Source organism: Lissotriton vulgaris, chromosome 8 (genome assembly GCF_964263255.1).
Source record: "Lissotriton vulgaris chromosome 8, aLisVul1.2, whole genome shotgun sequence".
NCBI classification, from domain to species: Eukaryota; Metazoa; Chordata; class Amphibia; order Caudata; family Salamandridae; genus Lissotriton; species Lissotriton vulgaris.
The window spans coordinates 722,926,045-723,070,223 of record NC_141696.1 but is presented as its reverse complement, the minus strand read 5'-3'; positions in this window follow the sequence as shown (position 1 = coordinate 723,070,223).

The window sequence follows — 144,179 nt, the reverse complement described above, 5'->3', positions numbered from 1 at the left end:
ATCTACACCCCTGATTTTCAAAGGAGAAGGGGTCCAAGGAAGACCCCCTTCCCTTTGTGAATCAGTTACCTCCCCAACTTGGAAGTAGGTAACAGAGCAATGGCTGCATCTGGAATAACGGTCTCAAACCATTAATACCTAGGTCACAGAATTGGCATTTGGAAGGATCGCCCTGAACAGGCACCTGCAAATTTAAATTTGGTCTGGGTTGGTAGCCTCATTTTGGGATTCATAAAAACGTTTCTGAATTGCAAAATGGGTTTGTAAATAAGAAAAATGGGTTTTGCTATTGCAAACTCTGTGATGTGGGTTTTCACCCGCAAAATCCCTAAGTACATCTGACACCTAATTCAAAGAGGGTTTCTGTCTGGTGTAGTAACGGATCCTCTTGTTCTGGTGTTGAGAGTGAGAAATTAGCATTAATAAAATTGTTTCTTTGAGTAAACCTTAGCAGGTCACAAAGCAATTTTTTTTGGCCTTTAGAGTTTATGTGTTCATTTTTTCTTTTTTTTATCCTCATCCATGTTCATGGTTTCTAGCTGCCAAGCACCAAAAGTAGGTAGTGGGGCACATAGAGTACAGTCGTGCTGACTCAGTCGAAACTGGCTGGGAAGACAAGCGGATGGTGGTAACAGTTCCCATCAGCAACACCTGACTCATTCCCGACAAACCAACTATTTTGCGCAAATGGCAGATGACACCAATAAGCCAGTTGCTATCATAGCTGATGCCGACAGATAGTTGGGCATAGCAGAGTGATTAAACCATGGCAGTGTAATCATCGGACCTGGGGGGCGGGGAAACAGGCTCAATATGTCCAGTCCAACAGATGCCAAAAAGCTCTTCTATCTTTCTTCCCAGATTTGGCAAGGTCTAATTTCAAGATCTGTAAAATGGAGTTACACCAATCGTGGAACGTAGGGGGGGAAGCATCTTTCTAATGTTTACAGATTTCTCTTCGAGCTGCCGGAATGGAGTAAAATAATAAATTCTTTGCTGGACTGCGAATCTGATCCACTACTCCAAAGATAACCATACAGAGATTAATCACTACATTTGAGCCCAAAGAAGATGAAAGTTTGCTGCTAATTGAGTCCCAAAAGATCATCAGCTGGGGGCAATCAAAGAACATATGAGTATCCGGGGCCTCTTTTAAACCATACCTTGGACAAGCCACAGGGCCTCCCAGAGAAAACTTTGACAACCTCTGAGGGGAGTAATATGCCCTACTTACCCTGAAAGAGAAAATGGCCACGATCTTGAATCGACGTATCCTCCAAAGATGCGAGAGTAGCAAACTATTCCATTTTGAATATGGGGAGGGAGCCGGTATATTATTGGCCTGGAAGACCAAAACTGACCAGGCACAAAACATCATAGCCTCGGTAACTACTAACAACGGCAACCTCTCTTCGGACACAGAAATCAGAACAGCTTTTAAGGATTTCTTTAAAAAGATATACCAGGAGGATAGGAACATCACCTTAGATAATGTAGATAGATGGTTAGACGGTGTCTCCCTTCCATCATTTTCTTTAGAACAAAGTGCTTTTTTGGATGGGGAGATTACCAAGGAAGAGGTTACATTAGCTATCCAGGGAAGAAAGAGTAACAAGGCAGCAGGCCCTGATGGCCTGCCAGCTGAAATTTATAAAAATCTGGCGGCTGAAATATCACCCTTCCTTGTTATACTCTTTAATCACATACTGCAGGACGGGGCTTTACCACCTACATCTTGGAATGGTGCGTCTATCATGCTCATTTTGAAACCAGGCAAACCTGCTAATGACTGTGGGTCGTGCCGTCCCATATCAATCCTGAACGCGGATTATAAAATCTTCGCATCTCTTTTAGCAAACAGGCTGGCCCAGGTGGCCCCTGATATCTTACATCTTAATCAGAAGGGCTTTGTGAGGGGCCGTCAGTTGCACAAACTCACTTACGATCTTATAGGTGCCATAGACATAGCAATTAAGGATTCCATGCCTTTGTCTATCCTCACGTTGGACGCCACCAAGGCCTTCGATAGGGTTAATTAGACTTTCCTGTCGGGGGCCTTGAGAAAATTCAACGTGGGAGAGGGTTTTTGCAGGGCTGTGAAATTGCTGTATAACTGTCCATCAGCCTCTGTGCTGGTAAATGGGGCTCTGTCTGAACCCTTTGCAGTAACTAGAGGTACACGGCAGGGCTGCCCTCTATCCCCTCTCCTATTTGATCTCTATATAGAGCCCTTCGCGAAGAGATTAAGAGAGGATAATACCATCAAATCCTTCTTATATGGAGATTGGGAAAAGAGGGTGGCCCTCTATGCGGACGATGTCATGATAATGACCTCGGATATCAGTACTGCATTCCCTGCAGCAATTAAATTAGCTCTGGAATTCGGGGTAGTGTCAGGTTATGAGGTAAATGTCTCAAAAACTGAGGTTATGACTTGGAACGACGATGCGAGTGGCTTTAATCAACATCTTAGTGAAAACCTGCGCTACTTAGGGCTGAATATCGTTAACACCTTCCGAGCGTCGAACGTTCAGCGCCCAGTGCTGAACGTTCGAATAACGAATGCTGACCCGTCGGCCAACGGTTGTGCGCAGCACTGGCAAGGTAGTGCTCGTGACGACCGTTGGCCGACGGCAGCACTTAAAGGGTTAAAGACATCAGTCAGATTGTCCCTTTAAATTTTGCAGCAATTGCAAAAGAGTGTCGTAAGCTAATGAGATCTTGGCAACACATCCCCTTGTCTCTGTTGGGAAAAGCAAATCGTATAAAGATGTCAATCCTACCAAAGGTTTCTTTTTAGTTTAATACAATCCCACTTTTCTTTGACCCTTCTTTGCTGGCTAAGTTACAGGGAGAAATCTCTTCCTTTCTCTGGAAAAACAAAAATCCAAGGATAGCCTGGAAAAAGATCAGGCGCCGTAGGGAGAAGGGTGGACTGGTGGGCCCGATATACAGATATATGCGTGGGCGTTTCAGCTCTCGCACTCATGTATGCTTCTCAAAACACCGACAGAAGAGGGAGTAGGCAACATGTTCTCGGCTCTCCTACGCTGTGAAGGAGTTGGTCTATCAGGTTATCTCTTCAAGTTCGGAGATCCCAAATTTAAAAAAAAAGTAAAATTGAAGGTGCTTTACGGCCTGGTAAGAACTTGGGCAAAGATAGGATCTACAATTAATTTGGGGTACTATTCTAGTAGATCTCCAATTTGGGATCTACCCCTGGCTCCAATCTGGGCGAGTGATGTACTAGCACTCCCACTAAGAGAAGCTGGAATATCTACCTGGGGAGATTTGTTTTGTGAAGGGACCTTGCTTCCTTGGGAGTATCTAGTAAACAAAGTGGGGCCCAACATGTCTAGATTTAAATATCTACAAATATCGAGTTGGGCTCAAGCTGCTACCACCCAATCTGCATGACCAACAAACTTGCCACTAGGAGGAGGCTGTGAACTCGAATCTCTTCTGGTAGATAAACCACCAGCAAAGAAAGAGATCTCTGTGTGGTACAATTTAATATTAGAGGAGATCGATGGCAACTTCCCTCTCCCAGAGTTACTGTGGGGAGAATTAATACCAGGCGTGAATGTGAAAGATCTCTGGCTAATCTCTTGTAGGGTTCTTTGGGATTTAGTTAAACCAGCTTGGCTGCGTAGAAACCATCTTTTTACCCTACATAGAGTTTATGTGTTCATGGTTTTATTTATACAGTGTTTTTTCTTCTCTGCGTGAATAGGCGAAATGTGCTCTGTTCTTCAAAGTTGATGTCTTTGCTAACTTTATAGGACCATTATCACTTTTCATGACAAAAGAGAACAGCAGCAGAGGCAAGAAAAAGTGAAAATCCAATCACAGATGGATTGAAATAGTGCTAATTATATGCTCCTTTGCAGGTCCTGACTACAGATAGCTTTAACTGCCTGTTGGCTGACCTATTGTTTCCAATACGTATACAGCCTGCTTTAGATCAGCCACTTGTTCATGATTGGATGACTTTTCTCTTTGTCTCCCTGGCCTGTTCATTGGTGATAGCTTTCCTCCTATGCATGTGTTGTTCTGCTCAAGATTATTTCATTCATCAGATTGGTTGGCTTGTATCTTTCCAGACCTGGCATTGCTTTCATTCAGCAAACAGCTGTTTTACTTTCTTCCTCTTCATTTCCACCACCTCTCCCTCTCCACGTTGCTCTTCAAAGCTCTTCTGTGTCTTCCCCGATCCATCCTCGTCCCCCTAGTCTTTTTTCTATAAATAGTTACAGGTAGGAAGGGTCACCTTTCACTCTGGAAATGTTTAAAAGGTCAGGTACAATCATGGTTTGGATGGGTTGTAGTGATGCTGGCTCACCTGCTTTTCTTACTCCTCCATGCACAAATCAGAGTTGTCTGGAGATGCCTTTGCCTGCGGGGGGTGATAGAAATCTGGTGATGGCAAATACCAAATTCGAAGATGACAAAAAAGAAAACCTGCTGATGCCAGCTCCCGGAAAGTGATGTGGGCATTATGATGGTTAGCAGCAACGGTGGAGGAAGCAGACGAAGGGCTCTACGGGGGGATTCAAACCACAAACTCTGTCAGTGACTGATGGGGGTGAGCCGGGCTGGTGGCTTGCTGCCCAGGATTCGCCTCAAGATGCATCAGCCAGTGACAATGGGTGAGTCAGGCCAGTGGACAGGACTGTCCAGAAACAAAAGCTGCATCAGTGAATGACGGGGAGTGGGCTGCCAAGGGGCAGACTGCACGTCAAGGGCACTGGTTGATCCAGACTAGTGTAGTGGAGGAACCTGCTTAAGAACATGAGTTAAGTCAGTGGCAAGGGCAGAATAATAGAAAACAAACTCCACATATAACCAAAGGGCCTCTGAAAGAAAAAGCCATGGCCGTGGCTTTCACTGTGTGAATGTAAATGCGCCGCACTATCCACATACTTAACATTCTGCTGCCTATTTATAGGTTCTAAAACAGTTACTAAATTGGGTGTAAATGAACTGTGATAGCATACTAGAGAGACTACAGAAGTTAGCTGCTGGTTGCAGATCCCGGCATTTAGAGTTGACAACTCTGGGCAGATAGTGCATACACTCTCATTCCACGGCCTGCAAAGGGGTGAAAGAAAACCTACAATATCACATAATTCAAACAAGGTAAAAAGGATTCAGTCTTGCATTATAGCATTTGCAATAAAATTATTTTGTTTAATTTTATATACATGTGTACATTCTTTACAAGGAGGGCATGATATAGATTAGAAGGGCGCGACTGTGGAAATCACAAGTCACTCCAAGTTAATACGATCAATGCTGTCTTCAAAGCGCTGGGGCAGCATTCAACAGCAATTGTACAGAGAAAAATAGTACATTTCTCCTAGCCTCGTGTGCCTCCTTCCTTCAGGAATAGGAAATAAAAATATTCATCATTTTTTGGTAATGGTAATACTGAATAGTGCACTGCGATACTGGATTGTCTTGTGGTAGGACATTATTATGTGTAATTGAAAGGTATTGTTATAGAGGCATTGTAAGAATGAGAAGCTGAGCTATTCCCAAAGGACAGATTTTAACATGGTGTCTACAGGTTGGAATTGGATGTCAGCTGTGGGCGCTGATCATAATCTGGAAGTAGTTTAGACATTCTGCGAAGTTCTGCACCTGTTGTTGGCACCTTTTTTATGAAAGGCTGTTGAGATGTGAGTCGATCTCGTGATTTACAGGCATTATTGTTTTCTTTTGGACATAGAAAAGAAGAGCTCTAGTGACTCCTTCTGCTAAAACAGTGACTGTAAGCAAATCATGTTCTCCCCTTGAACAAGTTCGGGCACAGATAAGCCCTAAACAGTACAAGGGGCTGTTCAAAGATCAGTTGAAGGCGCCTTGTTGCAGCCTAGGCTTATATCTTCAAAGCTACATGTCGCTGTGCTCATAAAGCATGAGTACAATCGTACTGGCAAGTGTATTTTCAAGGAAGGAAGCCTGTAAAAAATATGTGATCTCGAGATGAAGGTTAAAAGGACACAGTGCATACCTTGACAAAGAAATGCTGGGCTTTCTGCAGAACTTTGCCACATGTTGCTGTAGTAACAGATTCTATCACTTCCCCAGAAAGTGGTAGTGTATTACCTGCTTAATGCAGCACACATGGAAGTCACAACATTGTATTTTATTTAAGGTTGTTTATGTACAGGAAGGGGGACCTTTCTGTTCAATCCAAAGCATTTGGCTTTTTCCATGGGGCCTCCTTGTGCAGCACACATGGAAATAGCAAAAACGAGGAGAAATAATGCATTTCTCCTCGTTGTGCCAACTTAAGACCAGGTTTTCCCTGGTCTTAATTTTGGCACTGCCTCTTATTTTCCCTGCCCTTGTAAATAGATGGCAGCGTAAAAATCAATGGGTGTTGCGGTGGACCTCCCACTAAAACACCCACTGCCCACTCCTATCACGCTCATCATAGCGTGAAAGGGGGCCTTATTTACAAGGCAGCGTTAAGCCACGTAAAGTGGCTTAATGCTGAATTGTAAATAAGGCAGTGCCCCTATCTCCACCACAACGTCGGAAAAACTGACGTTGTGGTGGGGATAGGGGCTTGTACATATGCCCCAAAGTGAGAAACAATGTTGAGGTGGATCCCCTTAGTAATTCAGCTTGGGCCAAGTTAGGAAGGGCCTGCTGATTACTTGCTTTTCCTGAACACTGCAGGTTTGGTGTGCGGTAAGTTTGAGGGGTGGAACTACAGTTTCTATTGCTCAGGTGAGGACATTTATAAACAGAGACTTTCCTTTTGTGTACTGCTGCAGGAAGGCTAAGTGACAGCTAAATGCAAGATCTTACACTTCATTGTGCCTATGTTGTGGGTGCTCCATATTGGATACAGCCCCTGTGCTGCCTGCCCTGAGAAGAATTACTTTACAAAAACTCACTAAAACAGACTCTGTTCTCGCTTAGCCTGTCCTGATCAACAGAGGGAAAGGGAAGAAGCATCTCTAGCACAAACATTTCAAATACAACATTGATGTTTTACTATTTTCTTCCATCTGATTTTATGGGTAAATAAAATTATATTTATTTTAATTGTATTTACCCATGGGTGATGGTGGTGTGTGTGTGTGTGCATGCTGGTGTTCGCATGGCCTACCTATATTGCAACATATGCAAATAATTCTGTTTCTTTCTATAGTTTTGACTGTTATCCCAGGAAACCTTCGCAATATTCCTAAAAATCCTGCGTGGAAACCAACCTTGAATTAAAACTTCCAAATATTAACTCTTCCTTTAAAAAATAATTACTCTCTCCTTTCTTTCCATCCTTTGCATGCCTTCTCTTTCTGATACAGCATACTGTGAGTCACGTGCATGTTTGCCTTAATCTCTATTGTTGTTTCCCTACAAATTTCCTGCACCTTATTTCATATATCACAACCTCTTCCTAATCATACTCCTGCAACCTAACAATACCTGATCTTCCTGTACCTCATCAATTTATATTGCAATCCAGTGCATCAATGTGCATATAGCCTCCCACTAGAGACAGCACCTAAATCATAATAATCTAGTCTAACAAGTAGAAGCTGGGGCAAAGGCATGTAATTATTTTCTTCAGAGAAAGACTAATCCCTACAACCAACAATAACCCCCCAAAAACTACTAACCCTGGTTTCAGGAGCAGTATGCTGCCCGGCTTAAAGCCCTACAACACCTTGTCAATGGTAGTAAATGGCATATAAATTTAATTACAATACAAGAGAATTTATAACCTACACTAATCCATAACACTCAGCAATTGAGCAGTCGATTGTAGTTCATATGGGGTGCATGCTTATTCCCTTTTACGGTTTGACACTCTTACAGTCACATAAGATAAAACTGCTAAGAATCATATCCATCACCCAATACTATATCAGGCCACAGCAAATAAGTTGCCCATCACCAGCCGAACAGGAATGCAATAACTGAAGAGATCTGCACCATGCCACTGGCCATCATAGGGTTTTAATTTAGAACACCACTGCAGCTCCCAACAATTTACAGACTATGTCCGCTTTTTGACCTCTCACAGTCACAGTCAGCTATAGACTGGGCAACTGGAATTATGCGATTCTGTGGTCGAGGCATTTTTTGCATCAGTATAGATTTGCCTCATTTGCCACATAACCCATCATCTGCTGTATAATCTGCACACTTTTCGAAAAAAAAATTGTTTGTACCTCAAATGGATCAAAGGCTTGTAAAAACACTGACACATGAACCTTTGCACTGAAAGGTTCTTCTCAAATGTTGACTGGTCATCTTTCAGTGGCTTATTGTTTTATTTAGGTGTTAAGTTGGTAATAAAATGTGAAACCTTTTACCAGACAGTTTCCATATTCCAGAAAATGGCAAAATAATTAGGTAATACTATCACAAAATGTACCTCATTACGCCCCATAACTTGCCTTCTCATTTCACATAATTTAGTTATACCTGTTGAAAATGTGGCCAGCCTCTGCCGCATAATTTCAGTAGGCCTGGTTATGGATCATAAAACAAAGTCCATTCTAGCCGATCTCTCCATCATTTTTTCCCTTTACCCTGTGCCTGCTTAGGTCCGTAAACTTTAAACAAAATATTTTAGCGTGGACAACCCAGTGTAGTTACCTACCAGCTAAGTGGAGAATGCAATTGAGAAATACCATACAGGGACCTGCAGAGCTGCTCAAAGCTGCCAGCAATAGACGCCTGTCTTTTGCACTTCTTCATCCACCCCACTGCTAATTGCTGTGTCGCATATGATAACCAGGGCCTAGATGTATCAAGCCATTTGCGATTCGCAAAGGCCGGAATTCGCAGAATTCCGGCGTTTGCGAATCGCAAACAGTCTTTTTGCATGTTTTGGCATGCATCAAAAAATCGCAAAATAAGGAATCGCAAAAATTTGCGATTCCTTATTTTGCTATAGCATTTAAGGAATCGCAATTTTGCGATTCCTTAAATGCTATGTATGTAGCATTTTCTAATTGCGAATTTTGGTTAAGAAATCGCAAATTACCACCAACTTGTAGTTGATGGTAAGTTGCGAATTCTTTTAAAAATGCACAATTTGGCATTTTTGAAGGTTGCTTGTGACGCATGTATGTGCGCCATATGCACACACATGTTAATTTCAGGGGTGCAGCAGGGTGTCCTAGAGACACCCCTGCACCCTTGAAATTATTCTCATTTTGCGATTAGCAAATTGCGAATCGCAAATTGAGATGTATTTCACAATCATTCCTATGGGCCTCCTGGCCCATAGGAATGAATGGGAAATTATTCCTTATTTGTGAATTCGCAAATTGGGAATTCGCAAATAAGGAAGATTAAGAAATCGCTAAAAAATAGCGATTTTTTACATACATCCCATTTTGCGATTTCTAAATAGCGATTCCTTACAAATCGCTATTTAGAAATCGCAAAGGGGAATGTTGATACATCAACCCCCAAACCTCGATGGTCATCCAGCACGACTTCCTACACTGGATCAAGGCAAAGGCAGCACACTCCCAACCACCCACCCTACACAGTGTAACGTGCTACCCATGTAGGAAAGCACTTCGATGACCCACATAGAAGTAGTAAGCACTATATACATTTTGGAATATAATACAATGCAACAATATAACAACTCTCTTTGGCCCCCGGGTTGCAGATGCAGTGGCAGCATGAGACAGCTTGCCATTTAAGCAGCTCTAATGCAGTGTGTTTTTCGAGGAGCAGAGGACCCATGGGGTTCCCCCGCGTCTTTAAGGCACACACGTTCGCTGCCCAGTCAGAATGAAGCAGAACTGACATCTAATGCAATTATCACAAACTGCCAACTGGGACCGGCTGCCCTTCTGCCAGCCTCACTCGCAATCAATGCCCGCAGGCCAAGGGATCACGCGAAGACCGCAGTCAACATTAGCACAATTGCCTAGGTAAATTTACTTGCAATCGAAAGAGTGTTTACTAAGGTGAGGAAAAAATAGTTTATTATGCGTCCGTGAGCTAGTTTAAGCTACTCAAAATCTGTGACAGTTCTTTTCTGTTTGTCGGTGGTTTAATTGGGCAGGCACTAACGGGCTCGTATTCCTGCACATCTCTTATCAAAACACGAGAAGACTTCATAATTGTATGCGTTATTATTTTTACAGTCTCGGTAGCATAAAAATAAAAACATGTTTAGCTTATTTATAATGTTTGATAATTGGCTGTAAGATTTTGTGTGGCATGTTTGACTTTTAATTTATAATGAATGCAAAAATGGTTGTGTATTGTTGAGTATCTGTTATGGCTTATGCTATGGCTGGAATGTGGAACTGGAGTCCAAGCACTCTTGGAAATTCCTACTTTGGCAGTTGCAGGGAGGACGGAGACCGAGGTTGGTGTTGCAGACTCTCCAGATGTACTCCTCAGGTGTAATACAATCATTGTATCTCCAATCGAGTGTATTATTGACATAACAGTATCCCTGTTATCATATTTACCTATGGTTCCGGAGTAGCATGCTACTCGCTACAAAAGCGATTCAACACCTCATCATTGGTAGCTAGCACTATATAAATGCACACCTTTTTTCCTCTTCTATCCCTCCGCTATCCTTCTCAATCCAAATAACTGACTAACCTATCCACCACTCAAATTACTTTCATATTTCACTATACTAATTCACCACTAATCTTTCATGGGTTCCGGAGTAGTGTGCTACTCGCGAAAAAAGCGCATCAAACAGCCCATTGTTGTATACTTCATATAAATCACTGTAGGACCTGCACGTTTAGACAACATAAACTGTGGGAGTGGTGTCCAGACTAATTCCAGACACCCCCACCAGATATGTTCTCCTGTACACCAGCTAGCTCACAGTGCCACTATGAACACCTCTTACCAGGGAGAGACTAGTTTCTGGCAACTATCGAACATGACAAACCTAACCCCTCAGGGATCGCGGAAGCAGTACAGTATGTTTCGCTCAGTCACTTGTGCTCACTTCGTCTCAGAGAGATACACAGAAAAAACAGGGACGTTTTCAATAAGCATTTATTGAACCAGGGTCATTCTAGTGTAAAATATGTGTGCTGAAACATCCATAAGCCAGAAATAGATGTAAATGATTCTAAGCACCAACAGAGTAAATGGATGGTAGATTTCTACCATAGTGCTAAAACGATGTATATATGCAGGCATATAAATACATGACTATAATATATTTTTTCTCCTACGATGCAGTTCCTACCTATTTGTATCTAAAAGTACCTAGCATGAATGTGTATAGCATAGAATTCCACAAGGATAGAACCAACCCCATTACCTGATGTGAGAGAATGAAGGACCCCCTCTTGGTCTCGAGATGTACACCGCAAGAGGGATGTCAGACCACGGCATGTTAGAGTGTTTGCGTGCAGGAACCTCAGCATCTCACATCAGTGTGTCAGCATGGAAGTCTTTCTCCTCTGCCTGCCCCAGCAAAGATATGGTGTTTATATACCTAAAAAGGTCCCCTCAGGGGTTCTACCTTGATGTGTCATGTCGGTTGAGGATGACGAAAGGGATGAACCTTATTTATTTATTTATTTTATTTTAAAATAATTTTTATTCACATTTTTATGTTACTTTTGCATACAAATAGGGGTATAGGAATTACGATTGATTTAAACAATACAATTATACACTGCATTTCATCGGGTCTAACAAGGGTGTAGGAGTACATACTAAAGAAGTATGTCTGGTTAGTGAACACCCTGTGACAGACGTGTGATGTCATAGTGGGACTCAATGTTTGTCCAGCAAGGAGCTATTCCCTTGAACAAGCATCCAGTCTTTTAAAATACTAGTATGTGTGACTAACTGGGGGTTGAAACTTGGGGTGAATGGGTCCGGACGGACAGTAGCTTCTTCTATGAGCGTCTAAGAATAGAAGTAATCATGTCATTACATGCCCTAGTGAGGGGGGTGGGGGAGGTGTCGGAGTGTTGGGGCATTCCAGGAATGTGGCTTAATCAAATTTGAGTGCTTTACAGATGGTTGTACACCTGTGGGGGTACTGCGGGGTCATGTCTCTTGTCAGGGTCTGGAAGTGCTTGCGTCTGCATAAGTATGTGATGGGGACTCAGGCTGTGTGTAGTGACTTCTGTCGTCTGGTGTAGTTGGTGGCAGTGCTGTTTGTTGGGCATCGACCATGTGGTGGTGTAATTGATGCAGAAGTGTAGCCCAATCCATAGAGATGTATTTCCTGCGCACTTCCTGCGCCTCTTCCCGCCTGATTGTGTCTTCTTTTGCCAAACACCAACTGTCTACCTGCCCCACTCAGGCCGCTAATTGGGGTCCCGCCGGGGATCGCCAATGCATTATCATCCCTCTCTTCGCCAGCAGTAGGGCAGAGGAAACAAATCATGTTTGGACTTTAAGGTTTTTACGGCTGCAAAAAATCCATATCCCGCTGGCCTCCCAAGTGTTGCTATCGGTGAGCTCTGTCCACTCTGTTTCTTTGAACGGAACGGCCGGTCTGAGCCATATCAACTCCCCTCGAGCAAGCACGGAGCATGTGGTAGCACAAATGGTGCCGAACCAGCGCCTCTGTACCCGGTCAAATTTGGTCTTTGTGAGATGTGTTTCTTGTAACAGGGTTATATGCGCTTTTTAACGCATAGCAAAAGAGTAAACTGTGTATCGCTTCCGCTCTGTGTGCATTCCCTTGACAGTTAGGGTCAGAAGACTAATGTCTGTCTGTTTCTATTGGCATGAGTCTGTGTGCCTTTGGGGGATGGGGGAATAAATGGGGGGAATATTGTGTCCTGGCCTTGCTCCCAACACCTTTGCATGTTTGTCTGTCGGGTAAAGGCACCCACCCAGGATGGGGATCGGGAATAATTGGGGAGTGAGTCAACTGGATTTAACGATCTGGGTTCCAATATTACAGACCTATTACAACTGGTGATACGTCCAAACTACATGCATATCCAACGTTCAAATATATTGCGGGGTGTGTGCTTTGGGGTCTTGTGCCTGTTGTGGCCTATGCTGTCAAATGTGGTGGTCGTGGGGCTTAGTGGGCCCAGAAAGAAGTGTTAATGGCAGTGGGGGACAACTTGGTTTTAGCGGGCATTACTGGTTACAAATCAAGTGCGGGTTACATGGGGGAAAGAGGTGCAATCTTAAGTGTCCATTCCTTTCAGATCATTGTCTCTGCCATTTGGGGGGTCACCCGGGGTGAAGTAATCTATTCCTCTCGTGATATGCTTCTGTCTCTGGAACTGTCCTCGGATGAAAAGAAATGTGGACCGTCCTCTCTGTCCGATGTCACCATGGCCATATCTAGATTTGCCGCCGACTGGATAGCTCTCCTGCATTCCGCTATCTTTTCCTCAAGATTGGGGGGTCTGTGACCGGGCTTTGTTCTCTGAAACTGTGCCTCTTAGGGCTTCTTTTCCCACGGGTTCCCTGGCCTTGCGAACTCCTCGGGCTGCGGACTGTCTCATTGCGGGTCGCCTTGAACATTAGTTTCTGCCCAATCAAACACTGCCTTTGCGTCTGTGAAAAACCTCGTTCCTCCATTGCTTATGACCCTGAGGCAGACCTGGAAAAGCAGTGAGTATTGGATTTATTTTTGGCAGAGCATTCTCTTTGTTTCCAGAAAAGTGGCACTTTACTGCTGCACAGCTCTGGAGTAATCCGGGAAGATCATCACCCGCTTATCCTCCACTTGAAGCAGGCCATGCTCTCTGGCTGCACTCAACACAGCATCTCCGTCTCAGAAGTGGAGCAGCTTCAGGAGTAGCAGCCTTGGAGGTATCCCTGATGGCGGTCGTCGGGCCGGGACTCTATTAGCCCTCTCTACTGAGAAGAAGGGCATGAGCTTGGCATCTGGGGTAAATGATTTGAACCAAGTTTCAATGTACTTTTCTGGGTTTTGACCCTTCAACGCCTTCTGGTGAATTGATTACCCGCATGTTACTGTGGGGAGATCGCCCTTCCAGGTCATCTGCTCTCTCCTCCAGTTTGGCTATGCGAGTTTGGAGATTCAGTATGCTGTCCTGCTTCAATATAGCTAGTGGCTGAAGGGTGGCCAAGATTTTTTCCCCGTCTGTCACTCGTTGGCCAGCTTCAGATGATCGTCTCGTAGCAGGCCAAGATCTGAGGACAGGGTCCCAAACTTGTCCTCCATTGTAATACCAGAGTGTTTGATTGCAGCCAACACCTTATCTAAATGTCAGACATTGCCTGTGGTGTGATTTTGTCAGCCTCTTGGATTGATCCGTGGGAGTGGTTGGCAATCCAGAACCACATTCTGTGATCCATTGGTCTGGGGTTGGCATCAGATGATCTTGTCTGCCCTTGTGGTAGGATTATCTTTCTGTGTCTGTCTCGGGGTGTTCCTGTGCCTGCAACCTTCTGTGGTTACGAACGTGCTGCCTCCTTCTCAAGGTGGCCAGGCCCGACCCCAGTTGAGTAACCAATGTTTAGGCAGTGGTGGCAGGCCGGTGTTTATAGTACTTCGGGGCAGATGCCTTTTAGTACGCATAGATTCTTCTGGCACCCTTGGTCCTTCAGGGCTCACCTCTGGGTGTCAGGTGCCTTCTCCCAAGCAGCTCTTGATACTTCAGAGTCCGCACACGTGGATCGGGCGAGGTCTTCTTGCCCTTTCCTTCCCGGGTTTGTTACAGGCAGCAACCCATGTCAGCCTGCCTCCTGGCGCCAAGTGGTTGGCGTCCCCTCCCGGGCTGCTTTCTGTCTGCTTACTGGAGCTCTTTCGTGCATTCCCCTGGGAGGTGGCTCCAAAATGCATGCCGGGTGCAGCGGGGAATGCAGCCAAGCCCCTATTTTTGCCTCAGTAGGATCAGTCTATGCTCTTCGGTCATCTGCTCTCTCCGAGTGGTTCCTGCAGGGCCCTCCAGGCAGAGAGACTGTGCCACTACTTTACTTGCTTAAGCAGTGTTGGGTTCGGGGCCCTCGCAGTGCTTCTGATCAGCTTCGGGGGGATAGGAGGGGGTGTCTCCCAGGTTGTTACTTCCCCCTCACTCAGGGCATGTTGTTGTTCTAGCCATCCCCTGTGGGTAACGGGATATTGGCCCATATCGATGCTGGGCCAGGGGTCACCATAGTGCTCCCAATCAGGTCCTGGGGGTTGAGAGGGGCTGCCTCTGAGCTTACACTTCCCCTCCCCCTCTGCGCAGGGCACGTTGCTGTTCCGTATCCCCTTTATGGGTGTCCGGAGAGTCCTCTTCGGTCAGGCTCTCTCTTTGAGTATTTTCTGCAGGGCCCTCCTGGCCTCTGTGGTGTTGGGGTCAAGGCCGGCGCAGTGCTTCCGATCGGCTTTGGGGGGGGACAGGGTATTTCTCCGAGGTTTTACTCCCCCCTCACTGCTTCAGGAATGTCGTTGTTCTAGACTTCGCCTATGGGTAGCGGGAGAGCTCTCTTCTGGAGGCCTACAGCTGTCGGGTCCCAAACAGACCGTAAAAAATCTCGGTGTGCGGCTAGAGAAGACACTCTTGCTTAAAGATCACACAAATCAAGTAGCAGGATCCTGCTTCCGGGTCATTGGACTGCTACGACGCGTCTTCCCGTTCCTCTCTGACACATACAGAAAAACTCTCAACCAGGCGTTTGGATATCAGTAGACTAAACTACTGTAACGGCTTGTTTATCTCGGCCAATGAGGAACAACTACAGAGACTACAGGTGGTCCAGAACATCGCAGCGAGACTAGTTATGAATGCTCAGCCAAGGACTGCCTCACGTCCCCGCCTGGACGAACTTCATTGGTTGCCAATTAGGCAGCGTATAAAATTTAAAATCTGCTGCACGATACACAAATGCCTGTTCCGCAACGGACCTAAATACCTAAAATAAAAATTTACTCCATATAATCCTGTTTGCACCCTGTGCTCTAGCAGTCAGCAACAGCTCCAGGTCCCTAGGATTAAAAAAGCTAGGCAGGGAGGTCGAGCTCTCTCCTACAAAGGCCCTATTCTATGGAATTCACTACCCCGCAACCCTTAAAAATACCACCAACTTTCAGCCTTTCAGGAAGACCTTAAAAACTTTTTTATTTGCTGCCCGCTAAGATACCATCACTTGAGTTCCCTCACAGACCATGACTAGGTTTAAGCTCCTTGGGTAAAGCGTAAGCACGGAGATACCCCTTCGGGGGTCGAATCTGCGCTATACAAGAATATAAATAAAATAAATAGGCCGCTTCCTCTGTCTCACTACAGGCCTGCTTAGGCCCCGTCACGTATGTTTCTGGCCGTCACCACTGCTGGATCTGCACTTCCGGTATGCCCCCTCACCTGGGTGTTGCTGTCGGCACTCCCTAGTTCTGGTGCATAGCGGGCCTCGTCTCCTTCCGAGTCACCTGCTCTCGGCCTGCGGGAGGTGCGGAGCCGGCCTTCCAATCTTCTGGTTGCACCGATTGCTTAGGGGGCTGCCATTTAGAAGGAAGCTTTAGTCTCTGCGTACAGGCACCGTACTCACCGCTTTTCAGTGTCACACCACTCTCAGCGCTAGTCCGGTAGTCACTGGTGTGCAGTTGCTGTTGTTCTAGCCCCTCACTTTGGGTAGCTGGAGAGTTCCCTTCCGGAAGCCTTTGCTGTCGGGTTCAGACGTTTCAGCTGCCTCACTATGGGCCCGCGTAGGCCCTGTTTTGTATGTTTCTGCCCGTCACCACGTGGGGCCTACGCCACCGGTATGCCTCCTCACCTGGGTGTGGCTGTCGGAGCACACTGGGCCCTTTCGAATTGGCGCTCCCCACCCACTCACAGCCTCAGGGAGGCCTTTAGATCTTCCGGCTGTGCCGATTGCTTAGGGGACTACCATTTTGGGGGAAGCTTCAGCCTCTGATTGCAGGCACCGCTCTCGTCACTTTTCGATGCTGCACCACTCTCAGCACTAGCCAGGTAGCCAATAGTGCGTGGCTACGTTTTGGCACATCACCAGGCCCTGCCGATCGACCCAGGCCCTGATGATGAAGGCCGGCAGCCGGAGATCTACTCGGGCGCATCTGCCATTTTGGTTGGCTTAGCCATGCCCCCCCCCAGGGATAAACCTCTTGCATAGTTATTATGAAGAAGATGACAATCCTGCTGTGATTCTGAGAATCCTCATGCATAATAAATGAGGATCGTTTTCAGGAAAAACCTCACGACATTTATGCAGCACCTAACTAGTTAAAATGTCAGTAGAAAAACCGTTATGTAGTACAATGGCAGGGGAATGTAGTTGAAAGGTTAGGTGACTACCCAGACCTACATTGGGGGTGCATTACGATTCATTACACAATCAGGGGTAGCAAGAGCTAAATAATTGCAAAACTTTTTCACTCTTCTATCCCTCCACTATCCTTCTGAATCCAATTAACGGACTAAGATATTCAACAATCAAATTACATATTTTACTATACTAATTCACTACTAATCCGTTATGGGTTCCGGAGGAGCGGGCTACTCACCAAAAAAGTACTTCAACATCTCATCAGGGGGTAGCAAGAAATATATAAATGCAATTAGAATACAATACAATACTCACAGTGGAAAAGCACACTGTCATGGACATTAAAGAGAGTCTGGTGTTACCTGAATGGGTTATATCTGCTTTTAATATCTAACTTACCCACGCTATAGACAATTAAATATAGTGTGAACGAAAAAACAGGTCTGACTCCCTTCAAGGGTTTTTTTTTGGTTGCAAGAGAAAGGGTCATACACTTTCCACAGTTAATAACGAGCTTAGAAACAACATAGCATAAACAACATGTGCCACGTATTAGCTATGTTTTTGTGTCAAATTAAAACATCGTAATAAATGGGTAGAGAGGTATACAAATGTTTTCTGTTCTCATTATAGCAGTGGTAATGTCTCATTTTTAGGTCTCGGTTAAGGACCGCTTTTTAGTCAGACCCTTAGTATCTAATATTCATAGAGTGGGATTTGAGTCAGCCCCTTCCTCATGACTGAATGGCTGTGTTGCCTAACTCACTTCCCTGTTCCTTATTCAATGGCTTTCCTCACTATTCATGTTGTGGAAAATTGGCAGGGATCGCTGTTAGCATTTGGCTGAAGCCATCTTTTTTCCGGCAGCCATCTTGACTGACCATCTGCTCGCCATGTACTCTTTCCTTCTTCACTGTTGCTTGCCCTTGTGCTTTGCTCAAGACCTGGCTATACTAAGCCCCTGCTACTATGCACATGCTCAGAAGAGTCTGTAGCTGCCCATGCACCTGTTCTAGTCTGTTACTGTCAGGTTGTTTTAACTGAAGTCATCTACTCATGGCCCCTCCTTCTTTGTTGACTGTGCATTCTCTGTATGACCATCTATGTATGTAACTCTTCCTATGTGAACTTGTACCGCCTCCTTTTGAGCTCCTGTGTGGGTATGAAAGACCCATGGTTCTTCTACTCCTTGTGCTACTTCATACACTGCTGAAGGGTTTTGTGTGAATGTAGTTTCACCTCATGAGGTTTAATAAAAGGCATTTTTGCTATTTCAGCTTCAGTAACAACTATTTATTGGTCTCAGGACTTGTGTGCAGAGAAGGGTGAATCCCTAGCACCGGTAGGCCTTGCTGAGGTCTACTTCTACAAAGTGTTCTGGCCAGAAGCATCTTAGACTCACAGGGCCTCATTTACAAGGCTATTGTGCCGCCTTTGTGTCACTTTTTTTGACGCACCGGCGGCGCAGTGTTCCTGGCTATATTTAAAAGACCACGTAAAGTCACCCTGCTTGACTTTTCATGGCCTTGTAAATATGGACCCCTTTCATGCATTACTCTGCGTGAAAGGGACGTTCCGTGGGTGTTGCTGTGAGTGTTCCCACTCAGCATCCATGGAAGCTGACACAATCCCAGATTTACAAAGTTTTGTAAAGCTGGGAATGCATCAGAATCCGACACCTACCTATGGGAGGCATAGGAGTGGTGCAACGAGGAGAAATATTTGTATTTCTCCTATTTTTTCCTCTTTCAATGCGTGCTGCATTCTACAGCATGCCTAGAAAGAGGAAAATGATATCAATGATTATTTTGTGCAGGAAGGCATCTTTCCCTTCCTTAAAACAATCACACCCACAACGCAGGCACACTTGCAACATGACGCAAGGGTGAGTCCCCTGGCACATGGCAGCCAATTGTGCGCCAGAGCAGGAGAAAGCACACATATTCATTGTATTGTTCTTAATATGAGGCATCCCTGTACTTTTAAAATGACGCAGCTCGGAGCAGCAAAATGGATGGTGGCACCACGCTGTGTAATTTTTTTGTAAATGAAGCCCACAGTGTTCTAGGTACAGAACTGATGGCTCCAACTTTCAATCACTTCTGAATTTTTAAGGGAACCAAATCATCTACAAGATCCACACTCTTTTTAGTGCCACTTTGTGGTCTAGAGAAGTATAAACAAAGCATCAGCTAATACCCATTGTCTTTGCCAGTACCTATTGATACATGTTTTTGAGTGTAACCTCGCTTTTTTTAGCTGAGGCACTAGTCCCTAACATTATGGTTACTTGTCAACCAGTTCTGCTGTATGTAGGCAATCTGCCCTTTATTAATCAAACCCCTAAAAGATTTGCAAAATGTATTGTTCCTACAGCTGGTTTTGCTACAATCAGTGGTCTTAATATTAATTTATAAAAGACCATGATCATGAGACTCTGGATCAGAATCCTTCCTGGTAAATGGTATCTAAATGAAGAGTAGCTGGGGTCAGTGATTTAAATTATTTGGGTATGCTATTAACTGGTATGGCGCCACTCATAAGGTGCCTATGTACAATAGCAGTGGATGTATCATCTCCAATATTGAATTGTATCATGCACATGGCAAAGCTTCAATGGTTCCCGTAAATAAGCTTATTCACTATACTGTAATTACAGTTGACTAATGTGGAGTAGTGGTGAAGGGCAGTCACATGGAATGTAGTCTCACTAACGACAAATTCTGGTGTTTGGCCTTAAACCTCAGAAGTGCCATGCCTGTCACCACTATGTATTGTACACAGGGTACCTGTGACCATAAGACAAACATAAAATCTGCTTTTTAACTGAGGTCTTATTGCACTACAAATAACTTATAGAAAAGAATGAATCGAGGTTTAAAGGACTTTGATGCATCAATTTAGGCAGCGACTGGATATCTAAAAGGATATATGTTTAAAGGACTGATGAAAATAAAAGGTGAGTTGAAGAAGGTGTCCATGAGAAGCATCTTGAGAACATGCCAAAGCTTTTGTGTGTGCCTTTAATGTACTGCACTAAGTGGAAAGGATATGCCCTGACAAGGGTCTTGTGATCACAATGGCACTGGAAGCAAGCCACACCTGAATGGAGGGCCCCAATCACAGTGAAATAGCTCTTGGGTTGCATGTGTTCCGATTCAGGGAGGCCATGGTTTGGCAGTTTAGGCTGGACTGTTCCTATTAGAGCACGGTCAACACTGATTTGACTATGGTTAACTACAAACTGAGGTGACATGATGGGCATAAGAATGATGGGATAGAATGCTACCCTGAGCAATTGCCAGTGGTTAGACTTATTGATGCATTCCTTTCATCACCTTTTGTGCATTTGGTGTACCACCCAAATGTGGGTCCCGTGCTTATTGTGCCACTGGAACCAGGCTACACCCAATTGACAAGTCCCAATCAGGCTGAAATCAGTCTTGGGTTGCTTGTGTTCTGGTTCTGGGAGGACCTGACTTTGCAGTTTGGGCTGGACTATTCCTATTGGAGCTGGGTCAAAAAACACTTGCATATGGCTGGGTCCAAACTAAGGTACCATTATGGGCAAAAAAAGGATGGATTAGAATGCTGCAAAACCAAAGGGGATGATGGACGAAGTGTTGAACATTGCAAGCATTCACCCTCAGTCAACTGATCTGGGTTTAATCCATTATCATTCTTTAGCTTACTCCGCCACCCCAGTTCAGACATAGCCATATGAAAATCAGTCTGACCCTGTGCCTCATGGGAACAGTCCAGCCTGAACTGCCAGACGTGGGTCCCGTGCTCACTACGCCACTGGAGTCAAGCTGTCCTGGCTGATGATGGCTGATAGCCGGAAACCGGTCCTAGGATGCTTGATTCCGGTCCAGGGAAGACATGGCTTGGGCAGTTTGTGCTGGACTGCTCCCATGAGGCACAGTGTCAAGACTGATTTGCATATGTCCATGTCTGAACTGGGGTGGCGTGGTGAGCAATATAACGATGGATTAAACCCAGATCTGTTACCAGGGGTGAATGTTTTGCCAATGTGCAACATTCCGTCCATCTCCTTGTGGGTTTTGGATTAGAATGCTGCCACAAGTTATTGACAGTGGTTCGACTAATTGTAAGAATTCCTTCCATCACCTTTTGTGTGTTCGAGGCTTTCACTTACCATGACAACCTCGTATTAAATCATGCATCTAAACAAAAATACATGTCTTTCAATAGTAGGCGCGGAATGTGGAAATTTATTATATTAAGGTTCGGCCCGGTTAAACTAAGGGCAAGTAGAAGTGGGGTAGGTAATATAGAACAAATGGTATGACCTGCTCTTGTGAGATCAATGTGGACGAAAGCACCCGTCATCATATTATTTTAACCTGTCCACTAAATAAAGAAGTGCAAACTAATTTCTTAGAACAGCTTCCACAACCAGATAGAGCACACATTTTGTATAACATCAATCGTTTTAAACTTTGTATCAAGCATGTTTTAAATAATATCTGGAAATAGTTTGTCGGACATTTTTCTGTGAAGGAACTTGTGTATGTTAGAAATGGGGGTCTCTAGTTGGCAGAGGTAGGTACCTTTGTCCAAATAGGGACCCTTGCTTCTAGTTAGGGTAAGGGGGATACACTTCTAAAGTAACCCCTGCTCACCCCCTTGGTAGCTTGGCACGAGCAGACATGCTTATCTCAGAGGCAGTGTGTAATGCATTTGTGAACACATACTGTAATACAGTGAAAACACTACAAATGAATACCAAACCAGTTAGGACAAATAAGTAATCTTTATCTAAACCAAACAAGACCCAAAATTACAAAAATCCACAATACAATAAAAAGAAATGACTTTTAAATGGCAGAAATAATTCAGTTTAAAGCAAATTGCAGATGCGACACTTTTCACACAAAGTACCTTGGATGCGTCAAGCACAAAGCAAAAAGGGCAGCAGGAAAGGTGATGCGTTGGTTCCTTACACTCAGGGAAGGCAATGCTTCGGTTCCTTGCTCTGGGGGAGGAGATGAGGTGGTTCCTTACTGCTGTGCAGGGGAGGTGATGCATCGGTTCCTTACCGGAGTGGAGGTGATGCATTGTTTCTTACTGCGTGGGGAGGTGATGCATCGGTTTCTTACTGGGACCCCCAATGATGCAATAGACTTGGCGCTTCTGTGGCGACAATCCAGAAGGATGCGTGGATTCTTGCAGCCGCAGAGCAGGCCTTATTTCGAAATCGGTGCGGTGATCTCGGACTTCGGAGATCGATGCACTTGATGAGGTGTGTGGCGATTTCTCAAGCTTCGACAGGCGCTGCAACGGTTTCTACGGCGATGCGTCGGAAACAGGTACGGTGTTGCGTTGATTTTCCAGCTCCCAGCGGAAAACAGTCTCTTAAGGTCCAAAACAACAGCAGGCACCTCTTTGCAGGTCAGAACTCCCAGCAAGGAGAGCTGGTGGTGAAGTCGTTGTGTCCCTGAGACTTCAGAACAGGAGGCAATCTCAGTTTCAAGTCCTTGGAGATCTTCTTCAAGCAGGGGACACAGCAAACAGCAAAGTCTCTTTTCCTTTCCTTGGCAGCAAGTAGCCACTGCAGGCCAACCCCAGACAGCAAACAGCACAGAGGCAGTATTCCTTCTCAGCTTCTCCGGTTCTTCTCCTTAGTGAAGGTTACCCTTGATTTTCATAAGTGATCTAAAGTTCTGGTGTCTGGGCCTCAATATTTATACTACAAAAGCCTTTGGTCTCTGGTGGCAGAGAAGCCATGTGCTTGGTCTAAACCAGTTCTGTCCTCTCTGGTGCAACTTCCTGGCAGGAGCAGGAGGCGGAGACAGCATTGTGGAAGGCAGACCAGACCCATTCAGGTGAAAGGAAATCTCCTCCGTCTTCTCTAGATTCAGACCAGGTCTATTCAGCCCAGCCCTGACTCATTAGACTCTCTGGAGCCACTGCTCCTCCCCAACCCCTGTCATCCAAAGCCAGGCATGCAATACACAAACCAACCTGAGGCACACTGGATGGCTAAGCAAGAAAATACATACTTTCTAAAAGTGGTATTTTCAAACAATAAAAATTACCCTCAATAAAAGATGCATTTTAACATTCTGAGTTCAGGCATATGTACCTTTCTGTTCCTTTCTTGTTCCCAGGGGTAGTTATACTTACAAGATGTTATAAGCAAACTCCCCATTCTATCCTGTGGGAACAGGTAGCCTTGCAATTGTGAAAAGGGAAATTGGTAGTAATTCACTATCAGGACACACCACACACACCAGGGCATGTCCTAAATTTTCACATACACTGCACCTTGCCAACAGGGGCACCTAGGGCCTACCTTAGGGGTGTTTAACATGTAAGAAAAGGGAAGGTTATGGCCTGGCAATGTGGGTACAGTTGCATAGTTGACAAGGCAGTAGTAGCCTGTCCACAGATACTGCTGTGGCAGATCTGAGTCACATTTACAGGCTGCTTATGTGGGTGACGCAATCAGTGCTGCATCCCACTAGCAACATTTGGTTTACAGGCCCTGGACACATACAGTGCACTATACTAGGGACTGACTAGTAAATCATATCAGCCACTCATGGAAACATCAATCCATATCACAATTTACAAAGGGAGGACTTGCACTTTGGCCCTGAACAGCAGTGGCAAAGTGTCCAAAGCATTTAGACCAGCAAAACGGAGTCCGACACACAGCAAAAACAGAGGAGGAAAAGGCAAAGAATGCAGGGGAGACCTACGCCAATTGTGCCAGGTCTAACAGTGTATACAAAAAATGTACCCCTTTTAAGCAGGGAATGGAGACATATTAGAGAGACTGACATCACCAAGGAGCAGACTTCAGTATTTAGCAAAGTGAGTGGAACCGTCCATGTATTTTTTTGCTTGTTCTGCTTGTTCAGAGTTTACTGTCAAAGTTATTTCTGCTAATAAACCAAGACATATGATGGTGGTACTTACATACTGTTATTCATTCAAAGACCCTACTGAAACAATTCCCTGTGCTGGTAGTGGGATGGCTGGAAAGCCTCTGAGCCCAAGGAGTTTATTGTGTCATCCTAGAGAACAGTAACAATTGTGTAGTCTTGGACCTCTCCTTTATGAATTACATTCTGTAGATGGTAATCATAGTAACTCTTTACCCCAGTGGTTGGCGGAAGAGGTCAAATTGAGTTTAACAAAAATCCTCATAGATGATGTTAGTAGAACCCATGCCCTCTGCTAATTTCTGGCCCATAAAATAAGGTCTCCTGCTATCAGGCCCTCTTATGCAGTTGATATCCATGTGATTGTCCTCTCTAGTTCTTGATGAGAAAAAGCTTGGAATAAGGAGAAGTAGCATGTAAACCAAATAGGGAGCATTCAACTGCTGGCAGAGTCAATGCATGCTGGTTTTGGAGTTCTTTAGGGCCTGGTGGAAGTGGAAGCAGGGACTTGCATCTAAACATTCAGATTGTTTGCTTCAGTGTTTCATCTGCAGTGATGACCCTTTGCAATATTGTAATGTGAATGTCATTATCTTTGTAACATCCTTTATATCCTCAGGAGAATATATTTGGAGTCTGTCCTGACTTAGTAACAGAAATCTACTTGTCAGATTTTTCTTTTCTAGTTGAAATACTGTCAGAGGACAGCTTTTTTTAGATACTATTCTGAGAGACCACCATAAAAGACACACATCTTAGCACCACCGCCTCAGCTTTCTATTGTTATTAGTGGTGCAAGGGCATGTTGTTTACTGTCTGCTACTCATGTGATGCTCATGAACTGACACCAATGTGTGCCAATGAGATTACAGTGAACATATCATCACCATCGAATATGAGGAAATCATTTTCTGCAAAATGCACAGGGGACCTAACAATTATTCTATGAGGGAATATTATTTAGCTAGGCTTTTCACTATTTGTGCCATTACTATCAACTTTTAAAGCTAAATTTGAACATGCCCAGTTGCAAAGTGTGGTAAATCTCATTTGAGCAGATATTTCTTGAAAGCTTAATACTTAACTTTAACAGAAGCCACATTTTGAACTCCAGCCTTTAAGCTTGAGTCCGGCCCGCCAGTTTCATACCTTTGACAATATCACAGAACAATAGCAGTGAAATCACATACTGCACATCCTACAGTAGTCTTAGTACAGTGCAACAATTGTTGATAGTGGTTCTGAGATCTCCTAGGAACCTGCTACCCTGGGTGTCCCTTATAAACATTTATTAATGTCCCTAATTGGGATGTTTGTTCCGGGAAAATCAGTTAACCAGTAGGATAACTGGACTCCAACTGGACACACACCACCTTATCCTGTCACTGATTTATTCCATTATATAGTTAGATGTTAACATACACAACCAAGACCATCATTACTCTCTTTAACTCACCATCCTCGACTTCAAGTGAGTAACAGTAAAGGGAATATTTACATGCCCCTATCGCCACAGGGACGTCACTTTTACTGACATTCCTGTGGCGATAGGGGCTTCACCCTATTTTAAAGGCAACGTCAAGCCACCTAACATGGTGTAATATCACCTTGTAAATAAGGCACCCTTTCAGTCTATACTTAGGGTCTGATTCCAATTTAATTCGGAAAGGCTCGGAATAGGATTCGGTATCTCAGAATTCAATTTGGAACCCTTGTTTCTGACTGAATCGTACACATTTACCAATGACCGATTACGATGCCCGGAAATCATTTGGGCTGTCCGATTCGATTCCGAAAGTAATTCGGACAGCCCGAGTCATTCAGAGCCAATTTGTACAGCTCAAAAGACATGGTCTCTGAGCGAGCAATTACAATGACTGACTCAGACAGCCGTTCTGATTCGGTCTGCCCGACACAAAGCGGCTGTCAGAATCTGTCTTTGAGGGCTCATTGCAGGCCCCCCTTTACCCGGAGGTGTCCAGTTGTGACCTGTTTAGTACCCAAGGGGCCCCTCTCTCCAACCATGCACAATGTGGCAGGCATCATGGGGTGCCTGCCACAGGGTGCAAGGTTGTCCCCAACCACCCCTTTTTTAATGGGAGTCTGTTTTCTCATTCAGAACACAGGCTCCCATTAAAGTCAATGCAAGTCTGACCGAATGATGTTGGGTAGCATCGCAATCGGTCGGTCGGACTTGCAGGAGCCGAATTGTTTGGAAACAATTCCAAAACTGATTTGGTCAAAACATTTTCCGAACGACATTGTAATCTGCCCCTTAGTGTGAAAGGGGTGGGCAATGGGTGTTGAGGTGGGTGTTTGGCCGCAACACCCTTTGATTTTGATGCTGCCGCCTATTTACAATGGTGGTGTAAATTTGAGACAGAGCCAAAATTAAGACCAGGGAAAACGTGGTCTTAACATGCAAGACAAGGTGAACTGCTTTATTTCTCCTCTTTTTTGCTGTTTCTATGTGCACTGTGCAGCACACATAGAAACAGCAAAACACCATGAATGATTGCTTATGTGCAGGAAGGTGTCCCTTCCTGCACATAAACAATCATTAAAAAAATTACAATTTGTAAATCCTATGTGTGATGCACAATGCAGCACACACAGAAGTTCTAAATTGCCATTTGTGATTGTTTATGTGCAGGAAGGGAAACCTTCCTGCACATAAACAGTTATTCCCTCAACGCAGGCATACTTACACTATGGTGCAAGGGTGCCTGCGTTGGCACTAGGCAGCTTAATTTAGTGCCACCGCTAGGGACAACCTAGAAATGTGCTGAAGATTTGTAAATATGGCGCATTCCTGTGTTTTCACTTAACGCCACGCTCTGCATTCCCTTGTAAATATGCCCCTCAGTATCTCTGAGAATCACAATATACTTTCTCTGAAGTACGGTTATCCTGGGTCCGCCACGACGTAAAGCTCTCTTAATAATATGTGAACTGATGCCATAACATGACACTTAAGATGAGTCATGTTCAGTACACTACTTATGATATTGATAAAACACGTGTCGGCTGCACCCACTCTATATCAAAATTGATGTTTTGACACCTTGTCTGATAAGGAATTAAAAACAAAAATGTAATTTATATTAATTGAACTGTGTTATTTGTTGACGTTTTCGACTTGTAAATTAGAATACATTATGCATGCTAACATGTTTCTACCTTTGCATCCATAAAATGTATTTGAAAATTTACAGGAACTAGATCATTAGAGGATAAGCAGGAATTTCCATTTGGTGGCCTGAAATCTTTTGTCCAATATACCATAGGTCCAAGACTTCAACTCTTTTTTGCCAACATCACGGTACCTCTCTGTTAATTACAGAGCCGACTGATTGTCTGTAAGTATCCAGAAATTATCAAAAAGAAGTATCCGCCTGATTCATCATTCTCCCGTTTTGCGAGGCCCTAATAGCGATTCATAGCAAATCGCTATTAAGGACTCGCAAAACGGGATTCATGTAGGAATCGCAATATTTTTTGCGATTCCTACACATTCTTTATTTGCGATTAGCAAATTGCTAATCGCAAATAAGGAAAAACTCCCCATTCATTCCTATGGGCCAAAAGGCCCATAGGAATGAATGGTGAGTATTCCTTATTTGCGATTAGCAATTTGCTAATCGCAAATAAGATAGCGATTTGAAGGGTGCCAGGGGTGTCCAAAGGACACCCTGTAGCACCCCTCAAATGAAATTTTACACAGGTGTTGCACACACACGTGTCCAAAGGACATGTGTGTGTAACATGCAACTCAGAAAAATGCTTTTAAATGCATTTTTCTGAGTTTTCGCAATTTACCACGAGGTCTGACCTCGCGGTAAATTGCGCCTAGAAATTGCAAAATTCGCAATTTTAAATTGGATGTTGAATTGCATTTAAGGAATCTCAAATAGAGATTCCTTAAATGTCATTCCTCGCAAAATTGCGAGATCGCAATTAGCGATTTTTACATTTGGGATGCTGAATCCCAAATGCAAAAATCGCTCTCGCAAAGGGCCAGATTCTCAGAATCTGGCCCTTTGCGAGCGCCAAACAGCTTGATGAATCAAGCTGTATGTTCCTTTCCCCCTCTTCCACGTACCTGACCGAGAGCTCTCAGATGCTGGTGCCAGTGGTTTATAGCATTTAAAAAATCGAAATGAAAAAATAAGTGTCAAATTCCGAGACAATAGATATAAAGTCAGCTGTCTTGTTTCTTAATATCTCAAACTACAAGATAGACATTGACACTGCCATCGCTTGGCCTTACAACCACACTCAATGGGCCTCTGTTTATAAACATTTCATCCATCGTCTCTCGACTTTTCCATAGTTCTGGCACCGAGCAATGGTTTAATAAAATGCTAATCAATTTGTTCAAGGCGAGGAATCATCTGTTCCCTGCTGTGAGCTGTAAATCGCTGCAAAAAGGTTGGCACACATCAGGCACAGAATGTTTGCTTTCAGCCAATCCTCTAGGCTCCATGATGCAAATTCAGACAGATTGCATCAGCGGGCAACTGACTTGGCTGACCACACACACCAGCAACATCTGGATTGAAAGAAAGATCACGCCAAGAGGGAAAGGTGAACACATGTGAGAATAAAGATCAACATAAGTGAACAGGAGACCTCATGATGTAACTGCAAGTCACAGATTTTATTCTATTTTATAATTTCAAACCAAAGCTTGAATGCCTTTGTTGCACGCTGTACTGTTTACAGCTAAACAGTTTTGACCATTGTAGTGTTGACCAAACATGCGTCTAGTCTTATAATGCTTAAATGGATTTGGTTATTTCTAAAGCACAGCAACTAGTGTTACCACTGGCTTAAAGCACTTTAACGAGGGTAGGTAACAACAAGTAATGATCTGTCTTTGGCCACTTAGACAGTCCGGCTATGCATCAAAAGGAAGCAAGGTGTTACAGCGTTCAATAATAGGACTTACTTGTGATGGAGCAGAGGATCCTGGCAGTGGTGAGACTAGTCTAACGGATCAGCTTGGAAAGATGAATACTACTGGAGTGAGTGGATTCTGCCTGGTGCTTGATAAGGGGGGGGCGTTAACCCTCAAACCTAGCATTGGGCATCCAGGTTGCATGTCAGACAGAAGAGGTGCGTCATTCCAAACATTTATTAGATCCACTGTGCATTTTAGTTAGGTGTGAAGAGTACTGTAGAGATTAGCACATAAAGAGACCTGTCTTCAAGAGCTTTTTGTGCCCTGATGGAATGATAGTGAGTAAAAGGGAAAAGGTTGATAGGCCTGGAAACGTGTGGACAGATGATCTGAATTGCAGCTGTGCAGTGACTGATAGATGTGGTGTAGGGTCTTACATTCGGTTCATTTGCTTTTTATCTGTGGACAATTGAGCCTTTCCAGGGTGGTCGTATGGACACTGCGAGCTGTTTTCAACTTTCTGGACTCCTTCGAGCTTGGAGTGGATCTTTGGGTAAATGTGTTTACTTGTGGGGAGAAGGAATGTTCATTGTCCAATAACACTTCATGTTACATACCTTCTGTTCTGTTGTTTGACACGTTGAGTCAGGCCAGATAAATGGGAGGTTACACGGGCAATTGGACACCAGAGTAGGACATTATTGTTCCAACTTTTAAGGTAAGGACAGTTTAGCTCCATTTGATGCTGTAATTGTTTCAGACATCTTAGCCACTTAGGGGGTTTCCCACCACAGACTTAAGCCTTGATTACAAGTTGAATGGTTAAAACTACCAAACTCGCAAAATTCGGTAAATAACGATTCCATGATGTTCAATAAAAAAAACATGTGTGTTAAGTAACACTGATTTAGAGTTTTCACAGTGTACCTCGAAATTATTTACTGCATGTGTTAAATACTGAACGTGTGTTATTTATAAAGTGTGTTAAATACTGCAACAGATAAATAGCACATGCAAAAACATCATGAAGTGCTCATTTTCAGGAATGTTAAGTTCCTGGAGTTTGAAGATGAATCCCAAGAGAGTAGAAAAGGCCTGAGCAACACAGAGAAGGACCATGGACACCCTCAGAGCACATCAACAACTCCTTTCGGTGTGGCAGTGTACAGGCATACATTTTGTGTGAACTACACACCTGAAGATAAGGCAAACAAAAGCCATTACTATCTTTTGATATCACTCAGTCATCATAAGTAGAAAAGTAGCAAATTCTTCCGTCATGGACCCCATCATAGTAAGGAAGAACATTCTTATGGATCCTGAGCTGGAGGTTCTGTCCAAGGAGGCAGTAAGGCACCATGGACATGTTTTGGGCCCTCTCATGCTGAAGATGCCACCAAAAACAAACATTAATTTGTTTGCAAAAAAACATTTCGACATGATTTTGAGAACATTAAAAACAGGTCCCCAACATTGAAATTGTAGTTCCTTAAGCAAGTTACCAAGCATAAGCACAAAAGCATGGTACCTGGTGGTGGTTCTCCACTTCAGATCTACCTCAAGCCTTGGGGAAATTATGACTATCCTCAACATCTGAAGTGGAAGACATGAAAGAATGTCTCTCAGCTGAAGGAAACCAAGATAAGAAACACAAGAGTTGTAATGGAATTTCCTGTGGGTGTTAAAAAGTTGATTTTTCCCGGAGCTGTAGTTCTGAGGCAAGGTCTTGAGCCTTTGGTGACACAGGAATCTTCCCTGCAAGTATTCAACTCCCAGATATGGAGTCTAGGTGTCTCGTGGTCATCATTACGAGTCAAAATCTCTGGCAAATGTATTTTGACGCAATGTATTGATTGTATATGTTCTAACCAAGCTATTGTAAGTTGATAATTTAATTCTCAACATCTCTATAAAAAGAATTTCACAAAAAATGTTAACTCTGATGAGAATCGTCATTGTGAAGAGTGGCCAATCTAGTTTCTTACACATTTCTTATTGATCCATGAATGGTCTACCATAGGGGCTAACAACTCTCTAATAGTGCTGCTGACATGTAGAGATTGGACTTCAACAATCATGATGCATTCTAATCTTGATGATGAAGGGTTCATCTTTGTGGTATTCACCAAGCAACCAAGAACGTTGAGAGTGGTGTGTCACCTCAGTACAACAAGCATTGCTTCTCTGCAGGATTATAGCATTGTGGATTGATACAGGACATTTAATACAAATGTTCTGTGTACACAGGTCTGCCTTACACAGTAATTTCACAATAATAGTGTGCTTAATTTTGCAGTTTCAGAATATGTGTTCCTGTTTTGCTGTGCCATAGAAGTTTGCTTTTATGGCATTGTCTGTATGGGTCTATTGGGAACTGTTTATGCTACCCATTTGTCTTCAGCAAAGTGTGCATCACTTTGTTGCATTTTTTGCAGAAGGTTGGTGGGGAAATGTCATGCACAAATCCTACTGTCCACCACGTGGTGCCTGTTGCAAAGAATCCTAGCACTGCTAGTTTTTCCAGAAAGGGCAATGACAGTGGATCCCTATTTTGGGTTCCAGGGTACCCATAATGATGAAAATAAGTTTTGTATGGTGTAGCATCCTCCCTGCCTCGGAGCATGAAATGATTACCCCGCACACAGCACTTGGTATTACACACTTTATTTCTCAGCTTGTAACCAATAACTGAACATTTCACAGCATGAATATTGTTATTGTTAATTTTAATTTATAGAGCGCTTAATACCTGCAGGTCTCTAAGCGCTTTGAGCAGATCTACGGAAGTTCCAGGAAGAGTTTTATCGCAAAGCAGAGTATTATGCCCAGGCTTCTGTGAATAAAAAGGCTTTAGTTTCTTCCTGAATGGCAGGAGGCAGCTTTCAGAGTGAAGCTGACCTGGCAGCCTGTTCCAGAGTTGCAGCATGAGGGCTGAAAATACTTGACTGCCTTTAGAGGTGTAGTTGAATCATGGGCATTTTAGAAGGCCCTCTGTGGAGGACCTTAGTGAGCGACAGGGGGTATATTTCTCCAGGTGTTCCTTGCTGTAATTGGGCGCTTGCCCAAACAAGGGCTTATGTGTAATGCAGAGGTCTTTAAATTTGGCCCTCTGCTTGATGGGTAACCAATTCAGTTGTTGCAGTAGGGGTGATGCCCGATTGCACCTGGGTAGCTTGAAGATCAGCCTAGCCGCATCATTCATCACCACCTGGAGTTTGCGCAGCAGTGAGTCTGGTAGTGCAATATAAAGCAAATTCCCGTAGTGAAGCTGGGCCAGGATCAAGGTGGCCACCAATGTCCTCATGGTTGAGAAGGAGAGGATGGAGGAAAGTCTTCTCAGCTGCCTAAGTAGGCTCACACAAGTTCTGAACATGGTGGTTATTTGATTGACAAGAGAGAGTTTGGCTTCTATCTTGATTCTCAAACTTTTCACCACCAAGGCAGAAGCTGGGGTATCACCCAGCTCGTCCGGCCAGAAATGGGAATTCCAAGGGTTGCTGTTATTAGTGGCAGCCAACACCTCCGTTTTGTCTCGGTTAATCTTGAGTGAGTTGGCAGTCATCCAGCTGACCTCAAATCGCAGAATGTCTTTTACCCGAGAGTGGGCTTGAGGGGTGCTATCTATTTGTACAATGATTTGTGTATCATCCGCATAGTTGAATACCTGGCAATTCATCAAGGCAAGATCCTTCATCAGAGGTCTGAGGTATATGTTGAACAGTAGTGGGGACAGTGCCGCCACAGGGAATAGACCCCCTCTCTGACCCCCTGTCCCCCATCTGAATTTTTTGGGTGCGATCTGTCAGGAATTACTTGATCCATTGGAGATTGACCCTCCAATGTCATTGTCTTTTTTTCTGTCCACAAGTTGTGAATGGTTGACCGTGTCGAACGCTGCGGACAGGTCTAGGAGGACTCAGACACATGGCATCTTGTTGTCTGTTTTGACCCTAATATCATCAAGTACAGATAGCATCACCAACTCCGTATTGTGGTGAGCCCTGAAGCTAGCCTGCCTATCTCCAAGTAGTTGATGGTTCTCCATGAACCTGGAGAGGGTTTGCAGGACAAGTTGCTCCATGATTTTGGCCAGGAAATTGAGCTGAGATATGGGTCTGTAGTTCTTCATATTAGAAGTGTCAGCTCCTATCTTTTTGAGAAGGGGGATTACTCTAGCTTCTTTGAAAAGCCTGGGGACTTTCCCAGTTTCAAGCGAGAGGTTCATCAAGGCGAAGATGTCTTCCTCAATCGCTGGGAGAGCAAGTTTAAAGATCCTGGGTGGACACGGATCAGCGGGCGAGCCGATTTAATTTTAGTTGCGATGCTTCGCAATGTCTCAAGATCGAGAGTCTGAAAGGAAGAGATCAGTTCTACTCTATTTTCCTGGGTCTCCACCTCAACATTGAGGGGTTGCTTAAAGGGAGAGTTTTCAATGTCAAGCCAGGATATCTTGGACTTTATCGGAAAAGAAGGATAAGAATTTGCTACATATTTCCTGGCTAGACGGCGCAACCAGCGCCTGTTTTTGACTCAATTCCTTAAGGATTTTAAATGTTTCTTTTTGTTTGTTAGTTGCCATCAGGATCCTATTCTCATATTATTCCGCCTTGCTGCTAAGCAGCGCTTTTTTGTAGGTTGCGAGTTTTTCCCTGTATTCTGCGAGGGCCTGTGGCTCATAAGCTTTAAATCCATCTTCTTTCATAGTGGCGAAGTGTGCGTTTCAGAGCTCAGAGCACACCCAAGCACACCCAAGCACTTACATCACTGTTCTAAAGAGACCAAAATGTTCCCGTCACCGCTAACTTACAAGACACTATATCTCCCCCTTTGTAAAATAAAAAGTACAAAAAATACAAATATACATCATAACTCTACAGTAAGTCAGTTTGTTGCTTGAATCAATCCCCTAGTTTTTATTATGTTGGACTGCAGAGATATAGGAGATGTGTTCATGACTGGCACTGATGACAGAGGCACAGGTAAAGTAATTGGGTTTCAGAATTCTCATCTGGAGAGGTCTCACTTCTGACATCTGGATTTGGCAAATGTTGAGGCAGGTGCTTGAAATGCAAAACTCTCATGTAATGAACTTTGCAGGATGATGAGCAGTCACCATGTATCCTTTACTAGTGACAACCCTAAGTGGGTCAGGAGGATAAAAAGGAGCCTCAAACTTGCATTTTCGTTTCTGTCTGATAAGGATTCTGTCTCATTCTGCAAAGACAGTGTTCCTCACACATCGCTGTTTGTCTGCATAGGTCTTCATTTAGTGTTTGTGAAGTGAATCTGTTTGACGAAGTTCACCTTCATCAATCAATCGTGTCGTGGTCCATTGTCGCAACTTGGTCTTCATGGCTCTCCCAAACATCAGAGTTGCAGTACTTTCACCCGCAGTTGAATGAGGATTTGAATGGTAGGCACAAAAAGCAAAATAAGGAGCAGATTTTATTTTAAGCTTTTCCAGTGCAGCATGCTGAACATTCTTTTTTAGGCTGCTCATAAAACTTTCAACTATGTTGGTTGCCGGTGGACAAGGAGGTGTGCTTTTCAGATGCTAAACACCCAAATGAGTAGGAAAGTCTTTGAATTCTCTACTGTTGAAAGGTGGGCCATTGTTGGACTTTAGAATTGAAGGACCACTCCATGTTGAAAAATACCATCTAACCTCTCTATCACTTTTTCCTGAGTGATCGATGAGAGATCTTCTACCAAGGGAAAACGAGAATACTCATTAATGAGTACCATTAGATGATGTATATTGTCAAGCGGCCCAAAGAAGTTAACATCGATTTTCTCCCACATATGTTTTTGAAGATCAGACATGTTCAATGAATGCTGGGTTGTTTTGGGAGATAAACAGTTGCACAGATGACAGGACTTTAAATTCCTTAAAACTGTTTCATCGGGGGAGGAGCTACGTCAGCAAACAAGATGGGTGCTTAGGCTCCCGGCTCCGCCGACCTCCGTAACCCGCCGCGATATCCTGTATATTATCCTGACTTTACGCCTGGTCTCTGTGTGCATGAACTGTTCCGCGCTCCGATGGTGAAATCCGGAAACTTTTATCGGCTTGTTGGATGAAGTTCTGTCGTGTTGAAGTTTGCGGCCTGCTCCAGCAGTGAAGGCGGGGCCTCGAGTACTTTCACAGCCGGGCTGCAGTGCAACAACATCGGCCAGAAGAACCAGGCTGGGTCCGGTCAACCGGAGTGGAGGCTTTGTTTAAGCCCGAATTTGGCGGCGATCATCTCTATTGCTCATTATCGATGGAGGAGTGATTCTGCTTATTGCTGGCTGTGAGTGGGGGTCCCCGTCCCGCGGACCCAGTATTGGGGCTGCCGGGGTTCGTGGTTCGGGGCATCTGGCCTGCGGCCTTAACGGTGTGGACCGTGGCTGCGAACAAAGACCGGTCACCCTCCGCATCTGCACGTTCGCGATCCTGTTTGTCCCCCCCGAGGATGCCGGATTCACCAGGGCAGGTGATTGGGATTGATGTCGGGCATGAGACTGTGGATCCAACGATGCATGAGCCATCGCTGGGGTCAGTACTGGCGGAAATTTGGGCGTTTCGCTCACATGTGGATATCTTGTTGAGCAAATTGGACTTGCGCCTATCTGAGATGCTCCTGGTAGAACCGGACCCGGCCTTACGGTTGGAACAGGAATCTGCAGCCATTCAAACCGTGGCCATTTTGACTCTGTGCGAGAGCCCCGTGAGGAAACAAGCATTGGAACCATCGGATGGTGCCCTGGGAGACGGTGTTCCCGAGGATGTCACGGTATCACCGAACCTTCCACCACTATCACCGACCCTTCCACCACTATCGGCTCTGGAGATATCAAAAGGCGTTCCCCTCCTGGAGACTTCTGTTTGTGACTTTCCTTTCACTTTGTGGTTGTCTTCTCCTTTCTTGGTGACTCTACGACTCCTGTGCAGGATACATTGGGACTGTTCATCCAGGAGGGAGAGTTCTTCAGAATCTAAAGTTCCCGTGGACCCACTGCCTGCGAGTCGCCATGGATTGATTTTTGATGACTCTTTTCTCCTTTATTACCTCTTTGTGTGCCTTTGGGTCTCGATGGGGGGGTTCGAGTTCTTGTTCGGAAGGGCCAAGGTTGAGATTGACTAGGTCGGGAAGGGCTGGAGTGGCTTTCACAAGTGTTCGACCTGTAACTGTTTGCTCTAAGAGGCTGGGCGGTGTTTTCCGGTACCCTCTACTTTCTTCTATAGTGTTGTCATAAGTGTTCTTTTAGTGATAGGGGGTGGCTGTATCTGGCGGGGGGGTCTAAAGGGGCTGGGAGCCCAAATGTATATGCCCTCCTCCATTCTTTTTCCTACCTTTAGGATTTTAGTTATTAGGGGCGACAGGCACGCTGCTAGTGGGGTTAGGCTGTAGCCATCTGCAGGGTTTTTTTTTTATTTTGCCTTTTTTATTTTCTATGGCCTTTCATTTCCTTCTCTTTCTTTCTTAAGGATCAGTATAGCTACGAATCATTCAGACTTTTATCGTATGCTTGTATCTAGTGCTCATGCTTTTATGATATCCGATTTCCGGGTGGGCAGGCTCCGAGAATTAGCGCAACATGGAATGTATATTGTGTGTTCATTTGCATCGATCTGTATGCTTTGGCGCCGATTCTCCATCACAGTGGTTATTATATATATATCCTGTTTCTTACCCTGTCCCCCGCATTCTCTGGTTTGATTGTATGGCACCTGATCCTCTCTTATATAATATAAAACAAAACCTCTGACTCATTCTGGAACTTAGTTGTGCATTCTTATACCAGTTTTGTCCTGAATCGCTGCCGAACCTCTGGGTTGTCGGCTGATGAGCTGTGTAGTACTGTAATATCGGTGGTTTTAATTTATCTAGCGGCCGGCCCCCGCGGTTGTAGGCCCATGCTTGTATTATAAAGGAAGCTATCTGAGCCCTGAAGAAGTCCCAAGAAAGGTAGAAACGCATTGGCAAAGCAATTATGTTGTGTCTGCAAACAAAATTTGGAATAAAAAGGACTGTGTGTCTACAATCAAATGATCATTGTTTTGCTTTTTTCATTGGGAAGCTATCTGTTCTATTTCAGCTCTCGTCTTAGTAATATTATACAACATTGTCATTATATAATATATTATTTGTGCTTCTCAGGTGCTGGGTCAATTATGTGCTTGTGTTGGGGGTATTCTATACTTACTAAATAGGGATGCATGCGGGTCACACCCCTGACCTGACTGCACCGAGGTATTCGAAGGATATTACAGGCTGAAGTACACAAGAATTGACTGGTGCTGGATTTTTTGCTCTGACCCTTCTTTTGTCTATAGACTTTACAATGAAGTTAATATAGGCTGCAGTCTTTTGGAAGTAGGACTACAACTTTGTACTAGGACTCGTGAAAAGTATTCAGGGTTTTGATCTTTCCTTGGTCGGTGCACAATAGTAAAGTCATATTCCTGCAGTCGCAACTCCACCTCTCAATGGGAGCAGGCATCTTGGTTTTAGGATTGCTGAAGAGGGTTAGCAATGATTGATGATCTGAAACAAGAGGGAAATGCTTTCCATATAGAAAATGTACAAATGTTCACAAGCCCACAACACAGCTAGGCTTTCTTTTTCAGGTTGTGCATAGGTACGTTCAATTTGTTAAAACCTTCTGCTAGCAAAAGCCACAATATGCCTTTGAGCATTTGGATATCCATTGTGCTGGACAAGAGTCGCACACATCCCTATCGGGCTTGTGTCGCCATAAACAACAATGTTTGTATGTAGCTTTGGATCTAAGTAGGCTAATTCAGTGGCATTCTCTATTGCATGTTTGATTTTCTTGAAGCTTTGGTCACATTCATGGAGCAATTGAAATGAAGCATTTTGTTTTGTTAAGTCTCTTAATTGGACACTTACTATGGCAAAATCACTGATGTACCTAGAACAGTAGTAGGCCATGCCAAGAAAAGACCGTAACATAGTAATATCTTGTGGGGGACAGGAGGCTGACAAAAGCCTGTACTTTTGCAGGATCTGGAGTCATTCCCCCATCAGAGAAAATATGGCTAAAGTATTTGAGTTTTATTTTGTGGAACTCACACTTCTCCTTATTCAAAGTAAGACCTGCATCATTTATTAAACAGTGCACTTGTGTAAGAGCTTTATAATGTTCCTTTTGTGTGGCCCCAAGTACCAATATATCATCACTGCAATGGAAAGCATACATGACAGGCTGTATTATGTGGTGAATGACATCTATAACAGTTCTGCAGCTGATGACACACCAAAACTTAGTATCTTTTATCTGAACAAACCAATACGGGTAGAAAAGGTAGTAATGTGCCTAGAATCTTCTTATAGTTCCAATTGATAGTATTCTTTGTTCAGGTATAGGCAAGAGAAGTCTTTGGCACCATTCAGCTGGGTGATCATATCAAGATCAGTGATGTCATGAGTTATGCCACTGACAATGTCATGAGTGATATAATATGTGAGGTCATACATAGTGCATTGCGAGGGCCTTTATTGTATATAGCTAAGGTAACTATAACTGCTGATTTCTATGGTTTTGTTCATGTGAAATTTAAGCTAACCTTTGTATTTTTCAGTGAATTTCGAAAGGTTTTTTTTAATCCCATTTCCAAACTATAATGTCCCTGTAACCTTTGATTTTTTCATTGAGTTTGTAAGGTATGTTAATTTTTATTTCCTAACTATATTGTCTGTGTAACCTTAGTTTTTTACAGTTAATTTCAATGTTTAAAAAAATATATATTTCCAAATTGTAAACTGTAAACTGAGAGTGTGTGTGCGAGAAGCTGTATAGGTTGGTGATTCTGTGTGTAAGTGGCTGTATGGGTCTGTGAGGGAGTGTGTGAGTGGTTGTATGAGTCTGTGAGTAGGTGTGTGAGCAACTGCATGGGTCTGTGAGTGGGTTTGTGAGTGGCTGTATGGGTCTGTGACTGGATGTGTTGGTGGTTATGTGGGTCTGTGAGTAGGTGTGTGACTATCTGTGTGGGTGTGTGAGTGGCTGTGTGGATCTGTGAGTGGCTGTGTGAGTGCCAGTGTGAGTCAGTGAGTGGGTCTGCGAGTTTTGCTATGGATCTGTGAGTGGGTCTGTAAGTGGCCATGTGAGTGCCTGTGTGAGTGCCTGAGTGGCTCCGTGAGTGGGTACACAAGTGTGTTACTATATCTGTGAGTGGATCTGTCAGTCTCTGAGTGGGTCTGTGAGTGGATACATGAGTCTCTGAGCGGCTCTGTGAGAGGGTTTGTGAGTGACTAAGTGAGTCTGTGAGTCTGTGCATGGGTGTCCTAGAGGTTCTGTGAGTGGGTAAATGAGTGTCTGAATAGGCATGTGACTGGGTGTGTATGTTTCTGAGTGGATCTGTAAGTGAATAAGTGAGTTTCTGAGTGGGTGTAAGAGTGTGTGTTTCTCTGAGTGAGTGCATTAATGTCTGAGTGAGTATCTGAATGTATTTTTTTGTATTTTTTCAGTGATATTTACACAGTGGGCCAGGTCGAGCTTTGCAACAAATTTGCAAATATTGTACAAGAATTTTTTTTTCAACATGTTGTACACAAAAGGGGTCCCAAAAACACCTCTATATTCCACCCAGGGGTCAGGGTATCTCTACCCTGACCCCTATGTAACTCTCAATGTTTATTTTCAGCCCCCAGGACAGTGTTCTGTTGCATAAAATGGCAGCTGCAAATTTCTACACAGGTTGCGCCCAGCCAATCGCAGCATTCCTTTTGGAAAATGCATTTTCATGATGTCACAAAGTATTCATGAAGGCTTTGTGCCTCTAGATATACAATTGTTTTACCATTAATATCTCAAAACTACTGATCTTTTTACACCAAATCACAAAAAGTGCCCTTTCTGGACAAATAGCTACCTTTCTGCCAATGTGGTGCAATTCCGTTCAGCGGTTCAGGCTGTAGTCGTGTTCAAAACTCCTAAGGGAATTAACATGGGCAACACACTTTTTTTTTAACATCCCCCTTTCCATACACAATAAGATACTCGATCAGTCTTTTAAAAAGAGATTCCTGAAGATTCGTCAAACAGGGCTAAAGTTATAGGCAAGTTAAAACCTGCTTTTCCTGTAGGAACTAGGACCTATTTTTACCTACCTACTTGTGACTGCCAGTAGGTCACTCATATATATATATTGATTTGTTTGCCCTAAGTTGGCTGGGTATGCCCAGAAGTGGTTCCCTTGCTTACTTTGCTACTGGATTCAAGCTAGCCTAGCTGATGAGGGGTGTTACCCCAAAACCGGTCCCAGGATGTCTGTTTCTGGTCAAGGGAGGACCTGGCCTGACAGTTAGGGATGGAATGTTACCATGAGGCATAGGGTCAAGACTGATTTGCATATGGGTGGGTCTAAACTGGGGTGGTGAAGTGAGCTAAAGAAAGATGATGGATTCAACCAAGATCTGTGACTGGGGGTCAGTGTCTGAAATGTTTCAGCACTCTGCCCATCATCGCTTGTGTTTGCCATTTGACAGATCTTCAGGAAATTTTCCATAAAAATGCCCCACTTTGTTTAGTTGTGCATTGAAAGTTTTGGGGTAATATGTTAAGCGGGCCGAAAAAAGAGGGGCAAACTAAAGAGTAGTTCCAATGTTACTTCCTTAGAGATCTTAGACATGACTACAGCCAAACCACTGAACAGAAATTGCACCAAACATGGTCCAGAATCTGTTCTTTTTGTAATTTGCTGTGAGTACATTCCTTATTTTTTTACATATTAAAGAAAAAATAAATATAGATATCTGCAGACACGGACCCTCCACTGATGCCCGCATGAAGACCCTCAAGGCCACGGGGAACAAGCAACACTGTGATTGGCTGGTCGCAACCTGAGAAAAAAGTTACAGCCACCACTTTAGATGTCAGGGAACAGTCCCTGATCGGAAAAATTCAGATATAATGAAGCAGAAGGGGTTAGGGTCAAGGTACCCTGACCTCATGGGTGCAATAAAGTGATCTATGAGTGACCCCCTGATGGGTTAGAAAATATCTAAAAAAAAATTTGTGTTATAATTTATTTTTTGCATTTTTAAAAATCTCATCACAAGAGCAATAAAGATTATAACGTCTTACAATGTGTATTATATAAAGAAATTTAATAAGTATGACAAAGAGAAGAAGAGAACATGTTTTATACCACACACAAGGTTTCGGGACTCCACCGGAATTCCCCCCATGTAAAATCTCAGCAGATTTGTGAAATCTGAAAAAGAAATACAAACACTCTCATATACCCACTCACAGACCCACTGAGATACTCTCACCCCGACTCACCAACACACTCAGACACTCACACACCCACTCAGACACTGTCACACTTACTCACAGACCCACTCAGACACTCAAACACCCACTCACACACCCACCACTCAGACACTCGTACATCCACTCGTAGGCCCACTCAGACACTCTCACAGCCACTTACAGACCCACTGAGACACTCTTATACCCACTCACAAACCCATTTGCACATTTTTACACCCAATCACAGATCTAGTCAGACATTCTCACACCCACTTACTGACCCATTCAGACACTTCCACACCCACTCAGAAACACACTCAGAGTGACACACACCCAGTCAGGAACTGGCCCAGCCACACAGACCCACCCCGAACCTCTCACACTGACTTACTGACCCCTTCAGACACTTACACACCAACTCAGAGACCCACTCACTCATTGGCTTACTCACACACTCACTCACAGACCCACTCAGACACTTTCAATCCCATTCACAGACCCACTCAGACACTCATACACCCACTCAGAGACCCACTCGGTCACTCTTACAGCCATCCAGAGACCCACTGTCATACCCACTGCTAAATTTGCTTAGATTGTCTTACACCCATTCACAGACCCACTCACACACATATACACCCAATCACACACCTACTTGGACACTGCTCGAGGAGGACTAACAACTTAAGGTAACCCATGGACCAATCATTCATGTGTATTACCCTGAGGGACGTGGGCCAAATGATCCCCTCCTGCTTCAAAGCATTTTGTTCAAATAAAAGTGTAGAAAAACCATTCTTCACCTACACAAATTAAAAAGGTAAAAGCTGAAAAAAGAAAAAATTGATAAAAAATGAGTAACGATTATCCCAATCTGGGAATGCCAAAAGGGTGTAAATACTGCCATCACACACTAAATGAGTGACATGCTCATTATAGGGGGGGCAGCGGCTCCCTGTTGCAGGCCAACATCCAGGGGGGAGCACTGAGAAAAACGGAATATAGAAAAGAAAGAAAGAAATCATTCGGTAGGGATCCTTCATGTAGAGAAAAATTATATAAAAACTGTTTAAGTGGGTATCATCTGTCTTTATTATGCATCCCACTTGGCGGGGTTACAATCCTCCATATCAACATGTTTCTGCTATAAATTTACGCCATGATGGATCGATGGCATTTGTCAGGATATGAATCCCTAGAAAAAGCTTTTCATATAAGTACCCTCCTAGTTATTTTCACAATCTGGTTGGGGACTCCTAGGGGGCATATATTGCCCTTATTGTAGACACATCTGGTCCAACTCACAAAAGTCTTCTAAAAACAAAACTTATGTTTAACTGAGACAGAGGGAATTTAAGAGTACTAAAGTTAGGATTCCTAACTTTAGTACTCCTAAATGCATTTTGCGAATACTGGAGAACTGGGCCTTATGGGCCTGGCACAGCAGGGCACGCCTTAAATCCTGAGTGCACCTGCTTTGTCGAACAGAGACACGAGACACTTTGTTCGGCGTAGAAAACCAGGTTTATTAGCTGCAGCTAAGCACAGTTGTCCCAGAAGTACGTACAGAGTAGATTCTGAGGAGACTGCCACTTCAGTCTGTGGCGCACAATCTTTTATAGCACACATATTTACAGCGTTTACTCCCTGTACATACAAAGCAAGCCAATAGGAAAAGTTGGAAAACAAGCTATCAGGTGTCCCAAATACGCCCCTCTCTCAGACCCCGTGTGTTACCCCTACCAACAAATTAATCAGTGCTAGTACCGACAATCCAATTTGCAGGTGGCAGGACGTATTTCTGTGCCTCAAAGGATAGTTGTGTAACAAGAGAATACAAGGAGAGAATAGCGAAGGCCAGTCGGATGAGATAATGTAAGGAAAGAATAGGAGAAGCCAAATAGTCAGTCGAGACAGGGATCAATCAACCCAGACATGGATTAGCGAACTCAGCTAGACCCTGACATCGTTTTCGTAAACAAGGGCAGGGAGTTACTCTTTAGCCGAAGAGACACGGTGCAGCTGAGAAAAGCAAAAACACTCCGGTTGCCGTGCTGCCTGAGTGAGGGCAACACAAAATGGCGACGAAACATAAAATAGCGGCTAAATAAGGAACAAAGTCAGAAACCGAAGAACCTCAGACCCTCCTTTTGCCATTACTCAGGCAAAACACAAAGGACTCAAGTTAATCTGAGTCGATGTCAATGGCCATGAGGTCATCGAGCTGTTGCTGCAACATCATTTTACTGTTCTCAGTTTTCTGTGACACAGGCCTTGGGACACACATGGTGGCACAAAGACCGCAGATGGCAGGGCCACATTGTATACAGAGACAACAAGAGAAAATGATGGCCAAGACCATTCCAAGGAAAGTTAGTATCTTCCATCCCCAAGTGGACAGTAGTCCCCAAAACCATCCCATCACAGACCAATCTCCTGTGTCCTGATGTATAGACTCAGAAATTATATGCCACTTAGAGATGGCTTGGTATACCGTAGGGGCATTATCAGGAATGCAAATGCAGCAACTAGACCTGATAAATTTACAGACTCCTCCACGATCTGCAAGGACAATGACTGAAGCCATCCGGTTCTGCAAAGTTATAAGACGATCCGCCTGAAGCTCAGCTGTCAGATTACTCAAGGCTCCAGAAGTTACATTTATGGTAGCCTCAACAACACAAACTAGCTGTCTGATGTCTCTGCTGTTGGCCATTGGGCCCAAGAAAGGAAGCAACCCTTTGATAAAGTCACCTCCTTCTTGTCCTGCTGTTTCTCTACAATCAATAACCCCTCTGCAATATCTTTTTCTATGATGACCTGAAGGAGCGGTATATGTTGGAGGAAGAAGAAAAGCCACATAGCAAGTGCCTGAAAAATAGGTAGGAAGCCATGTATAGACTCTATCATGACAGACAAAATATGTGCCTTGTGATGGCACTAATGGTGAAGAAATCTGAGGTGAATAGATAAATGTATGGGAACAGACACTCTTCTCCTGTTGATTTGTAACATTTTGGCCATTGATCTGTAGACAGAAATTACCTCGATGAGGTACAGTCCAAATTGGTGGGGATCTCCTTCGTCTGGCCTTATCTGTAAGGCTAGTGACATAACGAGTCACGTTCCAGCCATCATATGCTTGTTTCTCATCAACGGGAATCTTACTAATTTCAGCAATGCTAGCCATGGCCACTATTCCCTTTATCAAAGAACTGTGACTAAAATCTGCTCCACCACCATATGGACTACCAGGAGGATATCGAAGTTGATTCTGAGACACATTAGAAAACATGGCCAAATAGGCCCAAGCGGAGCCTTCGTAGGAAAATAGAAGAACTAAATATGGCATCCCTCTCTCTGTGTTATGGGGCATAAGCCCACAGACCCAACAGTCAGTGTGTTGATTACCAGTTGATGCTGATGCAATAACTGAATAAATGAATCATTGAAGTATTCCGTTCTCCTAATTTGTTCATGTTCTGGGAGTGTATGAAACTGATGTGGGGAGGCAGTGGTAGGAAAAGACAAGGAAACAGAAGTTGGAACAGGTGCTTGCTGCATAGTGTAAACAACCCAACTTACACAAGCCAATAAAATACATGAACATATTAAAATACATAAGGTTATGCCACATGGCCTAACCAATAATCTCTTATATTTACTTTTCATTTTTGCATTCTTATCACTGCTTTTCACTTTAATATCCATTCTCTAAAGCGTTGCTCACGGCAATCTTCTTAGATCACTTAGCTGTGATTATCAGCCGTCCTATGACACTGCAAGTCCTGCAGACCTTCTGTCACTAGTCAGGTCACAGTCTAAGACTCCTACCGTGACCCTGCAACTTGATGGATAGTGGAAAAAGAAATGTCTCTCAGCAAAAAACGTAAACAGAAAAAAAGAAAAAGAAAGTTCAATTGTCTTTTGTTGATCTGGATCTTAAGTTGTATCAAGTCTTATTAGGGATCGTTTGTTCTTGAAACAAAGTCTCTGGATTTACTGTGTTCAGTCGTAGATGTGATGGTACAGTTTCTTGCAACACGTCGTCGTCTTCTTTCTCAGAGTTCGTTCGATCCAGGCGTGCACTACTAAAAGGTACAAATCGAGGGACCCTTTCGCCTTCACTGTCACTTATACCCTTGCGAACCCACTGATCAAAAGGTAAAGGCAAAGGTACCCTCTTAAAGTGCACGCCATGGACCCAATTCTTCTTCCCGACGACCTTTACTGCTGTACGTGTTGCTAACAAAACTTGCCGAGGCGGGCCCCAACGAGGTTCCAGATTCTTTTTCCGCTGGAAATTCTTCAGACAGACCCAGTCACTGGGTTGGATGGAGTGACCTGGATCCGCAGAGGCCTCCCGCAAAGCATTTTGAACCTGTTGGTGAAGAACACGCAATTTAGTGGTGAGGTCATGCAAGTAGTCAATCAACATTGGGTATGGGATGCCAGAATACTTTTTAGGTCTGGGGACTCCCCAGACGTTGGCTGGGTGCCCAAAAACGACCTCATATGGGCTGAGTCCTAAACGAGAATGTACAGCAGTTCTCGTGGATAAAAGTGCCAAAGGTAGCGTGTCAGGCCAAGCAAGACCCGTGCTGGCCTGAATCTTCGCCAATTTAAGCTTGAGAGTGCCATTATAGCACTCTACTAAACCTGCTGACTGAGGGTGGTTTGCCGCATGGAATTCTTGCCTAATACCAAGACCCGCACACACTTTCTGCATAATTTGGCCTACAAATTCACTTCCATTGTCACTCCAGACAATTCGCGGCAAACCAAACCTCGGGAAAAATTCCTTCAAAAGGACTTTGGCAGGAGACAAAGCAGTATTATCCTTCAGGGGGTAGGCCTCTATCCATTTGGAAAAGGCACACACAACCACCAGAACATACTTTAGATTGTTACAACGGTCCATATGAATGTAATCAATTTGTAATACCTCAAAAGGGTACGTAGGGGGAGCAAAATGACCTTCTGGAGTTGGGGTTCCCTCTCCTGGATTATGCATTAAACAAACGATGCAATGTTTCACCACATTCTCCGCACATTTAGGAATTCCTTCATTCTGCCATACTGGAGCCAGAAGTTTACCTATTCCTTTTGCACTAATGTGGGCTGGACCATGTGCCATAAAACCTACAGGTTGTACGTAGGCGTCTGGTAACAGCCAACGCTGATGTTCTTACAATTCCGTCCAACACCCTGTTGCGTCCAGCATTCCCGTACTTTCTTTCCACTTACTCAATTCCTTCTCAGTAGCCTCTTCTTGAATTGTTCTCACACTTTCTATTGTGTCCTCACACATTCCTCCCTCTCTGACCCATCTTGCAGGGCCTGCAACACACATGCGACTCGTAGCATCTCTCGCTGTTTCTTTCGCTACCTCGTCTGCAAAAGCATTCCCGCCACCCACATCATCAGTGATCTTCTTATGTGCACTACACTTTATTATCGCTATTTGAATAGGCAAAGCAAGTGATTCGAGAAGGTCAGTCACCAACTGACCATGCTGTATCTTAGTCCCATGGGAAGTAAATAATCATCTTTCCTTCCACAAACGACCGAAGCTATGAGCCACGCCAAAGGCGTATTGGCTATCAATGTAAACATTCACTCTCTTTCCCTTAGCCAACACACACGCTCTCGTCAGGGCGATTAGTTCAGCTGCTTGGGCTGAATTCTGTGCAATGTGTGCTGTCTCCACTACCGTATACAAGGTGGTAACAGCATAAGCTGCAGTTGTCTCGCCATTTGGAAACTTGAAACAAGACCCATCCACCCATAGGATCCCATCCGGACCCACAAGTGGTGTGTCTTTTAAGTCTATTCTCCCTTTCGTTTCCTCCTCTGTTCAGAGAAAACATTCATGCTGTTCTTGAGTGTCTTTCTCTTCCGGAATGGGCAACAATGTTGCTGGATTGAAAGTATTACACCCCTTGATGTGTATATGGCTAGCCAAGAGCGTCAGCTCATATCCAGACAAGCAAGCACTCATGAGGTGTTGTGTTTTTGTTCTGTTCAAAAGAGTATCCACTGCATGTGGTACCATAACAACAAGAGTGTTATCTAGTACCTATCCAGCAGATTGACGAATGGAGATCGCTGCTGCTGATGTAGCTCTGAGACAACTAGGCAATGCCTTGGCTACTGGATCCAACGTAGCCAAAAAATAGGCACATGGCCGTTGTTTGTCTCCAAATTGTTGTGTTAAAACTGACAACGCGCAACCTTCCCTTTCGTGAACGTAAAGTGTGAAAGGCTTACTGTAATCTGGAGTACCTAACACAGGAGCAGAACACAAGGCAGTACGTAAGACAGAAAAACTCTTCTGACATTCATCAGTCCAAGGAAGAGGTTGGGGTGTATCTTTCAGAGTAAGTGCCAGCAAAGGTTTAGCCAACAAAGAAAAATTTGGAATCCACTGTCTACAATAAGAGGTAATGCCCAGGAAGGCACGCACCTCCCTTTGTGTGGATGGTACAGACATTTGTGCGATTGCTTGAATTCGTTCTGGGGTCAATCGTCTTCCCTCGTTCGACAAGAGATGACCTAAATAGGTAACCTCTTGGCGGCAATATTGCAACTTAGAGGGTGACACCTTGTGATGCAGGTCAGACAAATGACGCAACATTGAAACAGTTACATCCTTACAAACATCCTCTGAATCAGCAGCTACTAACAAATCATACACATACTGAATCAGAGTGGCACCTGGGGGCAAAATGAAAGCATCGAGCTGAGATTTCAAAGCCTGACTATAAATGGAGGGACTCTCACAATAATATATTACGTGTAAATATCAAGGACCCCCTGAGAGGATGGGTACTACAAGTCCTAGGTCAGGGATTAATAGCATTAAAAGTAACAACCAAGGCACTTAAACTCACACTCTCAGATGCCGAACTTCTGTATGTCTATTCAGCTGCCTACCCTACTCGATTCAGAAAAGGGGGTGGTGATGAACAGAGTGTCTGAATTAAGCAGACCACTCTTACCCAGTCCAAAGATCAGGGCTTGATCCATCACCGTTATTTATCTCACTGCACCATCCCAGTTCAGAACCTGGCTATATGCAAATCAGTCTGTCCCTGGCCCAGTGCATCATGGGAACAGGGCAGACTAAACTACCAAGCCAATTCTTCACCAGAAAGGAGACAAGCTACCGGGGACCGGTTTCTGGCATTTCAGCCTCGTCGGCCCGGCTTGCTTGAATCCTGATGGTGCAGTGAGAAAGGGACTCATGTCTGAGTATACCCTGCCACACCTATAGTGGCCAAAAACGATTCAGAAAAGGGGGTGGTGATGAACAGAGTGTCTGAATTAAGCAGACCACTCTTACCCAGTCCAAAGATCAGGGCTTGATCCATCACCGTTATTTATCTCACTGCACCATCCCAGTTCAGAACCTGGCTATATGCAAATCAGTCTGTCCCTGGCCCAGTGCATCATGGCCGACGACGGCTGAAATGCCAGAAACCGGTCCCCGGAAGCTTGTCTCCTTTCCAGTGAAGAATTGGCTTGGTAGTTTGGTCTGCCCTGTTCCCATGATGCACTGGGCCAGGGACAGACTAATTTGCATATAGCCAGGTTCTGAGCTGGGATGGTGCAGTGAGCTAAAAAACGGTGATGGATCAAGCTCTGATCTTTGGACTGGGTAAGAGTGGTCTGCTTAATTCAGACACTCTGTTCATCACCATCCCCTTTTCCGAATCATTTTGTCCACCATAAGCGTGGAAGGGTATACTCAGATGTGAGTCCCTTGCTCATTGCACCAACAGGATTCAAGCAAGCCGGGCCGACGACGGCTGAAATGCCAGAAACCGGTCCCCGGAAGCTTGTCTCCTTTCCAGTGAAGAATTGGCTTGGTAGTTTGGTCTGCCCTGTTCCCATGATGCACTGGGCCAGGGACAGACTAATTTGCATATAGCCAGGTTCTGAGCTGGGATGGTGCAGTGAGCTAAAAAACGGTGATGGATCAAGCTCTGATCTTTGGACTGGGTAAGAGTGGTCTGCTTAATTCAGACACTCTGTTCATCACCATCCCCTTTTCTGAATCATTTTGTCCACCATAAGCGTGGAAGGGTATACTCAGATGTGAGTCCCTTGCTCATTGCACCAACAGGATTCAAGCAAGCCGGGCCGACGACGGCTGAAATGCCAGAAACCGGTCCCTGGAAGCTTGTCTCCTTTCCAGTGAAGAATTGGCTTGGTAGTTTGGTCTGCCCTGTTCCCATGATGCACTGGGCCAGGGACAGACTAATTTGCATATAGCCAGGTTCTGAGCTGGGATGGTGCAGTGAGCTAAAAAACGGTGATGGATCAAGCTCTGATCTTTGGACTGGGTAAGAGTGGTCTGCTTAATTCAGACACTCTGTTCATCACCATCCCCTTTTCTGAATCATTTTGTCCACCATAAGCGTGGAAGGGTATACTCAGATGTGAGTCCCTTGCTCATTGCACCAACAGGATTCAAGCAAGCCGGGCCGACGACGGCTGAAATGCCAGAAACCGGTCCCCGGAAGCTTGTCTCCTTTCCAGTGAAGAATTGGCTTGGTAGTTTGGTCTGCCCTGTTCCCATGATGCACTGGGCCAGGGACAGACTAATTTGCATATAGCCAGGTTCTGAGCTGGGATGGTGCAGTGAGCTAAAAAACGGTGATGGATCAAGCTCTGATCTTTGGACTGGGTAAGAGTGGTCTGCTTAATTCAGACACTCTGTTCATCACCATCCCCTTTTCTGAATCATTTTGTCCACCATAAGCGTGGAAGGGTATACTCAGATGTGAGTCCCTTGCTCATTGCACCAACAGGATTCAAGCAAGCCGGGCCGACGACGGCTGAAATGCCAGAAATCGGTCCCCGGAAGCTTGTCTCCTTTCCAGTGAAGAATTGGCTTGGTAGTTTGGTCTGCCCTGTTCCCATGATGCACTGGGCCAGGGACAGACTAATTTGCATATAGCCAGGTTCTGAGCTGGGATGGTGCAGTGAGCTAAAAAACGGTGATGGATCAAGCTCTGATCTTTGGACTGGGTAAGAGTGGTCTGCTTAATTCAGACACTCTGTTCATCACCATCCCCTTTTCTGAATCATTTTGTCCACCATAAGCGTGGAAGGGTATACTCAGATGTGAGTCCCTTGCTCATTGCACCAACAGGATTCAAGCAAGCCGGGCCGACGACGGCTGAAATGCCAGAAACCGGTCCCCGGAAGCTTGTCTCCTTTCCAGTGAAGAATTGGCTTGGTAGTTTGGTCTGCCCTGTTCCCATGATGCACTGGGCCAGGGACAGACTAATTTGCATATAGCCAGGTTCTGAGCTGGGATGGTGCAGTGAGCTAAAAAACGGTGATGGATCAAGCTCTGATCTTTGGACTGGGTAAGAGTGGTCTGCTTAATTCAGACACTCTGTTCATCACCATCCCCTTTTCTGAATCATTTTGTCCGCCATAAGCGTGGAAGGGTATACTCAGATGTGAGTCCCTTGCTCATTGCACCAACAGGATTCAAGCAAGCCGGGCCGACGACGGCTGAAATGCCAGAAACCGGTCCCCGGAAGCTTGTCTCCTTTCCAGTGAAGAATTGGCTTGGTAGTTTGGTCTGCCCTGTTCCCATGATGCACTGGGCCAGGGACAGACTAATTTGCATATAGCCAGGTTCTGAGCTGGGATGGTGCAGTGAGCTAAAAAACGGTGATGGATCAAGCTCTGATCTTTGGACTGGGTAAGAGTGGTCTGCTTAATTCAGACACTCTGTTCATCACCATCCCCTTTTCTGAATCATTTTGTCCACCATAAGCGTGGAAGGGTATACTCAGATGTGAGTCCCTTGCTCATTGCACCAACAGGATTCAAGCAAGCCGGGCCGACGACGGCTGAAATGCCAGAAACCGGTCCCCGGAAGCTTGTCTCCTTTCCAGTGAAGAATTGGCTTGGTAGTTTGCTCTGCCCTGTTCCCATGATGCACTGGGCCAGGGACAGACTAATTTGCATATAGCCAGGTTCTGAGCTGGGATGGTGCAGTGAGCTAAAAAACGGTGATGGATCAAGCTCTGATCTTTGGACTGGGTAAGAGTGGTCTGCTTAATTCAGACACTCTGTTCATCACCATCCCCTTTTCTGAATCATTTTGTCCACCATAAGCGTGGAAGGGTATACTCAGATGTGAGTCCCTTGCTCATTGCACCTACAGGATTCAAGCAAGCCGGGCCGACGACGGCTGAAATGCCAGAAACCGGTCCCCGGAAGCTTGTCTCCTTTCCAGTGAAGAATTGGCTTGGTAGTTTGGTCTGCCCTGTTCCCATGATGCACTGGGCCAGGGACAGACTAATTTGCATATAGCCAGGTTCTGAGCTGGGATGGTGCAGTGAGCTAAAAAACGGTGATGGATCAAGCTCTGATCTTTGGACTGGGTAAGAGTGGTCTGCTTAATTCAGACACTCTGTTCATCACCATCCCCTTTTCTGAATCATTTTGTCCACCATAAGCGTGGAAGGGTATACTCAGATGTGAGTCCCTTGCTCATTGCACCAACAGGATTCAAGCAAGCCGGGCCGACGACGGCTGAAATGCCAGAAACCGGTCCCCGGAAGCTTGTCTCCTTTCCAGTGAAGAATTGGCTTGGTAGTTTGGTCTGCCCTGTTCCCATGATGCACTGGGCCAGGGACAGACTAATTTGCATATAGCCAGGTTCTGAGCTGGGATGGTGCAGTGAGCTAAAAAACGGTGATGGATCAAGCTCTGATCTTTGGACTGGGTAAGAGTGGTCTGCTTAATTCAGACACTCTGTTCATCACCATCCCCTTTTCTGAATCATTTTGTCCACCATAAGCGTGGAAGGGTATACTCAGATGTGAGTCCCTTGCTCATTGCACCAACAGGATTCAAGCAAGCCGGGCCGACGACGGCTGAAATGCCAGAAACCGGTCCCCGGAAGCTTGTCTCCTTTCCAGTGAAGAATTGGCTTGGTAGTTTGGTCTGCCCTGTTCCCATGATGCACTGGGCCAGGGACAGACTAATTTGCATATAGCCAGGTTCTGAGCTGGGATGGTGCAGTGAGCTAAAAAACGGTGATGGATCAAGCTCTGATCTTTGGACTGGGTAAGAGTGGTCTGCTTAATTCAGACACTCTGTTCATCACCATCCCCTTTTCTGAATCATTTTGTCCACCATAAGCGTGGAAGGGTATACTCAGATGTGAGTCCCTTGCTCATTGCACCAACAGGATTCAAGCAAGCCGGGCCGACGACGGCTGAAATGCCAGAAACCGGTCCCCGGAAGCTTGTCTCCTTTCCAGTGAAGAATTGGCTTGGTAGTTTGGTCTGCCCTGTTCCCATGATGCACTGGGCCAGGGACAGACTAATTTGCATATAGCCAGGTTCTGAGCTGGGATGGTGCAGTGAGCTAAAAAACGGTGATGGATCAAGCTCTGATCTTTGGACTGGGTAAGAGTGGTCTGCTTAATTCAGACACTCTGTTCATCACCATCCCCTTTTCTGAATCATTTTGTCCACCATAAGCGTGGAAGGGTATACTCAGATGTGAGTCCCTTGCTCATTGCACCAACAGGATTCAAGCAAGCCGGGCCGACGACGGCTGAAATGCCAGAAACCGGTCCCCGGAAGCTTGTCTCCTTTCCAGTGAAGAATTGGCTTGGTAGTTTGGTCTGCCCTGTTCCCATGATGCACTGGGCCAGGGACAGACTAATTTGCATATAGCCAGGTTCTGAGCTGGGATGGTGCAGTGAGCTAAAAAACGGTGATGGATCAAGCTCTGATCTTTGGACTGGGTAAGAGTGGTCTGCTTAATTCAGACACTCTGTTCATCACCATCCCCTTTTCTGAATCATTTTGTCCACCATAAGCGTGGAAGGGTATACTCAGATGTGAGTCCCTTGCTCATTGCACCAACAGGATTCAAGCAAGCCGGGCCGACGACGGCTGAAATGCCAGAAACCGGTCCCCGGAAGCTTGTCTCCTTTCCAGTGAAGAATTGGCTTGGTAGTTTGGTCTGCCCTGTTCCCATGATGCACTGGGCCAGGGACAGACTAATTTGCATATAGCCAGGTTCTGAGCTGGGATGGTGCAGTGAGCTAAAAAACGGTGATGGATCAAGCTCTGATCTTTGGACTGGGTAAGAGTGGTCTGCTTAATTCAGACACTCTGTTCATCACCATCCCCTTTTCTGAATCATTTTGTCCACCATAAGCGTGGAAGGGTATACTCAGATGTGAGTCCCTTGCTCATTGCACCAACAGGATTCAAGCAAGCCGGGCCGACGACGGCTGAAATGCCAGAAACCGGTCCCCGGAAGCTTGTCTCCTTTCCAGTGAAGAATTGGCTTGGTAGTTTGGTCTGCCCTGTTCCCATGATGCACTGGGCCAGGGACAGACTAATTTGCATATAGCCAGGTTCTGAGCTGGGATGGTGCAGTGAGCTAAAAAACGGTGATGGATCAAGCTCTGATCTTTGGACTGGGTAAGAGTGGTCTGCTTAATTCAGACACTCTGTTCATCACCATCCCCTTTTCTGAATCATTTTGTCCACCATAAGCGTAGAAGGGTATACTCAGATGTGAGTCCCTTGCTCATTGCACCAACAGGATTCAAGCAAGCCGGGCCGACGACGGCTGAAATGCCAGAAACCGGTCCCCGGAAGCTTGTCTCCTTTCCAGTGAAGAATTGGCTTGGTAGTTTGGTCTGCCCTGTTCCCATGATGCACTGGGCCAGGGACAGACTAATTTGCATATAGCCAGGTTCTGAGCTGGGATGGTGCAGTGAGCTAAAAAACGGTGATGGATCAAGCTCTGATCTTTGGACTGGGTAAGAGTGGTCTGCTTAATTCAGACACTCTGTTCATCACCATCCCCTTTTCTGAATCATTTTGTCCACCATAAGCGTGGAAGGGTATACTCAGATGTGAGTCCCTTGCTCATTGCACCAACAGGATTCAAGCAAGCCGGGCCGACGACGGCTGAAATGCCAGAAACCGGTCCCCGGAAGCTTGTCTCCTTTCCAGTGAAGAATTGGCTTGGTAGTTTGGTCTGCCCTGTTCCCATGATGCACTGGGCCAGGGACAGACTAATTTGCATATAGCCAGGTTCTGAGCTGGGATAGTGCAGTGAGCTAAAAAACGGTGATGGATCAAGCTCTGATCTTTGGACTGGGTAAGAGTGGTCTGCTTAATTCAGACACTCTGTTCATCACCATCCCCTTTTCTGAATCATTTTGTCCACCATAAGCGTGGAAGGGTATACTCAGATGTGAGTCCCTTGCTCATTGCACCAACAGGATTCAAGCAAGCCGGGCCGACGACGGCTGAAATGCCAGAAACCGGTCCCCGGAAGCTTGTCTCCTTTCCAGTGAAGAATTGGCTTGGTAGTTTGGTCTGCCCTGTTCCCATGATGCACTGGGCCAGGGACAGACTAATTTGCATATAGCCAGGTTCTGAGCTGGGATGGTGCAGTGAGCTAAAAAACGGTGATGGATCAAGCTCTGATCTTTGGACTGGGTAAGAGTGGTCTGCTTAATTCAGACACTCTGTTCATCACCATCCCCTTGCCTACCCTACTCAGCGTTACATATAATGTCTTTTATTTAGTAGCTAGACATGTATGTGGTATCCCATGGCAATAAATGAGCTGATTACATTTTTTCGGCTAAATTAAGCCTATCGAGTTACGACTATATTTGTGTCTTTGATATTGTCTAAATAAACTAGCAATGTAGTCTTTTCTTAGTGCCGATTGCTTACGCTATAGTCCGTTGTTTATTATTTATTCGCGGTCGCAGTCCTTTGACGCTGTTCACCACTCATATGATTGACACTTGATTCCACCAATGAGGTTATTTATTAACCCAGCTGAAATCACTTACACTTTATTTGAACCACAGAGTTTCGGTCCATAAAGTATAAATAACGTGTTGAAACACCATTCGATGCAAACATCCTAAGAAGCCGTAGAACCCCGCGCCTCGCTCTCCAATCGATTTCTAATATAGCGTATCCCGGTAAGTGTACTTCGACCTTCTTAGCGAAGCCGTAATCCGCGATGGTAAAGTCACGTGTAAAACAACGACTTACCCCTTTTTTATTTATTTCTTGGTTGCAGTATTATACTGACATAAGGAAGATCTTCATATCAAGAAGGCTTCCTACTCTACTATCCTTTGTGAAAGAATTCAATATTCACGAGGTACGTTGAATGCCCTTTGAGTATTCCGATAGATACTTTAAACTCTGTAATGTCAGGAGACATGTTTATGACCTGCATTTTTCCATTTCTTTATCTGTAGATTCTTAAATACGATCTGAGGAGCGAGTGCTCATATACAACAGACTAGATCAGGTACCTATTTAAACAATTCCTTTTTAGCGAGTTATTGTCTCCGTGAAACTTTATTTAAATATTCATACCTCCATTGTGTATTTTGTCTCCAGGATACTGACTGGCCTCGAAATGCACATTGATCATCAAAAAAGAATATAAAGCATGACGGTAGTTCTTATCAACTAGGTATTAATTTGGTTACTGATTTTTAGATAGACAAGTTACAATTTTATCCGATTGTAATAAAATTTAAAGAATATTCAGCTAATCGGATATTGTATTGTCTTTTTTACTTATAGACCTGCTCTGCATTAAAATATATCCTACATATGAAGTTTAAATATCAATTCTCTAACAAACAAACACAGGAAACGTGCTGGATGGTCCTTGAAACAGTATTTCTTTTACCTTTTTGTAGCATTCATCATTAGAAAATGGAAATGAATAAATACCTTAACTATACCATCTTTTTATATAGAAATAAAAGCACCACTGCCGTGAACCTGGATTAATGATTTACGGTCATATGGGCTTTTCGAAATATTAGGTAAATAAAAATAACTATAAATTTTACCATAAACTAGGCCTTTAACACGTAATACTTGGTCTATAATAATATAATTGTGGCGCTTTGTTTCAGCTCTTTATCCTGATCTTTTCTTCGTTAAACACAAGATACGACTCCATTTGTGATCATTCTACTTCTTGGTGCCTTTGCAAAGTGTGTAAGTATACTTTAGAGATCATTCTATCCTCTTGTTGCCTTTTTTAAGTGTGTAAGTATAGTTTAGGGAAAACAGGGTAGATTTAAATAGCCACTGATGGGGGAAAGAGGTGGAAAATAGGAAAAAATCTGAGTGTTATTCTTTTTGTTGGACTTTCAAAATAAGTCACAATATCTTTCTGAGCTGATGGAACCAATATGGACGAATTATAGTAATACCATATCTCCTTGTTCTAGCCCAATTGTACATCATGTGTATCCTTTAATTATTATCCTTTTATCGTTTGGAGAAATATTGGGTCATTGCGTTACCATATTTCCCGTTTTTTCATGTTCTTCTTCTCCTCCCCCCTCTATCTTTGCCTCTGAGTCCTTGTTTGTTGAAATACACAAAGAAATGAAAGCCCTTATTTAGGGCAAAGATGAAAAATGTAAACTTGGTTAGAATAAAGAAAGTTGATGTGAATTTGTAGGTCAAATATGTTTCTCATTTTATGTTGATTTATTTGTGAATTTATATAAATTACGTATCTTGTTCAATTTGGTCCCTCCCTTTTTTCTTTTATTGTCTAGGATATACGTGGCTACTCCAGAAGAAGGCGCTGGTTGCTGAAACGCGCGTAGAGAATTATTTTGTTGATGCCACTTTTTAAATGTGACTCTATAAAAAATGTTTAACTGTGTATTGAATGTTTATTGTGGATTTATTATTCATTATGCAATGAGAAATATTTTCTTTTTAATTTCATGACTTGAATTACGTATTTGTTTGTGATTGATTCTATTAACTTGGTAAACAATAAAAACTGTATTTAGACCTACTCACATCCTTTCTTTTTATATTTATTTTATTGAAACAGAAAAAGTCTGTGGTTTAAGGGACTCTCACAATAGCCTTGAGGTGCACGTTTGAATCGGAAACTTCGGCCTCCAAGAGAGAAGCCAAAAATATCCCTACTTTCCTCAGCAATAGGAATACTGAAGAAGGCATTTTTGAGATCAATAACCGAGAACCATGCCGCCAAAGCAGGTATCATAGTAAGAAAGGCAGTGATATCTGGGACAACAGGAAACTGGGGGGTAACAATCTTGTTGACCTCCCGAAGATCAATCACAAAGCGATATACAGGAGGCTGAGAAGGATCAGTGCGTTTAAGGACAGGTAGAACAGGACTGTTATAAACATTACCTCTCGTCTCTTCAACCACACCCTTCTGAACCAGATCATAGATAATAGCCAACAAAGCTTGTTCACCATCATTGGAAATCTGATACTGAGGAATGCGTGGTAATTTAACATTAGGCTTAATAGTAACCACGTAAGGTGGAATCTGGAGCAGACCAACATCATTCGGACCTGTAGCCCAAAGTGTAGCAGGAAGAGAATGCAATTCAGGTGGGAATCGGTCTTTAGATAAATACATAGGAGAAACCAATTTCTCACCTAAAGTAAGATGCACACCAGAGGGGGAACAATACAGTGTTGCATGAAGACGTTTCAACAAGTCCAAACCCAACAAATTCTCTCTGCAACCAGTCGTTAAAATAAGCGGAGCTTCCAAATTGTAAGGACCAATCGAAAGAGGCAAAGGACAAGAAACCGGGTTAGTAACTGGGGCGCCAGAAAATCCTACAGAAACGTTAGTGAAGCCAGACAAAGGTGCCCCAGGGAGTTTGGAGTGAATGAAAGAACTTCTCATTGTTCTAGTATCCAAAAGAAATGGCTCTGCAACACCCAATGCAACAACTTCAACATAAGGCCCATTCTGATCCACTGAAACTGATACAACTCCCTTACTTTGTCCATGGCTGTCCTAACTAGAATGAAAATCCTGAACCTCACCCTCAACACAATAATCGTTATTGTAATATTGCGCAGACTGAGTATTCTGCTGATCAAAATAATTCAAAGAATTCTGAGGGGGAAAGGAACGCTGTCCTTGAGGCAACGCACCTCGCCCTCTACCTCTAGATGCTGATTGAAAACCACCACGGCCTTGCCGCCCTGAGAATCCACCATTAGGCTGCAATAAAACCGAACAGCTATTCTTAAAATGACCTTCCTCTTTACAATGGGCACATTGATTAGGACCTAGCAAAGGTGGCGGAACAAAAGGTTCAGGTTTTTGTAACAACCTCTGAAGCTGGTAAGGCTGTAGAAACTGGCGCTGGGCAGAACGACTGGGATAAGCCTGCTGCAAAAGAACTTTCATTTTTAATTCCTTAGTCTTCTTCTCGATCTTATGTTTCTCTTCTTTATCCCTATTCTCATAATACTGAGCAGTAGCTAATATCTGTGCAGACGAAGAAACCGCCCACAAACTTTCTGAGTCTTTCAGTTTATGCGATAATTCTGGAAGCAAATTAAATACAAATGTATCCACAAATAATCGCTGTCCACCTTCAGTACTCATATCTTGACCACTATGGTCAATAAATGTCTCCTCAAAATGAGTAAAGAAATCGAAGACACTCTCATCTTTCTTCTGCTTACACGCAGCTAACTTATCCCAGTTAACACGTAAGGCAGGCATCATCGTCTTCATTAAAGCGATGATTCTACTAGGTAATTGTGCAATCAAATCATCTGGCTTAGCACCACCCACTTGTGCTGCATCTGCGGCAGTTATAGCGGCCCAATTACCACCTAAAGCTTGGTCGTGGTCTTCCCTACCAATCCGAGCCCACAACGCTTGTGGAACTACATTTCCCATCAGCATATCAATATTGGCCAGATTCATAATACACGCATCAACAGTCTGGGACAGCTCTTTATAATACCCAGCAGGATTTTTACGAGGGTCCGGTAGAGACTGTTTGAGCGCTAAAACTTCTGATCGTTTCCAGGGGACATGTACCCATATACGCTGGAAATGAGCAGGGATAGCCGGAACAACGCCTGCCTGTGGAACCTCTTCTCTCCATACTGGAGGAACTTGCCTCATAGGATAATGTTTCATTTTCTGTCTAACTGCAGGATCAGGTTCAAGAATAGTCTGAGAAGAAAATAAAGACCTGAAAGTGACAAGTGTCCTTACAGCGTCCTCAACTTCGGAACCCGCAATAAGTCCTTTATCAAACTTATCCTGCACGTCCAACAGACCCTGATGAGTTAAATCCAACTCCTTATTCTCCCATCCTTTGACAAGAATATCACATATGACATTAAAAACATATCTCTGCGTGGGCACATTCCACTGGAGAATGGTACTCAGAATATCAGGTACACTATACTGTGGACCACTCATGATCTATTTGTGAGCAAGAGAGTCCAATGCAACTCATTCGTCAGAATCTGGGATTTGACTATGGGATTGCCTTTGAGAAAAAGGAGGAGTCCGATTAAAAGGCCCAAAGAGGGGAGAGAAAAGACCAGAAACAGTATCAACCAACCGATTGCGAGTTGGGGAAGAATCAGACAGTAAAACTGGAGACACAGTATTAAGCAAAGGAAGAGAAGGACTAGGCGCGACAAGAGAAACCGAAGATGAAGGAGACTGAGGTACAGAAGTAAGTGGCAAAGGAGGCGGGGGTGGCAATGCAGGAAGAGGCAATTGCAAAAGAGCCGGACCAACTGGCTGAACAACAGGTTGCTGGACAGGTGGCAACAATAAGGGTGCATTAGCTCCTGGTACATAAGGCGGAGGCAATCTCAACAAATGGGACATTAAGGGATCTTCGTCAAGATCCTTATTCTGTGGAGAAGTAGGCAACACAGGATAGCATCTATCTATTGCCATACGATGATGTCTGTCTGAGACTTCAATCGCTCGATCAGTCTCATTGTCCTTAAACTGCTGGGCAGCCTGTATGATCGTCATATCTTTCGCTTTTCTATCTCTTTTTTCCTGCTTAATTTCGCTCTGCTTGACTTCTTTACGCCAAAGGCGGAAAGAGTCAAACATTGCCGGACGGGCTTTTCTTTTGAACAAAATTGCTTCCAAATTGTCTAATATATCAGGCTCAAAGCTACCATTTTGTGGCCACTGCAAAACACCATCTTTCTTTGTGTATCTGATCCATGCCTCATTAAAGGCAATGGGGCCAACACCATGTTTAGAATAGAGCTCATAAGTGGGAGTTCCAACCGGAGGAATCGGACAAGAGTCCTCGAGCCGGGAATCCCTATTACAACCAAAACAACAAAACTTCCTAAATTTGCTAAGACCAGGCATCTTAAATTCACTGGTCCGTTTACCAACTTCAAGGGGTTAAAGCAAATAACACAGCACAAAAGTACTCACCCTTTGGCTTCGGCTATTGCAATGGTCAAATAACAAAAGCAAAAACAAAACAAAGAAGTGGGCGGTACCCACGAATACTTAATTAAGTGGTCTTCTCACGCCAACAGAGGTCCGTCTAACGTCGCGCGATACCAATCATCACCAGAGGGTCCAAGGCAGGGCGGCAGTCAGGGCAGCATTTGTCAGCAGCCGTCAGAAAGGAGTAGCTGCGCTGAAAAAGACCTTTGGTCCACTTGGACATACAGGGGTCGCTTGACGTGGTTCGCGAATCCTCCGGAATTTTCTTGCGAGGCTTCTCACGACCCTCGGGCTGAACCGCTGCCACTGAAGCCGCCCCACATTGGGCGCCAGTTGGAGAACCGGGCTTTATGGGCCTGGCGGCGCAGGGCACGCCTTAAATCCACGAGTTCACCTGCCTTGTCGAACAGAGACACAAGACCCTCTGTTGGGCGTAGATTAGCTGCAGCTAAGCACAGTTGTCCCAGAAGAACGTACAGAGTAGATTCTGAGGAGACTGCCACTTTAGTCCGTGGCGCACAATCTTTTATAGCACACATATTTACAGCGTTTACTCCCTGTAGATACAAAGCAAGCCAATAGGAAAAGTTTGAAAACAATCTATCAGGTGTCCCAAATACGCCCCTCTCTCAGACCCCGTGTGTTACCCCTCCCAACAAATTAGTAAATGCTAGTACCGACAATCCATTTTGCAGGTGGCAGGACGTATTTGTGTGCCTCAAAGGATAGTTGTGTAACAAGAAAATACAAGGAGAGAATAGCGAAGGTCAGTCGGATAAGATAATGTAAGAAAAGAATAGGAGAAGCCAAATAGTCAGTCGAGACAGGGATCAATCAACCCAGATATGGATTAGCGAACTCGGCCAGACCCTGACACCGGTTTCGTAAACAAGGGCAGTGAGTTACTCTTTAACCGAAGAGACACGTAGCAGCTGAGAAAAGCAAAAACACTCTGTTCGCCGTGCTGCCTGAGTGAGGGCAACACAAAATGGCGACGAAACACAAAATGGCGGCTAAATACGGGACGAAGTCAGAAACCGAAGAGCCTCAATACCGAAAGCGTAAAAGTTAGGATTTTGTCTCAGAATACTTTCGTGAATCGGGCCCACTGTCTGTGTACATATAAAAGAATACTGGACATCAAAATTAACCAGTGTTATTATTGCAGCTCCTACCCACCCTATTGTAATAGCAGCACAAATCCACCTCTCAAAGTAGGTATGATATGCCTCGTTATCTAAGCTCCCACTTAAATTAAGGAAATATTAAAAAGATTATATGTACAAATCCCTGTTCATATATATATTTCACTCATATATCTCACTCCACACAACTCAAGCCAACAAAGAGTGGTTGTGAGACCCCTTTATTAGTGGCCCCATCTTTTTTCCTTTCTTTCTTTTTTTCATGTGTCTCGTATCAGCCGGTAAAAACTACTTACCCGAGTTTCATAAATAATGCTCTTAACTCTGGGACAGAGTCGGAACCCTGTCCTGTAGTCACACTCTGAAATAAAGTATTGTCTCTTTATCATGGTTATTTGTACCTGAAATTTCATTCTCTAATTCAATCTGGAAAACGCCTATCCGAGATTCTCTTGTTTTTATAATGCATTGTATCCATAGTGACTCGTGAAATTATGTGTGACTGGTTCAACTGAAACAAAGTACAAATGTGCCAACAAGGAATAGACGAACAAACACAAAGCTCCCACTTGGCTGAACCCTCTGGTCTACAGTGTCTGATACCCAATCTTTTTAGCACTTCCTTGTTAGACATCACCCTTGTTGTGAGTGGTTGATCAGTCTAGGGGATTATGGTCCTGGCCTGCCAGGGTCTATGAAAAACCCTCCATTCACGTCTGTGTTAGTAATAATAATTAGTCCCGTTGGGCACAAGCATGTGATTTTGTCATAGTTTCTACACCGCTAGTCCGCAATTGATTCAGACATTCCATACGTTACTACCTATTTAAATACCATGCAACTTCTCTCGCATTCAAACCCCAGCCCAGCTCAGCCCTATATCTCTAAACTTGCGGAGTCACTCCCCACATAGGGCATCATGCACATTCTCAATCCACTAGGTCTTGCATCTCCTAAATAGTGGCCAAATAGGAGACTCCTCTTGGAGTCTCCTATTTGGCCACTCTGATCCTTCTGACGGTCCAGGCGGTCTGAACAGCAGTTATTTAAATACTGCTGGTTATGCGTGACAGTAATCCCTATTGGCTACGCCCCCTCTCTTTTAGAAACATGGTGGCCATCTTTAAGTGTGTTCGCACTGATTAAAAAATCTCAGATTATTTTCACCTCAACACCTTTTTCTTCTCTCTTTGGCATATAAAGATTGCATCGTAAATGTAGTAGTTCTACTCTCCCTAAACCTAATTGGCCATTCACATTGTGCCTGTATTACTACTGCGATCTCGTTATGTATGACCTTGGGGTGATGAAAAGGTATGGACATTTGTAAATGGGCAAAAATTGAGTTTGGCTTTTCATTTGAAAAAATGTTCACAAACCCTCCTTTGTAATAGCCAATATGCGGTGGTGTACTGAAACCTTTGACTTTATATCTCCCTTGTATTATTTATGTGCCCCAAATCTATAGACCCAATCGACCCTACGATTAAAAAGATAACCTCATATGTAATCATAAAGACCCAGAGATTAGAATGGAGATTTATTGGATTAATCAAAATCCGAGGTGGTGCTGGTCTCCCTTTGTGGATGCACAATGTGTCTGCATTGTATTTTCAGACAGAATCAGTCTATATTACTATTAGTAGTCACCTCTCCAAGTTGTTAAAAAAACAAGCTACTGAAGCCTCATCTCAACCTAAGTAGATGATACCAAGGTATAGCATTATTTAGTCCCTTATCAGTACTCCCCAGTTTATGTACCCATCTTTGTTCCCATAAAAAGAGCGATTTGGTTTTGTCCCTTGTCATTGCGGGCATGAATGGTTTATCTATAACCACCCATTTTAGGTCTTTCTCAGTATGCTTCATCTCCGCATAGTGTGTGATGAGTTTGGTCATTGTCTTCCCACATTTAATGTTGCTCATATGTTCAAGTATTCTGGTTTTCATGAGCCTCATAGTCATACATACATATTGTAAGTTGCACGGGCACATAATTAAATAAATTAAGTTGTCTGTGTTACACGTTGTGTGATTCCTCAGTTCCCATGGATACCTCAATCCTAAGTCAACCGATTTTGTGTTCATGGACAATGGAAATGCTTTGCAAGTACCAAAGTTGTAATGTCCAGTAACTGGGGTCAGGGTACCATGCCTGGGGATCATGTGTTCTCTTCCTTTTTCTTGTTGTGGTCTTGTGTGGACTAGCGCATTCCTTATACTAGCACTTTTTCGATAAGAAAACAATAGATTTTTCAAATCCAGGCCATTGGTGTTCAAATTACGCCAATTTTTCATTATGATCTTTTTTAAAGCCATCGACCCACCAAGGCGTAAATTTATGGCAGAACCATGTTGATACAGCAGATAGAGTAATGGTGTTGTTGCTTGCCCATATACCCTGCTTTTTGAAATGTTAACCCTACCTAGTGGGATTCATAATAAAGACAGCAGATACCCACTTAGACAATTGTATTATGTATGTATTTCTCTGCGTGAGGGATCCCTACTGAATGATTTTTTATTCTTTTCTATATTCTGTTTTTCTTAGCGCTACTCCCTGGATGTTGGCCTCCTCTAGGGAGTCACAGCAGCCCAATGATGAAGCATGCCAATTATTGAGTGGGTGAGGGCAGTATTTACACCCTTTTGGAATTCCCAGATTGGGATAATCATTACTCGTTTTTCCATCATTCTTTCATTTTTCAGCTTTTACATTTCTCATTTGTGTAGGTGAAGAATGGTTTTCTACACTTTTATTTGAACAAAACGTTCTGAAGCAGGAGTAGACCATTTGCTCCACGTCCTACAGGGTAATATACATGAAAGACTGGTCCATGGGTTACCTTAAGTTACTAGTCCTTCTCAAGGAGTGAGTAGTATATGATTAGGAGAATGAGAGGAGGCTCATTCTCTCTCCCCCTTTTTCTGTGGTGTGTGTGTTCTGAAACATAACTTGTGAATTGCAGTGTTTCACAAGTTTGAGCATAGCTTAACATAACCTATAGCCTGATTTAGAGTTTGGCAGATCAGGTACTCCATTGCAAACATGACAGAGTACTCTGTCTGCCAACTGATGATCTGCCTGCCTCAGTTAGAATAGGGCAGACCGTAAATTCTGTCGACCGAACCCCCTTTGGCTCTGTCCACAGAATACTTCCTCTGAGGGTCTGACCGAGTAGGGGCAATCATAAGAAGTACTTTACACAATCCACCCTATTCGGTTGGACAGTGTAAAGGCTTTTTGTTCCTGTCCATCACTTCCAAGAAACGTTTGGCAGTGAAGGTCAAGAACAAAACATTAAGTAGCCTCAAACAATGAGAGAAAACTTCCAGGCTGGGAAGTCATTGTTTTTTAGTTTGAAAGAAAAATCCCTCACTTTGGGAGTTTGTTTTTAGAAAAAGAAAATCATTCTGAAAAGGTTCAAGGACAACCCTCATGGCTTATGGTACCGTCCATCAAATAGTTCATACGTCGACAGGAAATGCCATTAAAGCAGTTCCTGTCAATGTACAGAATTGTCCACTGGGCAAGCAGACAACTCTAAATTTAGTGGACGGAGGTCCCTTGGGTTGGTGAAGATAAAGCCCTTCACCATCCAAACAGAATACCCTAAGCCACTAAATTTTTAATCTGGCTGGCCCTTATTACCTTGGATGTACCAATACTGGAATAAGTCGGAATTTTGTCAAATGTTCTCTGAAAATCAGCGGTTGTGAGAAGATACTCTTTCAGACACAGCTGGTGTGTTCATTGTCCACAGCAGGTTTATCAACAATTTATTGGTGACGGTAATTTGTAATTCTTTATAATTTCTTTTGAAACCTGTAATCCCTTGCACTAAAATATGTTGATGGTGCTAGGTGCTTGATTTATGCATCATAAAAACAGTACATGAACTTTATTTAACCTTCACAGACGTGGAGGTGTATCTTAGTAATTGGTAATTATGTATATTAGTAATAGTCAATTCCTACTTCTGTCCTGGATTTTTCCCACTGGCATTAGCTGAAGTATGGCCAGAGTGTGCTCTAAGGAAGAAAAAAATAAATGACATGAGTATCAAAGTTCCCAATTTGCCAATATCAATACATCTGAGCAACTATGCGAACATAGAAATGTTGTCCTATTTCAATCAATGAATCAATCAGAATACTTGTAGAGCGCACTACCTACCCGTGAGGGTCACAATGCGCTGAGGGGTGGGGGGTGGGGGGGTGCTGCTACTGATCGAAGAACCAGGTCTTGAGTAGTCTTCTGAAGGTAAGCAGGTCTTGGGTCTGCCGTGGGTGGGTGGGAAGGGTGTTCCAGGTCTTGGCGGCGAGGTAGGAGAAGTATCTGCCACCGGAGGTCGTTCGCTGGATGCGGGTGACAGTGGCGAGGGCGAGGCTGGCGGAGCAGAGCTGGCGGGTTGGGGTGTAGAAGCTGAGTCTGCTGTTCAGGTAGGCTGGTCCGGCGTCGTGGAGAGCCTTGTGTGCGTGGGTGAGGAGCTTGAAGGTGATCCTCTTGTCAACGGGGAGCCAGTGTAGGTCTTTCGGGTAGGGGGTGATGTGGCTGCGGCGGGGGATGTTGAGGATCAGTCGGCGGAGGTGTTCTAGATGAGTTGTAGTTGACGCAGGTGTTTGGCTGGGATTCCTGAATAGAGTGCGTTGCCATAGTCCAGCCTGCTGCTGAAGAGTGCCTGTGTCACCGTCCTTCTGGTTTTGGTTGGGATCCACTTGTAGAACCTGCGGAGCACGCGGAGAGTGTTGTAGCAGGAGGAGGAGACGGCACTGACCTGCTTCGGCATGGAGAGGGAGGAGTCGAGGACGAATGCTAGGTCGGTGGGTGTTGGTGCTGTTACCAGTGTGGTCCGCCACCAGGAGTCGTCCCAGGCTGAGGGGGTAGTTCTGAGGATGAGGACCTCCGTCTTGTCCGAGTTCAACTTCAGCCGGCTGCTCCTCATTCAGTCGGCGACAGCCTTCATTCCTTCATGGAGGTTGGTTTTGGCGGTGAACGGGTCCTTGGTGAGGGAGAGGATGAGCTGGGTGTCGTCGGCATAGTAGATGATGTGGAGGTCATGCTGGCGGGCCACTTGTGCGAGGGGGGCCATGCAGATGTTGAACAGCGTCGGGCTGGGGGATGAGCCCTGGGGGACACCGCAGATGATGTCGGTGACTTTGGATCGGAAGGGTGGGAGGCGGACGCTCTGGGTTCTGCCGGAGAGGAAGGACGTGGTCCAGTCGAGGGCCTTCTGTTGGATTCCGGCTTCTTGGAGGCGTGTCTTTAGAGTTCGGTGGCAGACCGTGTCGAAGGCAGCTGACAGGTCCAGGAGGATGAGGGCTGATGTTTTGCCGTTGTCTAGTTGGTGCCTGATGTCGTCTGTGGTGGCGATGAGGGCTGTCTCGGTGCTGTGGTTTCGTCTGAATCCGGACAGGGATGGGTCTAGGATGTTGTTGTCTTCAAGGTGGCGGTTCAGTTGCATGTTGACGATTTTTTTGATGACCTTCGCCGGGAACAGGAGCAGGTAGATGGGCCGGAAGTTCTTGAGGTCCTTGGGGATTGCCTTGGGCTTCTTGAGGAGGGCGTTGATTTCGGTGTGCTTCCAGCTTTCCTGGAATGTTGCTCTTTCGAAGGAAATGTTGATGACCTTCCGTAGTTTGGGTGCGATGGCTGCCTCTGCTTTGTTGAAGACATGCTGAGCGCACAGTTCTGATGGAGATCCTGAGTGGATGGAGTTCATGACCTTGCGAGTCTCATCGTCTTTGACTGCGGACCAGGAGGTCAGGCTTTTGGTGCGGGTGGTGTTCACATGGGGGGGTGGAGTCTGGTGTAGTAGGGGCGGTCATGGTGTTGAGGCTGTCATGGATGTCAGTGATCTTGCAGTAGAAGAAGATGGCCAGTGAGTCACACAGTTCTTGCGAGGGTGGGATGTCATTGGCATTGGCGCTGGGGTTGGAGAGTTCTTTCACGATGCTGAAGAGTTCTTTGCTGTTGTGTGCGTTGTTGTCCAGGCGCTTTTTGAAGAAGATCTCTTGACTACTCTGATGAGGTGGTGATGTCTGTGGGTGGCGTCTTTGTGGGCTGCGTGGCTGTCCGGTGTGCGTTCGTGGAGCCATTTCTTCTCCAGTTTCCGGCAAGCGCGTTTGGTGAACCAGGTGGCTTTCTTGCTGGCGTGGCAGTTGGAGGGTTTCTTGAGTGGGGCGATGGTGTTGGCACAGTCTTTGATCCACTGTTGGAGGTTGCGGGCGGCGGCGTCTGGGTCGGTGGGGTCGGTGGGTGGGTATTGGGTGAGGGTGGTGTTCAGCTGTTCCTCAGTGACTTTGCTCCAGCCGCGGCGGGGCAGCTGTTGGGTGCGGTGGTGGTGCGTGGTTGGTTTCTTGAAGGTAAAATGGATGCAGCGGTGGTCGGTCCAGTGGAGTTCGGTGGTGTCGTTGAAGGCGACGTTGGAGCTTGTGGAGAAGATGGGGTCAAGTGTGTGGCCTGCGGCGTGGGTGGGTGTGGTGATGAGTTGTCTGAGGCCAAGGTTGGCGAGGTTGTCAATCAGGGTGGCGGTGTTGGCATCGTTTTTCTACATCAAATGAGCGTGAAAAATATGTTAACATATACTCATTTTTTGACATCACAGAAATAAGGTTCACACGAATACAAGATAAGAACAGTATGAAGGGATTCATTTGTAAATCTCTATCCAGACATACGTCACACTTTTGCCAGGGAAAGGTAATATTGTATACATGCATACGTGATTCACAAAACCAAAGGCGTGCACAACGAGTGTGTAGTTTGTGATGCACCTAAACCATTGGGTGCATCACCTCACTTAAAATGAAGTTATGCACAAAAACCATCAGAATGTGCGTAAAAAGTGGATAAAGGGGGGTACTTTTTTTCTTCTTTTCTTGTTAGGGGGCCACCTTTAAGGTTGAATGTTTAAAAACAGACAACTTTGATTCTTCCATTCGGGCTGCAGGGGTGATGTAACGGTCCTTGCGGTAGGCGAAACTGGACTACAACTTGCTTAATGTTTTGACCCTGAATTCTGTACGCCCCACTGTACTCATGAGGTTATATTTGCTTATGGTGTTGAATAAAAAGATTTTTGAAAAAAAAAGTGGGTACAACTAGCAACATATCAGAGAAGCAGAAAGGCACATGCAATATAAATGCGGAGTGCGCGCCAATGCTTAATTTGAAGGAAGACATTTTGTGCCGGTACCCAAAATATGTTTTAGGAGACCACTGCACACTTCCCCCACTGGCATTGCCCACTCAACCTACTGATAACACCCACTTCCTATGCTTGCACCACTCACCAGCAGTCTGTAAAATGCCTAAAGCTGGATGCAGCGAGTGAACAAGCAAATGTCAACTTGGAGCAAGCTCCGGGAGCATCAGGCCTAAAGGTTAATTTAAATCCAAAAGACTGTTCTGGGCTAGAGTCTATGGTACTTTCAGGCCTAACAGCAGCGCCATCTCACATCCGTACTGAACTGTAACTGCCCTCAATTTATATGATGTAACCTGATCCAGGGGCATAGCTTCTGTCGGTTTAGCAGGTGCAGTGGCACCGGGACCAGAGGCCTGAGGGGGGCCACTCAACTCTGATTAATAGTGTATTCTACGATTCAAGTGCATGTTAGGAGGACGTAATTGGAAGGAATGGTTCGCTATTCCAGCCCGGCCCTGGCAATGTGCAGTCGATTCACAAATATCTATGGAAACAAATTGTATTATGACTCTATTTGTGACTTTGGCATCCAGCTGCATAATTAACTCGTCACTACCTCAGAAATACCTCTAAATTCGGTCTCTCTGCTTGCAATACATCATCTCTTACGAGGACCACCACCTCCCTTCTTTGCCCAAGCCCTGTCTAGTCTGACTGACAGCTGTGCTGTATGCACTTTTGCAACAACACAGTCTGACTGACAGCTGTGTGGTATGAACTTTTGCAAAAAAAAAAAATCCATTTCATTTCTCCACGTCAACTGTGATCAGGAAACATTCAGCCTGATTCATGAAAACCGGATTCTGCGATTCTCAATTAGCGATTAACTGCGAATCGCAATTGAGAAATCGCAGAACGGTATTCATGATGATTTGCGATAAAAAAAGCGATTCGCACGCGGCCGCAAAAGCCGTTTGCGATTGTCGATAATTGCAGAAAAATCGCTATTTCCGGCTACATCCGTGTCGGATTTGCGATATCGCAAATAGCGATATTGCTAATTGCGAGATTGCAAAAAGCGAGATCGCAAAAACATGCGAGATCGAGAAAACTGGAAGTCGCATTTCGAGCACAGTGATGACATCACAACCAGGAAGCAGCCAGTTCCCACCCCCATTCACCACTTTGAGGCAGACCTCGAGTCAGCAACTGGTAGAGCTCCTGCTATTCAGCTTGGATTACTACTTTCAAACTACACTGCAGCTATGTCTGAGGAGCCAGTACCTGGGCCCAGCAACACCACAGGGCGGAAGAGAAATCTAAAGTTCTCCAAGTAGGAGTTGGAGCACTTAATTGAAGGGGTGGTGGAGAACTACTCCAAACTGTTCGGGAAGGACTCAAGGAGGGTGCCCGAGCAGGAGAAACGCAGGATCTGGGTGGGCATAGCGTCCGCGGTGAACTCTGTGGGTGTGGCCGACAGGTCACTGGATGAACTTAAAAAACGTTGGTATGACCTCCGTGGTCGTGCCAAAGAGAAGGTAGCTGAGAGGCTTGGAGAGTCCCTGGGCACTGGAGGGGGAGGACCTACAGTCCCTCCAAACACCCCCTTGGAGGATCGAATAGAAGACATGCTGGAGGCTGAGGCGTGCATCGGAGTGACCCGTCTGGACTCATCACGCCCCACCCAAGACATCCAAGGTAAGTGGCATGCGACTGCGACCCTGTCCCCTATGAATGGCCATGACCATATAGCCTCCCATAATGTTCCATAGTCATGCCATCGGTGCACATCAGGTAATGCCCTAAAGCATTGTGGGACATGTAGTGTGGCCACAATGTAGAAGTACCCCAATGCAGCCAGACACGTTTAAAAGTACGCAAAGCCATAGGCAGTCAGGGAATGTCACCCAGCATGCATATAGCAACTGCACGTGTGACAGATACATGCAAATAATGAACGTCCATTTCCCCTCACAGGTGGCGCAGACAGCAGCGACAGCGAGAGGCTGCAAATAGATGAGGAAGCCCAGTATGAGGAGGAGGTGCCGTTAAATACCCAGCCTCCTGCGTCTGGCGCAGCAACAACTCCTGCAGCCAGGTCCACCACCAGTGTGCCTCCAGCCCCTGCTGCAGCAACAACCCCTGCAGCCAGGTCCACCACCAGTGTGCCTCCAGCCTCTGCCGCTGCTCCAACCCCTGCAGCCAGGTCCACCACCAGTGTGCCTCCAGCCCCTGCCGCTGCAACAACCCCTGCAGCCAGGTCCACCACCAGTGTGCCTCCAGCCTCTGCGGCTGCAACAACCCCTGCAGCCAGGTCCACCACCAGTGTGCCTCCAGCCCCTGCCACACCAGCAATACCCAGCTTCACTCCTCCATCAGCTGGAGCAAAAACATCAGCTCCCGCGACAGCGGCAACACAGCGGCCACCCACTGTGTCAGGCCAGCAGAGCAGGCGTGGCAGGTCTCGCCTGCAGACCAATGCTCCCAGCACCAGGAGGGGGAATGGACAGCGGCTGCCCAGCATGAGTGTGGAACGCCGCATGCTCAGGATACACCAGCTGCAGGCACGCCGGCAAGGGGCCATACAGCTCCAGCTATACAACATTGGCCCCAATGTGGCAGGTGTGGGGGACCGGATGGACCGCATGACGGCAGCCATGGCAGGTGTGGGTGAGGGGATGGCCCGCATGACTGCAGCCATGGAGGCCAACACAGCTGCAATGATTGCGCAACGCAGCACAGCCCGCCGCCGCCACCGTCAGCTACTGACCCGGCTGACGGTGTACACACGGTCAAATTATGTTGTGGGCAATGCAACCTCGCAGCTATCGCGCCGGTCCCTGGCGCAGCAGCAGCAGCTCATACAGTGCTGCGAGGATGTGGCCAGGGTACTTGAGCACCTGACCACTGCCGTGACCGCACTTCACCCTGCTCTACCTGCCACTGTCGGGGGCGATGATGCCAGTGAAGGAACATCAAGTGTGAGCAGCCACTCTGCCTCACACGTAGGGGCGCTGAGGCGCAGCACCAGGCCCACTGCAGGGACACGTGCGGAGCCTGAGGTGGAGCCAGAGAGGTGCGCGGGTGCATCGCGCCGGAGGCGCAACTGACTGAATGGTACTTGGACAGGCACAGGCTGAACATAAGCCTGCCCTGTGAATTGGACGCAGCAGTATGCTGAAATACTGTTAGCATTTGAAGGATGGCAACAGGAACCTTTTTTGTGAATCAAACAATTATATTTTATTTAGCATCCCACATTGGCGTTGTGTCATTTTTCAATTTTGCATGCAATTGTGATTTGTGGGGTGAGGGTGCACTAGAAACTGTTCATTGTGATGTGGTTGCGTCGTCTGTGGCCTTCAGCTGGGTTCTCCCCGCGTGCATGGCGCGCATGTGCAGGTGGCCGGTCGTCCCCTTCCGATTCACTGCCAGAGATGTCGACAGGTATCCGGCGCTTGGTAGCAATGTTGTGTAGTATAGCACACACAGCCACAATGCGGCAGCAAACTTCAGGACTGTAGTACATGGCCCCACCTGTCTTGTGAAGTATGCGGAATCTGCTCTTCAGTAGCCCAAATGTTCTCTCAATGCAATTCCTTGTGCGTATGTGTGCTACGTTGTAACGCCGTTGCTGTGGTGTAGCAGGGTTGAGGTATGGGGTGAGGAGGTATTCACGCAGGGGGTAGCCACTGTCACCTGAATGAGAGGAGCAGAGGGTGAGTGCCTGTGCAGCGCAGCTACTTCATCGCAGTGTGACATTGTGGGCAAAGTGTACTTACCAAGTAGGTGTCCTTCCCCGAAGTCTCCCCTGGCCAGTTGTGTGCGGAGGCCGCTGTCCCGGAATATGAATGAGTCATGTGTACTCCCCGGGTACTGTGCCACTATGTCCGTGATGTATGTCTTTGCATTGCAGACCATCTGGATGTTGAGGGAGTGGTAGGACTTGCGATTGCGGTACATGACCTCCGTTGCAGCTGGTGGGCAGATGTGGATGTGGGTACAGTCAATGCATCCTATCACGTGTGGGAAATGCGCAACATTGTAGAATTGCAGCTTGGTCTCATCCAATTCCTGTTGGATTGTAGGAAATTTGATGTGGTGGTGTAGCTGGGTCAGCATTGCGTCAAGGAAACTCCCTAGGCAGCGGGACATGGTGGGCTGGGATATCCCCCCAGCAGCCGCAAATATCCCCTGAAAGCTCCCGGAGGCCAGGAGGTGCAGGCTACACAATACCTGGACATGTGTTGGCACGGCAATGGTCCGCCTTGTTGGGTGCTGCATCAGGGGGTCAAGGTCCTGAATTAGCTTGATGATCATTGCCCCATTCAGGCGGTACTTAGCGTAAATTTGCTCTCTGGTTTGGCCCAGCAGGGTGACCCGCTGGTGGAAGATCCTGGCCTGGATTCTGCGTCTCCTCCGTGCTGCTTGCTGTAGCCTTCGCCGCCTGACCACCATGTACATTCCAGGCATTGTGACGCTCCTTATGCTGCTCTGCTTCTCCTTAAGTGTGTTTGGTCAGGCCTGCACCAGTTGCTGATAGGCCAACGGTTTTTCAAATTTTTTTTACTATGGGTTTGATGGTTAGCACCTGCTTTGGGTTGTCCTTAATTTGCGCCTCGCAAAATGCGATTTTGGGTTTTTTCGCTAATTGCGATTTTTTATGAATCCCGATTGCGAGGAATTTGCGAATTTGCTATTATTTTCTCAGAATCCGTGATTTCTCGCTATTTCCGAATCGCAAATGGTCTACTGCCTGGATTCTGCGAATATTTTAGCGATTTCGCAATTCTGTGTTTGCGAATTCGCTATTTTCATGGTGAATGCCGATTATTGGAATTGCGCCCGCAATAGCATTTTCGCAGCAATTGCAACCTCATTTTAGCTTCATGAATCAGGCTGTAAGTGAAAGGAATCCTACTACGGCTTCTTTGCTTGTGCATGTTTCTTTTTTTTAATTCCATTCATCTTTAAATAAAATTACCTGCACTGAAGTGCTTCAGCTAAGTGAGGGAACGCAGGGTCTGTGGGGACACAGAAGCCTCCATTTACTAGGGTAGTTGAGGAGGGCAGTACGGCAGGAGCCAACGTAATGAAACAGGAGGCAGGACAGACAGGCGGGCAAAAAATTCTTGCTACGCACTTGAGCATCTACTAGGCTTTGAGAGCTCTTTCCTCCTGAGGTGAGCTGCATGGACACTCATTCCTTGTTGAATAGGGACAGGCCTCAACCGCAAATTCAAGGCTTACTGTAGAGACCTTAAACAAATTGTGTAGGCAACACACACTGCCATGATGACGTGGCATCACCAATGTGTCAGCCGTGGTGCCACAACCAAGTATAGAAATTCTCCATCTTTTACGGACCATGGGTCGTATTATAGAAATGCCCCAGGGGCGCAACAGGCGTTTGCACCTGGTTTGCTGCCCCCGGGGCACTTTGGTATTACAGAAGGGGCTGCAGACGCTTCTGCTTCCTCTTCTGTAATACTGAACGTGCGGGTACATATACAGTGCCAGCCCTTCCTCAAGAGAGTGTTCCCTCATTTGCATGGGGGCCTGGACCCATGCAAATGAGGGAATCCCTTTGCCTCTAAGCCTGCGCTATATTACAGACGCGGGTGCAGAGGCAATGAAGCTCTCAGGAGGCGCACTGAGACTCCGCCACCTACCAGATGGTGCACTGTCGGTGCACACCCTGATTGGAGCTCTCTGGCAGGGGGAAATACCCACCTGCAACGGGATCTCTAACAATCTTCAAAAGTGCGGGTGGGTGCCAGCTTCACTGTGAAAACACAGAGTGGCTTTAAAGCAGCCACTCCAATTTTGCCATGAATGCGCAGCCTCCAGGGCAGAGTGACTTCATGACTGCCCTGGGGGCAGCACATTCACCATAATGCGGCACATTTTCCTGGATGGCACTGGGTGTACCTTCTTAAAGGTGCACCCAACGCAATCCATGAAAATGTGCTGCATCCATAATATTGCCCCATTAGCAGGGGCAGGCCAAAGACTTTCGCCAAAAAATCATAAAGGGCACTAGAATTAAAGTGGCCCTCATTAGCGAACTAGATACCTAAAAAATGCCCCACATTTGCAAATCAGACCAGTTTAAAACTATGGGTATTTTGCTGGGTATAGGAAACTGCATGCAATGTTTATGGGAAATCAAAAGTGAACATGGGCCCAACTGGCCCACAAACTGCAAACAAACGGCCCACACACAAATCTGTCAGACTAGCCCATTGGACACTGCCTGATTACCCACCATGACTAGTTCGAATCTGGCTTTCGCGCTGCCAAATATGCTCCCAGGTTCTACCGCAATCACTTGCCCAAATTTACCCCAGTGTGAACTGATCACATTTTGGTTATTTTAGAAGCATGGGTAAATTACACTTATTTGAGCATATAAATTGCAAACAAAAAATGTTACTTAAGTAACGCAGAAAGCGTAGTAAACTGCAACTTTGGATTCAAAATCTGTATGGATAGGATTACCATGTGCAGAAGAAAATTGTCCTCGAGTACGAAATGTAAAGTGAACCGAATTTGAGAACTGATGCACTTTTCTACCTGGAGGTTTGGTTAATTTATATTGTTAATTAACACTTGTACAGCAAACTGCGTTGCATGTAGTGTGTGCATAGCACAATGACAGGATGAGAGGAATACATATCAAACAATGTCTGTGAGTTTCACATATATTACAATGTAGTATATGCAAAGCATACATCATAGCTAAATGACTCCAAATGAACTAAATGTTAGATTTTAAAAGACGCATAACTTTCATTTGCATTTAAATAAAGGGCTAGGGGGCATATTGGCAAGCTGAAGTATCGCTGTTTTTTCGGCAAATTGTGCCGAGAAAGCGGCGATACTTCTAGCTCCCTATTAACAAGGGCATGCTAACGCCTGCCTCAAGCCCACTTTGCATGTCAGCGAGAAACATCGCTAATGACATGCAAAGTGGGCGTTCCCACGTCCAACCACATGTAAAATGTGGTTGGAGGTGGGAACACCCTATTACCAAGGCAGGCGTTGGGAGAAGAAGACCGGTCTCCCAACGCCTGCTCTGACCAGGTGTTAAGGCATTGATAACATGGGGGTGTGGATCATTACGCTGAATCCACCCCCCCCATATTATCAAGGCACACATTAGCGCGTTAAAACTACGTTTGTTTCGATGAGCTAATGTTCCATATCACCGACTATCGCTGGATTTAATTTCGCCTACGCGTTGCGCATTGATAATTACACGCTAACACAGCGAAAAAATCCGGCTATAGCCGGCGATATGGAAATGTACGATGTGCGTTATATAACGCACATCTAGATAATATGCCCCTAGATTTCTGAAAAAATGGTGCAGCGGCACAAATTACCTTGTACAATGTCACTTGAGAAAGGGCAGGGATGTGCCATATTTAAGGCAATACAGTGTATTTCTGTCTTTGTCCCTGCACTGGCGTACAATGGGCTGCCTAGCGCCAAAGCAGGCACTCTTGCACCATGGTACAAGGATGCTTGCATTGCAGGCAGGATTGTTTTTGTGCAGGAAAGAGCACCTTCCTGCACAAAAACAATCCTGAGAGGCTTTTCCGCTTTGTATGTTTGCTGCAAAATGCAGGACACATAGAAAGAGGAAAAAAACAAGGAGAAATAAAGATATTTTTTCTTGGTATGCCTCTCCTGGGAAGGCATATCTTTTTTGGTGCCTTCCCAGGTTTCTTGTAAATCTGGGATTGCGTCCAATCCATGGACACAACATGGGAACACCCACGGAACACTCATGGAAACGCCTCCCTGGTGTAGCCGAATGCCCCACAGCAATTTGCGCTGCGCTACATTACCTGAGATTTATGAAGCTACGCAGGGCCATGCAAGGTGGCCTTGTGTGGGTATTTAAATCTCATCTTTCATTTGCATCGCTCTTGGACCACGTTGCATGGTGCAAGAGTTAAGTAAGTGGACTCATAAATATGCCCCATTGATTACTATTTGCGTAAGACCCATCTTTTCTCCTGTTTACATCTGAACTGCCCCACAATGTGCCCCCCCCCCCAAAAAAAAAGAAGCTCCAACAAACAGCATACCCCCATGAAAGACATGTCTCTTCGGGTGCCTCATATTTGTGTAATGGAAGCATTATTTTTTCTGAATGTTTATCTCTGTTAGAACCAACAAATTAGAGTGGTTAAATTGGGTCCATTACTATTCCTAATAGAAAACCATGAACCAACAACCGTAAGGGGGATACCGATATGACAATCTTCTACACTACAACCTCTCAAGGACCTACTCAAACAGTTGAGATTTCAATACCAGTAATATTTCTATAAATTTATAAAAGTAATAGATTTTCAAGAGGTATTCCCCTGCTCCAGTGGCGGCTCCTCCGCTATGGCAGAGGAGCGTTGCTCCACTGCTTTTAAGCAGTGCCAAGCAGAAACCTAAAATGATAATAACTTAGAGTTATTATCATTTTATGCTACGTGTGCTGCTGCTTTGTGGGCGGGCAGGCAGGGATGCTCAGCTCTTGGAGCAGGGCAGGGGAGGAGTGGTTTGCTCACTCCTATGTGCACAATTACTGTTTTGGTCAGCACTCTCAGGCAGCCCAAACCAGTCATGCACACTTTACCCTTCGCCATGCAGGCTGCATTACAACCTGCCTAGAGAACATGCCCACCCTTCCAACCCCTGGCTGAGCGTCACCCCAATGCTTTTAAGCAGAGCCCAGTAGAAACATAAAATGAAAATAACGTAGGGTTATTATCATTTTATGCTTCATGTCTTGCTGCTTTGAGGTCATGCGGAGCTGTTCTGCTCTTGGAGAAGGGAAGGTGAGGAGTGGTTTGCCCACTCCTAAGTGCACAATGACTGTTTTGGTCTCGAAGGCTGCCCAAACCAGTCATGCGCACTTTTCCCTTCTCCATGCAGGCTGCATTACAACCTGCATGGAGAACATGCCCACCCCTCCAGCCCCTGGCTAAGCGCGCTGTCACGGTGCTCAGGTCAATCACAATGCTGCATTGCAGCATTGTGATTGGCTTTGGGGAGAGAGCCTGGATGCCTGCTTCCTGTTCCTGGAGTTAGGGGAAGGAGAGCAGGAGCAGAGAAGTGGGACAGAGACGAAAGCTAGATTATGTATTCCCCTCCCCCTGGTTGACCCCCCCACGACATCCCCCCCATGGCCACCTGCGACACCCCTCACCCCCAAAACAACCCACACCAGCCTGCCACCCGTGAGCAATGCCGGCCACTACTGTTGTGCTCAAAATCTCTTGTATAGATTCTCCACTTGATGCAAAATCTGCATGCTTAAATCATACGAAAATTGCATTTTTGCATAATTATCTTTCTTTTGTTTCTACACAGGAGAAATGTTTTCTAAATGCAGCAACTTCTTCCCCTGAACCCTTATTTAAATAATATGGAAGTGTTTCCTTCTTTTTCTCTTACCGAAACAGACGCTCTCATAATTTTCCAAAAAATAAACCTGTATATGTTTTCTTTTTTCTGGAAGGCTTGTCTGTTTTTAAAAACATGTACCACATTTTCAACAGATGACTGCAAAGTCCTGATAAGATCTGTTGATTCCTGCTCTTAGGGTCGAAACGTCGACAATACAACTTTGAGTTGGTTTTAATTGAATCACATGACTCCATGATTCATGACTGGATACGCCAGATTGTATTTATCCTTGCCTGCACTAATCTCAAATCACTAATCCCTTTTTCTTGTGTCTTTGTTGGTAAACTTTAAGGTCAGTAAACTTTTGCTCTTATCACTGCCGTGGGTGGGCTGTTAGTGCATTTTACACCTTTAATGATGCTCATTTTTTCAGTTTCTTTGGAGATAGAAGTATAATTGGTTGGTACACTTTCAGAAAATGAAACCTACGGAACTGTTGTAACCTTGAGTCCATATACCGTTTTGGTATAATGGTTTGTCCTGTGTCTAGTACTACTTCCACCCATCTATTGGAGTTTGCTCATTCGGGCTTCTCCCATTTTCCGCTAGCAGCACTTGTAGTTGCCTCTTGCCCACTCAGCAGCCGCCTAGTATCCGCTGCCACAACAGCAACACTCTCTGATCAGGGACATGCCGATATCTCCCCTAGACCCTCCTGTGCTCTCATCCGGAAAGGAGTGGCGTGCTGATCAAATGTCAGCGACTCTTTTCCACATCACCATCTGGTGGCCTCTGCCATTGTCCTGAAACCAGTGAAGCCTTTGAACACCCCACTAATGGGTGATGGCTGGACCTCTCAAATTAAAACTTTGAAAGGATATCGAAGTGGGTACCAGCGCATAAGAGATAAGAGTTTAAGAGTATGGGATTGATAGTCGCTGTTAAACAATATGCACAGTCTAAAATCAGGCATAAGGAGAGGAACATAAGAATAGGCAAAGAGCAGGGGCATGATGGGTAATTTTCATAGGAGTGTTCATAAGGCCCAGGCTAGCATCGAAAAACAACGCAAAAAAAGCTATCAATAGCATTAGCAGGAGTTCCGACCTACAAGGCAAGTTGAAGGTAGCAGGTAGTGGGTGTTACCTAGCAGTAGGACACAGGCATTCTCAAGAGTTTAGGCCCAAAAGGTGGGAGATTAAAAAAGGAGACTGGGTTAGAGTTTGGAAGGTCTAGTACAGAGCCACCAATTGAGATGGAGAAGACATGCCAGATGTCACGGTTATCTGGAGAATGAAGCAGACACATTTGTAAAGCATTATCTTTGCATTCAGGGAGGAGTTTGAGTTTGATCATACATGTGATCCATTTTCTAAAAGGCAAATGATGTGGAGAGCAGTCAGACTGAAGCTCATGGTCAGAGATTGACAGATTTTTGGTTTCTTCTTGAAAATGCCTTGCTCTTGGATTACTTCATCTCAAAATTGGTGGTTTTAGGGCACAGCTTTTTATTGCCAAAGACAGCTCTGAAGCCTTCCAAAAGTTTTAATCATGTGTTACAAAATGTTTTTGTGGAGGACTTGATAAGTCAAAAGTATGTCCTCTGGAATACGTAATGTGCTCCATCGGGAAGCCAGCGAAGCCAAATGAAGACAGTGGCAATGTGATGGAAGTAGTAACAATAAGTCCAATATTTTAAATACACTTTGCAATGCATGCTGGGATTGCAAATTGTCTTTTCCTCATTAGTGTGGCCCTGCACATCCCAGTCGGGGGACAAATGCAAAAAGAACAATTGATGGACAGAATGTTGAACAATGTCAATCATTCACCCCAGTACAGAGATCTGGGACTGCATCCATCATTTCTTTGCTCCACATGCCATTCCAGTTTAAACCCAGCCAGTTCTGGCTGTACTGTTCTCATTTGGAACAGGGTCAAGACTGATTTGCATATGGCTGGGTCCAAACTGGGTTGGCTTGGTGAGCAAAATAACCCATATATTTATGACTGGGGTGAATGTTTGCATTGTCTAGCATTCCGTCCATAATTTTTTCCATTTGTTTTTGTCACCCTATGTGGAAAGGGTATGCCCAGACGTGGGTCCCTTGCTCACTGCGCTACTAGATTTAAGGTAACTTGGCAGATAAGTGGTGATGCCCCGAAACCGGTCACAGAATGCTTGTTTACGGTCCAGGGACGACCAAGACTGATTTGCACATGGCTGGGTTCAAACTGGGGGGGCGTGGTGAGAAAAAGAACAATGGATTAAACCCAGATCTTTGTGAATGGAGGTGAATTTTGAAATTGTTCATTATTCCGTCCTTTATTTGTTTCTTTTGCTTTTATCGCCCTATGTTGGAAAGATATGCCCAGACGTGGGTCTCGTGCTCACTGCGCCACTGGATTCAAGCTAGCCTGGCTGATGAGATGTTATGACCTGAAACGTTCCCAGGATGCTTGTTTCCGGTCCAAGAAGAACCAGACTTGGCAGTTCAGGTGGACTGTTCTCATGCAGAACAGGGTCAAGATTGATTTGCATATGGCTAGGTCAAAACTGGGGTGGCGTGGTGATTAAACCCAGATCTTTGTGACTTGGGTTGAATGTTTGCATTGTTCAGCATTCCATCCATCATTTGTTCCTTTTGCTTTTGTCGCCCTATGTGGGAAGGGTATTCCCAGACGTGGGTCTCAGGCTCACTGCGCCACTGGATTCAAGCTAGCCTGGCTGATGAGGGGTGATTCCCTGAAACCAGTCCCAGGATGCTTGTTTACGGTCCAGTAAACACCTGGCTTGGCAGTTCGAGGTGGACTGTTCTCATGAGGAACAGAGTCAAGACTGATTTCGATATAGCTGGGTTCAAACTGTGCGGGGGAGTAAAAGAGCAATGGATTAAACCCAGATCTTTGTGACTGGGGGTGAGTGTTTGCATTGTTCAGGATTGAGCGCCTTGAGACCTTTTGGTGATACGTGCGCTATACCAAGAGCATATGACTATGACTATGACTAGTCCATCATTTGTTCCATTTGCTCCTGCACATCCCAAAACTCAAAATCTCCATCATGTGAAGTGCTCTTGTCTAAAATTCCTTGACTATCTGAAGACAACCTTGTGACACTGCCATTAGCCAGTTGTTGGTGTTTGTTGTCCTATATTATCGACTAAGAATCTGGGATGCAATGAAAATGTACTCAGACAAATGTCTTTACCAAATTATGTATATCAAAGACATTTACATATGTCGAAACTCCGAGTGCTCAAGTCCCCACTGATCAGACCACTAGAATAAACCCTCTCCCTCTCAAGTGCCTTCTCACCGCTTGTGTGTAACCTGCCAAGAAACGAGCATTTTGTAAAATCTCAATTATACTCGAATAACAACAACAAACACTGCCCTCGCTGCTCTAAAGGAAATGCAAATTTCCTGAGATTGAAGAGCATCCATCAATGCATTAGAACATTCATGAAACACATTTCCTCGGGGAAATTAATTCCTTTCCTTTGTTTATTTTCAGTAAATATGCTCACTTACTGTGAAGGAGCAAACGCTCTGTTGCATAAATTCCATATTAGCTTCTTCCAACTTCTATTATGAGTGACTGCATTAATACTGCAGAAGGACAAATGATATCTTGTCTTACAAGCGATTACTGCGATTACTTCGCAGCAGACTTAAACAAACCTGGCTTTGTATGCTGCGTAACGCAGAATTAAAAAGACAGCTGCCTGGGCAATTAGCTAGCAAACCTAACTACTGAATGTGGCTTTACATTCTACATAACGGCCCCATTCATGGATACTCAGACATGACACGGCGGCGGCCATTTTAGCCCTGCAGGAATTATACCTTGGAGGCTGGATGTGGTCAAGAAATGTCTGGCCTGTAATTGGCGGTTTTATTTTTCTCCAGGGCTATATTACAATGGAGATTGCTATGTTGCATTCTGCTATATTTTTTCTTATTTGAATTTCGGTTGGGCATTATATTGTAAATGGAGACAAGAAAGAACTCAGTCAGTCAGCAGTTTGATATCCTCACTAATTGCAAGAAATCAACGTATTTTGCCCACAGACATGCTGCAGCCACAGTAAAGGCTTTAAGAACACTGTCTTGTTAATGAGAATTGGTTATTACCGTTTACGATGGCTATAACATACAGTATACCAGACATTATATTAAATACCATTTTAATAGGACATAAACTTTTGTTTCTGGCGATTAACCGGCAGAATTGAACAGTTTAGTAGTAATCATAATCTACTGTACTTCCAGTCATAGTTTTTGGGCGCTTTGGTGGAACTGTACTTTGAGCGTTCTTATACACTTCTTCCTTGTTTGTCACTCTGTGAGCTCAAGGCCCTACAATACATTATGCAAAGCAGCATCAGGGGTAAATAAATGTATATGTTACACAATATAACTATTTGTACATTATAAAGCTCTTGAAAGCCACTCAGGGGCGTAACACAGACCCCCGCAGCCCATGCGGTGCGGGGTGGCCCCTAGCTCCAAGGGGCCCCCTCGGCACTGAACTCTGGCTGGAAGAGCTCCTGATTGAGCCCGGATGGGGCCCCCCTAAGTACGGTGCAGGGAGGCCCCCTCACTTTTCGTTACGCCAGTGAAGCCACTGTGGACTTGCATCATATCATCTTATCGAGGCAAATGGTGGCAAGCTCCACATCTTTGTTACGTCATGGAATTTCAACAAGGCATGCAATGTCTTTTTCAAAGTACAATTGGGTGGCATTTTTTCATATAATAAGTGGGTGTTTCCATCTTTCAACAATGCTTCCAAGGATTTTTACAGAATCCAGAGGGCCTTGTGGATGTTGAGACACAGGAGGCCTCATTACGATGTCGGTCGGTAAGCCTCCGACCACTCATAAGAGACTTACCAACCAGCATGGTAGGTTTACATTCCGACTGCCGAATTACAATGTCGGCAGACGGATCGTAAACCGGCCTGTCAATCTGACTCGGTCTGGACGGGCTCAAGGAGCCTGTTAGCCAGTTGGAAACGACTCATAATCCCTTAAGGACAGTGTTTCCGCCGTCGGGGTTATGATGTCGGTTTCTGGCAGCCTTTCCATGTCAGCCTTTCTGACATGGAAAAACAGTCAGTAAGCAACTCAGGGGGGCCCCTAGCAGGGCCCCCATCCCTATGCAGGCTACGGTCTGGCCCCATGAAAATCCCTGCACCATGTGGCAGGCACCATGAGGTGCCTGCCACACAGTACAGGGATTTACACAAACTCCCATTTCTCGATGGGAGATTGTGCTGCGGGCGGTTTCCGCCTGCCGCACAAGCTCCCATAGAGAAATGGGAGTAATACGGTATGCGCAATGACCAATCGGTACTCACCCAGAAACTGTGTTGGTGGGAGACAACTCTGACCGACATCGTAAAGAATGTATTACACAGTGTCAAGCTGTTTCTCCATGGTCTTCACTGACATGGGGCCACCAAATGCTCTAAATGTGAGAATGCTAGGGACCACCACTAACATGCACCTTGAGTACTGGGTCTTTGATGGAAAGTTAGGCTTACTACACACAGGGCCCTCTTTAGGGCAGTGCAGCCAGTGCCAGAGTACCTGGAGCGGAGCTGGGATGGGACCTGTTTTTCAAATATCTTACGGGTGTAAAAGCACCTGCTAGGGAGTTACTTGTGTGTTCAGTAATTATCAAGCAACAAAAAGAATATCAATAAAACTCGAGTGAGTAATGCACCTGCTGAAGAGAGAGAAGATTTATGTCTAGTGGCAGTTTTGACTCACCATAAAGTTGCGCAAAGGGTTAATAAATGCCTGCTGCAAAGAATGTTCACTATTCAAATCACAGAATTGTATTTTATGTAGATAGTTCAGTGATTTACTGCTTTTGTCAGGGAGATCCTTTTGCTACTCAGTTCATAAGTTTGAATATTAATGTAGCACCTTCAACTCTGAACTGTTAAAGAGCTGCATGTAAACTGCAAGGTATTGGTTAGAACGTTATGTTTTCCTCCCAGTCTTTATTTAACCTAATGTTGCTAATTGGTTTGGGTAAAAACTAAATTGTTTTTGTAAAGCCAATTCCGACCACTTTGTTATGTTTTAAATCCTGAGTTTGCGCTTCCCCACACCAATCACTCTTAAACTATACAGCCTACCAATATGGTTGGCACGTGACTCCTCACTTTGTAGTACTCATTGTCTGTCCTATGCACTGATTTACACACAATATGATTTATTGTCTCAATATAATGTGTATGTGAAGTAAGGTGCTCGGACACCCTTTACTGGTCTGAGTAGCGCTCTAAAACTACTGAAGGTCCTGTGAGAGAGGGGATATGGAGAGAGGCGGGTGTGCCCAGATGTGGGTCCTGGGCACACTGTGCTACCGGAACTAAGCTATACTGTGCTGATGAGCCCCTAAATGGGTGAAACATGTCCTGGGTTGACTGTGTTCTGGTTCAGGAGGATCTGGCGTGGCAGTTTGGGCAGGGCTGTTCCCATTGAAGCTTGTTCAAGACTGATTTGCATATGGCTTCGTCCAAACTGAGGTTGCAAGGTGTGCAAAATAACCCTGAACTGAGATGCATCCAGTGTAATTACCAGTGGCTGAGATTAATTCAGACATTCCATCTATTACTTTTTGTTTAGCTTAGTGTAACGTTCTAGGTGGAACTAGTATGCCCAGATTTGGATCCTGTGCACACTGTGCCATTGGTACCAAGCTATGCCCAGGCTGATGAGCCACAATAAGAGTGAAACCGGTCCTGGTTGTTTGTGTTCCGGTTTAGGGGAACTGGCCAGGCAGTTCGAGAGGGACTGTTCCCCTTGGTGTGGGGCAAAGACTTATTTGCATATAGCTTGGTCCAAACTGAGGAGACATGGTGCGCAAAATCGCAATGGACTTGGACACGACTCTGAGTAATTACCAGTGGTTGAGATTAATCAAGCATTCCGTCGTTCACTTTTTTGTGCAGATTTGTACGGAGAGATGAGGGGCACTGTGGTAGTGTGGGAATCTGTGGAGAAGGAGTCTTGGCGGGGTGCCAACAAAGAACGTCACACCAGGCGACACCCACGCTAAAACCGGCACTGAATACACCCCCCCACAATCCTAGTGTTCACGAACACCTAAAACAATAACATTTCAAAGAAGAAGCAATTGCAAACAGCATTTCAGAAAGGGTGTTTACTTGCTCCAGGAAGGCAAATCTACCTGCTGGCTTAAGGGTTAGTAGTCTTGGTGTGTTACATAGTAACTGAATTAGAGCCACTGAGGCTAGGGTCAGTGCCTTCTCACTCAAGGAGAATCAACCTTTGTGGTGATGGGTGGCAGAAACACCTCATTCTTGCTCTGTTGGAACACAGGAGGTGGATACAACTCCACATACAAAAAGGGCTTCTTGAAGCACTTGTGGCTTTTACAAGCCGTCTAGCCAACCAGGAGCTTGATCATTCCGACAGCATCAAGATTAATGAAGAAAAACATGATAAACGATGGTGCAAGGAGGAGTGTTTTAAATCATGCAGAGACACCAATCAGCTCACCTTCACTCGTATTTGTAGGTTTCTTGGACAGGCCTCCTCTGGTCTCTGCTGACAGGTAATAGGCACATCAATGCGCCGTATCTCTGACTCAGGACCCCTTGGGCTGCCTGCGTTCAAATCCGGGAGCATGGGGACAGGTTGTCAAAGCTTCTACAGGGAACTCAGCTCCATATGGAAATACCAACAGCATCAGGGCACTCTTATGACCATATCCAGCTGTATTCAATTAGCTGCAAGAAAATTATATCTCGTGTGCCCAGTTCAAGCAGTGCATCCTCCAGTCAGTCTGGGGCACAGTTTCACTCCTCAGAGAGGGTATGGAAAGGTCATCTCCCCAGAGATCAATACAATGATCACAACCTACATGCAAATGACCAGATAGACCATCGAGCGGCCTTTAATTATGGGTATTCTGGTGTATTTTTTCCAGACAGCCTAGGAAAACAGAAACCGGCTGAGGAGGAAAAATGGGACTTTGTGTATTATTCTGTGGGAGAAACCGTACTCAATTTAACAGTGATCATTTAAAAAAAAATGTTTGTGAATAGCTATGAGTAACCCTAAAAATAGGTCTAGAAGTATGTATTGTTTACGAAGAATTTACCTAAAACAAACCTCCTGAAGAGTGTGATAAGATAATCTATTGCAAATGTCCTGCTCATAATGTCTGTAAACCCAAATATACAAATAATTACATATATGAAGAAGCACTATCTTCTCAAAGTTTTCAGACTTACTTTATGCAATTTATACATGTTTCACCAGTCATGGTTAGTGTGGAGGGTATTAAGATAGGCTACTCCCGTGGGATTTCAGTGTGGGGAGACCAATTAAAGGTCTCCCATTTTGGGGTACACCCAGAGCGACCCAGAGAGGCACCGCTTTGCAGTGTGAGCAGACACTCTAGATAAGAGCCCCATAAACGTTCAAGAAAAAAAAAGATGGAACTTTTAGGAACAAAGATAAATGGCAGAAATTCAACTGCTGCAGAGATTGTTGGGAGGTGCTTACACATGCTCTATGATGTTTTCTAAGTTGCCAGGACATTTTACACACTTGTGTAGACAGATTAAAATACCCTAAAACGCAGATCTCTATGACAGTTCCAACTTCCTTTATGTTTTAAATATGATCATTCTTCTACAGTGCCCTCACCTTAGAACATGTTCTACTAACCTGTGTCTACTTAGAGGCAATGTATAAAGTATGTGTGCAACACTTCAAACAGTATTACACTGAAGACACCACTGAAAACACCAGATTACAAACATAGAGCAGAATTTAATAAATAAACCAAGACCAAAATATTAAAAATTCAATCAGTAGAAATGGAGTTGTCAATTTTTTAAGCATTTAGGGCCCGATGTAGGTCGGTCGGGAACGGCCGAAAATCGGTATTTTCGGCCGTTACCGATCGGTAAAAGGGTGACCGGTATGTAGGGGGAATTATTTTACCGAATCGGTAAAATTACCGAATCGGTAATTTTACCAATTCGGTAAAATAAGAATTCAGTAATTTTACCGATTCTGAGGCACCCAGATGTAGGTGGGACTCTTCTGAGTCCCAGAGGCCTTACCCAATCGGTATTTTACCATCAAATCCAATTTGATGGTAAAATACCGATTCCGGTGTGCATGCACATGTGTGCATGCACACCTATGCCATGTGACAGGCAGACCTGCCCTTAGGGCATGTATGCCTGCCACATGGCACCCGAGCCTGTTTTGGGGGTGCCAGAGGGTGTCAAAGTGACACCCCCTGCACCCTTGTGAAAATCGGTATTTACTGATTCGGTAAATACCGAATCGCTAATGCCCATTCATTCCTATGGGCTTCAAAGCCCATAGGAATGAATGGGCATTACCGATTCGGTATTTACCGAATCGGTAAATACCGATTGTTCACGATTCGGTATTCCAGCACATCTGGAATACCTACATGTCCACAGCTTAGATTTACCGATTTTTAATTACCGAATCGGTAAAATTCGGTAATTAAAAATCGGTAAATCTATTTTACCTACATCTAGCCCTTAGTGCAATAGCCCGAAAAAGCATAAAGCGACAACTTGGGATGTCTGGCCACGCTTGACTGGCTCAAAGTCATACTTGCAGGCCTACTGCAATGGAGCGTGATCCAGCACTCTGATTGAAAAACTGTCTCATAAACGCTACCTATCACCTCAATACTCACCATTAATCATGAAACACATATAAAGGCCCATAAAACCAATGAGACAATTTTTGAGCAACTGAATCAGGTGGTATGATTATTTAAACTATTCACATATTATTTACACTATTATGTACAACTGCAGTTTATTTATTTTCACCATGGTTTTAAACATTATTATCTATTAATCAGACCACTAAGGCGATTGAATCAACTGATGGTAACTAGACCATGAATAAACAAGACCAGCTTGTCTTTTCAAATCTAATTTTATTAACTTTATTATTCATAAAGAAAAAGCATTTACGTTTTAGAATCTTTATTTTATAAGCAATTAAGAAAGCAGCATTTAAATGAGGAAATTAATTATACTGACATTTTCAAAACAAGCTCAGAAAAACGAAGTATTAGCAGAATAACAGTTTCTCATTTCCTAAGTCTATTTCACTGTCTATTTCTCACTTCACCTGAAAAGAAAAAATCATTTAAAAGTCTGCTGTCCTTACATGCGCCAAAGGTCCATCAGCATGTCACGTCATTCAGGAATCGGAAAGTAAGAGCTTTTTCCTTGCTCATAGTGTCAGACTTTATACCTTTCTCTCTAGCTAAACTTTCTACATTTTACATTCCTTTAAGCAAATCCGAGCTTTTCATTGGCTGTCCTGTGTCAGTCCATGATAAAATGTATTAGGTCATCTCCGACTCTTGACCAAGTCCAGGCTTCAAATAAGCCCTATTGTCTTTCATTTCCACATCTTTCAGCTTCCTCAAGAAAGTTACTTTTTCCTCGAGTTTCGAACATTTACTTCCTAGCCTTGGCAGACACATTAAGTTCCTGTCCTTGAGCCTTCTCTCCATGAGCACGTTCAACGCGACCAAAGAACTGCTTTTCAATTAACAATGACAATGCAATAAAAATCTTCACTGCTACGCATGTGCAAATTCTTCACTCTGGACAAGCTTTTGCGTCTGCAGCTCTGTCTGCAGCTCTGTCAGCCATATTTTCTGAACCACCTTTAGGCCTCACTTTGGAAACTATTATTAAACAAACACAAGACATCAATTAATTAAAGAATTGAGACCCATTCTGTTACCCGCCCCCTTTACTAATTAATCCTGTTAATTATGTTACCTAGCAAAAGCACAGTCAAGCAGCATTAAGACTAAGGTAATGGAGACCCTATCCAGCACCTAAAGAAACAACTGACAACTGACTTCACTAACGTCATAGGAATATTCAGTTTCCATGTTCTAGAGTGAGCGCCTAGCAACTAGGGACAGCACTCCACATGGAAAAACACAACCAAGACACTGCACCACCTCTCCCCCAATACTTAACAAAAGAAGAGGAACAAATGAAACTACAAACTATACAATATAAAAATAAACAAAGAACTGAAAGAAAGAACCAGAATGTCCGGGAGAGGGAACATAGCGGCCGGAAGCTGGCGGTCGAAACGGAGCTCCCTGGTGTCTGGCGTTTGAACCGTCACTAGCGATCGGCGGCGCTACTTTTCATCTCTTTCTTCTCCCGATAATGTTTCTTTGAGGGAATGCTTTTTCAAAACCCCTAAATTAATTTAATTTAAACTTAATCTAAACTCACCTGTGTTCGCGCTCACGGTCCGTCTCTGTGCCTCCCCGGTGATCTTCGGAGCGTCTGAGCGGAGCTGCGCGGGCTCGATCTAGGCACGTACTCGATGGTCTGTGGTCCAGGGGGTGGAGCGGTACTGGGGCCCCGTAGTTCCGTGCTCTGGGCGCCGTCAGAGAGTGTCGAAGAAACCCTGAAGGGCTCCTTTTGCGTTTAGGCCTCGGAGGACTGGTTTTGTTTGTTCCTGGGGGTACGGCCGGGCCAGTGATTAGCCGAGAGAGTGTTGTGAAAGAGACCTGACAAGAGGGTGAAGACTGGTGCTCAGGTTAAGGAGATTTCAGCTTGACAGGCACCTCGTGGTTTGGAAACCGAGGTGAGGTGGCCCCACGGGCCCCAGTCGGTCCCGATGTTGCTTTGTTTTCCTCTCCCCTGAAGGTTTGGGCAGTGCCTCAGAATTTGGTGGGGTGTACAGGCAACGGAGTTTTTGTAAAGCCTATAAAACCTCTAAAACCATCGATTGAAGCTGCCGGGACTGTATGGAGAAGCAAGTCTGCAGTGCAGCCAGTAGCAACCCCAGTAGTGTCACACAACAGTGCTTACCTCTGAGTCTGGGATAAGTCGATACACTCTACACAATAGGATTACCAACAGCGTACCAGTCACACCTAAACCTCCAGTAATTTCACCTCCTATAATAGAAATTAAGGCTGTTTCCAGACAGGGGAAAGAAAGTCATATTGCGGAAAATACTCCCCCAAGTAATGGAAAGGGCAGGAAAAAAGCTAGAGGGGGTCTTGCACTAAGCTTAAAATCACGCCATCATTAAAATCCTATTACAGGGTCCTCTCTTCAACTACCTCTGACCGGGGGAAGGATAAAACCATCTCTATGGCTACTGCCACCACCTCTAAGGCGTCTACCGCTCCTTCCTTCGCTCTTTCGGACAGTACTTATCTGCCCTCTCAGGGCTCTTTGGCCCTCTCTAATAAAGTAATGGGGGGACTGTACCACAAGACCAGCAAATTACTGTGCATGCGTCAGTAGAATTATCAAATAGCTTTCCAGTATTAAAAAACCAGGACACAGACCAGGGAGAAGTATATATAAGCACACCGGAGGTAGGAGAAGAGGTTCCCATGCCCACTGCTTCCGAGCCTTCTGTTTCTCATACACCGATGGTACCTGGGACACTGGCGGACATTCTGCTACGTCTGAAAGAGGATATTGGCAGAAGATTTACAATCTCAGAAGCCAACCAGGTCGCTATTCAGGCCTCCTGCGAGCTATTGGCACAGAAAGTTGAAGAGGTCTCACAGAGAACTGATGCCCTCGAGGCAGAGATCCCCAGGATTAAGGACGCATTATGCTCTTCCACCGCAACGATGGACAAGCTGGTTCAACGGAATAGGGAGTTGAAGGACGACATCGAACGCCTCGAAAACCACTCCAGGAAAAACAATGTTAAAATTCTAAACGTACCCGAAGACCTTGAAGGGAGTGACATAAAGAATCTTGTAGTTTCTCTTCTGAAAGTAACACTCTTAAAAGATTCCTCAGAAGCAGATTTGGATCTAATGGGGGACATTAACAGGGTCCATCGTGACCCATATAAGAGAAACCCCGGGAAAGAGCGTCCTAGAAAATCTTGGTGAACTTCCTCACGTATGCCATCAAGGAAAAAATCTTGTCTCTGGCCCTGAAAGCTGGTCATATAAAGTGCACCTCCTTTTCCAGCCCGTTTTCCTTTTCTATCCGCTCTGATGTCTCCCATATCACTGCCGCGAAACAGTGGGAGTTGGGCAAGAGGATGGCGACTCTGAACTCTTTAGAAGCTCGGACTCAGTTAAAATTTCCTGCATCTCTTCGGATCATGTGAAATAACCACATGTATAGTTCACGCCAAATAGAGGAAGTCGATATCCTAATTGATAAGATCAGAAAAGGAAGTGGGAGCAGAAGTGATAGAGGGGTTTAATTATTAGGGACCTGCTTGGTATTCGGCCATTAAGGCGAAAGAAAAAATAAAACAAGATCACAGAAAAGACTGAGGAAGAGTATAGCTTAGTAAAATGTGGCTGCTGCTATGAAAGGTTCATTATAATTCCTTTTTTTCTCTTTTTTTTCTTTCTTTCTCTAATTGTGCATTCATCACTCAGCCACACACAGGGGGGGGGGGCTCCTGACCAAAGAGCGTATGCTCGGAGAAGAAGGGAGGGTTCCCCAGGGTGGTGAGGGATTATTAGGGTCACGGGGGGGCACGGGGTTGCAGTGGGAGAAAATATAAAAATGAGTCATCATTTTCCTTTTTCCCTTCTTTTGATGAGTAAGTTTTTTCCGGGGCGCCTAGCCAATGGGAGGGAGGCATATAAACTAATAACCCATGATGACTGCTAGGTTTCTCTTGTGGAACATCAACGGGCTCCGTTGCCCACCTTTGCCCACAAAGGCAAAGGTTGATAATGAAATATCTAGAACAATCCTCAGCCCAAGTGTTCCTCTTACAAGAGACTCATTTAAGCTTCTCTGAGAGTAAGACGGTTTATGGAAAATACAGATGGGTAGGACTGATCTGCTGTTCCGAAGAGACAGTTTATAATAAGGGAGTTGCAGGCTTAATTAGAACAGGAGCAGGTGGCACCATAAAGTCCCTGTTGACTGATCAAACGGGCAGATGGATCATGGTACAGGCCAACTTTGGGGGGGTTGAGCTTGCGATGTTATCTTACTATGGCCCTAACATCGACGACCCCGCCTGTTTACTTAGAGTACAGACCAAATTAGAAGAAGTCACCACTCCGGTGGTAATGGGGGGAGATTTTAATGTCCTTCTCAATCCCCTTCAAGACCGGTCAAACTATAGCCAGCACGCTGCTGCCCCCCGCATGCATCAGGCAATGATTAATATGATCCATGAGCTGGAACTGGTAGACGTTTGGAAGGCTATGAAGGGGGTAGAGCACGCTAAGAATAGGGAGGAGACGGAAGAATTCCAAAAACTGGAAGATAAGATATCTATGCTAGAAAGTGCGAGATTGAGTTGCCAACCGGGCAACTGGCCAAAAATTCTTAGCGATCTGGAACACCTGCGACTAGAGTATAGGGGAAAGTTAGATCAAAAAGTTAACGCACAATGGTCTGTTCACAGTATGGAAAACTATGAATATGGAGAGAAAGCTGGAGACACTTTAGCACAGAAGATAAAGGCAGATCGAGTAAGAAATAACATTACTAATCTGATTATAGATGAGACAGGGGCTACCTCTTGTAATCAAGAGTACATGCAGAGGTGTCTACTTACATTGTTTTCTAAACTCTACGAAGAGGAGGCCACTCCAAGCATTAATAGCATCCAGGAATGGCTGAAAAATAAGGCCTTAATCAACCGTAACAGGCGAGGGCTGAGATATGCTAGACGGTCCCATCACGGAAGAGGAAATCAAACTCCATATAAAGAAAATCAAGAATAATAAAGCTGCTGGGACCGATGCCCTTCCAGGAGAAGTCTACAAGGTCCTCCACAAGGTTATAGCTTAAAGGTTATGTGAGCTTTGTTAATTACATATATTGCTCAGAAGGGAGGGTCCCCCAGTCATGGAAGGAGGCCTCGAATAATGCTTATTTTGAAGCCAGGAAAAGACCCCCTCAAAGCAGACTCCTACAGGCCAATCTTTTTGCTTAATGCAGATTATAAGATCTTTTCCAGCATATTGGCATTGAGATTGGTCACGATAGCTCCACAGCTGATCAATGTTGATCAAAAGGGCTTCATTCTGGGCAGGTTCATCCAGGAACAAACCCTGCAGCTAATAGGCAGTATCGACCTGGCATTGGGACGGCCGGGACCCCTGGCAGTGGCTGCGAATGACGCAGCCAAGGCGTTCGATCGTGTCAACTGGGCCTTTCTTTGGTAAGTTTTGAGAACAACAGGATTTGGCTCACGATTTGTACCAACTCTCACTAGGTGTTATGAGGGCGCCTCCTTAGTTATCCTCCTAAACGGTTCTCTGAAATAGAGTTTTAGTAAAAAAAGGAAAACACGTCAGGGGTGTCCCATCTCGCCTCTTCTGTTCGATATATACATTGAACCCCTTGCGCAAGCATTGAGATTAGACGATCAAATCACCCCCTTTAAAGCCTCAGAAAATAGCTGCAAATTACCCCTGTATGCAGATGACCTGCTGGGCTATACTAACAATCCAGCGGCGGTGCTACCTAGGGTTGAAGCTACTCTGAATGAATTTGGTTTGTACTCTGGGTACTCAGTCAACTCTACCAAGACTGAGGTAATGTGTTGGGGTGTCGACAATTGGGTTGGTACTTGTAGTAAAGAGCTCAAGTACCTGGGGATAACCATAGTACAGGATCTAAATAATATCCCCCTGATCAACTTGAGGAAAGTGGCCAAGGAGATCGACCATCTTTTCTCCAGATGGCAGAATCTACCTCTTACAATTTATGGCAGCGTAAATCTAGTTAAGATGGTTATCCACCCCAAATGGACGTATTTATTTGGCACCAGTCCTCTTGACTCTCCAGATAAGCTTTAGGGTAAAATCCAAAGTAAAATAGGCAGATTTATATGGTCTAATAAAAATTCCATGCTGTCCTGAAAAAAGTTAAAACGAAAACTCCTAAAGGGTGGTCTTACTCTTCCGGATGTGCTCTGGTACTCATTTTCCTTCCAGTTAAAAAATGTACGCTGTCTTCTTTCAAGCCCTGATGTTTCCAACTGGGGTAGGATCTTGACCGTAATGGCTAACCTTGAGGGAGGGGATACTGGATTTTTGTATAAGTTCGGGGCGCCAAGGTTTTTTAAGAAGGTTCATTTAAAGGTTTTAAAATCAGCACTTAATGTGTGGCACAAAGTCAAGGTGAGATGGGGTATAAGATATTATTCAGACTTCGCCCCAATGTTGGACTCCCCGGGATTGCCTGAATGTTTGAAAGATGGTTTAGCGTCCCCCATCAAGAAGGCAGGAATTAAGATCTGGTCTGACCTTGTTTCACCCGAGGGGGTTCTTCCCTGGGAAGTCTTGAGATCAAAAATTGAGGACTCTTTTTCCAGATTTAAATATTTGCAACTGTGCTCCTGGTTTTCAGCAGAGAAGGAGCATATAGGTGGAAACTAAGAGATCGAAAATACACTCCAAAGTGCAAACCCAAGAAAAAAGGATGTGGGATTTTGGTATAGGAGCCTCCTAGACGCTGAGGATACACAGCTCCCCCCCCCCCCCCTCTTATCTTGTATGGAATTCAACCATTTTGGAAGATGTATCTGTTAGCCTATATGCTCTATCTATTCAAACTTTATATAAGTTTGTTAGACCAGCTTCTCCTCAAAAGATCAGTTTTATGGTCTTAATAGGCTGTACTATACGCCCAAAAAAATTGCAAAATTTGTTTCCTGTCCTCCTCCTAAGTGTCCTAGAAATGACTTGGTCGAGGCTGATGATATTCATATCTTTTTTGATTGTGTTTCTTTGAGAGATTTTTGGTTTAACGTGGAGAGTGCCTTGGAAGGTATTTTTAAAATCAAGTTGTATCTTAACCCAGCCCGAGTCTTGTTTGGCCTGGATAAGGATCTCATAAGCCTGCTATCTGCGGCACAAGTGGGTCTGTTTTTCTGTTTGGTCTTGATCGTCCGCAGAGGGATTTATAAACTATGGAAAGAACCTAGACCCCCGCTCTACGAGAATTGGTTGCGTGCTGCATTGGGTATGGCGCTTTTGGACTCGGGCTTGGCAGACAATGGCGAAAATAATATCTGGTCACCATTGAGCTCGTGGGGGAAGGAAATGAGGCTGGTCTAAGGCCTCAAAGGTCCTATGATTACACCAAGCCTTGTACAAAGAAGCTGGCCTGGTTGGCCCAAGGCAAACGCAAGAACATTTGCCCTGGGCGCCCAGCAGATGCCTATGGTGAAATGAGGACTTAAAAAATAAATAAATAAATAAACAGAAAGTGAAAAGAAGACATAATAAAAAGAAAGACATGAAATTTAAACTAAATTTTTCAAGGTAACCAGGCGTCTGATGACCCTGTGAGGCCTTGAGACTTCTCCTCGTGAAGTGACATCAGAGGTAACATTCGATGATACAGCATAAATTTGGGACCCCCTCTTATATATTTTTAGGGCCAGGGAAAAGAGAGGACAGTAGCAACAATAGCACAATTAAATTCCCTCGTGGCCTCAATATTCTTTATCATATGACATTGTTCATATACTTTGAAAAGAGACCTTCATATCAACACAGGTACACTTATTTTTTGATTATTTTCAATATTTTATTGATTTTTTGTATGTATATCAAAATACTTTTTTTCTTTTTTACTATATATTTTCAATCTTTAATCCATTATTCTTTTTAGTCATATAAACATTAAAATTCAACTCATCATATTTATATTTCTCAGGTTAAATATACATATTTTTTAAAAAGAAAACCCTGACTGACACACACCTATCACCACACACACATTACTCATACATACATCTACACACACTTCACTTTACAACCAGAACAATCTCTTTTTTCTGTAACTGAGGTAGCACAGATAGTATTTGTGAATTTCCACGCCAGGTCGACGCACGTTTCGGTGGGCTTGTACCACCTTCCTCAGGACCGACAGAGAAAAGTTTGCCTCCTTATAGTGTGGACACAGGGTATCTGAAATTACAAATGCAACATCATGTACCGGTGTCAATAAATATGTACTGAAGGACAATTGAATAAATCTAACAAAGTTTAATTACACAAAGTTTCTTGATTACTGTGAAGTACAAAATACACCGACGTGTCCTACTAACCTAGGAGGTGGAAAGGTTCTAATAAAAGGCATAGAATCATAACTGATTTGATCCATGACCAAAGGCTGCTAAATTATCCAGCCTAATTTCTGGCTACAAACAGATCACAGTGATTTTTACTAGCTTAAACATATTTGTCAAAAGGGGGGGTTATATTTAAAACCACCAAAGTAAGAAGAAGGGATTTTTTGCGACCAAAAGTCAAAGAAAAAAAGAGAAAGAAACATTCTCACCCTCTAGATACTGTCGAAATGTACAAAATGGGTGGCGATGGCTCATCTACCACGTGGTTTAAGTAATAATCCTAAAGGGATAGTAAGGGTGAATTAGCCTTACAATTACAATCTCTGCTGTTATTCTGTTGTTATTCTATATGGGGCAAGTATTGAATGAATTTCCTTACCAAAAGGCGAGACAGATTAAGGGACTTGATAACAAATGTTAACTTCTCTCTTGCTTGAATATTCACAGGCACAGGTTTTAATGAGGATTTCTAGATTAAATGCATGTACATAAGCCTCTCTGTCATTAAATAATTACAAGCCATAGTCTCTAAGCTGATTATTGGAATATCCAAGCTGACCTTATTTCAATTTGGGGACTTGTCCTTATAAATCCATTCCTCCAGTTTCTTCCTTTGTGTTTCTAATTTCTATTCCAATAATGATATTTTGCAGACGACCTAGAGTGGGAATATGAAGTAGGTGTTTGTTTTATTACCCTTGAGCCTATTAGCTATCCTTTGTAAACAATGCCTATGGCTACTGAATATCGAGAAAAAGAGAGAAAATTGTCTATTCCTGCAATTGATATTTATATCGGCTGTGTTAATGTCAAGAGACATGTCTACGCACTGCCGAAAACGTAACAACAACATTAGCGAAGTGTACACATTTAAACCAAAAAAACCCTAATGAATGCAGCTATATAGCATACACTCAACAAAACTCTAAGATAGTTGTAGGGCTCACTGCAGCTACTCACACCAGTATTTGGTCAATATTTAGCAAAACTCTCCTATGTCAGCGGATAACTCTAAGGGAGACCCTCACAGTCTAGACGATTACGTCTAGTTGTTTAAAGCTGCTAATCGTCATGCCACGTTGCCCTGAAAAATAAATAAAGCGCTTGCCATTTAAATCCTGTGTAGGACTCCTATCCAGTCTGCCTGACTTGTACCTTTTAAATCAAGTGGGCCTGGCGAGTGCGACAAGACAGTATGCCCAATGAACAAAGTGACTCTGGCGCTCCCTCTTCCAATCTAAGGGGGAAAACACAGACACAGACACGGAAAGCCCTGACGAAGATGAAAGACGATCTTAACGCCGGGCAACAAAAGGGAATAAAAGATAAAGAAAAAACGATTACTGGTAAAAGAGCACTAAAACAGCGGGTCAACGAAGAAAGCGTATTAAGGCAACCCACCTTGATTGAAGCTTTTGCAGGCAGTCACACTCCAAGCGTTGATGCAGGCTCTCCCGTGGATACCACCACAGATTTGCAGGAGCAGGAACCGAACCCGGAGCTGGAGACGCAGAATGACCATCAGCTGGTCTCTACAACGCCGCAGGCCACAGAGACGGGTTCAGAGTCACGGATTGACGCTGCGGTGGTGAAAGACAGGACTACAATCAACTCACTGCCTGGGGCAGAGGAGGTAGACACGCTTGCATATGGAGAGGCTGGGACTGACGGAGGACCATTACGGCAAGACACGCTGACAGGTACTGAATGCGCTGAGCATGTTGAACATGGAGAGCTGCGGGAACATACTGAGAATATTGACGAACAGACTTCCCAGTCACGCGGTGAAGGCGGCAATGAGTTAGACAGTAATTTTGAAAAAGATAAAGATAACGGCTCTGACACTAACTTTGAGGGGAGCACTGTCTTGAATGTGGAGGGGTCGGAGACTATGGGAGCCCCAGGATTAGAACCCAGTAAGGGAGTGAAAGAGGGAGCAGGTGGCCGCACTCACGGAGGGCCTAAAGTATTAAGGACTTATCAGTCTGCTCGGCCTAAAGACTTGGCTGGTTTGTCTACAATATCAGGAAGAGTGAGAGGGGAAACTGCTCCCCCCCGGCAAAGTGTTGCAGCCCGAACCCCCAAGACCATGACTGCAGTGCCTGGCTCTCCCAGTGATGAGTGTTTTTTCTCACTAAATGATGCTGAAAGTGATGATGAGGAGTCAGATATTACATCAACCCCAGGAGAAAGCTCTCTGGAGGTTTCTGAGGAAAACACTACGGATGGGGGTGTGGAGGATAATACAGCACATAGGGCAAATATGCATCGTAAAATGCGTAAATCACGAAGCAGTTTAAAAAGAGCTGAGAGTCCCACACAAGTCTCAAAAAAGCTAGACTGGGATTATTCTGCCACCTCCCAAACTTACCCTGAGGGTGGTGCAAGCAACCATCAAGAGTCTCATACCCCTAATCAAACTACTACTATGGATATGCTGTATAACACCTTGAAGCAAATGCAGCTAGAGGCCAGATCAGAGAGTCGGAGAGCGAAGCAGGCAAATCAGAAACTTCAGGGGTCGTTAAGGAAGGTTAACAAGTTATATGCTGACATGGCTTCAAGAGTCACTGAAGTAGAGGAGAGGAGGGGGCAATTGGAAGATGAGGTCAATACATGGCAGAAATTCAGACAGGAACAGGAGGAGACAACAACTGATCTGCAATGGAAGCTCGAGGATTTTGAAAATCGGCAGCGCCGAAATAACATTAGACTTCTTGGGATTCCGGAAGGACTGGAAGGCCAGGATACTCGGTCATTCATGATTAATTTGTTGAAGGGGGCTTCCCCAGAAGCTAAAACGTGGAATTGGGAAGTAGAGGTGCAGCGCGCCCACCGCTTTCCATTTGTACAAAAAAGAGGGAATCCAGCGCCCGATAAGCCAAGAGCTATTTTGGTTTATGTAGGAAACTTTTTGCTGAGACAGGAAATAATAGACAAGGCTAAGCCAGTTGCAAGGCGTACTTTTAACGGGGTAACATTCTTTGCTAGGCCAGATTTCTGCCACGCCACAGTTGAGCGAAGGTGGCGAATGCGCCAGTTAATTAATCCATTCCAAAACCTAGGCTGTGAGGCATTCTTGCTTTTTCCTTGCAGGCTGAAAGTAGTGTTGAAGGGGCATGCTCGGTTTTTTATGTCAGAAATCAAAGCTCAGGACTATTTGGAGGAGTTAAAGGGGCAGACAAACAAAAACACGATGGTATTCGCTGTAAGACAAGGAACCTCTAAAAAACATAGAATATGAAAAAAGAAAACTATGTACAGGATATACTGTGGGATGGCAGGATGTTACCAAATTGGGTTTAGTTAATGTGTTAATGCTTTGAGAAATCCTTGTTTGTTGTTTATAAATAGGCCTGGTAGCAAATAACTAAGCAGGTTGAATGACGAAAAGTTCGTTGGTACCAACTTTTAGGTTTTTGTAAGGGAGAGGGGGGAGACGCTCTGGGCTGTGAGCTGTCACATTTGGGTCAGGATTGACCCAATTGCCAGTAATGGGGGGGGGGGAGGGCTGTGGGGTAGATGGGTGTGGGGTGGGGTGGGTACAAGGCATGGTAAAAAGACACAACAATGGGCAAATTCTAGGAGCTTGTCACGAAAGAATTTGTTTTTGGGTTGAGTGGGGGTACAAAATGAGGTAAAGGAAATCAGTATAAAGGAAAACCAGGATGTAAAAAAGATGGTGTATGGAGATTTATATGAATGGCAATCATTTAAAATTAAATGGGAACACAAGTAATCACGTGGAATGTTTGTGGATTAAATGATAGGCAGAAGAGGCAGCGGGTGGCAACACTGTTAAAGACTATGAGGCCCGATTTTGTGTTTCTCCAAGAAACCCATATAGAAGGGACAAACGCAGGGGTTTTAGAACAGCTAGGATTCAATCTTCTAGCTTATTCAAAGCAAGGGACAAGAAATAGGGGTGTAGCTATTTTGGCGAGGCGTACTGACATTGTAGTAAGAAGGAAACTGGAGGATCAATGGAGGAGATGGCTCTTGCTAGAGTGTATGATTGGGGAAGAATGGGCTACTTTGGTATCGGTTTATGGCTCAACAGAGGATGATCCAGAGGTTATGGAGTTTCTGGATCTTGAATTAGCTATATGGCCCCCTCGGGTTATTATGGCTGGGGATTTTAATATAAATGGGGCTGGAGGCCTCTGGGGGAATGGAAGAAATACGTATTTTGGGCATTCGCGCATTAACTAACCTCGTACACAACAATTTACTCAGCGATGTATGGCCATATCTGAAACCGGATGATCTTGGATTCACTTATTATTCGGCTCCACACAGGTTGTGTGTAAGGTTGGATTATTTCTTTGTATCCAATTCCTTGCTGTCAGGGACTAAGATTCAGAGGCTGCCCCGGATCCTATCGGATCATAACCCGTTGATTTTAAACTTGTCAGTAGCAATAAAGCAGAAAAGAGAAAAAGTATGGATGTTTGAAAGAGTTTTGCTGAAGGATGACAACTATATCGAACATATGACGCAGTGGATTAAGTCATTTTTTTAGATAAATAGAGGGAGTGCAAAGACAGGGGTAGTTTGGGACGCGTTTAAAGCCGCTGCACGGGGGGAAACCCTAAGTTTTAGCGTCTTTAAACAGAAGGAGGAGAAAAAGAAATTGGAAAAATTAATAATGTCAGTAGAAGAATCAGAGGGGGAGCTAGCTAGAGCTGTGTCGATAGGGAATCCATTGGACCAAGTTCTTATTAAAGTGGCCAAATCGAGAATGAAAGCAAATGAGAGTATAACAGATAAGACGGCTAAGATATACCTTACAAATAGACAAAGATGTTATGAATGTAGTGAAACGGTAGGGCGCACATTGGCAATTCAGGCAAGGCAGATGGCTGCTATAGGGGAAATCAGAGAGATTAAAGATTTTGCAGGGAACTCTCTCAAGGAGACGGAGGCGATAAGAGAGGTGTTTAGGCAGTTTTATATCAAATTATATGACGGGGGACACCCTATAAATGCTAGTAAAATAGCCGACTACTTAAGGGATATACCTGGAGAGACCCTCTCAGAAGAGGATAGAGAGACTTTAGAAACAGCTTGTGATATGGAGGAGGTTGAGTTGGCCATGCTAAGTCTCCCATCAGGTAAAGCGGCGGGGCCTGACCAGCTCCCTGTAGAGTTCTTTAAGACATTCTGGGGAATACTCAAGCAGAATCTTCTGGATACAATCCAACAAGCTCAGAGTGGGGTATCGATACCAACCTCCTGGGCGGGGGCAGACATTGTAGTGATTTTAAAGAAAGGGAAGCCAGCTGATGAACCAGGGTCATATAGACCAATAACTTTGATGAATGCGGATACTAAAATATTCTCTAAGTTATTGGCCTTGAGATTCGCTAAAATGATTGGGAAGTTGGTTAACCCCTTCGATGCTTGTGACGGAACCATTCCGTCATCAGTCACGGTTGGGCTGTGCTGATGACGGAATGGTTCCGTCACGACCACACCCATTATCATAGGGGCCCAGCACAGGAGGAAAATTCCATCAGCAGGGATGAGGCTAGTATAAATCAGCATGGGTTCATACCCGGGAGAGGCACAACCCATCATATAAGGAAAGTCATTACCCTGTTCGACGCCATGGAGATCCCAGGGGACCCGATGGCAACAATGCTACTGGATGCCGAGAAAGCATTTGATCGGGTCTCCTGGGATTATTTATGGGTTATTTTAGAAAGAGCTGGTTTTGGAGCAGGCTTTATAGTAGCAATGAAAGTTTTATACACAACACCAACCGCTAGGGTACGGGTCAATGCAGGGTACAGTCTCCCACTACAAATTACGCGAGGGACACGGCAGGGATGTCCGTGCTCGCCGCTACTGTTTGCCTTATATATGGATCCCTACATACGTAAAATAGAAGCCAACAATAATATCCCCCCAATTAAGACCCATAGGGGGGATTGCAAAATACTGGCATATGCAGATGACGTGGCGATAGTCACCTCAGATCCAAGAGGAGCCATAAGGGAAGAGAAGGCTGAGGCGATACAGTTTGGCCAGGTATCAGGTTATGCCCTGAATACTTCTAAAACTCAAATCATACAAAACACCAAGGCAGGCTCTAATGATCCAAGGGTAGTGGTAGCAGGTACATATTTAGGGGTTACAATTACGTCAGAACTAGACAAACTAGTGGAATTAAATATAGCACCAATAATTGATAAAACTAAACGAGAACTAGGTAGATTGAATAGTCTACATCTGTCAATAGTGGGGCGGGTAAATATTATTAAAATGGTATTTTTGCCGAACTTTTTGGACATTTTTAGGGCGATTCCACTGTTATTCGAGGCAAAATGGTTTAAGATCTGGGAGCACATGATAAATAGGTTTATCTGGGCACATGGGAAGACAAGAAGGGCATTGAGATATATGGAGTTACCTAGGGAGAGAGGTGGGTGGGCTGTACCTTAAATTATATTACTGGGCGGCCGCATTGCAATATATGGCTCGGCTATTGGGAGGGGCAGAAGCTGAAGGACAGGACCCATTGGGAACGGTTGCCATCTACGCACTGGTTTTGAATGCCGAAGCAGAGAACGTACTGTTGAAACAAACTGATTCTTCTTAGTATAAAAGAACAAAATTTAAGACCGTACTGGCAGCCTATAATATCTGGAAGGCCTTCACAAAAAGATTTGGATTAGGGAAATATAATAGGTATACTAGGGTGACAGGCAATGAGACACTTCCACGTGATATTTTTTCAGACACGGTGTTCGCTGATTGGGGCAGGCGGGGGATAAGTAAATTGGGAGATATAATCGGGACTCAGGGAATGCTGCAATTTCTGAAATGCGAGTAAAATATGATTTGGATCAGAGACATTTTTTAAAGTTTTTGCAAGTTAGGAGTTTTATGGCGGCAAAGAAAGGAGGCCAGAACGGATTTAACACAAATTCAGTATTGGACCTTATACAGGGAGGAGTAGGGGGTACAATTAAAAACCTGTATGCTGAACTGACTAAAAACAAAGTAGATGACCTGGAGAAACAAGAACAAAAATGGGCACATAAGTTGGGTATAGCTAAAGAAACATTCCAACTGTCCCTAAACTGGGGGCAGGACATCCTTTGCTCAGCCCCACTTCAGGCGCAACATTTTAAAACCATTTACTCATTATATTACACTCCGGCAAGGATAGCACAGTGGGGGGGAAGCACAGGAGTTACTTGCCCCAGGTGCAGCGCAGACCAAGCTGATATTGTGCACATGTTTGCGTCCTGCGCCCATTTACAAACGATCCGAGAAGAAATTGAGATGTTTCTTAAAAGATCCTTAGGAATAGAACTGAAACTTACACCCCAAATTATTATCTTTGGGGTAGTAGATGCAGAAGTTCAACTGGACTATAGTTACTTTTTGTTTGTTGCTATGGCGATATTACGGCTAGCAATTGCATCGGCCTGGCTGGATAAAATACCTCCAACTTATAAGGAATCGTTAGGCAGACTTTTGTCAGCCTACAGTCTAGAAAAGGCAATATACGCTAGGAAAGGGAGAAGAGGGAAAAAGTTAGGATTAAAAATTTGGGGCCCGGTGACGAAGTGGAGGGATCTAGAATCTGAGTCTACCCCATAAAATGAGATGGTGAGGTAGAGGCCATTATATGTAATACTGATACTGATTGATGTGACTTTTTGCTCGTCTTTGTTATTGTATTTTGCTTTATTTGTGCTACTGTGTGGTTTTCCCTTCATCATATAAATGACTTTTGGATACGTGATAGTACAGTAGAACTGCTATATAATAACTTATGTTTTCTTTTTTATGTTTGGGTTTTTTTCTTCTGTATTTTGAATTATTTATGAATGCAAAAAATCTAACTAAAAGTACATGCCTTGTACCAGGGGGGAATAAAGGGGGAAACATTTTTTCAATAAAAAGAATTTAAAAAAAATAAATAAATAAACCAAAAAACCCCTAATGAATGCAGCTGTATAGCATACATTCAACAAAACTCTAAGATAGTTGTAGGGCTCACTGCAGCTACTCACACCAGTATTTGGCCAATGTTAAGCAAAACTCTCCTATGTCAGCGGATAACTCTAAGGGAGACCCTCACAGTCTAGACGATTATGTCTAGTTGTTTAAAGCTGCTAATCGTCATGCCACGTTGCCCTGAAAAATAAATAAAGCGCTTGCCATTTAAATCCTGTGTAGGACTCCTATCCAGTCTGCCCGACTTGTACCTTTTAAATCAAGTGGGCCTAGCGAGTGCGACAAGACAGTATGCACACAACAATACCCTTCAAAAATTACGGGGCTCGCCATATCTACTTTTAACGATGTTTATTACATATTACTTAATACGCTCTCGTGTCGCAGATAACTAAGAGGAAGTTCCTCGCAATCTAGACGATGACTTTTTGAGCTGTCATTCGTCCTTCTACGCGGCCCAGCAGGATACAGTACTTACCATTTTAATCTTGTGTGGATCTCATATCTAATGCGCCATGCTCGTACCGTCCAGAAAACGCCGTGATATGTAGCACTACGTAGGAGCCAGTTTAAATCCCACAGACGGCGCGAAATTGCCGACTCACGTGGGGAGTGACCCGTAAGTAACATGATATAGACAAACCGGATTTCCTGTAAGAAGTACAGGCGCCATCTTGTAATAGATTTAGTTCTCTATGGCAGTACATTTATGATTCTAATGCTCGTGGCATATAGGGGACGTTCATATTATAATTCCTCTAGTATCAATTAGACTTCGCGTTCCAATTATTTATTTATTTAAGCAGGAAAAAGTGGTTGCCGGTATTCGTGTAATAAAAGCAAGATACTTTACACTATTTAACAGAAACTGGTGCACGGAGGATTTAGTGAAATTCAATTGTGTGCCTATGCTTATTGAAAACTGTGCCCACCGGTATGATCATATTTAGGATGGTAAATCTACATTCCAACCGGGGTCCCTAGGGGTAGAAGAAGGACAACCTACCCAAAAAGCTTGTGCCATCTTGAAGCATCAAGACTGATGCCCATCCGTTGTACTGCTTATCATTTTCCTGTCATAATTATTTAATCTTGACTTACCCAGTGCCAGTACTTTAATTATTCCTTGATAAATGACCTGATATCAATAATTAAAAAAGTTACATGGTCCAGTTTTAATCCCACATACAATTGTAAAGGCTCTTCATTATAGGGACACTGGATTGTGGGTTATGGATCTGTGTTTTACCTCTCTATAGATTGCTACACCACAATCTCCAATAAATAAGATCTCATCAGAAGCAGGCAGACATTTATCAGGTATTCTTGGTGACATACCATGCTATGTTTTCATTTAATCCTTTGCGGACACTATCTAGATGAAAAATCCAAAAACTCTCAAGTTTTTTCCGTGTACTTTCTATTGATTGTCCCATTTTATGCTGTACTCTTTCCAGTATGCACCATTTTGGATATAGTTCACTGTGATTGCTATCCAGACAGTGCTGTACCATTGGGGCCGATGTTTTTTTCAGTCTCACTGCAGATTTGTGCTCGCTAAACCGTGTCCGAAATTCGCGTCCAGTCTCACCAATATATGCGAGACCACACGGACGTAGAATAAAGTAGATGACATTGCTACTTCTGCAATTGGTAAGTAATTTTAAGTTGACATTCATATTGTTGTAATTTATAGAATCAGTTATCATTGCAGCATCACACGCATGGCATGTCCCACATCTATGGTTGCCCTGTACAATAGGAAGACCAGTGATGGATTTCTGAATTCCCCGTGGTTTTGGTTTATTTCTGGTATGAACCAGACGGTCTCTCAGATTTCTATTTTGTCTGTATGATATCAGGGGTTTTGGAAATTGTGTTTCATCATCCTCTGTATCCAAAATTCTCCATTTCTTATTTATGAAGTTTTTGATATTATAATTAAGGGACGAATGATTAATGATACAAGTAATTCTTTCAATGGTTTACGTTTAGTTCTACTTAACGGGGAATCTCGGTCATAGTATTTGGCTCTCTTGAATGCCTGAGGTATCAGACGGCGAGGGTAGCCTCGTTTTATTAATCTCTCTTTTAGTGCTTCCCCATGTCGTTGATAGTCAGACAAATTTGTGCAATTGCGACGAATCCTAAGGAATTCTCCAAAGGGAATTGAGTCTTTCTGGCAATGCGGGTGGAAGCTTCCAAATTGTAGAATGGTGTTTTTAGCTGTTGGCTTTCTAAATAAGCTCACTTCTAAAACACCACTCCTACTGTTGATTTCAATATCAAGAAACTCAACTTTCTCAGTGTTATAATTCGAAGTGAATCTCAAATTCGGATCACTCGAATTTAACCACAGAATGAAGTCTTCCAAATGTGTCACCTCACCTCGTCACACAAAGAAAATATCATCAATAAATCTGCGCCACAAAAAAACATTCTCAAAAAATGGGGCGGCTTCTTTGTACACATTCTTCAGTTCCCACTCCCCCATAAATGTGTTCGCTACACTGGGGGCGCAAGAAGCCCCCATACTCGTGCCCTTTATCTGTTTAAAAAGTGATCCGTCATAGTCAAAGAAGTTGTTAAGGAGGACAATCTCCAAACATGGCAATATGAACATGTCGGGCCTGTTGTTTGGGTACCTCTGCAGTAAAGAAGCTACTGCATGTAACGCTTGACACTGAGGAATGTTGGTGTACAACGCCTCAATGTCAAGCGTTACTAGGATATCTGTAGCTGGATTGAATGCAATGCCCTCCGTTTTGGCAATCATGTCTCCTGTATCACGGATGAAGGACTCATATCTCTGTGTTAAGGGACATAAAAATGTATCCACATATTTTGACAGTGGCTCAGTACTTGAGCCTATCGTAGAGCTTATCAGTCGCATGGGTGGTTTGCATTAATTCTTGTGGGTCTTGGGTAGACCATACATAGCAGGAACTACTGGACATGTTTTATTTAGGAAGGTGTATTCATCATCACAGATGAAACCTTCTTGAAGTGCTGTTTCTCACATTTCTTTTATAGTTGCATTTAGTCGTTGTAATTCCCTTGGATGTGCTGACCTGTAATGTTCTTTGGCATCCAGCATTTCCAGCATTTTTCTGTCATATTCAAGTTTGTCAAAAATAGTAATGCCCCACCCTTATCGCAGGGTTTGATTACCAAGTTCGTATTGGTTTCAATGTTTTTCAGGGCTAGGTTTTCTTGTTTTGATAGATTAAAACACGGTTTGTTTGTCCCTGTCAAAAGGCGTTTAATGTCCTGTATCACTGTACGCTCAAAGATTTGCACTTCAGGTCGATGATACAACAGAGTCAGTGAGATCGGAGGTAACATTCGATGATACAACAGAGTCAGTGGACGGACATCTAGCCACTCTATTTAAGTTCAACACCCTGTGATCACTGGTCTTAATGGCATTCCTAAACAGCTTGATAACCTTGATAGGTCTGCTAAATTTTGAAATACCGTTACCCAAGAGGGATTTTGATCTTTACCCAATCACCCACAAAGACTGTAGTTTTCTTGACAGCTTTACGCTTATCAAACCATTTCTTCATTTTCTCCATAACAACACGTTCTCTTTCTCTCCAACCACTCACACCTGCAAGAGCAGCATCAACATCAGACCTTTTCACAACAACCCCGGAGGGACAAACCTCTTTGTTCGCCACCCTTTTTTTGAACAACCGAAATGAAGACAGTCCCATAGAAGAATGTTTAGTAAGCCTATATTCCCTGACTTTCTTTCTCATAGTCACCTCCCAATTCATACCTGTCACAATAGCTTGCTGCAAGGTCTCTTTTAACACCTTCACAAACCTTTCCACAACACCATTGCTTTCAGGATGGTAAAGTGCAGCATTCTTGTGTTTAATTCCACACAGAAACTTTTGCAATTTACATATGGCCCAAAAGATGGCAAGAGCTTCCCTCTCAACCACCGAATAATTGCACTCCCCACCCCTCAAAGGTCTAGACAAAAACAAGATGACTTTCTCCTCCCCTCCCGATTTCTGGAGGAGAACTGCACCTAAACCCTTGAAACTGGCTTCAGTTATTACATGCAATTTTTTTTAGGATCAAAACTACCTAAATTAGGAGCTTTGTTCAAACAAGCCTTTACATTTTCAAATTCACTTTCACAGGCTTTTTACCATGTAAATTTGCATCCCTTCTTCAAGAGATCCCTTAAGTGACAAGTAACACCAGCAAAGTTTGGGACAAACTTCTGATAAAATTCAGTCATCCCTAAAAACTTGACAAGCTCATCTTTGTTCTGCAGAACTCTTAGTTTGCAAATCGTGCTAACTAATTCAGGTTTGGGTTTAATACCACTCGCTGACAACAAATGTTCTAAGTACTCAATCTTTGCCACATCAAAACAACATTTGTCAGCTCTCAGTGTTAACCCAGCATCACACAATTTCTTCAAGACTAATCTCAACCTTCTATTGCGCTCTTCGGCATCAACTCCAAACACAAGAACGTCATCCTGATACACCTTCACACCATCCACCCCTTTCAAGATACCCTCCATTACTCGTTGAAAAACCGAGGCAGCCGAGATGAGACCGAAAGGCATCCTCAAAAACTGCTAATCCATTGTGCTTTATACGTGTGGGTTCGGATCCCACCCTCGTCGCCAAATGTAAGAGGGTGTCAACACAGGAATGATGCATCCAAGAGGCTGATGCAAAGTTGAAAAGTCTTTATTAAGACTGAGGTAATGAAGACCCCATCCAGCACCTAAAGAAACAACTGACAACTGACTTCATGAACGTCATAGGAATATTCAGTTTCCATGTTCTAAAGTGAGCGTCTAGCAATTAGGGACAACACTCCACATGGAAACACACAACCAAGACACTACAGGAAAATGTTGGGGAGCTTTTTATGTCAATGAGGCTGAGATAGGAAGGCCAGCAGACTAGCCCATGGGGTCGCTCTGGTTTACCGAGTTCAAGGATGAAGTTGCAGGTCCAGTTCTCTGCTCACCTAGGCAAGACGGCAGCAGGAAGCAGCTCAGGACAGCAGGGCAGATTTTTTTTCAGCAGCAGTTCAGCAAAATGGCAGTCCTTTCAACAGCACAGCTGTCCTTCCTGGCATGGACGTCCGCAGAAATGTTTCCAGGGGGGGGCAAAATGTTAACGTCATCACCATCCTCCGACATGATGTGTGCCAGGTGGGGCACATGAAACACTGGGGCGCAGAACTAGGATAGACTCAATTAAATTACAGGAATCCAGGACATGTGACTGACCCTGCCACAGGCCAACAAACACCACCTGTAGGGAAAACGCTAAAGTTTTTGACAGGTGCTTTATCTCTGTCTGCTAGGTGTGCAGACTTCTGGGTCCTCGATCCAACACCAATCAAGGCTGTCTTCAGCACAATTCGATTTTTATCAGAATACTTTAAAACAGCCTATGATTAAAGCACCAGATTAAATATACTGTATGCACAGTGTGTGTTAGGGATTATTTGTAGCACACATATTTACAAATATTGGCTTCTTGGTGCTAGAATTCATGATAACCTTTATCCAAAGTTAAAGCACAATGTCAAAGTTAGTAATAAATAATGCAGCAATCACACACGCTAGTGATTTGACAGTGGGTGGTCTCTTTACTAGAATTCCCTGGGCATTGCTAAATTTTACACACATTCAATTAATTTATACAAAATAAAATGTATAGGTCCAAATGTTAGCTATATTTTTTAAACGAAACTTAGAGTCCCTCTACGTGTAGTCAATGTCAAACTGACATCGTGCGCACGTTTAGGGATACAATAATGGCCAGCTCCCTTATGCGGAAGCCCAGCACCGTAAATGTGTGGCACATGCGGCGCCCGCAGCTGCGCCACATCACAGGTCCAGGGATGCTGAGTCTTACACAGTGGTCGAAGTGGGGGAAAAAAAGTAGGGGAACAGTGGGCGGAGAATCAGAGGTCGGGAATAACCCAAGGATTGGATCTGTGGGTGGAGCCAGAGGTGTGGCTAGAATGCGCAGACATTCCAATTTTTAGTATTTGTTTGGCATTTCGCTGCCCAGTTTAATCAACCAATGGATACACATGATGTTTTAAGGTTATGAGTTATTGACATTGAAATATATTCACAAAGTGGGATATGCTTCTAATCACAGAATGTACCAAATACGATAAAATGTGGAAACACAAGCCATTTGTCTCCGAGCTATGGTGTTTCTATCATCAGCACTTCACCCTTTTTCAACAACAGCAGTTCAAACATGAATGGCAAAATATCCTAGTTTGCAAATGTTTTCTCTAAAATTATGGCTCTGCCATATTTGCCTCATAATGCAAGATCTGCTGCTGCATGATCTGACCATTTAAACTAATAAATTGTTTGTAGCTCAAACATATCAAAAGTTAATATAAAATGTGACTTGTGTTGCTGCTGAGTGGATGGCCTATTGTAAAGGTTGACTGGTCACCTTTCTCACTGCTGCATCTGTATGTTACACTGTTACTAATAAGGCAAAATCTTTCCAGAGACTGTTAGCATGTGTACACATGTCAAAATAATAAAATATATGAAAATATACTGCATTACGCTGCAGCCTTTTTTTTTAATGCATAATTTAGTCAACACTACGGCATATTGTTGTCATCCTTTGCTGCATAATTAATTCCAGTGGCCCCACAGCAGGCAGCACATGTTAAAAGTGCTTGTGAATGAAGCAGGTAGACTGTGAAGTTTGCGAACTTAGTTTGGTGTGTGCAAATCCTGCATTGCCAATCCCTCGTGAATTGCAGCTCCTGCTGCTGAAACAAGGCCAATGGAGGTACCTTTGGGTGAGGCAGACTGGCCTCAAGGGCAGGGCCAGCCACAGCACTGGTGGTGTCTTGTGCATTAATGTTTGTTAGTGCCCCCAATGACCACCTCTGCCATGGATTCCCTCACTACCACCCTTTAACTGTGCCCCCCAAGTCTCCATAACCACTCTGTCTCAGATGCATTTAATTTGATTTACAGCGCCACTCATACCATTGTAGGGTGTCAGAGCACTGTACATCACACACATTACGTAGAGACAATCAATATGTGTGTAAATCACTGTATGGAAAATGTTACATAAGACTAAGGACTACAAGGTGTAGGAGTCACATGACAACCATACTAGTAGCTCGTATAGTTTTATAGTGATTGGTCTGGAGAAACACAATACCCGGAATTTAAAACGTAATACCATGGTTGGGGGTTCTCCCTAATAATCAGAATTGATTTCTGTCCAAAAGAACACTTTTTGGGACATTAGGATAATCAAAGACTGGGGGACGGGGGGGGGCACATAACGCTCAAATGTATACTTTGCAGTTTGTATGCAGCTCTTAGATGACAGTTAATAGCTCACTGTTCTAAGTTAGGATTTTGACTTATAAACTGCAAGTAACTAAAGGATCTCTGACAAAAGCAGTAGCCCACTGACCTATTTACATTATGTGCACTTTGTGAACTGCACGGCGCATGTTCTTTGCAGCCGGTACATTAACCCTCTGAGCTACCTTTCCATGAGTCAAAACTTCCACTAGACAAAATTCTGATCTCTCTCTAGGAAGAACATTAATCACCAGAGTTATCATGACATTTGTATTGTTGCCGAAAATTCCTGGAAGCCAGGAAGGAGGCAGCAAGCGTTTTTAAAACCATAATATACTTGCAAACATGATGCCTTCACCTAAAGTCAGCACCCGGTGCAGTCACACTGGTTGCACCGCCCTAGTGCTGGCCCTTCTCAAGGGTCCTGTGACCTCAGTGACTGTTGTTCTAGGGTGCGCTGCTTCATAGGCCTGCCCGCAAGACTGGAGGTGACCCTCAGTATGGATAGTGGTGGACAAGCCTTGAAGGGTAACCTACACTTGTCATGCTAGGGTCCACCTGCTGGTGCGAAGAAACCAGGACTTCTAAGGTGTTGCGAAGCCTTCTAAGGTCTAGCATGTGATTGTGCTCTCGCAGGAGAGTGGTCCGGTGGGCTGGTTTTTAAGGCTGAACCTGGTTCCCAGTTCCAAATTCAGTAGCTCTGACCATAGTGCCACATCCTCTCCCCCACTGAACACCGTCCTGCCCCACTGAGAAAAACTCCCACTGCTTTCAACTACAACCCAATTGTTGCCCGCTATAAACACCTGGATGCGCAATTTAAATTACGCACTAGACAAGAGCAATATGCGGCCTACAAAAAAAAAAGGAACAACATCCTGAAAGAAGCAAACACTTATAGGGAATTCAAAATTTAGCAAAGCATGGGAAATGTAAGCAGGAACAACATGGTTACCCTAATGCTTTTACACTCACTATTCAGAAGTCAGTGAGTGCTTTTGCCTGAAAAGTTAAGGACACCACTACAGGGCCCTGAATGGACCCATTTCAATGGCCATTGCTTATATCCTTACAAAACGTAAACAGTATGGTAAAAAGACCACATCCCTGGATGCGGAGCCGCAGCACACATTTTGTTTTCCAATCCACACATTGCAGTACCTCCAGGATTGGTGCACTCGTTGCAAGTCCAGGGAAAACAAAGACAAGAAAACTAAAATAGCGCTTCACTGGCAAACTCTGTAAAAGTGGCGCTAATGTGTTTCAATGTGAATAAAATCAGTTTGGCCAGTTTGCTACCACTCTGTCTTACTTTATTTAGTTATTTATCTATTTTTCATATTTTTTGCCTTTTATTCCCAATGCTGCACTTTGGAATTAAAATGTCAGAAAAATACTACATTTCCAGCAAAAGCATCTTTCTTTTTTGGATCCATTTCACTGGGAAGCAAATAAAAGAAAGGAGAGGAAAGAGGTGAGAACCCCGTCTTGAAGTCACAGTTTTCATGGGCGTCTGCAGGGGGGGGCAAGGAGGGTCGCTCCAGGGGGGGCAAGCGCCCCTCCTTGCCCCCCCCCCCCCCCCCTGCGGACGCCTATGCTTCCTGGATGACTATCCAGAGGTCCAAAAGTATACTGGGGAGTTGGTGTCTGAGATCCAGAATTTATACCCAGTTGTACCTTTAATGTGAGAGATGCTTCCAGAGGCATGCCAGTGAAGTGCACAGATTTCCTGCCTCCTGGCTCCAGACTAACTATACGGGGTATGCAGACCTTTCTGTAGAGAAAAGATACAGGCTATTCAAGTGTAAATAAGGCTAGGCCCTGCTCCTACTCCCCATCCTGCCTGTCATGGCCCATCCAGTCACACTTAAGCTGCCCATTGTGTGTGGCTGTCTTGAAGGAATACACTGTCCCCACACCCAGTTATGTGACCCAGAGATAGGCTGCAGGCGTCAAATGGCTCAGGCAAGAAAATGCCAACATTTTTAGAATTGTAGTTTAAAATCTGACTGCAACGTAAATTGAGATTTCATATTAAGTTTCCAGAGACACCAAACATAAACTGGGTTCATTTTCCAATTTGGAAATTACACTTTTAAAATGTAATAAGGTAACACAATGTTATCCTATGGGCGAGGTCGGGCTTGCAGTAGTGAAAAATGAATGTAAGAGCTTTTCACTATTAGGATATATGAAACTTAAAAGTACATGCCTCACTTTTTAAACACATTGCAACCTGCCCTCGGGCTATCCAGGGTCTACCCTAGGGGTGACATATATGTATTTAAAAGGAAGGATTGGGCCTGGCAAATGTTTAACTTTAACATGAAACCCCTGAAACCAGAGATCAAGAGCCTAGCCTATCAGAAACCGGTATTCACAACACTCACTGGGGTTGGAATAGTTATGTTTATTTAGAAAGAAAAAACTTTTCCTTTCTTGAGTCCCCTCACTCACCAGGGTTTCCCCACGGTGACATGCTTCATCATTGGGGCCATCCCCGCCCTCAACGGACTGGGGCGTGCTGTGACTTGCGAAATACATAGGAGCACTTAAGTGATGGACTATGTGTAGTGCAATAGGTGTTTGTGAAGTGGAGTGGAATTATAAGGTGGGTTAAAACTACCTACCTAGTGGGCTACTAATAATTTATTCTTGCTCCTAGGGGGTACATTAAAAACGGGGTAGAATATTAGGGGTCCTAGTAGCAATGAGATAGGTGTACCTAGTAATTCAGGTCAACATGTTTCGAGCATTCCCCAAGCTCTTCTTCAGGACTACACAGGGACCAGCCCTGTGTTCGCCACTCCTAATTGTGCTCAAGTGAGGTTTACAAATTAATTAAATGCTGCAATAGTAAGGCATGTATTAGTACATACGTAAATTGATAGTCACGTAGTATATAAAAGGGGACCTAGCTTTGCCCCATGGACGTGGAGAGTTGGTGGTATTTCTTCGATTTGATATCAAGATTCTCAGGCTGATTCACCTACGATGCAACCTCCAGACCGCATGCATCAATTTACGTATGTACTAATGCATGCTTAGAGTTCACCAGAAGTAAACGACCTTAATTGTTTCAGTTTGGGCCCAATGCCATCTGACTTTCAAATCTCTCTGACCTGGATTTCTCAAACTTACTATTACCAATAATATAAATATTTTGAGCGATATAACGGGGAATCTGCACCCAATAAAAACCTGCATACTCACCAAAAATACGTATTCTGAAACTCAAGGTAGACGAATAAGCAATGCTATTTCTTTTTAACTGCTTAATCTTCACCATCCAAATTGACCCTGTTGGGTAAAGAGTCTTCCACACGATGTATGTCTGCAATTTTACAATTCAGCATGAAAACCTATTCCTAAATTGTTGCTGATATTTATTTAAGAGAGACTGTATACTCTCCAATACATGGGATTTCTGCATCAGTTTATCAGACCACCAAGCAATATTTAGAATCGCAAAACGAAAGCCACTTGCAAAACCTAAGTGGGGGAGAGGTAAATCCATAACAAAGTGATCTACAAGGAGCTGGCAAATCAGCTGTAGCCAAAAAACTAGGACATTAGTTCATTACATTTACCTAATTCAGTGAGCATGATGTAAAATTTGCAGCGCTTCAACCTCCTCTTACGCGCTCATAGTTTCTTAGTAGCGACCATGCTAATCCTTCCAAATTTAAATAGACGTTACCCACTCCACCTCTACGATCATTGGTGCAAATCATCGTTTGTCCCCGCCACCTCCCACTCTCTAATCCTTACCGAATGTGTACTCACTACATTAACCACAATCCTTTACAAAATCAAGCCTTAAATCCAAACCCCCTCTATTATATCAGTCCTTTTTAAAAAAAAACTTAAACATCTATCAATGTGCCAAATAAACATTCTGTGCCAAATAAACATTAAGGAATGGCGCACTAATAAGGGTGCTGCAAGCCAAACGTTAAAAAAGAAAGGCAACATGCACAACACTGAAGAATAATAAGGGTGTGCTTCGGGACATTTCTTGTCCTGCAGCATGTATTATGCCACCCATGAGAGACCATTCAAAATGGACCTACAGGCCTGCCATTGCAGCCTGTTTAAGTAAGGTATAGGTTTACTATATCTAAGGGTCACTGCACTTAAAACATTTAAGTCACCTCTATAGCAGGCCTTTACAATCCTGAGCGCAGGGTGCTTGGTTCTAAGTGAGAGAGTGCCCCTGCTTGAGCAGGACACCCCTGCAGCCTACGGATTCCATTCTCTTGGGTTATTAGTGAAGCAGCCATATACTATATATAGAGAGGCATTACGCGACCATGTGATGACCATCTTGAAAATGGCTGCAATCAACCCTATCGTGTTTGGTGTCAAAGATGTTGGATTCATACCCCCACACTTGTATGATTCCACCCACCAGAAAGGTCCTTCATGGGGCCCTCAGTGTTCCCGGTACCAGCCTTCTAGCTCCGGACAGCACAAAAGGGTGGCTGCCAACCAGAGACGCATCTCTGCCCTTCTGCTGATAAGCCTAGCTTGAGCAGGGGAAGGCAAAACAATAGGCATCCTGTCACAGGGAGGTGTGACCACCTCCCAGACAGGATTTAGTGTATTAGGGCTGGGTGGGTGCACTTGGCAGCACCTGAAAACCTGCAGAAGGAGCACAATTGTAGTCCCTGTGCATAGTCCAGTTCAAACCCGTCCTGGGAGCCATGGGCTCCAACTCTGGCCCGGACCTGGACAAAGGACATGGGCGTAACCTCCCTCCTGCGAGACCCACCAAAGGGAGGGTCCCCTGAATGTATCCAACCCTCTCCTGTGGGTACTTAAGGGCTTACCTGGTTGTAGGACCTTAGATTCATCGTGGACAAGAGTCAGAACTGAAACCACTGCACTTTGGACTTCTCTGGACTTAGTTTGGAACTGACTTTGTCTCCCACTCAGTCTGCTGCATCATCTGTGTCTGTGTACCTAACAAGATCCGTGTAGGACCTGTGGAGCATCCAAGACACCTGAAGATAATCTCACTTGGAGTGAAGGAGTCACGCCCCTGCATTCACAGGCACTGAAACACTGCTGACCGGTCTGCTTATCCCAAGCTCCTCCAGACTCCGAAAGGCTTAGCAACATAGAAGGTGGGTTTCTGCATCGCTCAAGGCCTGAGCTGCCCTCTCACAAAGTTTGAGGTCGGAATCCCTTGTGGGTCCTGCAATACTCGAAAATCTGTGCACCACGTACTTTTGCAAGTGTATGTGCTTGTTGGCAATCCTGTGACGAGTGGATTGGGCTCCGAGTAGCCCCAACCTCTAGCAACTTTTCCTATAAATTTCTTCAAACACCTCAAACAGTGTGCTCCGTGGCCTTTCGTTTTGTGAAGCTGCCGGAGGTCTTCTTACGACTACTGTGCCTCCGGCCTGTATGTCCAATGGAGGATCATCTTTGTTTTCCTTGGGCTCCCCTGATTCCTCTGGGCTTGCTCTGACTCCCCTGCTTGTGGTGAGTCCCGTGGACTTTGATGGTCCGAACCGTACACTTCCTTGACTTCCTGCATAAGTGCATTTGCCAAAGCTTGTTGGTGCCCCCACTAGACACCGAACCCTCAGCACTCCACATCCTTTGTGGGACAACTCGCATCCAGCTCCTGATTGTCCTCAACGTTGCCTGGTCACTGTAACTGCAGAGTCAAGGAAACCATCAACTACTCTGAAGCACCCGACATCGGTGGGCATTCGTCTGCCGAGCCCCTGGTCAATCTCAAGTGACCAAGACTCTGTCCCCTCTGCTTTCAGGTACTCATTGATGAAAATCTATGTTTGGATTCGAACTGACCCTTTCTCCTCTTCCAGCAGCGACTCACCTTCGAATGCCTCCATTGGGTTTGACGGCGGTTTCCGATGCGATTTCAAACCTATGCACCCGCCTTCCCCATGATAGGTAACTTGGGTACTTCAGTATCCATGGGTGGGGTAGCTCTCCAACCTTCTGTCTTCCACGGGGTTTCCTCGAGGTCCACTGGGAAGGGTCCCTAATCTTTAAAAATCCAACAACGACTTGCACATAGACTTGTACGGAGCACCAGGTTGTGTACTCACACTGCACACGCTCTCTGAGGGGTCCCTATCTACTCACCTTGGGTGGTTCCTTGGGGTGCCAGCAATTCTACGTCCTCTTGATATTGTCCTAAAAATAGTTGTAGTTCTTTTTCCACTTTTTTAGTACATGGTTTGGTCCCCCCAGGGCCCACTGTGTATTAGTGCTATTTACTGTGATTGCTTTGCTATAGTATTGTGTATATCTCAGTGTGGGAGATAATGGAACGTACTAGAGAGTATTATATAATAAATACATATTTTTATAAATACCTTGTGTGGTTCTCTTTCATTTAATCTAAAATAAAACTTAAACAGTGGAAAAGATTGCTACACAGTACCAGCATAAAGGAGCTAATTTCTCACTGCAGTATCTCCCTTCGGCCCCCTGATAACATGGACAACTTCAAGTCCTCACTGACCATTATAACAACTCCATGTTGTCTGCCCTGAATGCAACTGCCCCCATCAACTAAAAAAGATACCCATCAAAGACTCCAAACCTTGGTTTAATGACACCCTTAATTCGGACAAACGCAGCCTTAGACTAGCAGAATGTGCACGGAGATCAACTTCATCAACTGAGCTACTAAAAACTCTTAGACTAAAAAGGAGCATATACAATAAACAAATCAGAACTTCTAAAAGCAAACTTCTTTAAAACCCAACTTGACAAAGCCAAAAATCGTCCTTAAAGACTCTTTTAGCTGATTAAGTCACAATCTAATAACACCTCTGGCCAATCACCCCACATGTCCTCCTGCCCTCAGCTGAACTGTGACGCAGTTGCTGACTTCTTCCTCGCTAAGGCGAATAAGATTGAATCTGACCTCAAAACGGCTCTCACCAAACTCGCTCCCTCTCCTGACTCCTCCCTACCCACCCCCTCCTACTCTGTCCGTCCTCTCTGTAACAACTGGTCAGTCCTCAGTGTCGGTTTGTTGCTAAGAATGGTCTACCTCTAGATCGAACCAAGCCTGAACAGCCGTTATGGCACAGGATCAAGTGGGGAAAGGAAAGGAAGGGAACAGCAGGGAGGGAGATCTGTAACAAGACAAAATACACAGAAGAATACCTTCTACTCTTTCTCTGTTAAATCATGGAATACATATATGCAACAACAGACTTGGTGGGGGTAGGACACCTCAAATGCCTGTAAAACAAAATAAGTAACCCTTGTAGTGGTTGTCGTTTGGACAGAAAGTGGTACCTTCTGTGTGGAAGGTTTTGTCTGGTTATAACTGCAGGAATACAAAAGAACATACAATCATGTACTCAGGAATTCACTCTTTTGCAATAGAAACAAAATGTATTAACAACCTTGCACCATGCGTACACTGGAACATACCATTATCTAGACTCCATTGTACATCACAAGGATAGAGCGTAGACCTCTACCACTCGTAAGAACCCCTGTTAGAAATAGAGCCAGAATATGCTCATTATAATACTATTAAGCCTCCTTATAATACACACTACACATTCCTGTGTAACCACTGCCACAGGACTGTTAAATCAACAAGAAAGTTTATACACTGATGTTTCTTTTTGGTGAACCTTTAGAAATCATATAAAAGGATTACTTCCTGTGTAATGCTTCTTCCAGGGAAGTACTGTTAGAAATGCGAGGAGCCAATATGCAATGATCAAGAAGGTATAAGCTTCAGAAGGATATGTCAGCCAATACTCCAGGGAACCTCCCTGCCGGCTGACAATTCTGACTGAATACCCCTAGGAGCAACCAGCTCACTCGCTGCCGTCCAAACATACCGGCTGAAAATACACGCTGATACAAATTTTTAAAAAAAGCACACCTCTGCACGAGCAAGATGCTCTCCAATGGAGGAAGGCGTAAGGAACAAGAATGGTGGTAAGCACCCTTACCGGACAGCCTCCGAGGAATCTAGGAAATGCCACAGAGAACAACGAGGGCGAAGAATTTCCGACATCGTTTCAGGAAGCCACTTCCTAATTATAAGGTCTTCTCGCAACGTCACACATGACTTGCGAAGGATCATGGGAGTTGTAGTGAGCTACCGGGATCGCGCTCATAACAGTACATCCCCTCCACAAAAGGCGCACCACGGACCGGGTTTCAGCGGGTAATCCCGGTGGAAGGAAGCCACAAGCCTGGGTGCATGTACACCCGAGGCAGGTTCCCATGAGTTCTCCTCAGGACCATAGCACTTCCACGCCACCAGGTACCACAATTTCTGGCCCGTATCTTTAAGTCCAACACACCTTGAACCTCATACTCCAATTCCTTATTCACCAAGAAAAGAGGAGGTACTTTTCTGCTCGGTGCCGAAGAAGGCTTCAACAAGGACACATGGAATACCGGATGGACCTGCAGATGCGACGGGAGCTTCAATTTCACAGTCACCGGGCTTATGCGTTTCACAATTTTATAGGGCCCAATGTATCTAGGATTGAACACACTATGTCTCCTTAAACGTATGTTCCTGGTGTATAACCAGATTTTTCAAAGGGCCTTGACTCCTATGCTTGACGGGGGCAGCCTTATACCTGATCTTGACGGATTTGAGATGTTCTTGCGCCTTTGACAAGGTTTCCCGAATATGAACCACTCTCCTGGCCACTTCAGGGAGGTTGTGATCAGCCCTTGGATGCACAAAAGGGAGAAACCTGGGATGACGACCATAGTTACAATAGAAAGGAACTGTGAGTGCCATTATTATAAGCAATCTCAGCTAGCCACAGATAATCCACCCAGTTTTTCTTACTGCTATCAACATAGCATCTTAGATACTGCTTGAGTGTTTGATTGAGACGCTCAGTTTGCCCATCCGTTCGGGGTGGAAACTGGTCGATAAAGCAGTGTCAATATGTAGTGAAGAACACCTTTCCTCTAAAACTAAGCTGTAAACTACGAGTCCCTATCAGACACGATGACACTAGGTAGTCCATGTAAGCGAACCACATTCTCCATCAGTAACCCTGCCAACTGACCAGCTGAAGGCACGTGTTTACAGGCAATAATATGCCCCACATTCGTCAGATAGTCAACTACCACCATGATGGCCATACACCCTTGATCCTTAGGCAAACCCACGATGAAATCTAATGAGATGTTATCCCATGGCTTGGAAGGAGTCGGTAGGGGCTGCAGCAGGCTCTGTGGACGACTATGATCGGATTTCATCATGACACATTGGTCGCAGGATGACACCCACGCCTTCACATCCGGTCTCATAGAAGGCCACCAAAAATGGCGGGCGATACGATCTACAGTCTTGTCTACCCCGAGATGGCCAGCACAAAGGGAGACATGTCACCACATGAATACCTGTTTCCGCAGCCGGACTGTGGGGACCAAAAGACGGTTATTAAACATCGGAAAACCCCCGTGCAACCGCCACTCCGGGCGACTCCTAAGCCAGGTTCTCCATGTAAAGGAAGCTACCCCCTTCAATATGTCTCTGAGAAAGGTATCAGGCTGTATCGTACACAACACCTTTACAGGGTCAATTATGCTAGCCTCATGAATCCCATCTGGGTTCCTGACAGAGGACTGGTGCGTAAGAGCGTCTGCCTTCCGGTTTTCTGAGCCAGGCCGATAAGTAATGATAAAGTGGAAACCAGAGAAAAACAACATCCAACGGAGTTGACGAGGAATAAGATGTCTGGCTGCCGTCATGAACTGCAAGTTTCTGTGGTTAGTGTACACTGTTACCATGTGCCTAGCCCCCATGAGGAAATGTCTCCACTCCATGAAAGATTCCTTGATGGCAAGGAGCTCCTTTTCAGCAATGTGGTAGTTTCTTTCGGCAACACTGAGCTCCCTAGACATATATGCCACCGGATAGAGCTGACCGGTGGTTGAATGCCTTTGAGATAAGATGGCTCCCAAAGCCACATCAGAAGCGTCAGCCTCCACTATGTAGGGTTTTTCTGGATCCGGATGAGAGAGAATAGGAGCCGTAATGAAAGCTGTCTTTAGAGCCATAAAAGCCTCCTGGGTTAACTCATTCCATTCAATCTTTTGTGCTTTCTTGAGTAGCTGGGTTACCAGGCCACTAGTTGGGAGAATTGATTAATAAATTTCTGATAGAAGTTGGCAAATCCAATGAAACACTGCACATCACAGATATTCTGAGGAGGAGGCCAATTCATCACAGCGGTGATCTTTCGTTCCTCCATTTCCTGGCCTGACAGACTTAGCATTACCCCCAGAAACTCCACAGTGCGGACATGAAAGTCACACTTGCTCAGCTTACAGAATAGATGATGTTCCTGTAGGATACTGAGCACTGTTCCCATGTGCTGTTTGTGAGCTTCCTCATCCTCGGAATAGACAAGAATGTTGTCAATATATACCACTACATAGTGGTCTAGAATTTCTCAGAGAACATAATTCAAGAAGTATTGAAACGCCGCAGGGGCAGTACATAGCACGAACGGCATCACTACTTACTCAAACAACCCATACTGGATCTTGAAAGCAGTCTTCCACTCATCCCCACTCCTCATGCAAACCAGGTGATAGGCTCCTTTTAAAATCAAACTTAGTGAAGATAGTCGCTTTCTTCACCTGCTCCAACAACACGCTGATCAGCGGCAAAGGGTATCTATTTTTCAAAGTGATGGCGTTCAACGCCCTATAATCCACACAGGCGCGCAGCTCACCGTTGGCCTTAGGAATGAAGAAGAGTGGGAAAGCGGCAGGAGATTTTGAGGGGCGGATAAAGCCCAATCCCAGGAGCTTATCCAGATATGCCCTAAGATGCAGATTTTCTGGTTCCATCAGGGCATATATACGACCACCTGGTACCACTGCCCCCGGAACAAGATCTATTTGACAGTCATATTGCCTGTAGGGGGGAATCTCTTCTGCCTGTACCTCGCTAAAGACCATTTCATATATCATGTATTCAGCAGGAAGCTGGACATTCTTTTCTGCAGCAGTAGCGATAAATGAACCACAAGCCAAGGCCATGGCAGGTTCACCAAGGATACTGTGACAGTGTTCAAGGCAGTACTGAGAGTTAATCTGCACAGGTCGAGCAGCCCAGTCTATTTCCGGGTTGTGTCTATGCAAACAATGCCAACAAAAATATGATCCCATATTGGGGGGCATGAATGTGGAGAAGCGTGGCTCAATGGTTAGAGAGGCAGACCCTGATGCAGAGGTCTGGCCCGGGATCAGGGTTCAATTCCCGCTTCAGCGGCTCTTGGACTCAATCTCCCCGGACCTGATAATTGTCGCCTCGGTGCCTAGTCTAATCACGGGTCCCACTCTGTGACTCTGGGCAATAGCTTGCTTAATCTCCACAACGGCCCCAGCAGCGCTTGGATGCCTGGCTTCACCTTGGGCATGCCCAGGAGCAGACATCTCAGAGGAAAAGCCAGGAAGGGTTCCACAGTGGTATGAATACTGCGCTACGAGACCTCTGGGTAGAAGGCGCTATATACGTACAAACACATTTACATTTACAATGATACTGAAGGTAACCTGCTCTTTGTGAGATGCTCCATATTGTACCTCTATGCTTTCAGTGTTATAACCAATGGGACCTGTACACAACTTCCTACCGTCTACTGCATAGACTTCTTCAGGTGTCTCTTTTGGCACTAGTCTAATGCCTCTACGCTGAGCTTCTTCCATGTCCATGAACATACCGGTGGCCCCAGAGTCCACCATGGCAGACGTGTGGATCATATCAGCTGCTATCACCAATAGTATTTGGATGAATAGATGACCCTGCATTTGTACCTCTCTGTTACATAAAGAAGGGATATATGCTGGACTCCAAGAAACCCCTTCATCATTCTTCGAGTCAACTAGTTTTCCGACACCGTATCCGTGAACGCTGTCGCTACTCTGGGGTTACAAAAACGACTAGTCGTAGGTTTCACAGGACACTCCCTGACAAAATGCACTCTTTTGCCACAGTACAAGAGTCCTTGCTTACGGCGGGCTTCTTTCAAAGCCGCTCTTACTGCCCCTATCTCCATAGGTTCAGATACAGAAGCAAGGCTCATGTCTGTAGCTCTTTGTCTATCGCAAGCCTGCATATTTTTCTCCTTCCTTTTGTTGTCCCCCCTCCTCTCGCTCAGTCTATGATCCAAACGTAACACTAGGTTGATTAAATCCTCACACGAGGTAGGTTGAGGGTCTATCTGAGCTATTATGACCTTGAGGTCTTCCCTCAGTCCCTGGTGGAAGAGGGCAGCTTGCTTACGTTCAGGCCACTTGGTTCTGCCACCAGTCTCCGAAAGGTATTTAAATTGAATACCAGATCCTTGTTACCCTGTCTCAGCTCTAGTAATTCCTTGTCTGCAGTATAAGAGTCTGCCCTTCTATCAAATACCCTCAGAAATTCCACTATGAATGCTTCCCAGTCATGCAAGAGAGGATTGTCACGATTAACCAATGGTAAAGTCCATTGTGCCGCGTCCCCTGCCAGGTAGGATATCAGAAAGGCCAGAAGGGAACAGTAGGGAGGAGGATCTGTAACATGACAAAATACACAGATGAATACCTTCTACTCTTTCTCTGTTAAATCATGGAATACATAAATGCAACAACAGACTTGGTAGGGGTAGGACACCTCAAATACCTGTAAAACAAAATAAGTACCCCTTGTAGTGGTTGTCGTTTGGACAGAAAGTGGTGCCTTCTGTGTGGAAGGTTTTGTCTAGTTATAACTGCAGGAATACAGAAGAACATACAACCATGTACTCAGGAGCTCACTCTTTTGCGACAGAAACAAAATGTATCAACAACCTTGTACCATGCGTACACTGGAACATACCGTTATCTAGACTCCATTGTACATCACAGGGATAGAGTGCAGACCTCTACCACTTGTAAGAACCCGTGTTAGAAATAGAGCCAGAATATGCTTGTTATAATACTATTAAACCTCCATACAATACACACTACACATTCCTGTGTAACCACCGCCATGGGACTGGCGAATTAACAAGAACGTTTATGCACTGATGTTTCTTTTTGGTGAACCTTTAGAAATCTTATAAAACGATTACTTCCTGTGTAATGCTTCTTACACAGAAGTACTGTCAGAAATGCGGGGAATATATATGCAAAATATACAATGATCAAGAAGGTATAAGCTTCAGAAGGATATGTCAGTCAATACTCCAGGGAACCTCCCCACTGGCCGACAATGCTGGCCGAATACCCCTAGGAGCAACCAGCTCCCTCGCTGCCAGCCGAAATTACCAGCCGATACAAATCCAAAGAAAGCCCGCCTCGGCACGAGCGAGATGCTCTCCAACGGAGGTAGGCGGAAGGAACAAGACTGTTGCTGAGCACCCTTACCGGACAGCCTCAGAGGAATCCAGGGAACGCCGCCGAGAACAAGGAGGATGAAGAATTTCCGACATCGTTTCAGAGAGCCACTTCCTACTTATGCGGTCTTCTCGTGATGTCACACGTGACTCGCAAAGGATCATGGGAGTTGTAGTGCGCTACGGGGATCGTGCTCATAACACTCTCCCCCAAAAGCAACTCCTTTTGGTGCCAATTCATGCCCCTCAACGACACTACCTTCCTCAGCATCCTATCAACCCTGAAACCCTCAAATCACTTCAATAACCCCTCCCCCCAACTTCTTTAAAGAAATGATAGGAATACTAGTCCCGCTCTTGTCCAAGATCATCAATGCCTCGCTTCTCCAAGGGGAGCTACCGGACTGCCTGAAGGCGTGCCTAGTTCTACCTATTCTCAAAAAAACCACAGCTGACCCGAAGACCTGAATAACTATCCTGGCTAAACTCCTCGAGAAATGTGTACATGACCAACTGTGCAAACACATTGACCATTTCCAACTCCTCGATCACTTCCAATCAGGCTTCTGCTCTGGCCACAGTACGGAGATGGCCATTACTCATATAGTGGATGATGCCCTATCGATGCTTGACCAGAACAAAGCTTGTCTACTAATACTTCTCAATCTCTCATCTGCTTTTGACACGGTCAAACATGACAACCTAATTAACCTCTTGGAAGGTAGGATGGGACTCTCAGGCAGTGTCCTACAATGCTTTGCCTCTTTTTTCCACAACAGAACACAAAGAGTCAAATCCAATCAAACACTATCCAACACAAGTCCCTGCACACTCGGTGTCTCACAAGTTTACTCACTCTCTCCCACACTCTTCAACCTCTTCATGGAACCACTGACTGTAATCCTCATAGATTTCAACATCCAATACCACATGTATGCGGATGATACACAACTGTACATGAAACTATCTTCACCAGATGATATCCAGTCCCTCAATGGAACCCTACACAAAACCTTAAACGTGCTAACCTTCAACCACCTCAAACTAAACGCCCTTAAAACTGAATTCCTCCTCATCTCACCCACTAGGCAAAACACTGTGGTGAACTTCCTCCCAAACCTCACTGCTCTCAACTGCACACCACACATCATTGACTCCACTAAATCACTGGGTGTTGTACTAGTTAATAATCTAAACATGCAAGACCACATTAGAGCATCGACCAAAGGAGTGAACTATCATCTGAGCATCCTTAGAAAACTCAAACCTTACCACCCACATGATAACTGCAAATCGGCAATGCAAGCACTTGTCATCTCAAGACTCGAATACGGCAGTGGCACTCTATGCGGTCTCCCTAAACTCAGCCTATCCCCACTCCGAGCTTCTCTGAATGCTGCGACTAGACTTGTCAATGGCTCCAAGAAATCCAACCACATATCGCCAGATCTGAAATCAATCAACTGGCTCCCATTTGAGGGAAGAATCCAGTAAAAAATTGCTTGCATGAAAAAATAGAGCAATAACCCTCTGTACCTGAAAAATAAACTCGAACTATCTGGTAGAACTCAGACCTCCAGGAGCACCAGCACCTTAAGCCAAAGAAATGTAAAAAGCTGAAAACCTACAAACGCACTTTCTCCGGCAGTTCCCTGAGCATTTGGAACTCCCTACCGGTTGAGTCAAGACTGATTCCATCAACTCTTGCCTTCAAAAGAAAAATACAGGCACTACTGATGAACAATGCCGAGAACTAGTAGCCTCTCTCCCACGCGCCCTGCCTGCTTTAGCGAAGTGTGTTACTAACTGGCCTCTGCTAAGGCCCTGTATCACCCCTACTGTGTTTTCGCTGTCCCTAATGTAATTTCTCGTAACTGCCACCGCCCTCTGTCACGGCCCATGCTCACATGTCCTCATGGCACTGTAGATTCTGATGTAGACTCTCTTAAATGCCTTAATTGTCTTAATTTTCTCCTGCCACGATTGACCTGAATCCCCCTTAACCTTCTTGTAAAGTGCTCTGATACTCGCTCCGGTCATGTTCGCACTATACAAAACTTTTTAAATAAAATAACATAATATATACTATAAGATTGCATTCTGATAAAACAAGCTGCTTTACACTGCTTGAAGACTAAGCCTGAAGGCTGCTCTCCACAGCTACCACTTGGATAGCTTTCTAAGGCTGTCTGAAACCCCTTACATTAGTGGACATCATATACCAGGCCAGCCTCTCTCAGCTAGGCAAAATGTAGATGTTGTGGAGCTGAGCAATTAGAATTGAGGCCAGATAGGTACTTAGAGAGAAAAGATAAAAAGACATATTTTGAGTAGATTTTGGAACTGAAATCCAGCTGACTCTCTTCGTCTGTACCTTTGACCTTGGGAGCAATCAGCATATCCTGAAATGTGAATAAACAGTACAAATGCCATTTCAACAAAATATCGTATAAAACTTATTTGAGACAAAAATATTGTGTCAAAAATATTGGGTGTCAGGAAAATTTTGGGACATAATATAGAAGATAAGAATATCAAGATTGTAGGTATTTAATATCGTTTCGGAAATGACATTGTACGTAATATCTTTTTACAGCATCATATGCCATATCTTTTTTTATTAGTTTGATCGCTTTTAGTTAATATAGCATTTATAAGTTAATATTACTGTAATAATAATTGTGTTTAAGTTGTTTTAGTATATTTGATATGTTTTTACTTGAAATTTAATTTTGGTTAAATTAATTACAAATTGTTTATTTATTAGCCGATTGCTGGGTTGGTAGGTGGTTTGGGTGGGACATTTTTAAATCTGCGAATTAATCATTTTGATTTATATTATTTTTAAATTTCATTTATATATAATTTTATAACTATTTGGGTCAATTGAATAGTTGATAAATATTAATTTTAATTATTTGTTAATTATTATGTAATTGCTAATTGGTTGACCAATGTGTTTATTTATTAGTTGTTTTAATGATTTATTATTAATTGTATTAATTTTGATATATGTGTGTATACTATAATAATAATATATAATTTGTAAATAAATACAGCATTTATTAATTTTAATTGTTTGCTGGGCTTTATATTTTAGGGTGGGAAGTGTTTAATTCAACATATCTTCATTTTTCTTAAAATAATATTTAATTACTTTGATGTAAAATTTGAATTTATTCAATTTCATTTTACATTTAAATCCTAATTTTATTATTTAAAATATTAAAATAAAAAAATCATATTTTTGTCTATTTCAAAGTTTTATAAAAAAAAAATAGGAATAGGAATAGTAGATCTGACCCCTGCATAATCCAACACTGTCCCTAAAGTTACTCAGATTGGATTGGGAACAGTAAATTTAACTCCTCCAAAGTGAAACACTTTCCCTGCTGTAGCATAGATTGAGTAGGTACAGTAAATCTGACTGCGCCAAAGACCGACAATGTCCCTACTATTACTATTGGAGTGGGAATAGTAACCCTGACACCTCCAAAGTCCATCAGTTTCCTTACTTTTGCTTATGTTGGAATGGGAATAGTAAATGTGACCCCTCCAAGTTTCAACCCATACACTGCCAGATTGGAGTGGGAGTAGTGAATTTGAACCCCTAAGCGTAATTTGTTTTAATTTATTATTTTTAATTATGTAAATATACATTGTGTGATTCAATATAAAAAGTTAGATTCATGTAGTTTGTTAGTATGTTTCGAAGTGAAAAATGTTTTTTTTTTTTTTTATTTTAATATTATTTTTCAATTCTCTAATATGTTAATATCTTTTGTTAGTGATTTTGATTATTTATTAGTATTTTTTTATTTTTATGTTAAATAATATTTTTAAATGTATATCAATTATTATTGAGATTATGTTCAAGTATACATGTTTGTGTTATATTTGTCAATTCTAATTTTCAATATTTGTTTATATTACACGTCTTTTTTTTAAATTGTAATACTATTATTAAATCTAATAAAGTTATTACAGTCCATAGATGTTGCAATTCAATAAATGTACCTCTTTTCGGACGATATTGTGGTTTTCTATAGTTTGATATCAATATTTTGGACTTTATGCATACGGTATGTGAAGTCAATATTCGTGTCCTTGATATATTGGGCATATATTTGTTGCCAATATTTTTTCCCTCCATATTACTTTTATACCTTATAGTGACACCTCTTTTATCATTGACTTTTTGCTCTATGCATCTTCATGTCACATGGGCTTCAGTTGTTATCCTGCAATCTTTTTCTATACATTTATTTCTATTATGAAAAAGATAAAAGAAGGATTTTATCGATAGTGTGGACTAATCATTGTTGAGACAAGTATGAACACGTACGCAACAAATATAGATCTCCAATGTCATTACAGTATACACTATAGCTTTTATTTCTTTGCAAAGACAAAGAATATTCAGTTTCATCAAGTAGGAATAACTTTACATTCAATCAATGAGTCCCAGTATTGCACCCAATTCCTTGCCTCTATATTTCCAGCTGCTTCTGAAAACATTCCCTTGCTTCATAGAAAGGCTATTCCTCCAGTCTATGGTCACCTAGACCCTACTTTAGATTAGTGACACTAGGTATGACTAGAATACACAAGTCTTGAGCCACGACATTTTTGGTCAACATAAGGCCTATGTAAGTACTGTAAGGAGTCTTCATCTTTTTTGAGGTATATCAGACTTCACAGACATGAGAAAAGGACATGAAGAATATGGAGAACCATAATGCATTGCTAGAGGTGCCGGCAATGTTAGTGTCATTCCTATTCTATGAGGGTACCTGTTCCATCGAAAAAGTACAATTAAATCCCAATTCAGGATGGCAGAGTAATGTTTCCAGGTCAAGGGAGGAGAGACAGTATTTAAACCAGCACAACTGTGAACACCTTGCCTGGCAACTGAGCATTTTGTTGGGTTAACTTCACAATTGTATCATTTCTTACCCTACGCCTTCACCTTTGTTATCGTTGTCACTTCCATTGGTTCCCCTTGTTGATATTGTGTCTAACATCTGTACCTCTTTGCTTCAGTTTACTAATGCTACAAACCTGTTCCTGGAACCCCACTGCTATCATCTGCTCCTCTCCTCTCTGTCTGCTACTCAAGTGTACACCCATACTCTTAGAGATGTCCTACCTATAACCCACAGTGGTGATTTATGTCAATTACTTGTCATAATACCAACAACAGGCTATTGATGTCCATACATAATAATAATAATAATATACTGTGCCTATCTATAGATTGTTGACAAGTACAGAATGAGGGTTGTAGTTCTGAGGATTCCTCTGAGCCATTCCAGTGTTTATCCCTTATCTTCCTTACCTTTTCCCCTCAGAGGTTCATATATAGGACTTATTCTATTAAGTACCTGTATTCAGATTCACTGGGAAGTAAGGGGTCAGCATCTGCATCCATACCATAGAGTTCTGACAGCCTAAGTTAAGAAATTTTTTTTGGTGTCTCTTAAGACCCAGTTCTTCGATAATATGTAATAAGACTATTTGCAGACTAAACAAAATCCACATACCCATGACTTTGTTGCATGTGCCTTCTACAGCCCCCCAGAACCTCTCAGAGCTCCATAAGATGAGAAAGAATGCAAGTCCCCTTCCTCTATTTCGCATTTAAGATACATAGCTGAAGATCTTGTTTAATGCACCAGAGTTTACCTTTGGGACAGTTTACTAAGTGTAGGAATTGAAATAGTAACAGACTAAATTTTTCTTTGATTGCTATCTCTCCGTTTGATTGGAAATGTACTTTTTGTTGAGCAGAGCATATGACATTTGACACTGTGCCTGTCAGCTATAGTCTGGGAATCATTTTATGGTCTGCTATTCCACTTGAATTTCACCTCTATGTAGCATTGTCTTGATGATTTAATCTTGGCCTTTGTAGTTCAATATCCTGGTCATCATGATCCTGGGTGGGGTGCCTAGCAGTGGCTTCTTGACCTGGGTTCAGTGGCTTTATCCATTATGAAACAGTGGGAACGTTTTCAGAAGGTGTGATTTTTTAAAACCTGTTTTCAAGACCTAGCTCTAGCTGAGGGCAAACCACCCTCTCCGGACAACCCATAAAGCACAGTCTATTGGGCCTCACACACCCCTCAGCTTCTTCCACTTTTTCAGTCAGGATTTTAGCAGAGGTTAGAAACTGTTATTTGTAATTTTTGTACTGAGTCTTCTAAGGAGAGTCTGTCCTTAGCCTAAGTCAGTCAGTCTACTGTCTGTTGCAGGTGTTGGGGTAACAATACCACATTGAGTTTGACTTTGCCGATTTTATTTTTTGGTGAAGTGCAGGAGACCTGTATGACCTGTAGCATGATATAAGTGGAGCTCGCTGAGTTGGCCATTTCCACAAGTGCATCCGAGGAAGATGATGAGTCTGAACCTATTGGAACTGCCTGTTGAGGGGCATTGTGTGCGCACTTATCAATCCTCCCCTGATTGGGGATGTGGTTGGATTGATCTTTTGCTATCACACCTCTCAGGTACAGTACCCATTGGCACATACCTGGAGGCCCGCCACTCCAGCAGCAAAATTCAAAAAGGAACTATATTTACAATTTTTATCTCCTCATGCCCCCATCATGTCCCTCTGGGTTTGCTTACTCTTTTTGACCAAAATGTAAAAGTGTCACGTATAATTGTACTGGCTTTTTGCTGCTAGTTAGGACCCATTGTTTATATCTTGTTGCCTCATTAGGACTCCAAGTCTAGCATGCTGTCCAGGTGGTAGTCTGTCTCAGAGTGTGTTATGGGTCTGGGGTTGGTGACAGTGAAGTCATGGTCTGTTAATGCTTTGTGGAGCCATTTTCTTGGTGATAGCTGGAATAGTCTGCAGCAGCACCTCAAGGGACAGGGAGCTATCTCTGCCCTCTGTCCCTAGCAATGGCTGAGTGGTCCAGGGAGGCTACCTTAGGCACAGTGAGACGTATTCACCTCTGCATCAGAGGCTCCACCGGTACCGGCCACAGCCCCAAGGGACCACAACAAGCCCCCAGGGACTGACCAGGTGCCCCTCCTTGAATGAGGCCCCCCTAAGACAGAGCCAAGCATCTTCTCCTTTGCCCTGCATGAACTGAAAATTCAGATTGTTTCACCAACCTTGCATGACATGTAAAACCTTGAAGGTCCAAATGTTCTGTTTCAAACAATTGTGATATTTGTAAGTGTTTGTGTGTATAAAGCAATTGTATACCATAACGCTAGAGAAAAAGGCAGTTATATTCAACTTCACTCACACTGTATCTGGGTGACAAGTGCAACGTGTTATTGCTTGTGGAACTATGTACAGCAGTCAGTACCTGTAGTCGGCTTCAGCAGACAGAACAATGCCCCCCACTCATATCCCTTATTGACAATATGGCAGTTAGAGGTTATGCAGTTATGTTCCTTGTTGTAGACTCAGGCTTTCATTCTCACAGCATGGAAGGGCCTGACTGAATTTGTTCTCATAGACTCTTCTGGAGTAAAGATAGATGCTTCCTTTCCTTTGGGCATTATTCAGAATTATTTGTGTTCATGTATATGCTGTAGCTACGGGGAAGCATTCAATATCCGTGTGTTGTGAGGTACTTAGCAGATGGGAAATTAAGTCCAGTTAGACTGTGTTTCATTGTTCTCTTGGTCTTAGTATTTTTGTCAAAAATATATGCATGAGTTAGAAATGGGGATCTCTGGTCAGTGGCTTGCACCCCGTCCAAGCAGAGACCCTTCTAGTCAGGATAAGGGAGTTACACACCCAGATAACCCCTGTTCACCTCCTTTGGGACTTTACATGAGCAGTCAGACTCAGAGGCAATCTGTAAAGCATTTGTACATAACACACAGTAACACAGTGAAAATACTGCAAAGGGACACCACTCCAGTTTAGAAAAATGAAGTATCTTTATCTAAACCAAACAAGACCAAAAATACACAAATTCAACATACAGAACTCAAAATATAGCTTTTAAAAGGCTTCAAGCAATTCTGTCCATAGTACTTTACTGATGCAATGATTTTCCCCAAAGTATCTCAGATGCGTCAAAATTCACAAGGCAAAACAGCCGCAGAGGAGGGAAGCATCGGGAAAACACAGCTATGCTTCAATTTCTGAGTACTTGGGAAGGTGAAGCATCAGCTCTCCTGCACGCAGAAGAAGTGTTGTGTAGAACCCGGACAGTAGGCAAAAGTGATGCGCCAAAATCCAAGATGGTTCTGGTCTGCGGGTGATGCGTTGTGGATGCTTGTCGCCCAGGTAGGATGCGTGAAAACCTGGATATGCTGGAGATTGATGAAGTGGGGGTAAATCGGTGCTGCATCGTTTTCTTCAGCAGCAGTCCCATGATGAGTCGATCTTGTCAGCCGCACAGCAATAAATGCGTTGGAGTCAGTGCTGTGTTCTCAGACCTTGGAGACATATTGCACTGAACTCAGGCTGCGGCGGTGTCTTCAGCAGCAGTCAGGCGCTGCGTCTATTTCTTTGGCCATTCAGCAGTGGTGCGTGGAAATTTCTCCCAAACAGCAGTGCTGCATCGGAAAAGCAGGTGCTAGAAAGGCAATGCATCGATTTGATGGTTTCAAGTAGATCTGTGCAGCAGGAACAAACTCCAAGGACCCAGAACTGGAATTGGTGCCACTTGGCAGGTCAGAGCTTCAGGCAGTGGAGTTCAGGGGTGCTGCAAGTGAAGTCTTTGCTGGCCCTGCCACTTCTTAACAGGAGGCAAGCACACGCAAGCCCTTGGTGAAACTTCACAAGCAGGATTCAAAGCAAAGTTCCAGTCCTTTTTCTCTCCAAAGCAGATGCAGCACCTGCAGGCCAACACAGTAAAGCAACACACAGAAAAGGGGCAGTACTCTGCACAGCTCTTCAGATCTTCTCCTTGTGAAAGGATCCTCTTGATCCAGAAGTGAACTACCCAACCTCCTGAGAGTTCTCATAACTAAGGTGGAAGAATCTGAACAGACCATCAGCATTGGCGTGTTCTGTACCAGGGCTGTGTTCCACCGTAAAGTCCATCCCCTGTAGGGAAATGCTCCACCTCAACAGTTTTGGTTCTTACCCCTTATCTGCATTAGCCATCTGAAGCCCTGTGGTCTGTCTCAACCTGGAAGTGAGTCCCAAACAAGTAGGTTCTTAGCTTCTTCAGTGCCCAGAACACAGAAACATCTTCTCTTTCGATTGCGCTCAACCTCTGTTCGCTGGGGAGTAGCCTCCTGCTAATGAAGGCTACAGGTTAGTCCAGGCTCTCTTAATTTAGCTGTGCTAGAACTGCCCCCATACCATGCTCTGAAGCATCTGTCTGCACAACAAATTCCTTGGAGATGTTGGGCGTCCTTTCACGTTCACTTTCCTGGGCTGCTTCCTAAAAGTCATCTCAGTCAAGGTAGCAATTAAGCATGGGCTGAAAATTCGTTCCGCTCGCGGAATTTGCAGATTTTCCGATCCGCGAATCTCGCTGTAAAATCCGCGAATCAGCGGGGACAATTCTCAGCCAAGCACTTACAGGGTTACAGCAGCAGGTGCAAAAGTTGAAGCTAATTTTTTGTAACCTTTTACAAAAGGGTTACAAAGAAATTAACTTCAACTTGGGCACCTGCTGCTGTAAGCCTGTAAGTGCTTCCTGGCGCCTCGTTGCCTACTTGCAACTATTCTCTGACCCTGCTCTGACCCTTGAAGCAGGGTCAGAGAATAGTTACAAGTAGGCAATGAGGCGCCTGTCACGAAAATTAAACCTCAATAGGAAGCACTGACAGATATAAAAACAAGCATTTGCAATGCAATAGGTCTCGCATTAGGAAAGTTTGAGCTATTGGTCTTGTAAATGACATTTTTTTTTATTTATGTGTTGCTTTTGAAAATAGCTAAATTAATAGCTTTGTCATTTACAATGCCAATAGTTATAACTTTCGCGAATGTGACACCTATAGCATTTGTAATGCAACATGTTTTGTATTTACGTGACTTAGATGTATTGATATTACAAATTACAATAGCTTTTAATTTTTTTAAATAATTAATACTTAAATAAAAGTGATTTTAATTTATAATGGCAATAGCTTAAACTTTTGTGAATAACTTTTGTGAAGATTATGTTCAGTGTATTTTATTGTGACGAAAATCCAAGAACAGAAGTGAAATATTAACATCTTTTTGTGACATTTGTAATAAAGCTTGAAACATTGAGAGAACATATTTCAAACAGTTGTTGTTGAATGGTTGTGCAGATTGATGCTGGGGTGGCGCTGAGTGGTGCTGTGGTGGTCCTGAGTGGTGCTGTGGTGATGCTGAGTGGTGCTGTGGTGGTGCTGACTGATACTGGTATGGTGCTGAGTGATGCTGGGGTGGTGCTGAGTGGTGCTGTGCTGGTGCTGAGTGATGCTGTGGTGGTGCTGAGTGATGAAGTGGTGGTGCTGAGTGTTGCTGTGGTGGTGCTGAGTGAAATGTGGTGGCGCTGAGTGATGCTGTGGTGGCGCTGAGTGATGCTGTGGTGGCGCTGAGTGGTGCTGTGGTGGTGCTGAGTGGTGCTGTGGTGGTGCTGTGGTAGTGCTGAGTGGTGCTGTGGTGGTGCTGAGTGATGCTGTGGTGGTGCTGAGTGATGCTGTGGTGGTGCTGAGTGGTGCTGTGGTGTGCTGAGTGATAATGTGGTGGTGCTGAGTGATGCTGTGGTGGTGCTGAGTGATGCTGTGGTGGTGCTGAGTGATGCTGTTGTGGTGCTGAGTGGTGCTGTGGTGGTGCTGAGTGATGCTGTGGTGGTGCTGAGTGGTGCTGTGGTGCTGCTGAGTGGTGCTGTGAAGGTGCTGAGTGATACAAATGTGGTGGTGCTGAGTGATGCTGTGGTGGTGCTGAGTGATGCTGTGGTGGCACTGAGTAGTGCTGTGGTGGTGCTGAGTGGTGCTGAGTGATGCTGTGGTGGTGCTGAGTGATGCTGTGGTGGTGCTGAGTCTAACAGAGGGCAGAAGGGCACAAAAGACGAGTCTAACAGGGGGCAGAAGGGCACAAAAAAGAGTCTAACAGAGGGCAGAAGGCCAGAAAAACAAGGGAAAAATGAGTCTAACAGAGGGCAGAAGGGCACAAAAAACGAGTCTAACAGGGGGCAGAAGGGCACAAAAAAACAGTCTAACAGAGGATAGAAGGGCAGAAAAACAGGGGAAAAACGAGTCTAACAGAGGGCAGAAGGGCACAAAAAACGAGTCTATACGAGTCTAACAGGGGGCAGAAGGGCACAAAAAACGAGTCTAACAGGGGGCAGAAGGGCAGAAATACAAGGGAAAAACGAGTCTGACAGAGGGCAGAAGGGCAGAAAAACAAGGGAAAAACGAGTCTAACAGAGGGCAGAAGGGCACAAAAAACGAGTCTAACAGGGGGCAGAATGAATCCCGCCCTGTGTGTTTGTCCACGAAGATGCCACCTTTTTGTGCAATACCTCTACTCAACTGGAGTACTTTCTACTGTCTAATCAGTAAGTGCTCCCTCGTTGGCTAAATGTATAGGGGCAGATTTACAATAACTGGCGCATCCCCAGGGATGCACCAGTTATTGTGCGCCGCAGCTCCGCCACCCATGGTGCACCGCTTTTACAATGCGGCGCACCATGTGGCAAAAATGGCACAGATGCGTCACGCATCTGTGCCGTAAAATCAGCGCATTGCTGGAGCTGCGTCGCAAGCGCGACGCAGCTCCAGCAATGCTCTGGGGGGCCCTATCTCCCCAATGCTGCGTCAAGCCTTGCGCCTGCTTCAAGCAGGCGCAGGGTTTTGATACAGCATTGGCCAAAAAGTGACTGAGTGAAATCTTGTAGATTTCACTCAGCCACTTTTAGGAGGCGTTCCTGTGCAGGAACGCCCTCCCCTGCGCCGGAACGCCTCCTGATGGCGCAGGGCTTTACAACGTGACGCATCTCTCAGGTGCGTCACGTTGGTTATACCCAGCACCATGGCGCATCTTTTGTGCTGTCGCTGTGTCACAAAAGTGACGCAACTGCCGCGCAAAAGAGGCGCAAGCGGCTTGTAAATCTGCCCCATAGTGCTTTTACTACACTGTTTCAGAAAAGGGGGTGGTGATGGACAGAGTATCTGAATTAAACAGAACACTCGTACCCAGTCAACAGATCTGGGCTTGATCCATCACCGTTTTTAGCTCACTGCACCATCCCAGCTCAGAACCTGGCTACATGCAAAATAGTTTGTCCCTGGCCCAGTGCATCATGGGAACAGGGCAGACCAAACTACCAAGCCAATTATTTTACTGGGAAGGAAACAAACTTCCGGGGACCGGTTTCTGGCATTGCAGCAGTCTTCGGCCCGGCTTGCTTGAATCCTGATGGTGCAATGAGCAAGGGACTCACATCTGAGCATACCCTTCCACGCTTGTGGTGGACAAAACGATTCAGAAAAGGGGGTGGTGATGGACAGAGTATCTGAATTAAACAGAACACTCGTACCTAGTCAACAGATCAGGGCTTGATCCATCACCGTTTTTTAGCTCACTGCACCATCCCAGCTCAGAACCTGGCTACATGCAAATTAGTCTGTCCCTGGCCCAGTGCTATACTGTAGCTGCGTAAAGGGCCAGAAGATGTGTCTCCAGTGACCATGTGTGCCTGTGCCACACATGGTCACTGGAGACACACCTTCTGGCCCTTTACGCAGCTGCAGTGTAGTTAAAGCACTATGCATTTACCCAATGAGGGAGCACTTACTGGATTAGCCAGTAGAAAGTACTCCAGGGCAAATCGCCAAAAATCTGCGATTTTGCGGGAAAATTCACAAATTCGCAGATTTTTTTTGCAATTTTGCGGGGAAATCCACAAATGCGCGGAACGCGAATTCGCAAATTTCACCCATGCTTAGTAGCAATAATGGTGCCATACCCCTGGACAAATATCCTGTAGTAACCTGTAAGACCTAAAAAGACTCTCACATCAGTCTTGGTCTTGGGGGACTCCCAAACCAGAATGGTGCCAATCTTGGGTCGGAGGGGTGCCAGCTAGCTGCTTCCTACATGGTGTCCCAAGTACACCACAGACAACTGCCATATCTGGCCCTTACTAGCCTTGATAGTGAGGCTTTCCATCTACAGAGCCATCAACACTTCTTAGGGGTGATGCATGTGGTCCTCCCAACTGGAACTGAACACTGCAATGTCATCCAGGTAGGTGGTGTTGAAATCCTCCAGCCCAGCTAAAACCTTGTTGTCCAACCTCTGAATGATGACAGGGGCGTGCTTCAACCCAAAAGGCATTACACAGAACTGGAAGTGCCCCTCTCGTGTTAAGAACACCAACCTCTCTTTGACCCAAATTTATCAAGGCAATCTGCCAGTACCCAGACGACTGTCAAATGTACTGAGGAACTTTGCAGCTCCCAGCCGATCAATGAGCACATCAGCTCTGAGGATGGGGTGTACATCAGTCATAGTGATAGCACAGAGCCCACCTTAGTTCACACAGAAGCGCAGTTTAGGTGTCACACCGGGTGCAGCAGACTTTGGGAAAAAGACCACTGGGCTGGCCCAACAACTGCTGGAGGGCTCTATCACCCCTTATGCTAGCCTCTTGGAAACCACTTCTTTTATACTGGATTTGAACTTGTCAGTCAACCTGTAAATGGGCTTTATAGGTTTATTGTCCCCAGTATTCACATCGTGGGTACACCAGTGGGTGACTTCTGGGCATAAGGTGCACAGAGAGGCACACTTCCACAGTAACTGGTGACAGTCCCTCTACTATTCCAGGGTCAGTGTTGGGGGGCGTTTCACATCCTCCGTGGACCCATCCTGCTCCCTGGCAGACAAGAGATCAGGAAGAGACCAACTTTCCACCTCCATTCCATCATCCGTTGCCAGGAACATAGTCACTTCAGACCTCTCAAAGTGAGGTTTGAGGCTGCTCACATGCAAGACCATTATAGGGTTCCTTGCAGTTTACAAGTTCACCAGATAGGTGACATCACTCTTACACTCCACCACCTCAAAAAGCCCAGGCCACTTGTCCTGGAGAGTATGAAGCTCCATTGGAGGCATGACCCACACTTTCTGGCAAGGCTGAAACTCAACCAGAGTGCCATTCTGGTCACACCAGCACTTCATATCTTCCTGGCTTGCTTCCAGTTGTGCCTGAGTGAATTTCCTGATGCAGCCAGTCTGGTTTCTGAAGGCCAGGATGTAGCTAAATACATGTAAATACAAAATATATACCAGCGTCTATAGAAAAAAGAAAACAAAGGGAGAAACTCCTTAACAAGATTACAAAAGTGTGATATGGTAAAGTAACACATAATTTTATGTGTGTGGATTCCCATCAATCACCAAGCCTGGTGATAAGCTTCATCATTTGGGTATCCTTTTGTGTGGTATGACAATCCAGCTCTATATGTATCAGAGCTCTCGAGTGTCAAAGGATATATTTAACCTAGATGAGCAATATTACGTATGTGGGAACGAGTATTATAGTGCAGTGCAAATTGTGAAGTGAAAAAGATGTAGAGTGCGATAAATATAAAATTGATGCGTGAACAAACTGTAGAATGTATTATTGTAAGTCACAATCAAAGTTTAAAAACAAAACTCTAGGACCAGTTTTAACAAATAGCTGCCCTTAGCAAGAGTGGTCAACATGTTTCAGCACTTACAGGCCAAAGATAAAGCCATGTGCTTTCGTCAGGACCTCTAAAGAAAATAAAGCTACTGCTTTTAACAATTCACCAAAAAAGGATATATAGTGAGTGTAACCTCTCACAACCCAGAAATCCTCGTGATGTTCGTAAATTTCTTAATAGGATGGAGGACAAAACCTCGCCCCACCTGGCAACAGCTCAGGATAAAGGAGGCACCGCTCTTTCCGTCGGTACCTCTGACGGTCAGGAGCTTTCACCCAGCCTTCTTTCACCAGACTAAGAGGCCCTCTTACAGGGTGCCCATACAGCAGCTCAAAGGGGCTGAATCCGAGTCTCTTCTGCAATACATCAGTGCATGTAAAGAGCAGGCATGGCAGAAGGATGTCTTACACCTCATGGAGTTGGTTAGACCCCTAATCATGCTAATCAGGGTCTTGTTGAATCTCTCAACCAACCCATTACCTTGGGGTGGTAAGGTGTGGTGAACTTATAGGCTACACCACACTGGTCCCACAGATGTTTCATATGGATAAATATGAAGTTGGCACCCCGGTCGGATAACTCCTCTTTGGGGAAACCCATCTTGGAAAAGATCCCCATAAATGCCTGGTCCCCCACGGTACCATCATTGTTCTCATAGCCTCTGGGTACAGGGTGGCATGGTTGACTTAGAACAGGACAGACCTGTTGCCCATGGCTGTCTTGGGGTCCCAGGGCCCCACAATGTTGATCCACACCTGCTCAAAATGAGTGCTCATGACAAGGAAAGGTTAGAGAGGAGCCTTACATCTCTTTTCAATCTTTCCACTTTCCTGGCAAGTTTGGCAAGACCCGCAATGTGCATCAGAGTGCCTTCACATCTGGGGCTACCAGAAGTGGGTGACAAGCCATTCAAAGGTCTGTGCCACCTTGTACTAGCACTCAGAGTTGTCCACTGCAACTACTTGGTGAAACACATTGGGGATCACACATTTTTGAGACCCCAGGTGACACCTCACTGTAGTCACACTGGCTCCTGTGTCTTTCAGAGTCTCCACCCTCTGTCCATTGATGGTTACCCACCGCCTGTGTTTCTTAGTGTTCTCAGGCGTGAGAGTCTATGGGAACATCTCACTGTCCCATGATGAGACAGGGGTCATCTCAGCTGGCTCCCACCTTTCTCCTGGAACAAAGGCTCCCTAGGCACTACACTGGCAAACCCCTGTGACTGCACACCAGTGATTGCTGGTATGCACTTGGGCTCTTGGGATCCCCCCTCATGTGACCCCCCTGACCACATGCATAATACTTTCGGGGACCCCTGGCTGCAGGATTTCCTGTAGAGATCCATGGCTTTTTCTCACCGAGGGGATGGGATTCTTTACCCTAGGAACTAGATTAGGGCCCTTTTGAGAACTCCCTCTGTTTACCCTTGTTCCCCCACTCCTGCTGGGGACCCTACCCACCCTTGGTGGAGTCTCCCATATACTCCTTATGGACCATGGTACTCATCCAGCAGTCTGCCTCCTGAACAAGCTTTCTGGGGTCAGTCAGCTTGCTTTCAATCAGATGCTGTCACAGCTCTGGAAAACAAAGACCATACAAAAGCTCCCATGCAATCATATTTTGCAAACCTTGATAGTCAGTTACCTGGCTGCCCTTTATCCAATCATCCGGTGCTCTGCAAAAATGATCAACACATTCCAACAAAGTATGAGAATCAGTTATCCTAAAAGATCTAAACTTTTGCTTATACTGCTCTGAGGTGAGCACACACCCTGTGATCAAGCATTCTACCTGATAGTGTTGCTGAGACCTTAGGCTGGCCCTAGAGCTGTCAAAGTGTCCCCCATGACTTCACAGTGTTTCCACAGACCCCCCAGGCGTTAGCGGCCTCATCATGTGGAGTGTTGCTTCATATGCCAAAACCAAGCATGTATGTCATCCACCTTCCTGTAATATTTTCCCAGATCCTTTGGAATTTGCACCTTCCACCCAGATGGCACTGGCTTCATGCAGCTACCATTTGAAATTGACTCTGCCCGCTTGGCCTTGTTGTCCAGCTCCCTCATACTCAACTCATGGCCTAAAAGCAATTTCCTCTAATCGGGAGCAAGGGATTTTTCCCTTTTAAACTTTTAACTCTCCAAACTGAGTTTCTCAGGCTCTCTCTCATGCTCTCTGATCTATTGACGGTCCTCTAACTCCTCTAGGGACAGATTCCAGGATGACACACAGTTGCCACCCCCGAAAGATACTCCTACAGGCAGATCCTGAGCTCCATAATCACCTTGCTGGCTCTGAACCTCTAGATCTACATTCTCATCATCATCCCTCAGCTTTTTTGCTGCCCATCAGGCCATCAGCCCCATTTGCAGCTCCTCCTTCCTATTGGAGCTTCTAATGGGACATCGGAAATCCTTGCAAAACTGTTTGAGCTGATCCACAGGAAAAATCAAAAAGCTGCATGCGGTTGGGTAATGGTCTGCACTATGTAATGTGTACACTTTTTACTGTATGTCAAGTACAAACGCATGTCCACTCCTCACCATTGACCACCAATGTTAGAAATGGAGATCTCTTTTTGGCAGTGGCTTGCACCCTGTCCAAGTAGGGACCATTCCTTCTAGTGAGCATAAAGGAGTTACACACTAAGATAACCTCTGCTCACCCCCTTGGTAGCTTGGCACGAGCAGGTAGGCTTATCCCAGAGGCAATGTGCAAAGTATTTGTACATAACACACAGTAACACAGTGAAAGCACTACAAATGAACACCATACCAGTTTAGAAAATTAGAGCATCTTTATCTGAAATCAAACAAGGCCAAAACATCAAAAATCAACACACACAACTCACAATATGACTTTAAAAAGGTTTCAAACAATTCTGTCCATAGAACTCTATGGATTCAGTCGTTTTACACAAAGTACCTCAGATGTGTCAAAATCCACAAGGCAAAACATCCGCAGAGAAGGTAAGCATCAGAAAAAACAGAGCAATGCATCTGTTCATGAGTCCTTGGGTAAGCGACGCGTCGGTTTTGCTGCATGCAAGAGAAGTGTTGCATCAAATCTGGACTGTAGAGCGAAGCGATGCGTGGAAAATCAAGAGGATTCTGGTCTGCAGGTGATGCATCTGAAAAACTTGTCACACAGGTACGATGCATGGGAATCTGAATGTGCTGGAGACAGATGTGGGGGCAGCAAATGGGCCTTGAGTTGGTTCCTTCAGTCACTGTCCCATGATGCGTCAATCTTGTCAGCCGCAGAGCAGGGCCTGTGTCGGAGTCAGTGTGGTTGTTTCAGACCGCGGAGACACAGTGCACTGAACTTGTGACATGATAGTTTACTTGGCCGTGGTTAGGCGCTGTGTGGATTTCTTTGGCCGTACAGCAGTGGTGCATGGAGATTTCTCCTGCATGTTGGTGCTGCGTCTGAAAAACAGGTGCTTGGAGGGTTATGCGTCAATTTTGATGGTTTCAAGTAGATCTGTGCTGCAGGAACAAACTCCAAAGGCCAGAGCCTGAATTTGCACCACCTGGCAGGTCAGAACTTCAGGCAGTGGAATTCAGGGATGATGCAAGTGAAGTCTCTGCTGGCCCTGACACTACTAATCAAAGCAAAATTCCAGTCATTTTCCTTTCTAAAGGAGAGGCAGCAACTGCAGACCAACCCAGCAAAGCAGCACACAGCAAAAGGGAAGTACTCCTCCTCACAGCTTTTCAGATATTCTCCTTTGCGGAGGTTCCTCTTGATCCAGAAGGGTTCTGAAAATTTGAGGCTTTAGGTCCAATACGTATACCCCTTTTGGCCTTTGAAGTAGGCATTCTTCATAGGATTTTCTTTGTAGTGCACAAGTTCTTGCCCTGCCTGGTCCTGGCTCCAGAGACACTCCAGGGGGGTGGAAACAAAATTGTAAAAGGCCAGGCACAGCCCTAGTCAGGTGCAGATGACAGCTCTTCCCACCACTCTAGCTCAAGAAGGCACATCAACCTGGTGATGGACCATCAGGATATGCAGGGCACACATTCATCTCCCTTTGTGTGTTTTTCTAGAGTGAATGCATAAACAGGCCCCTGTCAGTCTAAACCAGACCTTGATCCCACAGGCAAGCAGAGGCACTGGATAGTTAACCAAGAAAATGGCCACTTTCTAAAAGTAGAAAGTACAAACTAGAGCATATTGTTCTAGACAGGATGTGCCCTACCTGATACACTCCTACACAAGTGTGTATTAGCGCTTTAACAAAAATGTATAAAACACTTTAACAAAAGAAGAACAATGATGTCTGATGATTCACAACATATCCCTAAACTCATGCTTTACAGATATTTTGAGAATCATTGGACAACATTGTTCTTCTTTTGTTAAAGTGTTTTATACATTTTTGTTGAAGCGCTAATACACACTCGCGTAGGAGTGTATCAGGTAGTGCACATCCTGTCTAGAAC